The following is a 129633-nucleotide window of genomic DNA, read 5'->3' as shown; positions in this document are numbered from 1 at the left end:
AAACCGGTTTGCCACAGGCCGCCTCTTGCTCACTAACTGTATCCACAGTGTGCAGAGTAACACACCTAATCTGATCAATTTTATCTGCAAAGTGCCTTGCCAAAGCCTCACAGGAGGCCTAAGAATGCTCCAGTGGTTCCGGAGCCACAGGACCGACCAGGCTCCGGACCACTTGGAACAGCCTCCTGGGGCAGCACTCTGCAGACGCGATGGAGGCAGCATAATATTCCTTTTTTGCTGCCTTCACCGCCACGTGATAGGCTGAAGATATAGCTCTAGCCCGTGTCTGATCGTCTTTGGAGCGAGACTTCCGCCACCGGCGCTCTAGCCGTCTCACCTCCTGTTTCAGAGCTCGTAACCGCGGATTGAACCATGGTGCAGTCCGAGCCCTGTTCAGGGGGAGAGGGCGTTTCGGAGCCACCCGATCTAATGCCCCAGTGATTGCGGCATTCCAGCCACCCACCAGGGTCTCGACCGAGTGGCCGTTGGCATGCCCCAGAGAATCCCCAAGCGCGTTCAGGAATCCATTTGGATCCATAAGACGCCTGGGGCGGACCATTTTAATGGGTCCTCCACCCCTGCGGAGGGGTTGTGGAACCGAGAAGTCCAACATCACCAGATAGTGATCTGACCATGACAAGGGGGTGGTGGATATACCCCCGACTTCCAGATCACTCCCCGCTTCTCCAGAAACAAACACAAGGTCTAGTGCATGACCGGCTACATGGGTGGGCCCAGTTAGAATATGGTGCAGCTCCCAGGAGGCCATGGTCTCCATGAAGTCCCGAGGTGCTCCTGTGAGGATGGCCTCCGAATGTACGTTGAAGTCCCCCAACACCAGTAAGTTAGGGGACTGTACACGCACATCAGAGACCACCTCAAGCACCTCGGCCAGGGAGTCAGTCGTGCAGCGGGGTGGACGGTACATGAGCAGAATCCCCAGACTGCCCTTTGGGCCCAACCTCCAGTACATGCACTCAACAACCTTGGTCTCCCGGAGAGGGAGTCTGGTGAAGACCAAGGACTCTCGGTAGATAACAGCCACTCCCCCTCCCCGATCCCCAGCCCTCGGCTGCTGTGCATACGAAAATCCAGCTGGACACATGGCTGCAAGGGTTGGAGCAGCAGCCTCGGCCAGCCAGGTCTCCGTAATACATGCGAGGTCTGCACCCTCATCCAGGATCATGTCATGGATGAGGGAGGTTTTCTGGGTAACAGACCTGGCATTGCAGAGCAGCAAACGAAGGCCAGAAGATGGGGTCACGCCTCCCCCAGCCATCCTTTGGCTCTGGACAGGCCCGGAGCAGGGGACAGATACTACACATCTCTCCCTTGTTCCCCTTAGCTGGCATGGCCTGCCCCTAGCGCTCCGCCAGCGCCTGCCGCCCAGCCTCGGTATGTTCTGGCCCCCAACACTCCCCCCACTGCCTCCATCAGGTGGACACATGCCCCCTCGCTCCCGCCTATCAGGCAGGCTACCCACCCCTAAAAACACAACAAAATCCCCCCCAACAAAATAAAACAAACAAACAAAACAATTAAAATCCCCTTAAAAATGCCAGGCAGGAGTCCACAGGGAAGGCCTGGTGGCGGTGGTAGCGGCGACGGCGGCAGCAGGCCCAGCGGCTGCAAGCACGCCTCTTCCCTGGTGGTGGTGGTGGTGGTGGTGGCTTCTCCTGCAGGCCCTGGCTCTCCCAGGCCACCTCAGCCAGCCAGCTTATGTAGCCCCTCCAGGGAGGGGCAGGTGGAGCAGCACAGCTGGCTCGGTACCTGGGGGCCTGGTCCTGCAGGGACTGGCGGTCTGCCAGGCAGAAGTCCACAAGGAAGGCCTGGTGGTGTTATAGAAATTTCAGTTGTAGTATGTCTGTTATCCCATGATTTTATAAGCTAGGCTATGTCTGTTTTACCTCAGTGTGAGACTGCCATGCTAAACAAAGACACAGCGCCTTATCAGAGACTCAGGAATGCCAAGAATGTGTTTACTAGAGTACAAGGCTACCTCTCTGCGCATGCCTAGATATGTCAAAGGTGCTGCCTGTCTTCTGTTTCCCTCTCAGCTAGACAAAGAGATTAGTACAGCGCAAGCGTAAGACAGCCCCAAAGGTCTTGCCTATATAAACTTTTGAATCACATCACTTGATTGTAACCTTTGATGGAGCGTTAGCCCCAAGGGTTGCCTTATTCTGCAGAATAAAATCGTGTTGGACCAGATCTCTGCCTCCTCTCATTCTTGGTAAACTAATTGGAAGGTCTACCAGGGAAAAGAACACAATTTTTGTAACAAATTTGGCGACCGCGAAGGACAGCCCTGTGTGACCTGGGAGCTAGGCAAACGCTGGATCAACCCAAGCGGAGGGCGCCCTGGACCTTGTTTGGTTCACCGTGAGGTTTGAGGCAGCTGTTGCCTGGCAACCCAGCTAGCAAAGGACTCCTGAAGAGACGAGGCGAGTGGAGGTCTTTGGAGGACAGGACGAAACGCTGTCCGACTCTGGGGTCGTTTGGAGGCTGAGCTACGAGGTAAGTTGGATCGCACTGTCTGGGCCGTCTGGGGAGTGCAAATCTCCCATTCTTGTCTAACTGAGCCTTGCTTAAGCAGCAGTTGGGAAAGAAAAAATAAAAAAAATTGGCCAACAGGATAGGATCAAAACTTTCGTAGGAGAAAATAGCCAAGACCCACTGGGATGCATGCTTAAGAATTTTAAGTTGTTTAATGACAAAAGATGAGCTCATAAAGTTTTGTAATGGGGAATGGGTGACATTTAGTGTTGGCTGGCCAACTGGGGGAAGCTGAAAAAAAAAAAGTTGGGTCCAAGGTATATAATAAAGTGATTGTTGATAACCATGGGGATCAGCTGCCTTATATTGATGCTTGGCAAATGTGGATATTGAAAAATCCTGACTGAATAAGAAAACATAAAGGTCAATATTGTAAAGTCATGATGGTATGCTCCGAGATGAAGCCCAAAGCCCCTGTTCTCCCTGACTCAAGCCCCACGGAAAGAGCTTGGAGATTAAGAAATCCTGCCCAAGGCTCCCTGGGTTTCCCCTGCCCTAATCGGCCTGTTAGGTTGGGAGGAGAGGTTGCTGGGGGGAGGAGGGAGAGAAGCCCCCCCCCATGGAGAACCCATCTGTTACATCCCCACGTCTCGCTCGGTCTAGCTCCTTCTAAGTTGAAACATCTTCCAGTGTATTCAAGTTTGTTAGAGGAAGCAAGAACAGCTACAACAACAACAACAAAGTTGTAAACTCTGAAGAAAGAGATTTGTTCGAAGTCTGAAAGACTGTGGCAAAATTAAAGGAACAAAGACAGAGCAATGTCTGGGTCTGTGTAAGCTTATCTCTGCCAGTCTATTGAGAGCAGAGCTAAGGGGGGGTTGCCCGGCCCCACCAGAAGATGTCTGTGAGGACCTAATAGAAACAGTAAGATTTGCAAAAGAATTGCCCAAGTTGAAGCATCACAGCTGGAAAGCTGAGCAGACCTTGCTCTTATCTGTCGAAGAATCTAAAAGAGGTGTAAGGTTACACCTTCCACTCTTAAATTAAAGAAAAGACAGACAGCCTTTGCTAACATCCCATTTTTATTGCCCAAAGCTTTTTGTTTGGATCCATTATTGTTTGGATTTTTGAGAGGCACTCTGCACATGGATTAGAACTTTAGACTGTTAGAGATTTGCCATGAACAGTACTGTGAGGCTTGTCATAGCCATAAACTCCGGTTGTTGTAAATTGTGTGTTTGTTTGTGATCAGCTCAGTGCACAGTTTGATTTGTAACTTCAACACTCAGATAAAAAGCTGTATTTCCAAGGCTTTGAGAGATTCACAGACTACAAAGGAAGCAGCCTTCAAAACGTTCAAAGAGAAACTACGAAAGTTAGTTTCCGTTTAGAAAAAAGGGGGCCAATAAATTGTATTAAAAAGTGAGAGAGGAAAATTCCCCCTCCCCTTCTCCTGTGGCATCTCTAAGCCCAGCTATGCTTCTAAAGCCTGAGAAAGTTCCTGCCCCACGTGTTCCAGCTCTTTCTCAAAATCTGAACTGTCTGGACACTCTAAATGCTCAGAGGCAAGCTTGTCACTCTGTCAAAATTCATAAAGTGTGGAGTTGCCGATGCAAAAATGGTGGCTTAAAACTTTTTGCATATATAAAAATGCCCTTCCCTTGATCTTAATGGGCCCTGGCTGTGTAGCCAGAATAACAGTATGATTGCCAGATCTGCTCCACCATGCCCTGCAATGAAAAAAAAATGTTTTTCAGTCACGCTGTTAGATTTCAATGGTGTAAAGCAGAAAAGGCAAGGAAAAAAAAAGAGAAAGTTGCAGAAGACTGATGGGGCAGTAGCAATGTCTCTGCCCCAGTTGATGGAGATTGCTTATAAGGTGTTTGTGAATCGTGAGAAAGTAGAGAAGAAGGAAGCAGATAAGAAGGGCAGACAGAACGCAGCTTTGATTGCAATGGCAATCACAGGGCAAGTCCCTGATTGGGCAGATAAAGTTTTAAAGAAAGATTTTGGGAATCAGAGAAAGCTGCATTTGGGAAGAGATGAATGCGCTTACTATAAAGAGAAGGGACATTGGCGAAAAGACTGCCCAAAGCGTAAGGGGAAGAAGAGGGGGGCGATGGTGGCCATAAAAGGGAAAGAGGACCAGCTGTGGGTGTCCTTGCTTCAATATTCAAATGACCTTCTTCTGGCCATCAAGACAGAGGACTCATGTGCTAAAGCTACTATCTCCCTCTTGCAAGAATTAAACTTGAAAGGCTATAAAGTGTCAAGAGAAAAGGCTCAGATTTGCCAGACCCATGTCACCTTCTTGGGCTACCTGATTCGAAAGGGAACCAGAGACCTGAGCACTGGTTGTTTGGACGTCATACAGAAGACACAGAGGCCTACAGACCCTCGAGAGTTGCGAGCCTTCCTTGGGCTCACCGGGTTTGTTGTTTTTTTACAATGTGGATACCTGATTATGGAGGGAAAGCGAAACCCCTGTATGAAGCTTTGACAAAAAAAAAATATCATCCACTGAAAACGGACAAATAAAATGGAAAAGGCTTTTCTTAAGCTGAAGCAAGCCTTGGTGTCGCCACCTGCTCTGGCCTTACCAGATCCCGACAAACCGTACCGGCTCTATGTACATGAAAATAAAGGAGTGGCATCAGGGGTTTTGACCCAAAGGACAGGTCCTTCCTGGAGACCTGTAGGATACTACTCGAAGACTCTGGATCCAACCGCAAAGAGATGGCCTGCTTGCTTAAGGGCTGTGGCAGCAACTGTGCTTTTATCGGTCACGCCAGTCACGCTATGAGATCTCCCTGCTTTCAAGCCCAGGCCTCATCCTGCCACCTTGCTCCCTAAGCCAGATCTAAATTGTCATGACTGTTTAAAAATTTTAAGTCAGGTGACTCTGATCAGGCCTGACCTCACTGATTCCTTGTTACCAAAGCCAAACCTTAAGGTGTTTGTAGATACACAAGATGTGCAGTAGTTACTCTAGAAAAAGCGCATGGAAAGAGTGCCAATCCCGAAAAAAATAAGAGGCAATGCTTTGGCAGATAAGGCTGCAAAAGAAGCCGCACAAATGAGAAGTGAGGAGGTGCATTATGAAAGAGACCTAATCCCATATTTGAGTACAGATTTGGTTCCAATCTACTCTCCAGCTGAGCATGAGAGAGCTCTTGAATACAAGGCAAAGCAAACTAAAGATGGATGGTAGATAGTCCCAAGAGGCAAAGTGTTCATATCCAGGCCTCTTCTGAGCTTTATAGTGAGAGACTTGCACCAGGCTACACATCTAAGAAAAATTGCAATAGAAGATCTACTCGTGAGATGGCCACAGGCCTTGCCAATCGCCTTAACTCGAATACAGTGCACCCCCAGGGGAAGTATTAAATTGACACCGTTTAAAATGTTATATGGGCGCCCACCTCAGATGTTACCTATGGCTGATAGCTTAAATATAAACTTAAAAGTAAGGGCTTTAAAGATCCATGAATATGTTACTGCCTTGCAGTCTGTTTTGTCTTGTCTTCACAGGTTCCTAGCACCATACGAATCCTTGCCTTTAGATGCTCCAGTGCATAATTTCAGTCCTGGTAATTAGGTGCTGATCCAGTCCTGGAAAGATGAACCACTTACTGAAAAATGAAAGGGTCCATTCCAGGTTCTACTCACCACTCACACGGCTATAAAAGTCGCTAGAAGAAAGAAGTGGATCCATCACACCCACATAAAAGCATCACCTGCACCAGAGGGGGTCACACCGGAAGCTGACCCACCTGAAGGCCACCGTTAAAGTAGCAAACCACTAGAAAAATAGGGCAACTTATAAAACAAATGAATAAAAACTGTGATGACACTGTAATAACAACTGTCAGATTCAGAACCAAACAAGGTAGGGGGTGAACTAGTTACAGGATTGCTTACCCTGGGTTTATACCCAGAAATTATTGCAGAAAAAGTATCCTAGGCCTCACTTGCCATTTAGAAGAGACCATCAGTGCCACAGCCATAATGGTAAGGGCCATGCAATTTGAAATTGAAGATCTCAGCCAGCTAGTGGCCCAGTATCAGTTTGTTTTAGATTATCTCTTAGCACGCCAAGGTGGCGTCTGCACCCTAGCGAAGCAAGGGTGTAGAGTAAAGTTCCATGATTTAAACAAAACCATAGAAGATGAAATTGCCAAACTACAAGATATGATTGGACAGAATTATTCAGGAGCAAGTGATCCTTGGTTATAGTTGACTTCCTGGCTCCCTGATTTTGCATGGTTAAAACAACTTGTAATCAATGCAGTCTTGTTTGTTATGATACTATTGATGCTGGTTTGTGCCTTTAAGTGTGTAGTCCACTGCTGGACCAAAGAGAGGTATGAGATTTAAGAAAAGCCTTTTGAGGGGGGACTGTTATAGAAATTTCAGTTGTAGTATGTCTGTTATCCCATGATTTTATAAGCTAGGCTATGTCTGTTTTACCTCAGTGTGAGACTGCCATGCTAAACAAAGACACAGCGTCTTATCAGAGACTCAGGAATGCCAAGAATGTGTTTACTAGAGTACAAGGCTACCTCTCTGCGCATGCCTAGATATGTCAAAGGTGCTGCCTGTCTTCTGTTTCCCTCTCAGCTAGACAAAGAGATTAGTACAGCGCAAGCGTAAGACAGCCCCAAAGGTCTTGCCTATATAAACTTTTGAATCACATCACTTGATTGTAACCTTTGATGGAGCGTTAGCCCCAAGGGTTGCCTTATTCTGCAGAAGAAAATCGTGTTGGACCAGATCTCTGCCTCCTCTCATTCTTGGTAAACTAATTGGAAGGTCTACCAGGGAAAAGAACACAATTTTTGTAAGTGGTGGTGGCAGCGGCGGCAGCAGCAGGCCCAGCGGCGGCAAGCACGCCTCTTCCCCGGTGGTGGTGGCTTCTCCTGCAGGCCCTGGCTCTCCCAGGCCACCTCAGCCAGCCAGCTTATGTAGCCCCTCCAGGGAGGGGCAGGTGGAGCAGCACAGCTGGCTCGGTACCTGGGGGCCTGGTCCTGCAGGGACTGGCGGTCTGCCAGGCAGAAGTCCACAAGGAAGGCCTGGTGGTGGTGGCAGCGGCGGCAGCAGCAGGCCCAGCGGCGGCAGCAGCAGGCCCAGCGGCGGCAAGCACACCTCTTCCCCGGTGGTGGTGGTGGTGGTGGCTTCTCCTGCAGGCCCTGGCTCTTATCTGGACAGAGATAGCCTAGCTACAGTTATCCATGCTCTGTTAACTTCTCGTCTGGATTACTGCAATGTGTTATACATGGGGCTGCCTTTGAAAATGGTCCAGAAACTTCAGCTAGTCCAAAACAGGGCAGCAAGATTGTTAACAGGGACTGGCCAATGAGCTCATATTACTCCAGTACCTTTTCAGCTGCACTGGCTGCCAGTCCATTTCCAGGCCTGATTTAAAGTGCTGGTATTAACATTCAAAGCCCTAAATGGGTTGGGGTCAGGTTATCTGAAGGATTGGCTCCACCAATATGTGCCTGCCTGGACCTTAAGATCACCCTCAGTGGCCCTCCTCCATGAGACCCTGCCAAAGGAAGTGAGGTGGGTGGCTATTAGGAGGAGGGCCTTTTCTGCAGTGGGAGCCTGGCTGTGGAATGCGCTCCCTAGTGAGGTTCACCTGGCACCTACATTGTATTCCTTCCAGCGCCAGGTGAAGACCTTTTTGTTTTCCCAGGCATTTTAGCATTTTTAGCATTTTAGCTTACTAGACGTTTAGCTTTGCTGTTTTAAATCTGTATTTTAAATCTTTGCATTGCTGCTAGGCTTTACACTAGTTTTATTCTGGTTGCATTGTTATATTGTGGTTTTAATGTTTTTATATTTTATATTGTTTTACTGTGTGCTTGCTGGTTTTAATTTTTGTGAACTGCCCAGAGAGCTTCGGCTATTGGGTGGTATAGAAATGAAATGAAATGAAATGAATACATACATACATAAATTGTCTGGATCTCTGTATAATTCCCTGAATGAGGCAGAGCAATGGTGCAATAAAAGCCTTGTCTGGAAGGGACTTCCATAACCTAGGCCAGCAGCTTTCTCCAGCTGGGTGCTCTGTTGGACAACAACTCCCATAATCCCCATGGAGCATGCCCAATCACTGGGGGTGATGAGAGTTAAAGTCTGGCACATCTGGAGGCCTCCAGATTTGGGAAGGCTGATCGAGGCTCAGCCACAGCAAGTTCCAAAATCTACAAGTGGCAACAGAGGAGGTCCCCAGCCACTGTCAGGGTGGCCCCAGAGTAAAGAAAAAGGGCCTCCCCAGCAGACCTAAAGTAGCGGGAAGGCTGGTCTGGGAGGATGCCATGGCTGATGGAGTCCCTGCCATTTAAATAAAGGAGATAAATTCAACCCAGTAATGCCAGGTTTAATTCGCTGGAACTAAAGGCCGCAGTCCTACATACACTTTCCTAGAAGTAAGCCCCACTGAGTACAATGGGACTTACTTCTAGGTAGACATGCACTAGAAATCATCTTCCTCCTTACTAATTTGGCTCGACTGTATTGCTGATCTGGTTGAGATTAACTTCATCAGATTCTCAATGTAAGCGATCTGACACTACTTGCAAAACAGGTAATACAGCATAGCTGCTGTGAGGCCATTTGTTCTCAAGCTGTCATGGCTTCCTTGTGACAAAGCTCTGAAGTCAAAATGAATAAGTAAATAAATGAAAGGCAGCCTTGTGTACTCTGTGCAATTACAAAATGTGGTACATTTCCAAGCACTGTACTTGAGTGCCAGTTCTCAGATGAGTGGCTGCCCTTACTGGCAAACATTCCAGTGCTATAAATAATATTTAAAGGTGGCATCAGTTTACTAGTCTGTCATGGTGACTTCATAATTCTTTCGTTTCCTAACCTTCGATATTTGTGCATGGAGGGTATACAGCAAACTCTTGAATTCAAGGAGCAAAGCAGGGTTGGGTAACCTGTGACCCACCAAAATTCCAACTTCCATCAGCTCCAGCCCCCATGGCCAGTAGCGAGGAATGATGGGAGTTGTAGTCCAACATCTGAAGGGCCCCCATCCCTGGAGCAAAGTTTCCCTTGCAGTATTTCTTAGTACCCTTCATTATTTCTTTCTGATTCTGTTATGAATTCATTTAATCTGCCACCTTCCTTGGAACCTGCACTGTTTGCTGTCTCCCCTTTGCTTTTTGTGGATGAGCAGGGCAGTAATGAGTGAAAAAAATGAGAAAGGGCTAGCAAGGTAATGGGAGTAATCTGACCTTACAGTAGCCTTCCCCAACCGGGTACCCTCCAGATGTGTTGGCTGGGAGTATGGGAGTTGCAGTCCAACAGTTCTGGTGAGCATTGAGTTGAGGAAGGCTGCACTAGAGCTTTGGACTAGTAAGACCATAATAACCATAGAAACATCTAGAATGCCTCTTCATATTTACTGTTTGCAATATGCATCTTTTTGGATGAAAATCCTACTGCAGGCCTGACTAAACTACTCCCTAGGTCCATTTGCTCCCTCTGACCAAAGCTCTCCTGCTTCAGACCAAAAGTTCTACTATCCAAGCAGCCTGCTTCCCACATGAGCCAACTAGAAACCTTCAAGACTCACATGATCAGGGCTTGAATGCATATTTAGTGGCATTTTGGCCACGTTATTCTGAGAATTAGGAATCCAGGCCAATGGTTTCATCCAATCTACATGGCTATGGGTTATAAACTCAGTCCTCAAGATGGTTCAGGCTAGAGCAGAGGTGAGCGTCTGGCCCTCCAGATGTATTGGCCTACAGTTCCCATCAATCTTCACCAGAATAGACACTGAGGGATGATGGCAGTTGTAAGCTGAAGCATCCGGTCTAGAGGGTTGTTCTGGAATTCTCAGAAACAGCAAACACCAGCATCCCTGTTTTCAATCCAGATATCTGGCAGCAACAGCAAAGCTGAAAATGTCAACAAGCAATGAGGCATTCCCAAATGTTGCCTCTGCAGAAGGAGAGACCATTTCTGCAAGGAAATGAGAAGCTTTGGGAGAAACCTTTTGTGGAGAAATGCTAGGTATATAAATGTCTGTTGATGTTCTGCAATGTTTAAATACTTCATGTGACCGCTGTGAGACTGTCATGTATTTAAGTAGACATGAGGCCTTGCTTTGTTACTGTGCTGAAGGCCTGTTTAAGAGTAGTGCTTAGTGACAGAGGCTCTTTTCACACCTGGCATTTTATCCCACTACATACTGGTCCTTTTTACTCCAGATCCTTTCTGGGATTTACACTGGCCCTGTATCCAGGCATCTCTCATAGCACGGCCCTCCATTCTATACCGTTCCATGGCTGGGCAGAGCTGCACAGAACAATCAGGACAGAAGGGGGCTGCTGGCTCCATACCCCCTTCCTTCCCCTGATCATTGGTTCCTGTAACATGATTGATGGCTCCGCCCCATCCCTCCACTCCTCCACAGCAGGAGGGAAGTTGGAAGCCCTTCTAGTGAACTGGATAGCAGGCTATGGGAGCCGGTCCCCTCCTGCCTCCGAGGGCAGTGAGAGGGTCTTCTCGGTGGCTTTCCCCAAAGTTCTGGCACTGCTACATATGTCAGTGTGTGATGGAATTAAATGCAGTATTGCTTGTGCTACTGAGTTTGAAGGGTATACCAATTTCCAGGTTCCCAACTACAGAAGAAAGAAATCCACAAACGGAGTTGTATACAGTCAATGCACCAAGCCGCCCCTAGCAGCCCCCGCCCCCAGGCAACTGCTTCACAGGGGACATCTTCTTCATTAGACCTGGCTTGGTTCACTCCCCCCCCATGCTGTTGTTGCTTTCCCCCCTTATTCTGGCTTCCCAACCACCCTGCAAGGTGGGCTAGGAGAAGACATAGTGGCTGGCTAGGTGGGAAGGAGTACTGTGGAAAACAACCTCAGCATTACTCCCTTATCTAAAACAACTCCACACTCAAAAACGAAACTATGAAAAATGACAATTCCAAGCTCTGCATGATGAATTATTTATTTATTTATTTATTTAATTTATTAATCGCCCATCTGGCTGGTCACCCAGGCACTCTGGGCGATGTACAGCATATAATAAAACAGTTTAAAACAATAAAATTCTACAATAAAAACATTTTCTAAAATACCCTAACCCACCCCAAATGCCTGCCTGAACAACCACGTTTTTACTGCACGGCGGAAACTCATTAAAGAGGGGGCATGACGAAGTTCCCTAGGGAGGGAGTTCCACAGAGTGGGGGCCACCACAGAAAAGGCCCTCTCCCTCGTCCCTACCAGTCTAGCTGTCCTGGCTGATGGGACAGAGAGAAGGCCATCTGAGGCTGATCTTGTTAAGCGGCCTGTCTGGTGTTGCTGGAGGCACTCCTTAAGATAGGCTGGGCCGGAACCATATAGGGTTTTAAAGGTCAAAACCAACACCTTGAATTTGGCCCGGAAAACAACTGGTAACCAGTGCAACTCCTTCAGCACTGGAGTGATGTGATCTTGCTGGCAGCTGCCTTTAATCAGGCGAGTCGCTGCTTTCTGTACCAGCTGCAGCTTCCGAACCGTCTTCAAGGGTAACCCCACGTAGAGCACATTACAGTAGTCTAAACGAGAGGAGACCGGGGCATGTACTACCGATGGGAGCAGATGATCAGGAAGGAAGGGGCGCAGCCGCCGTATCAGATGGAGTTGATACAGCGCTGTCCAGCTCACAGCTGACACCTGAGCTTCCATGGACAGCTGGGAGTCCAAAATGACCCCCAGGCTGCAGACCTGGTCTTTCAAGAGTAGACGTACCCCATTGAACACCAGGTCAACATCCCCCAGCCTCCTCTTATCTCCCACCAAAAGTACCTTGGTCTTGTCAGGGTTCAGCTTCAGCTTATTCCTCCCCATCCAGCAACTCACTGTCTCCAGACATTTGGACAGGGATTCTATGGCCAACCCTGGTGAAGATTTGAACGAGAGGTAGAGCTGCGTGTCATCCGCATATTGATGACACCGCACCTCAAACCTCCTGATGATAGCCCCCAGCGGCTTCACATAGATGTTAAATAGCACTGGGGAGAGGATGGAACCCTGTGGCACCCCACAAATGAGTGGCCACGGGTCCGAAACCTCCTCTCCCAGTGCTACCCTCTGGTACCTGCCGGAGAGGAAGGACCGGAACCACCGCAATACGGTGCCTCCAATGCCCAACCCCATTGAGGAGGAGAAAAGGCACTTTTAATATCCACTGAAATCATGTCAAGCCTTTCTCCTGCGTGGCTGAGGAGGGTGACTCTCCCATCTATCCTGGGAGGAAAAAAGCCCATCAATCTGGTGAGGAAAAGAAAAAAGAAGCAGTCAGTGAAGTCAATGGGAGTGGGAGGTTCAAAGTAAATGCATTGAAGGGAATGGGAGACCTTAAGACTGCTACTCTAAGTAGACTTACAATGCACTCCTATGCATGCCTACTCAGAAGCAAACCACACAGATTTCAATGGCACTCACTCCCAGGGAAGGGAAGCCTTACAGCCAATTAGTTTACTGAGAAGTAAGCATTGCTGTGTTCAAGGGGATCTTGGAGCCCGTAGTGGAATGGGAGAGAGGCAGAAATGGTCACTGGAAGCAGTCAGTGACCTGCCTCCCGCTTCCCACCAATTTGTTGTTTTGACAATGTTATTCATCACCTTGGAGCAATACGCCCTAGCACATGCCCACACAAAGTGGGACAAAGTGCTAAAGGGGAAATACACGGGGGAGGGGATGTGACTATTTCGATTGGAAGCACAGAAAATGCCGGGTTTTCCCCGTTCTTAGATAAGACGGGAAGAAGGAAGGAAAGTTGTGAGATAGCAGCAGGAGAGCAGCGGTGTCATCTAAAGCTCCCATGAAAACCAGTGATTAAAGAAGAACGATCCTGCTAAAAAAACCTCAGGTGTGAAGAGAGCCAGATTTTGAAAGGGAGACAGCGAGAATCAGGTAAAGTTATTTTTTACTGGTCTGGCAAACATCAGACTCTAGCTAGGCAGAAAAAGGGCAGTTGGAGCTGACAGCTGGAGACAGAGCTGAGAGTTGACAAGGGGATGAGAGGGAGTTGGAGTTACTGGTGGTTAGCTGAAGGGAGCAGAGCTAGGAAAAGAGAAAACCAGTCTGAGAGACTTCTGGAGGGAGACCAGGGCCTAATCTACATGGCCGATTTAGTGCAGAGCGACAGCACATCAGACTTGTTTGTGACAGACGACGCTGTGGCCAATCAGCAGCAACCCCACAACTTCCCTCTGGAAAAGGTGCATTTTCAGAAAGTCCTTTTAGTGTGTCTTTTCCCCTTAAATGCGACTCCTGTGTGGTTCCACTGCAGTGTGCCCTGTCCACCTCATTAAATCCTAGGCATGCCTCTGTGACCTGGTCAAGGGCTGGGGCCACCCCTTCTGCTGCCCCATTCCTCTTTTTCCCCATTCGAAGTAGGGCTGCGTTCCCATTCACAGTATGGCAGTTGTGCTGTTTCAGTCATTTACAATAACAGAGTAGCTGCTTTATCCATTCACAGCTTGTAGCCTGTATTTCGCATTCAGAATAGCGCAGTAGCACTGTTTCAATCATTCACAATAGTGGAGTAGCTGCTTTACGCATTCAGATTATGTAGCCTGTTTCTCCCATTGACTATAGTGCAGTATCTTTTAAACTTTCACAATATCCCAATGGTGGATGAGCAGGGAGAGGTGTAGGGTAAACTACACGGACCTAATTCAGAGCTTCCAGTAAACTTCCCTGAGCAGGGGAGTATGGACAGGGATGGGGAACACGCCCCTCTCATTCACTGAGCAGCACCGACGTGGTTCAGTTCTACTCCACCCACCCAACCCACCCTGAAGTATGGGGGTTTCAAGTGCTGTGTGACCCATGAAAGCAGGCTTTTAGGTGGTGTATACTCCGCTTTGCTTCGTGTGCCCCTGATGGACCGAAGTGATTTCAAGAAAATCCAGATAAAACCAGAAAGCACTTCTCATTCCATTTCCATGTAGATGGAGCCCTGGAATCTATAGCTGGTGGCTGTGAAGAACAGGAGGCCAGGCTGTGAGGCTGTGGTGATAATTCAGGCAGGCAGCAGTGCTCAGCACCAGGGAGATTCAATCAGAGGTCTGACCAGAAGGAGCTTCAGCAAGTGATCCCTGATACAGTGTCATCATCCCAAAAGGAAGCATGCATCCCAGAGGCAACAGGAGGGGATGAAGGCAGAGGAGGACTGTTCCTGGTTGTGGGAGATTGGCTAGGGTGGAGTTTAGGGGAATTGGATTGCGGCGGGGGGAAGCTGTTGAGAGCTTATAAGCAGGGAAGATTCTCTAATTGGGTACAGTAACCAAGGATATTTAAAAGCATTCCCATCCTATCATTTGAACAACACTCTATCCCCTTGTGTACATAACCCCCCTTAACAAACCTCTTAGTTTTGTTCATCTTGTCTCTAGCAGTGGTGTCAGTCCCATGCCTATGCCTATGCCTTAGATACCAGGCTACTGAGATATTTAAGATACAAATTGTTTATTTTGGTGGTAGCACTTTTATGATTAAGGGTTTTATGCTTGAGATGGTTTTGTGGCAAGGAGTTCCATAGATCCAAGTCTCAAAAGCGTTAAGAAAAAGGAATAGCAACAGAAAACCTGCATGGTCCCACCGCATTTTGCGGATGTCAGCGGTGGGTACCCTAGTGAAGGGAAGGTTCACTATACCTTTCTTTTCTGGTCTAGGATGTTAGGGATGCCAGTGTCTTCTGTTTTGCAGAGTACAGTGTCCATAAATTGGAACGTCAAGCAGTTTGGCTGTGGTACTACACAAGGAGCATTGAACTTTGCCCAATGTTACCAAATAGAATGATGGCTTGCAGCACTGTAACAAGCATCCTCTTGCCTACAGCAGAGCAGGTGTGCAAGAAATCTCCATAATTGGAAAATGACACTTCATGGGATCTCCTGACTGTTCTTCAATGAGTTAGCAGTGTCAGAACCACCTGTCTTTTACTCCGCCATTGCCAAAGGATTAATCTCCGAACTTGAGGGTGACATGTGTTAAATAGCTACTAATTAAAAACAGTATTAAAATAAGGAAAAATGCTGACATAATACGTATATTTCTGGTAGTGCATTGCATAATTTGTACATTTCTTGTCAATGTTGAATAAAATAGAGGGACCACGTGTATTTAGGGGTGTCATGACCTCTGGTTTTGTAAGTGCTATTTTGGGATGTTATTTTGTACTGGTATGGGGGGCGTGTAATTGTGTATGGCCAGATCAAATGGATTTACTTACTAGTGAAGTCACAATGATATATAAATGCCAGTCAAAAAAGATGACAGCTTTTGGTTCTGATTCAGTATCCATCATCAACACATATGAATAACCTCCTATTATTGGGGTCTGATAATGGAGAGAGCGGAGGACAAGAAGGCCTAGCGTGCTATGGTCCATGGGGTCACAAAGAGTCAGACACGACTTAATGACTGAACAACAACAATGGATATCACTTCGGATGGGGCTTCATAACAAAGGAGTCATCGCTGAAAAAGCTCTATTGTTAACAGAATACAGCCTCACATGGTTGGTAGTGATTGCAGTGCTGAAGCATTTCTCGAAATATATTTATTTTGCTTCCCAACAAAATGATCAAAGCAGTGAACATAATAATGACATCAACACTCAAGTATAACAATAAAATGAGAATAAAATTATCATTCTACTGATCAACAATAAAATGATAACTGTACAGTAACTGGGTAGGTCACACATTAGGAAGAGCTTACATAAAGAGATAGGTCTTAAGGATATTGTCAGGAGGCTCCCTAGCGGCTTCTTTCAGTAGACTCCAATAGCCAACTCAAGACACAGATGAAAGGATTCTTTTCAAGGCTTTAATCCTTTTACAACTTAATGACTCTTTCAGGTGCTAAACACAAACGACTAAGCAAGGAACAGCAGAGTGGCCTATGTGCCGAGTAGGCAGTTGATCCCCGTTTGAAGGAGAGTCACTTGAAGACCCTGAACTTATGGGCTAGGGAGAGATCCTCCCTCTTTCCCCTGGGTTCAGGGGAGGCGGCCGTTGCTTGCGCGCCAAACGGGCGCTACGCCTCCTTTCTGTGCCCTCCATCGCTTGTCGCTTTTTGCGTCTGCATCAAGCGTCTAGCAAGCCCCGTTCCCACACTTTCTCACTGCTAGGATCACTATCTATCTCAGGAATGCCAGCAGGAGGAATCTCTGCCAGCTGCTGTGCCTGTGAGGGATGAGCTGGCTCCTCTCCCACGGATTGCTGATCCTCCTCAGAATCAGAACTGCTCTGGGGTTCTATCGGCTCAGTTTCCACCCTGACAGATATGTCTAAAAGCCAGAACTGTAGACACCAGTCCGATGTCAGTTGGGAGCATGTTCCAGAGGGCGGGTGCTGCAACACCATTACTGGTACTCCTAAGGTGAATGTCAGGACCATGCAGTATCATCAAAAACGCTCCTTCTAAGGATCGCAAAGGTCAGGCAGGGACATATGGTACGGGGTGAGGCAATCCCTAAAGCAATATGGTCTAAAGTCATATAGGACTTTATATGTTAACGACACCTTAAACATGGCCTGTTACCTTTTGGCAGCCACTGCAGTTTGTTTTTAGCAAAGGTGTACAGGCCTGCAAAAGGAGGCCCTTGTAAGCAGCCTCAAACCGCCTGCAGCTTCCAGACCAAACTGAAGGGTAGCCCCAGTAAGCGCATTGCAGGAATCCAGTCTCGAGGTTACCAATGCCTGAACTACCGAGGCCACTCTAATTAATGGAAGAAAACATATATGGAAAGGTGCAATTCATTTTCTCTTTAAGGACTTCATCCCTGTCCTTCTGGAGGATGGACTCTGAGGCCAACTCCTTCACTGTCACCTACTCTGTGTGTGTGTTGGGGGGCTGGTGGTTGTAGGATCCCCATGGCTTCTCCGAAAAGGGCAACCAAACTGACCAGGGCCTCAACTATTAGCCATGCTGGCTGGGGTTGATGGGAGTTGTAGTTCAAAATATCTGGAGGGTACCACATTGGGAGAAGCTGATCTATGAGAGTTCCTCTTTAAAATAGGGTAGCATACATCAATACTAGAGAATAAAAGATGACAACAGTGAGCTAATAAATTAATGCTTTATGTTGACTATAGAATGACATAAAGAAGAGATGTCTCAAGACTCTTAACACTTCCATGATTTAGTATAAGCCAGATAACTATTTGTCAAATTTAGCCATTATAAGTGGGACCTGCAACAAACTGTTGTAGTGTAGAGTGCTCCTGTTGAGGATTCCAGCCACTCCATTCCATGCCTCCCTCCTGGTTTTCTGGGCCTTTGCCCAACAGCCTGCCAGGATTCCATGGGCCCTGAACATTTTCAGTCCTCACTGGGCTGTTTTTTGGGTTCCCCTGCTTTATGGGTGTTTTTCCCCTAAATATTTTTTGTACTTCTGCAAACCTTGTGCTTATGTAGCCAAGAGTGGACACCTCGCTCTTGGCTACATAAGCAACAGCACTCACACCCTAAACGTTGAAAAAATAGAATGATTAAAAAATAACATGGTGTGATAGATTTACAGGTTCACAACTTTGAAAGTTCCCACATATCATATGTAATTTTTCCTACTACAATAAAATTAATCACCTGAGAAAATAAATATTTCTCCAGTTAACTATGTGTCTTGGCTTTGAATTGTTCTTGGTGACAATAATGTTTGAATCTATTTTTCCCCCTTTCTAAAATATAGTTATGATAACTTTTTAGCATTTATTTATCATGTGCTCTTTCTCTCAGCATGAGATAAAATAACAACTTCTCATTCACTGAGAATTAATAAGATTAGTTGTTCCAGGAAGTACTGGTGACTACAGTTGCACAGGAAAAAAAATAAGAAAAGAGATCTGTATCTTTTAGCTTTTGTTTTACAGGTTTAGAAACTAAATGTCTATCTATCTTATCTTAGAAAATATATTTATGTAGAAAATATATGTATTACCTTTTGCAAAAAGGATTGTACACTATTTAAGAGTTGAAGTGAGTGAAATGGTCCGTTATACTTTCTAAAGGGGTATGCCTAATGTCTACCATACACTCTTTTTGGCACCAGGTTATGGTGTCTTTATTTACCCAAGCATTTTAATCTGTTTAATGATTATACAATACTGTATACTGATTATTATTCTTTCTCCATGCACAAAGAGACCCGGAGGTGAACACTCTGTGCATGGAGAAAGGGAATGTCTTTCTCACATCAGCCCTAGGGAAAGGCAGCCTTTCTCTAGTCCTGGCCATTGGGTGGGATCAAGGGGAGTGGGGGAAGGGAACTGTTGTGCCAGATGTGGAACCCCCAGAGGCTAGATCTGACCCTGAGCAGATCAGAGCTGGGCCAGAGGATTCCCATCCCAGCGTCTTCCTCAATATATTGTGCAATCTTTTTATGGCTGTTTGATGTTAGTGTTTTATTATATATGGTTTTAAAAAACTGTATTAGCTCTAATGCTGTATACCACCCTAATCTGATTTGATGAAGGGCAATTTTCCTTCTCCCTCTTTCTCCCACCCTCCATTTAATTCCCTGTTGGTGTTAACTGCTTATTATCTCATCTCTTCCCATACCCAAATTACCAGAGCTCATTCTCCTTCATCATTTCTGCAATCCTCTCACACTTTCATATTTCATCTATTTTTTACATTTAATTCAATTAATATTTCTTATGTAAAGCTTTTTGTTGTTGTTCAGTCGTTCAGTCGTGTCCGACTCTTCGTGACCCCATGGACCATAGCACGCCAGGCCTTCCTGTCCTGCGCTCTCTCCCGGAGTGTGCTCAGGTTCATATTCATTGCATCGGTGATGCTATCTAGCCATCTCATCCTCTGCCGTCCCCTTCTCCTTTTGCCTTCAGTCTTTCCCAGCATCAGGGTCTTTTCCAGAGAGTTTTCTCTTCGCATTAGGTGGCCAAAATATTTGAGCTTCAGCTTCAGTATCTGTCCTTCCAATGAGCACTCAGGGTTGATTTCCTTTAGGATGGACTGATTTGACCTCCTTGCAGTCCAGGGGACTCGTAAGAGTCTTCTCCAGCACCACAGTTCGAAAGCATCAATTCTTCGGCGCTCAGCCTTCCTTATAGTCCAGCTCTCACAGCCATACATTACTACTGGGAAAACCATAGCTTTGATTAGACGGACCTTTGTCGGCAAGGTGATGTCTCTGCTTCTTACTATGCTGTCTAGGTTTGCCATAGCTTTCCTCCCAAGGAGCAAGCGTCTTTTAATTTCATGGCTACAGTCACCGTCTGCGGTGATCTTGGAGCCCAAGAAAGTAAAATCTGTCACTGCTTCCATTTCTTCCCCTTCTATATGCCAGGAAGTGATAGGGCCAGATGCCATGATCTTCGTTTTTTTAATGTTGAGTTTCAAACCAGCTTTTGCACTCTCCTCTTTCACCCTCAACAAGAGGCTCTTGAGATCCTCTTCGCTTTCTGCCATTAGGGTGATATCGTCTGCATATCGGAGGTTGTTGATAATTCTCCCAGCAATCTTAATTCCGACCTCTGATTCATCCAACCTGGCATTTCTCATGATGTACTCTGCATATAAGTTAAATAAGCAGGGTGACAATATGCAGCCTTGTCGTACTCCTTTCCCAATTTTGAACCACTCGGTTGTTCCATGTCCAGTTCTTACTGTTGCTTCTTGACCCTCGTACAGGTTTCTCAGGAGACAGGTAAGGTGTTCTGGTACTCCCATCACTTTAAGAATTTGCCACAGTTTGTTGTGATCCACACAATCAAAGGCTTTAGTGTAGTCAATGAAGCAGAAATAGACATTTTTCTGGAATTCTCTTGCTTTCTCCATGATGCAGCGAATGTTGGCGATTTGATCTCTAGTTCCCCTGCCTCTTCGAAACCCAGCTTGTACTTCCGGTAGTTCTCGGTTCGCATACTGCTGAAGCCTAGCTTGTAGGATTTTGAGCATCACCTTGCTGGCATGTGAAATGAGCGCAATTGTGCGGTAGTTTGAACACTCTTTGGCGTTGCCCTTCTTTGGAATTGGAATGTAAACTGACCTTTTCCAGTCTTGCGGCCATTGCTGAGTGTTCCAAATTTGTTGGCATGTTGAATGCAGCACTTTAACAGCATCATCTTTTAGGATTTTAAATAGCTCAGCTGGAATACTGTCATCTCCGCTAGCTTTGTTGTTACTAAGCTTCCTAAGGCCCACTTGACTTCACTCTCGAGGATGTCCGGCTCAAGTTCAGTGACCGCACTATCATGGCTATCAAGGACATTACTATCATGGCTATCAAGGACATTAAGATCTTTCCTGTATAGTTCTTCTGTGTATTCTTTCCACCTCTTCTTAATCTCATCTGCTTCTTTGAGGTCCCTGCCTTCTTTGTCCTTTATCATGCCCGTCTTTGCACAAAACGTTCCCTTGAGATCTCCAATTTTCTTGAAGAGATCTCTAGTCTTTCCCATTCTGTTGTTTTCCTCGATTTCCTTGCATTGTTCATTTAAGAAGGCCTTCTTGTCTCTCCTTGCTATTCTCTGGAACTCTGCATTCAGTTGGAGATATCTTCCCCTTTCTCCCTTGCTTTTTGCTTCCCTTATTTCCTCAGCTACTTGTAAAGCCTCATCAGACAGCCACTTGGCTTTCTTGCATTTCTTTTTCTTTGGGATGGATTTCGTTGCTGCCTCCTGAACAATGTTACGGACCTCCGTCCATAGTTCCTCAGGCACTCTGTCTATCAGGTCTAATCCCTGAAATCTATTCCTCACCTCCACTGTATATTCATAAGGGATATGATTTAGGTCATACCTGAATGGTTTAGTGGTTTTCCCTACCTTCTTCAATTTCAGCCGAAATTTTGCAAGAAGCAGCTCATGATCTGAATCACAGTCAGCTCCAGGTCTTGTTTTTACTGACTGTATGGAGCTTCTCCATCTTTGGCTGCAAAGGACATAATCAATCTGATTTCGATATTGACCATCTGGTGATGTCCATGTGTAGAGTCGTCTCTTGTGCTGTTGGAAAAGAGTGTTTGCTATGATCAGCGTGTTCTCTTGGCAAAACTCTATTAGCTTTTGTCCTGCTTCATTCTGTACACCAAGGCCATGCCTGCCTGTTATCCCGGTGATTTCATGACTTCCTACTTTAGCATTCCAGTCCCCTATGATGAAGAGGACATCTTTTTTTGGTGTTAGTTCTAGAAGGTGTTGGAGGTCTTCATAGAACCGATCAACCTCAGCTTCTTTGGCCTCAGTGGATGGGGCATAGACTTGAATTACTGTGATGTTGAATGGTTTGCCTTCGATTCGTACTGAGATCATTCTATCATTTTTAAGATTGTACCCCAGTACTGCTTTTCCCACCCTTTTGTTGACTATGAGTGCTACTCCATTTCTTCTAAGGGATTCTTGGCCACAATAGTAGATATGATGGTCACCTGAATTAAATTCGCCCATTCCTGTCCATTTTAGTTCGCTGATTCCCAAGATGTCGATGTTCAATCTTGCCATCTCATGTTTGACCACCTCCAGCTTACCTTGATTCATTGATCTAACATTCCAGGTTCCTAAACAGTATTGTTCTTTACAGCATCGGATTTTCTTTTCACCACCAGACACATCCACAGCTGAGTGTCCTTTCGGCTTTGGCCCAGCCGCTTCACTCTTTCTGGTGCTACTTGGAAATACCCTCTGCTCTTCCCCAGTAGTATATTGGACACCTTCCGACCTGAGGGGCTCATCTTCCGGCGTCATCTCTTTTAGCCTTGTGATACATTCCATGGGGTTTTCTTGGCAAGAATCCTGGAGTGGGTTGCCATTTCCTTCTCCAGTGGACCACATTTTGTCAGAACTCTCTGCCATGACCTGTCCATCTTGGGTGGCCCTGCACGGCATATCTTATGGCTTCACTGAGTTACGCAAGCCCCTTCGCCACAACAAGGCAGTGATCTATGAAGGGGATGTTAAGCTTTAGTCTTAACCTAAGTCTTAGTCATGTGATACTTAGTCAGTAGATAGTATATGACTCCACATCAAAATTATTCTTCAGCATGTGCACATACACACACAGGATTACTGTCACTTCAGGGGAAGAGTGAGGATGAGCCCCTTCCTTTCCTGTGTATCCCCATTGCCAGCCTCACAGCTCTCCAGACGTTGGGGACTGAACATCTGCAGGAGATATCATTCTCTACTCGTGTCAGCTCCTGCATACCAGAGGGGTAGGCAATCTGGTGCCCCCCCCCTGGATGTTTCAGACTGCACCTTCCATCAACCCCAGCCAGAAAATGGTCAGGGACAATGGGAGTTGTAGTCCAAAACATTTGGAAGGCACCTGGTTACTTACCCCTGAAAGTATTATATCTCTTTAATTTCTATTCAAGGAACTCATTCCATGACAATATGTACAGCCCCATGCAGCTGCCTTCTCTTATCTCCCCTCCCCCCCCCCATGTCCTTTAAGTATAAGCTGTACTGAAACTCTGGATGGTTCCAGCCAGAGGGCTCTTAGCGGTAGCAATGAGAAAGGATTGTGCATCTATTCCATCTTTTTCTCCTTAACAGATTTTCCACAGCAAGAAAAAAAAAAAGACAAAAGAAGCTGTGGAAAAACACAGGAGGGTCACAAGTGGAAGTGGACACTGTCTGGACCATTGTAAAATTCTGTGAATCAGACAGGCATTGGTACAATAAAAGCCTCATCTGGAAATATCCTGTATGATACATATAACAGATTTAATTCAATCTATTACTGTTTATTTTAGTACTCTGGAAAAATGGGGAAGAGAACTGGCAGACTGAAGCAAAAATTAGGCCTATTGCCTTGGGTAATAAGACTTGCATCATAGGAGTCTCCTAAGTATTTGAGCAATTCAGTCTAAAGAGAGGGTGAGGGTGAGTTGGTTGCCTGGCAGCGAGTTCAATTAGGTCAGTAGCCATGTGTTGATCAGTGATGTGGTTTGCAAATGTGTGCAAGAGGAAGTCTACTGGATGCAGATGTTATAAAAGCATTTCCCCTTTGCAGTTCTCAGAGGAAGGGGAATGACCTGCTACGGGGAAGCCGCTTCCCAGATGAGAAGTCATGGGTTCTCCAAACACACTGCTCTCTTAATTTTCCAACTATATGCTAGCAGAGCAGTTCTAGCAAGGAAGGCAGAAGCAGAACCAGGCCTGTGAAAGTGGAACATGCTGTAGATCTATCCCAACAAACCAGGGTCTCCAGTGTGCCCATTTGCCTCCTTTGGTGCCCACCAATATCCCCTCCCTTCCCATTTTTCATTTGTTTATTTTAAAAGTTGGGTGTTTGGCAGTTGCAAAGTGAAGCACCTGGCTGGCTTGCAGCCAGCCACCATCTTCATTTCCTTTTCCCAGAATGCCTCTGGGCCCCACATGGGCCCAGAGGCTGCAAAATAGTTTTTGTGAATGACTGCACCCAACATGGCAGCTGATCTGTGAATGGATCCCCCCCAGTGGCACAGCTGTTTATGCTTTTTCAAATTACTAAATGTATTTTGAATACATTTCAAATACATCCCAGAAAAGGTTTGGGACTCCTGAGCTATAGGTTAGTGTCACTTGTAATCCTCAGTTGGTATATAAAGAGGTTGCTTCTTGAAAGAGGACACCTAATGAACACTTAACAAGTGTTTTATGTAGTCTAAGATTCAAGAAATGTAAGCAGGCTTCCTGGTTTTCACAGTTATGTGTAAGGGGTGATGTGTGACATAAGCTATTCCTGTTCGACTGCAAATTCCCCCAAAGATAAAAATAAAGCAGAATTGATGCTTTATCAAAGGTCTCAAAGATATAGAATTATCTACTATGTTATAAAAAACCCCCAAACATAAACAAGGAGCAGAAAAAATAATCTTGAGAACATTTTGGATGCAGGAAGCTATTATAATAAGATGAAGGGTAGTCTGATGCAGGGGGGGGGGGCGCTCAAGGACCTCTCCCCCAATCCCGTGAGTCTGTGGTTTGGCCAGATCTTGCTCTGGCATGTCCTGCATTAACTGATGGTTATCACCCTGCCAGCTACCTTTGTGAATTAGAAAAAAAGGCAGGAAGATGACACAGCTAGATTCCCTCTTGCCCCTCCCTTAAGAAAAGTGCTAATTTATCTGTGTAAGGAAGAGACAGAAAGTCAAGCCTACAGGTTTTGGGAAGAGGCACAGGGGGAGGCAGAGCTGAGATTTTTCTGGGGAGCTCTGGGAGTGTCAGGGACCCTGGGGAGAATCAAAATCTGAGGTAAAATATTCTTAAATATATGTATAAAAAAAAGAATGTGCTTTGAAAGGACAAACCAGTTGTAAACAACACTAACAGTGAGAGGTTAAAATGTCAGCTCTATCTGAAGCCTGACTGCTGTTTTCTTCAAAGTTTACTGTGGGCAGCCTGTATCTGTCAGTCACTACAAAGAAGCTCTTATGTCTTTAGTCATTCATAGTTAGACCTGTCAGCTTATATATTAGACAGGAGGATTCAAAAATTTTGACAGGTCATTTATGAACATTCTCATAGTTATAGGCCAGAGAGCAAGCACATATTGAGATGAATGTAGGTCATTGGTCAGAGGGCCCCAACAAACAGTTTAGAAAGGGTCAGAGCAGTCTATAATAAGTGAAAACAGTGTGGACTAGTGGGCAGGGGGCACAACAGCTGAACAAGAACCTAGGAAGAGGCAGAAGACATGCTGTGATCACTGAAGGCAGAAGCTGTGATAGCTAGCCAGGACAGGACGACCCTGGAGGTAGTTCTCCAGAATACCTTCTGACCAGAGTGACAGCAGAAGGCAGTTGGCTGCAGGAAGACTTCAGTGGAGGCAACTGTGACGCCTTCTTGACTGTGGCCTGGTGCCCAAGTCCTGACCAGAAGGAAGACTTCGGGGGAAGCTGAAGTAAACCTACCAGAGAAAGAGCATTAGTCTTAAGAATCCATAATGGGTGAAAGTTGAAAGACTCTGCTTATGCCTATAGTCCCTGTCCAGAGGGAGAACATCAAGTCTTGTCCTCTGTGTCGTTCTAGGAGAACTACCAGGGATAGAGTTACGGAAAGGGTAACTGGCACATGTTGTATTTACTGTACAGTTTCTATTCAGCAAACACTGCCATATCTATCTGTCCATCCCAAACTCACTCAACTGGAAATAGGTCCCACGGATTCTGGTGAACTTACTTCGAGGAATATTTTTGCAGCCCAGTACTATGCATGATTACCCAGACGTGAACACCACTTTGCTCAATGAGACTTACTCTTTAGTAAGTGTGCATAGGACAAACTTAGTATTCTGAGTGCAACTGTATACATGAGTCTTCAGAAGAAAGCCCCACTGAGTTCAGTGGGATTTACTCCCAGGTAAGTGTGTATAGGATTGTAACCTACAAGTGAGTGAAAGCAAGCATGACATTCCTTTATTATAGATGCTCTAGTGTGAAACATGTTGGCGTGTGAAACTGGGTTCACATTCCGTAGAAATAACAAGAGAACTTGTAGTCCAACACATCTGGAGGGCACCAGGTTGGGGAAGGCTGGTCTATCTAAACCAGTACTGTGTAAACTGACTGTGAGTGGCTCTCTCAGGTTCTCTGGTAGAGGTTTTTCCAGGCCTGAGGAGATCTTTCCAACTAGAGATGCCAAGAATGGACTGAACGTAGGACTGAGCTATTGCCCCTCTTGTGCCTCAACCCTAGCATGTTAGCAATCTGGATTCCAGTGGGGTGCTATTCTACCATAGAATCATAGATTTGAAAGAGATCTTGGAGGTAATCTAGTCGTACCCCTGCTCAATGCAGGATGCAACTGCAGCATCCCTGACATATGGCCATTCAGCCTCTGCTTAAATACCTCCAGCAAAGGAGCCAACTCCCTCCCCAATCTCAGCAGTCTGTTACTGTTATGTTAGAAACGCTTGTTAGTTAATTGTTTGGGCCAGTGGGAGGTAACAGTTGTGATAATCTTTCTGTCCTTGCTGACTAATTCTCTCTCTGGTAAATAAGGGGCTAACTTGCTTAACCTGCATTTAGTTGCCCTTTTTCTGCCCCTATATCTTGGCCACTTCCCTTCTTCTGTCGCTTCCTCCCCTTTTTCTCCTCCATCTGCAATGAGGTGCTGTTTTTTTCCCAGCAGCTGAGATTATTACATATGTTCCTTTTTTACTTTGAATAAAGTTTTTTTTAATCCTTTTTCACCTTGACTATAAGTCTTAACAGACTGTTTATTGCAACTGCTATCTGCAAATTTATCAGACTACTTCCCAATATTCCCACAGTTACACAGCTCTTACTGTTGGGATGTTTCTTCTAATGTTTACCAGTAATCTGGTTCCCTACTATTTCCACCCATTTGTTCTTAGTCCTGCCCTGTGAAGAAACAGAGAACAAGCCTGTTCCATCTTCTGCATGACAACCCTTCATGTAGTTGAAGACTTCTATTTATAACAACAATACCAAGACAGGTCTATTATAAACAAACAAAAGAGTATGATCAGCTGTAGTTGCAAAACTAGTTGACAGCATGCTACTTCCTGAAGGAGGTCCTACAGTCAATATAGAGTGTCTCACAGTGTGGGTTGGCACTGTGTAACCCTTTACTAGGCAACCCCTCACTAGGCAACCCTAGCAACTCTGCTAGTAAACAGTTAATAATTAAACATGCATTATGCAGTTAATAATTACAAAATGTATGAGTGATATACTGACTAGGGTTAAATAAAGAAACCCAGCAATGGATCTTTTGAACAGGGGCTTTATTAATCCACAGAAACCCAAAAGAGCTTATTCAGTATATCGACAGTGCTATCCTATACATATACAATCATAGGGCTGGAAGGGGCCTCAAAAGTCATCTTGTCCTACTGCCTGCTGTTGCAGAAAATCTGCTACTACTATTGCAACCCTGATAGATGGCCATCCAGTTTCTGCTTGAAAACTTCTAATGAAGCAGTGTCAACCACCTTCTGAGGCAGTCTGTTCTAATGTCAAACATACTGAATTGTCAGGTTGTTCTTCCTAAAATTTAATCGCAAACCCCTTTCTTGTCATTTGAGGCCCAATGGTTCAGGTTCTACCCTCTGGAACAACAGAGAACAAATTTGCGCCATCATCTATGTGACAACCCTTCAAATATTCGAAAATGGCTATCATATCGCCTCATTGTTTCTCCAGGTTAAACATGGAGAACTTTCCTCCTAGGACTTGGTCTGTAGGCCCATCACCATCTTTGTTGCCCTCCTCTGGACAGCCCCTTCCATTCCTTGATGTTTCAGTTACTTGTAAGGAGTGGCCTTATATGGAACCAGGTCATTGGTCATGTAATCCAGTACTGTACGATTAACAATCTCAGGCAGAAGTGTATGGCAGCATGGCTACTTGTGGCTATGAATATGCTGCACTTCCATGATTCTGCAGGAAATTTGCAGAATGTAGTATAATAGGAACAGAATTCAGCTCGAGAATCTCAAATCTTTCTGTCTTTCAAAAAGGCAAGATTCTAGTTCCTAGAGATGCAAAGTTATATTTGAAAGTATGTGGGCAGTGCCTAGTGAAAGAATCTCAGAAGACAGAAAAGTGGCTGAGTAAGATTTTCAGTAGTCAGGCAGTAGGGCTTTGGTGCCCTGTACAGCATCTTGCCTCATCACATGACGAGCAAAATCAGAATGACACAAATTGGTAACCACTGCAGTATTATGGAGAGTGCTCCATTTATGAGCATTCTTTGGGTATGGGCTATCAACTAGCTACAAATCCACCTGTCTTTTCAGAAGTAAGCCCTGTTGAACTCAGTGAGACTTACTCCCAGATGAATGTGGGATTGCAGCCAATCTACCAAGCTCACAGTATTCTACTACTCCTGAAACCTGTATGTGGTTGTGTTGGTGAATGCTGTTGCAAACCCATCAACCATAAATTGCTAGTAATCCACCCAAACTGTAATGCAAAAGAAACACTTCTGAAACTTCCTCATCTTAGCATATTTTCTCATGGCTGTTTCTGTCATCACTCGTCACACAGGCCTCTTGCACATAGTTCCTGTGACAAAAAGGTGTAATGCATTATTGTGTAATAATGCACAAAAATGTGTAATACCCCATGCCTACTCAGGAATTCAATGTAGATAAGCCAAACTTCTTCTGGGACAGCTGTGAGGTCTGCTGAAGCTATGCAGGTGTGTTTCCCACATTAGGAATTCTGCTATGAGAGGGAAAACACTCCTTTGAGTAAATACTGCTAATCTCTAATTTGGCCCATGATCATATGATCCAAAACAGAAATGCATGCAAAATACTTTCAGCAGTATTTCTTACTTTAAGGCAGGGGCGGGGAACTTGCGGCCCTCCAGATGTTGTTGAATCATCACTTCCATAGGTCCCAAACAGCACAGTAATAGTGAAGTATGATGGGAACTGCAGTCCCACAACCTCTGTATCTCAGCCCTGCTTTAGAGCATCCACAGAGCATCCTCTGGCTCAAATTCTATGCCAAAAGAGTACATTTTGTGGAATTGCAAGCTGTTATTGGTATAATCTATTTCAGTCGCAATATTCGCAGAAATGTGGGACATTTTGGCAAGGGCTAGAATAGTAAAAGGCAAAGCAGAAAGGGAGACAGTGGCAAAGGGGCCCTGTGGAAGCAGGATAGTGTGCAGGAATGTACACCAGATGCTCAAGCCCAGTCCTGACATTTTGCTGTTTGAAAAGTGCAGCTGGGCCCCCACCCGCTAGAGCTATCACTTTAAAGAGTCTTGCTGTACCATTCAGGCACCAGTTCTCTCCCTTTCATAGCACCACCTGAAGTGGGTTGCTTTACTCTGCTGCATGACAGGGCCAGCCCTGCTGAAGCCCTCTTTTGGCTTCTGACTACCAAGTACTGAACATATTATCAGAAACAAGCAACGAGACTTATTTTAGCAAGTGTGTTTACGACTGCAGCCTCTGTACCAAATATTCCTTTACACATTTCACCATTTTTCTGCAGCTGTCAAGGTTTCGAAATTGTTCTGAAAAGATTTCCAGATCTCTTCTGCAGGTCTGAATAGACTTAATGGGCAGAATTCTGTTTCAAACTGCATCAAAATGTAGTGGCTGATTCATAAATTATCCGGAGTTAGGGACAAATTGCAAAGATAGTTAAGTTTGCAAGTGACATCAAATTGTCTGGAGTAGTCAAAACCAACAGACTGTGAAGAGCTCTGAAAAGATCTCACAAAATTGGTGACTAGGTAACAACTAGCAGACAAAGACTGAATTTAAATAATCTCAAAGTAATGCACATTAGTGCACAAAAAATTCCTGACTTCACAACCTCACAGGGTCATAGAATTGGAGGGGTATTGTAGGCTAAGTCGTTGATAAAAATGTACAAGAGCATTGCGCTCATCTTGCGGCATCCCACTTGAAACCTCCCTGCAGTCTGATCAGCCCTGGTGCAAGCTCTCTCACCGCCTGAGGCAGGAAAGGCCACACACCACTGCCACACTGCACCCCCCCACATCCCTTGCTGCCATTACATCACACTTCCCTTTTCCCTGTCACACACCCTTCCCTTTACCTTTGCTGCTGCCACATCAGCTCTGTGGAGAGCTGTGTGGCTGGAAGAAGCGGCCACATGGCTCTCATGAGACCTGGGCAAGCTTTCCCGAGAGCCCTGCAACCACTTTTTCTGGCCACACAGCTCTCCATATAGCTGACACAGCAGCAGCAAAAGTAAGGGGAGTGCGCAACAAGAGGTGCCTGCTCCAGGCAGCCTCTCTTGCTGCAGCAAATGCCACAGCAGGAGAGCAGCTTGCGGAGTACTCCAGAGCACCCGCTGGAGGTGGTGAGGCAGCTGCAGTGGGCCCCCTCCACGGCGGGAGCAGGGCACAATTTGCTGCTCTTCCCACTCCACCGCCTGATGCAGTCACCTCACCCTGCTTCATGGGAGGGCCAGCCCTGAGTCTGATGAGGAAACATTGCTAAACATTTTTGAGTACATTTTTTCAACTAGTTCTGAATCCACCTTGATGTTATTAATCATTTAGCCTGATGGGCTCTATTTTAACTGTGACTACCCACAAAACAGTTATTGGGCTATAGAGGAAAGCTTACCCCAAAAATGTGTTAGCTCAACATCCTCTGGCAGCATGTGTGTATACATATACATACATACATATATATATATATACACACACACACACACACACACACACACCCCAATGTGTGCACACAGTGCTAGGAAAGGAACTGAAAGTAAAACAAGTTTCATAATGCCATTACAGAAATCTGTGGTATAGCCATATTTAAAAGATTCCATCCAGATCCTGATTGCCCCATCTCAAAAACAGTATCATAAAACCAAAAAAGGTACAAAAAGTGTGCATGGGGGGTGGGCAGGCTGCAATATTATGATCCCTGGAAAGCCATTCCAGGAGCCATAATATAGACCGGTTGTCCCTCTCTGTTGGCAGTCTGCAGGTAGAGGAGGAGGCCCACCCTCACAAACCTCTCCATTGTGGGTGTGGTAACCTATCACCTTTGCTTTTCTGGAGGTGGTAACAACAAAAAGGGGGTGTTCTGGGGATGGAGCAGGGGAACAAGAGGGAGGCAGGTGCACTAATTTGCCCTCTCATTTTGACTAATGGGAGAACAGCTACAAAAAGAAAAAACTAGACCCCCTCTTTTGCCCTGCTGGCATGAGTCCAGCAGGCTTTGGATTTGGCAGTTCCTCTACCTCAGATTCTCCCTCTCCCACCCCCCACAGGAATGCTCTGTAATACGATCAAGGGTTTGGAGCATTCCTTATGTAGAACAGCTAAAAGGAGACTGAGTTTTTAATTTATAAAATACCACTAAGAGGATGACATGATAGTGGTTTACAAAATTATGAATCATATTGTTCCCCTCTTATAATACTAGAACTCAGGTTTTATCCAATGAAATTAATTGCCAAGACTGACAAAAGCAGCCACTTCTTTACACAATCATGGTCACAAAACTGGTGATGGTCATTAGCTTAAAAGGCATTGGAAAGGATTAGAGAAAACCACAGAGCAGCCTTTCCCAATCTAGTTCCCTCCAGGTGTTTTGGCCTATAGCTCCCATCAGTCCCATCCAGTATGGCCCATGATAAGGCACAATGGGAGTTCTCAGTGAAAATGTTTGGCAGGACCTGAGTTGGAGAAGGCTGCCATGGAGGTTAGGTAGGGCTATTAATGTTATATAGTCGTGACAGCTAAATAGCTAACTTGCATGTTCTACTTTTGACTGCCAGAAATAGAATAACAGGAAGAAATGGCCCTTGCCACCATGTTCTGCTTGTGTGCTTCCACTTGTCTGGTCACTACTAGAAACAGAATGCCGGATTAGATAGAACTGGGTTTGATTCAGCAAGCAAATTCTTATCCTTTTAATAAACTCATAAAGATGCTTACACAGGTCTCCTTATGCAGCATCCCTATGGGTGATTTATCAAGTGATCAGAGAGAGAGAGAGGGAGGGAGGGAGGGAGGGAGGGAGGGAGGGAGGGAGGTTGGTTGGTTGTTTCAGGCCATCTATTTTGAAGCTCCCTTTTAGTCACTAGATTTCTATTGCATTGTTTTATTTGATAAATCATTTTAATGTATGTCCTGCTTCTGGGTGTTTTAAGGAGAATGTTCTATCTGGTTTTTATATTTGTTTTTTTATTTATTGTTTTTAGATTTTATTACTGTAGCTTCCTTGAAGGAAAGGCAGAATATGCATTTGCTAAATAAAAATAAATACCAGCAAATGCTTTCTCTGGAAACTGGGGAGACAGAGCTTAGTAGTATTTTCTTCCTTGCCAAGTACAGGGCATGGAGGTGGCTGCAGTGTCAACAATTACTGTTGTGTTACCACAGATACTGGCTGCTGTATTGTTGTTTTAAACCTTAACTTTGGTTATTATTAAAGAGTCTCCATTTTTAGAAAGCAGGAAATCCAGATACATCAGTAAAAAAAAAGTTTATTTTCCATACAAAAGTGCCAAAATATCCACCAACATTGAATTCTAGTTCAACAACCAGCTTATTCTAATAACCAAAACTGAAAGCATCTTTATTTCACATTTTAAAAACCAAATTCCTTTTCACACGTTTCCACAATAACCCGAGTCCCTAGAAAGAGGGAAATTTGCATTCCGGTTGGCTGCTGAAGTCCATATGTCTAAGTTCATATAGGCACGGAATGGGTTGAATCTCGGGTAGTATTCCTGCTTACATATAACGGCCTGGTTTTCCACCTGAGCTGAATGCTGAGTGGTGGCACTGACTGGGCAGCAGCTTTCATAGACATCATTCTGAGGGGCCCAGATGGAACCAAAGAGTCCAGACATGGGTGACAGACTCCTGGTGCTTGAGAGGTAGGACTGAAAGACACAAGAAAACGTAATAGAGAGTGTGATATAAATGTATACATCTAGAAACAAAGGGTACTATCCATCCACTAGGGGTAATCACACTATGCTAGTAGAAACCAACTCTTGCACAAGCATTGGTTTCCGCTAGTGTAATATTGTTAGTACTTGTGGATGGACATCACTGGATACTATCCAAAGGACTCAAATACTGTGTGGAAAAGAAGGTCAGAAAACCCAGGGGCTGAAATGGAAAGCAAATTAGATAGGAATCTGGTTGAAGTGCTAACACTAACCATGTGGACATGGAGTTTTAATAAACGGAGAGAGCAATCCTATGGGGATCGACGGTCGCCTCCGAATCAAGGGGTGACCGCCTATCCACTGCAGGGCTGGAGGAGTGGTAAGGAGCACATCTCCTTTACGCTCCAGCCACCCTGCTTTTGTGGCTAGACAGCCACAAAACCTTGAGCCCCCCCAGCTTTGACAGCAGAAGGATTAGCTTCCTACAAAACTTTGACGTTCCTGCTCCTCTCACACTACGTATGGTGTAGCATAAGAGTTTGAATAGTGCTAAGGACAAGATTTCTTACTCTTCAAAGAAGTGAAGGGGAGAGGAGAGGGCATGCCATCATGTTTGCTTCCTAAGGCCCACAGGTCCCATCAGGGCCAGCCCTACCACTAGACAGAGTAAGGCAGTTGCTTCAGGCAGCAGATGCTGGAAGCTGGCAGGAAAGTGTCACAGGAGAGAGCTGTGGGCCATATGGCTTGCCCTGGGCCCTAGGCTAGCCAGCTGCCTTCAGATCCAGTGGAGGAAGATGTTACTTATTGAAGTAAGTTTCACCTGCTTGTCAAGTTGACTTCTGTACATGCAATGGGACTAGGTGCCATCTTGTTCTTCGCCTCAGGCAGCAAAATGTCTTGGGCCAGCCCTGGGTCCCATTGTTGGTCCCTAGTGTTATTTTTCTTTTTTTACACACAGTGCAATTTTCCAAAACAAAAGGATTTCAATCTGGAGACTGAATCAACAACAAAATGAATGCTCTGTGCATGCCACAGTGGCCATGAAGACCAGTGTGGTTGCAGCTGAGCAGCTGACAGACAAGTTCCTGACTACACTTCTGTTTCCTATGCTCTTTGACCCAGTTCCCCCTTTTAAAAAGCCTACGTTGCATGATTAACAAGCTGTATGTTGCTTGTATTTCAGTTCCCAACAGACATAACTGAAATCCAACTAAAATTTCCACTTTTCTGCCCAAGAAACAATGAAGTAAATTTTCATGTACTGTTTTTCTACCACTTCTTCACAGACAAGTCCTGTAGAAAATGCATTTAAATATGAACTGAATTATATAACTGGCTCTCAGAATATATATATCAAAAGTACCAAACTTAGAATAAAAGCTGGAGTGGAATTTTTTTTTAAAGCCTGAAGCAGCCTGGGTTGACTCTTGAAATGCATCTACTTTGAAGCACCCACTAAAAAGAAATGAACAGCGAGTGTATGCAAAGGACAGTCAGAAATTACTAGATGTTTGCTATATTACTAGATCATATGGAGGTAACACTTGTGATACTCACTGTTGGGTTGACGTAACCGGTGGGTTCCCAAGTCGGAGGAAGATTAGGTGGGGTGCTCCAAGTAGACTGACAGTTGTGATCAATGAAGGCTGTATTCTGAACCTCTGAAGTGCATGGGAAGCCATTATGGTAGTTCATGTTTTCTATAATTTAGGAGACAGGACAGTTTCTGATATCTGCCAACCAAGTGTGCATTTCAAATTGTAGCATGGCTCCACACTTCAAAACAAAAGATACTGCAATAGTCTTTACTTGGATCCTATATCCTGCATTTTTTGTTTCTGTAGTTCACTTGGAAAGGGGAAGGGGAGAGACAGACTGCGTTGAGCAAAAGTATAGGTGGGTAGGCCTACTGGGGTGTAACATCATCTGCCTGACAGCTGTCCAAGATGGACTTGAGCACTATGGTTTCACAATTCAGTGCAATCAGCTGGGCAGGAAAGAGGAGGCTCCAAGGCATACAGAGAAGCTGTGGATACTGATGTCCTTTGATGTCTGAAGCTGTTCACCACCACACTGAACATCTGATGGGAAATGACAAGCCCTAGTCCAAGTTGTACCTGTTTCCATATAGAACTGCTCAGAGTTTGTTAGGAGACTTACCTTCTGTAAAAGCATTGTACTCGTTCATTTCTACTGGACAGTACATGTCGGTAAACTGACCATCGCAAGATGCATTCCAACCAATGAAGCTGTTACAAGTAAAGCAAAACTTCGTTTCAGAAACATTTTAACAAAACAAAACACCCTCTCCCCATCTTGGCAATGCAAAATTATTTTCAAAGTTACAGCATTGCATTATTGTTCGAATAACATCTGTAAAAGAGAAAAAGAAAACACTTACCCATTTTGTAATGAAGGGTTTTCCTGGATCATGCATGATATGTTGTTCTCAAGGCTGTAGTTTACACCACAGATGGGTTGAGGTGGCCACAGATCTCCTGCTGGATAGAGGCCTAGAAAGGCAAGAAAAATTGAGAATGGCACTATTTATAAATGAAGGTGCTGTAAAGCATTACCATTACAATGCACTTCTGTTCTAGTTCCTACAACATATATGTAGGACTAAATGATGCATTCAAACAACAAATTCAAATTTGTGCTTTACAGTATGCCATATTATGCCTTAATTTGTTATAAAAAGTACTTCCAATGAAAAGATCTTGCCATTTTGATATAAAACATCAGGGCAATACTCCAAAATGTATACTGGCTTCTCACAGTGTCAGAGGAAAAATTAAAAAAATGATAATGTTTTTAAAAAGTGAGAGGTAATTTCCTTTCAGAAAGGAGTATATGGGTCACCCCTCCACACATGCTTCTATGAAATTAGTCTAAGTAGTACAAAACATTATCTAAGTAGGCCTACACATTATGTTAGAAATGGGCAACAACGCTTGTTAGTTAATTGTTTGGTGATAGTTGTAATCATCTTTCTGTCCCTGCTGACTAATCCTCTCTCTGGTAAATAAGGGGTTAGCTTGCTTAACCTGTCTTTAGCTGCCCCTTGTCCGCTCCTATATCTCGACCACTTCCCTTCTTATCTTGCCTCTTCCCTTTTTCTCCTCCGTCTACAATGAGGTGCTGTCTACAATAAGGTGCTGTTTTATTTTCCAGCAGCTGAGATAACTTTGTATGTTCCCTTCATACCTTGAATAAAGTTTTTTTTGCTTTTGTTTTTCTTCTTTTTCACCTTGACTATAAGTCTTAACAGACTGTTTATTGCAACTGCTATGTGCAAACTTATGAAACTGCTTCCCAATATTCCCACACATTCACTAGATAATTGACTCCATCTGGGTAACATAAAATTCACTGAAACATATTAAAGGTAGACTTGATAATGGTTACATAACACTGGATACATTGGGAAGAAAACTGACAATGTAAACTTCAGTCACATCTCTGTGTAATCTCAGAACTCAGATGATCTGTACATTTTTATAAGTCAAACTTCCCCAACCTGGTGCCCTCCAGACATCAGTTCCCATCGGCCCGAGCCAGCATGGCCAATGGTTAGGCAGGCTGGAAATTGTAATCCAAAACCACTGGAGAGCACCAAGTTGGGAATGGCTCTTATAAAGTTGGTTGGAATATACATAAAATAAACATAATGCTTATTTATAACATTCAAGAGCAATATCAGAGGTTATTATTTTGATTAACTGACCTTTATTTTTCTCTGGATCGACAGTTATGTCAGTGAAGTTGGGGCATATATTCTCTGGATACTGGGTGACACTATTTACATCTCTGCTAAAGAAAAATTAAAGAGGAAGTATTTTATATTTTGAACGATCAACTATGGTTGCCCCAATACAAATGGTATGTATGTCATCAAATGGTTTTATACTTCATATATGAGTGGTAGTGGGACATCCACATTCATTTCAATGGAGGAGCCCAATCTACACACACACACACACACACGCACGCACGCACAGGGCTGGGGGGGGGGAGTGCACAGGCAGGCAGGTTTGATCAAGCTATTCCTATTGTTAGAAGAAAACACTGCATTAAGGATAATTAATAACATAAAAGACACAGTTTTATCTTTAAAAGTAACCACTTACTAGAAACAGAAGATATTAGAACACAATAGGAAGCTCTCAGGAAAAACTAAAACAAACAAGACACTACTGATCACCACAAATTTAATTATAATGTTTTTCTTTCAGTTCACTTCCTGGTTAGGTTTGAAGCTGTTGGAGCTGAACTGATTTACCAGAAAAAATTATTAAAAGCCTTTACCTGGTGTTGCAGATGTTGTGAGAGAGGTTTAAAGCGATGGGTGTTTCAGATGAAAAATCACTGCATGAAATATTTTCCCCTATACAAAGCAATGACTATGAATCAGACATTTTAATAATATAATGTGAGACAGTTCACTAATTGCTAGGACTATATGAATTTACCAAGTATAGACTAAAACAGGAGTTATGAATAAAATATTTCTTACTTCTTTTTTCTAGAGATTATAGGAGTTGAGAAGAGATAGAGAAATAGCTGTGGCACACCCAAAACCAGCATCCTGCAATCACAGGCCCCCAAAGCCAGCACCAGCTATATAATACTGTGCACCCTCTTCCCTAGTAATAAGGTGTTTTACGGAAAATAAAGCACAAAAAGATAGATTTGCCCTAATGGCCAAGGTTAGATGGCATTTCTTTAAAGTTTTCACAACATAAAACTATGCTACAAAAAATTTGTAAGATAAGAAAATGCATTTAAGACAACAACCCCTATAATTCTGAAGGTACAGCAAATAAAACATTTGTGTAATATTCTTAAGGAAAAGCCAAACTCTTACTCCTAATTGCCCATTGTGGGAGTAACCTAAACTTAAACATGCAATTACATTCCTTTTTAAAACACGTGCTATGTGGCCTTAACAGTTGTTACAGCTGTTTCTGTATTTGGTTAATAAAACTATATAGATGTATGACTAAGAATCTGTTATTAGCCAATTCAGAATTTAGTTCAGCTAAAGGCTTTTTCCCTTTTGGGGTGTATGTATCTTTTTCATATATAATATTCAGGTAATCTCAAATACAGTAATACTACAAGTGACTTTAACAGAGATAGCTGGCCCCTGGAGAGCATTTGTTACCTGGTGATAATAAGCAGTTATTGTGCAATGTTTCTAGAATTCTCACCTTTAAAACACCCTCAAGAAATTTACTTGTGCTGGGAATACAATGTTGCTTTCCAAAACCAGATAGCGGAAATGCAGGACACACACACTCCACCACCACCACTTACTGGAAGGAAGGAAGTGTCTGCTGGGAATCATTGGCTTCTTATCTCCATCAGAACTACTGGTGCTGCTCCAACTGCCCCAGCTGCCCCGACTGGCGCGTACACTCCCTGAAGAACTTCCACAGTCCGAGCTTGAATCTGAGCAAAACCTTTCCAGGCACTTCTTGGGCCACTGACAAGGACCTTCTAGTAGATTGGGGAAATTGTTAAGAGTCATAAGGTTTTGTTTTCTTGTCATGTACTAACACTGCATGATGTCAAGATTAACTGAGTATATTTATTACTAGTTTGCACTTCTCTGTTCTTACTCAGCAGGCAAGAACATTCCTATACAGAAAGAGGGCAAAGAACTAGTAGGTCCACCACGTTGTAGCACACGGGGCAGTATCTACTGCTGTCACAGTGCCAGCACTAATGACGTTATGCTAACATAAGCTAACATGACATCATTAATGCTTGCAAGGCAAAGGGAAAAGCAGTGATTTGCCACTGAAATTTGGCAGCGTGGTTTGCCACTGAAACTTGGTGGCAAATCACCACATTTTCCCTTTGCCTAGCAAGCGCTAATAATGTTGCACTAGTGTTGGTTTGCACGAGTGCTGTGACAGCACTGGATACTTACTACATGATCTGTAGTAAGTAGACTTATTAGGTGCTTTGAGGACAATTATGAAGGGGAGGATTCAAAATAAAGAACTGAAACTGTTACATATTACTTGCTTTTGGTTCACTTGAATGCGTACCTGCTTCTCTTTGTGTAGACAAGCCAGCTTTTTCATCTCCTTTACAAGTTTCCCCATTGCTCTGAGCATACCAGTTCCTTATATTAATGTTAGTTCGAAGTTCAGGTCTTTCAAATTCATTGCAAACATGTTTCAACTCAGTCTGTTCAGGAACCCTACAACAGTCCCCAAACAAAACAAAAGTCTTTATTTTCTCTTCCAACCCTTATGTTTATTAATTAGCAACTATGTAAACATTCTCTATGTACACTATTAGAAGACAAAAGGCCCTGATGCAGAGATTCTCACATACAGCTCAGCCTGCCTCAGAGGGTTGTTGAGAGGCTCAAATACTATTTTAAACGCCTTGGAGAAACCAAGAAACAAATTAACAAGAGCGACCTTCCCCAACCTGGCACTTTCCAGATGTGTTGGATGTGACTACCACTAAGGACCATGCTGGCCATCACTGGGGATGATGGAAGCTGTAGTCCAACACAACTAGAGGAATCCAGCAGAGGAATCCTGCTGGTGGAATGGTGGAAAAAGCTATTTTTGTCATTTCACCCCTCCTTCTGCTGCGTCCTAAGTCACTACAAAAGTTGCTCCAAAGGACTGGGGGACAGTCTGGAACAGTGAGGGAGATGGTGCTGGTGACTGCAGGGGGAGGGTTGGCAAAAGTTGCCTCTGCTCCTCCTTTCCGCCAGCAGGAGCTTTCTGATCAGAACTCTGTTCAGGGGACGCGCACATTAGATCCAACCCAGTTTAAGTGGTTGAAATACTGCAGCTTTAATTAAAGAACTTGCACATATAAAAGGCAGCAATGCATACCGTGCAGATATATTAACATGCTTCTTCTTATTTTTTCTGTTTGTCCTATGTCGATTCCAACTTGTATTTGGTAAATGTCCTTCTCTTTTCTCCTGAGACTCACTTTTTCGGTGAGCATCTTCCTGCTGAAAGGCAAAAACAGTAATACAAATACATGTACTCCAGATGACAAGGCTGTATCAACAGCTATATTCTGGTAGAGCATGTCACAGCATCTTAATTAATAAATAATAATCGTGCAAAAAAAGTCACTGAGGCCACTGTTAAAAGCTGATAGTTTTCTGATACTGAAATACAGTCAGGGCCAGAAATATTGGAACAAGGATAACTGTTTTGGCAGTTGGCCTCTGTACACCACCACACTGAAGTTGAAAGGAAACACACCCAGATGGGAGCGAACTCAGGGCTTTCAGCTGTAATTCAAGGGGTTTGACAAAAGTGGGGCACTAACCATTCAGGAAGTACAGCCAGTGGCATACACACACACCCATCGTTGGTGGCTCATAAGTAATGGAACAAACCAACATCATTTCAAACTTAAGGATCACCTTTAATACCTGGATTAAAATCCTTTGCAGTTAATGACTGCCTGAAGTCTGGAACCCATGAACATGACCAAATGCTGAGTTTCCTCCCTCGAGATGGTTTGCCAGACCTTTACTGAAGCTGCCTTCAGCTGCTGCTTGTTTGTGGGTCTTTCTGCCTTCAGTCTTGTCTTCAGTAAGTGGAAAGCATGCTTTATTGGGTTGAGATCAGGTGACTGACTTGGCCCTTGAAGAACATCCCACTTCTTTGCCTGGAGAAACTCTGGGGTAGTTTTTGCTGTATGTTTTGGGTCATGATCCATCTGCAATATGAAGCGGCGTCCTATCAGTGTGGTAGCATTTGGCTGAATCTGAGCAGAAAGTGTAGCCCTATACATTTCAGAATTCATCCTGCTGCTTTTATCAGCAGTCAGGTCGTCAATAAACACCAGTGACCCAGTTCCATTGGCAGCCATACATGCTCATGCCATAACACTGCCTCCACCATGTTTGACAGATGATGTGGTATGCTTTGGATCATGAGCTATTCCTTTCCTTCTCCATACTTTTCTCTTCCCATCATTCTGGTACAAGTTAATCTTGGTTTCATCACTCCAAAGAATCTTATTCCTAAACTGAGCAGGCTTTTTTAGGTGTTTGCTGGCGAAGGCTAATCTGGCCTTTCTGTTCTTGAGCATTACCAGTGGTTTGCACCTTGTTGGGAAGCCTCTATATTTACATTCATTATGCTGTCTCTTGACTGTAGATGTTGACAATGACATGCCTACCTCCGCAAGAGCGTTCTTGACCTGGCTAAATGTTGTGAAAGGGTTCCTCTTCAGCATGAGCAGAATTCTGTGGTCATCCACTTTAGTTCTCTTCTGTGGTCTTCCAGGCCTTTTGCTGTTGCTGAGCTTGCCAGTTAATTCCTTCTTTTTCAGGATGTTCCGCACTGTTGTACTGGCCACTCCCACTGTTTTTGCTATCACTCTGATGGGTTTATGTTGTTTCCTCAGCCTAATGATGGCCTCCTTCACTTGCATCGACACCTCTTTGGACCTCATGTTGGGAGTTCCAGTGAACAGCTACCAAATGCAAATGTAACACTCAGAACCACCTCCAGGCCTTTTATCTGCTGGATTGGTCATGGGGTACCCAGGAAACAGGTCACACCTGGCCATGCAGCTGCTTGTCAGCTATTCGTTCCATTACTTATGAGCCACCAATGATGGGGGGGCGGGCTGTACTGGCTGTACTTCCCAAATGGTTAGTGCCCCACTTTTGTCAAACCCCTTGAATTACAGCTGAAAGTCCTGATTTCACTCCCATCTGGGTGTGTTTCCTTTCAACTTCAACGTGGTGGTGTACAGAGGCCAACTGCCAAAACAGTTATCCTTGTTCCAATATTTCTGGGCCCGACCATAGCTTAGCATGCACCTTTGTCATCACTCTCCATGTTCCTTGATTCTCTTGCCAGCTAATGCCATCAAGGCATAAAGGGCTGAAATCTGAGGAACAATGGTCGATGCAATTTTGGCTGGATTAAACAGAAAATCATCTGTCAGGTTTATGACCAGCTTGGTTATATGTTCACCCAACACAAGTCTTGCATTTCTTCACTTTTTTTTAGAACCTGAATTTCTATTCCAGTAAGAGACAAAGGTGCCTGAAAAGTTATCTCAGCTTTAGATTACACAGTTACAGAAAAGCCCAACTATTCCTAAGCAATGGAAATACAAGAATCAACTTTCAATCCTATACATGTCTACTCAGAAGTAAGACCCACTGAGTTCAATGGGATGTACTTTAGGCAAGTGTGTATAGGATTGCAGACTAAGAACATTTTTGTTTTGCCCTTCAGAACTCACCTGAGGTGCAAATCTATACAGTTAAAATGAAATTATATAAGCATCCTCACACTGGATAGCAATGCAGAAAATGTTAGGATGTACTCAGATTCTAGATATCTAATGCCAAATGTAGGAAAGCCAAATTCACATTGTCATTTTTGAGGCTGAAAAAACACATTGTAACCTTTTCCACGTAAAAATAGAGCAGATTCGTTTTTTTAATGTCCCACATTGGCAGGTGGTGGGATGTTTTACAATACCAGCACCTCCTGAAAATTCTTGGGTTTTAGTGATAGTAAAGTCACCAGAGTCTGAGATATATGACCAATATTGACCAAGTCACATTGTTAAAATGGTGGGCAGGAAAAAAGAAATCTTGTGGCTATGTTTTCATCTCAAAGATCACTGCATTAACCAGACACCCACAAGTCAATAGAAACTCTCTCAAATTGCTCTTACTGAAATACCCAACTATACTTCCCTACTATTATGTTATTCATATTTTTAAAGTGTCTTTCTGTAACTACGTTTAAAAATGCTGTTTAAAGGTTCTTTTTAAGTATTAAAAGACAAAGCATGTAACAATTCAAACCTCAGCCGAAGAAAGTTCCTGTTTTCCACCACACAGTGATTCATCTTTAGGACCTTTATTTATCATCTTCTCTGTAGAAGGCTTTGTATTTACTTGTTTTTTCAAACTCTCACAGTTTTCTGTTTCATTCCCGAGAGGCACTTGCTGGCTATTCCCTTAAAAAAAGAAAAAGAAAAAAAGACAACATCACATTTATCTCACCCTGGAAAAGTAAGATGTACCATGTGCTTTTCCACAGTTCATATTAATTTTAGATACAGCTTTCAAAGATATGGGGTTGGATTCGGGCTTAGTCATGCTTCAAATATACTTTAATCACCATTATTAAATATTTAGTAATATCCATAATATATAATTTAAAGAACAGCAATACATGCTTCACGTATATCCATAAAAATAAATGGGAATTCAGTAATGACTAAATTAAGTCTCACTGATTTCAATAAGCCTACTCTAAGCATGGCTAACCCTGAATCCAACCCATGGCCACTTTTCACTATGGCAGTAATGTTTTTCTTTCCTTGACTATACAAAATTAAGATATCAAATCCACAACGTGACATGATGTTTATGTTACCATTTGTTAACAACCCTAATGTCACTCCCACTCCTTAGGCCTGGTTAAAACCATCTGTTTTTCAAACAGAAGGTCCACACAATCATTCAATACTATTCTTTAGTAGCTGATTCCTAAAAAATAAAGAATGACCTTGAGAAATTGCAACTCAGTATACAAACAAACCTTCAAAATCAAAAGTTTAGAATCAGAAGCTAGAGATCTTTTAGACACTGGGTTGGATGCAAAAAGTCTCCTTTCTGCAGCAGAAGTGTTCCTTTTTCCAAAAGAAGGAATCCTTCCATTCAGGAAAATATGCAAAACAGAACCTTTCATTTCCTTTTTATTACATTTCTGTACCTCCCAATAGCCAACACTCTCTGGGCGGTTTACAAATATTAAAAACCTTAAAAATACAATACTGTACATAATATAAATACCATTTACATAGAAACATATAAACAGACAACATGCACACACTGACATGCACTAGCCCTGATGGCTATATGCTACTTCCAGTATCAGAAGCAGTATGCCTATGTACACCCATTGCTGGGGAACATGGGCAGAAGGGTGCTGTTGCACTCATGTCCTGCTTGTGGGTTCCCTGTTGACAGGTGGTCAGCCACTGGGTGAACAGAATGCTGGACTAGATGGACACTTGGCCTGATCCAGCATGGCTCTTCTTATGTTCTCTCTCTCTCTCTCTCTCTCTCTCTCCCTCTCTCTCTCTCACACACACACACACACACACACACACAATTTTAACAATCAGTGATAAGAAATCCCAGTAATTCTTTTGGATCCAATCTACAGATTGTGACTAGAGAAATAAACTTGAGTTACTCTAGCATTTTCAATAATATTTTACTTTGGGATATAATAAAGCATGGGTTGAAGATAATAACTAGACACAAAATTATCTACACTTGCATCCTGGTCCTATGAAAGCTTACTGAGTTCCATGGGTCTTAATTCTAGCACTAGGTGTTCTACTCAAAAACTTGCCGGTGTTCTAATTGTTCTAATCCAGCAGAAGCTAGATTCTGTGAGTCCACAGAGTCTAGCTTCTGCTGACTCCTATTCTACAAATCAGCACACACATCTTTCAACTGAAATTACAGAAGATTATCTCATTCTCTATTTAAAAATATTACCATTATTCTTCCTGCAAACTTCTTGAAATTCTGATTGTTGTTGAGGTGAATGTCTTGGGAAGCGACTTTCAGACTGCTTCTTTGATGACTTCAAAGGACACAGCTCAGGTTCTTTGAGCTCAACTACATTTTCTGAAGTCTTAAGGTTCGTTTCCTTAGGAAACATATTTGTTCGAAGACCCTCCTTCAAATTGCACTCTGAAGAAGTATTTTTTATAAGTGTCGCATTTTTCAATGCACTTTCTTCTTTATCTATAAAGTTTCCCGGGTGCGTTAAGTTCTTTTGCATGTTTACATTTATGCTGTTTGCATATTTCAGGCTCAGCCAGCTTTCACTAGCAGTGCAAATGTCCTCCTTTGGTGCTGAAGTTTGGTTTTCAATCATCTGGTTCTGTTTGTCCTCAGTTGTAAGAACGGTACCACCACTTGTTGTGTTTGATTTGTGTTTACCATAGTATACAGAGCACTTATGTTTCTTCTGTGAATGACTATATGTTGCTGGACTCCTTTTGGCAGCGTTCTGGCTACGACTAGTTGCTGTGCCCACAGAAAGGGAGCCTTTTCCTTTTCCTTTATCAGAAGAACTGTAAGTATCTATAAAGGTTTTGCAGCTGCTCCTGGATTTGAAATAAAGTTATGATATTTATTGTACAGAGGTTACAGTGTCCATAAATAATGTTTAAAACATGAAAATAAAGACACTGGAAAAGAGTCATGATATTGAACACTGTATTTTTTTCCGGAAACCACCTTGATACTGTTTTGGCCGTGTTCTGCAAAAAAAGTCTTTTATTGTATGCCTTTTTTATTTTAGCCATTACATGTAAACTGGCTACAGATAGGAAGGGTGCTGGCCTTGCTGGCCCTCTGAATCTATGTCACACATGGAATTGCTCCCCCACCAAGAAGAGATTCAAGCTCCTGATGTGGATATACCTTGCATATCTCCATGATGTACAATGAGCTGGTTTTTATCATCATCTGAATAGAGACAACAACTAGTCATCTAAATATTAAGAGTAGCCATCCTTCCTGAGACAGTAGAATTAGCAACCACCATGTATCTATTTTCAAAATCAAACTGCAGCACCAACATCAACTCAACCCTTTAAAAAATCCCCTCAAGAGTCTTATATAGAAATAGAAGATTTATTACTTGTAAGAATCAGAGCTGATGATATCCACAGAACTGTTGTTTTGCAATGGAGAAGAACTGGGATTTGGCCTCTGTCTTGACTTCATGAATTCTGTTAGAATGTACTGGGCTTGTTGGAAAGCTATCAGAATTACACCAAGTAGAGACAAGCTGCAAGAGAGAGGAATGCTTGTATAAGATGAAATATGCCAAAAATAAAGCAAGAACCATGCTTAAGATGTTGGAATAATAAAGAACACCCAGTCAAATGTGTGATTGTGACCACTGTTAAAGTTGTTATAGTCAATATCTGCATGGGAGGGGCTCCATATGCATCAATAAAACTACTTGAGAAGTCTCCCTCAATACCCCTTTAAAGCCATCTGTGGAGACTGGAAAACTTCAGATAGTTTATCCCCACCACGGCCCCCAGTAGCTCCTTACTGGCCTATCCTTTCTATGTCCTCATTTCCTGCTGTTTATATCATCTGTAAACAAGGTGCCTAGTAAATTATTGTTCTGAGAGCTTCTGTCTCTGACAGTCACTTTCAGGGCAGCTATTTTGTACATAAGTATGCAAACTGTGAAAATTCTTGCCACAACTTCAAAAAAGTAAATGGATGCAATTTCTCCATTCATGGGTGCTCACTGCCTGTCTACAACAATGTAATCGATACTGTCTGCACCAATGTTTATAAGCACACAAAGTCCTTTTGAAAAAGAAGGCGAAGGGCTGCAACAAGAAAAGCTACAATGGCATTTCACAAAAAGCAGCTGTTAAAATTTGTTTGAAAAGTTATTCTAGTTGGCTAAGGAATTGGTTTGATAAGTTTTTAATTTGTAAAGAATTGAAAAGGTCTTGAGAATTAATTGCTTTACCTGACAAAGAGCACCGTAAGCCTCCAGAAAGACTCTTCCCAGCTGGGTCCTGGCACAACATCTGCACACAGGGGTAAAAGATGATGAGGAAGGGTGACATTGAGGGTGAAGTGGAACTCAACACCAGCAGCAGTCACCAGAGTCAGCTCTCGAATGACCCAAGAAGAAGTAAAATCTGGAGTAAACCTGCATTGGGAGAAAATAAAAAAACAATGAAGCTGTTAACATTTTTAATGGGTTCTATAGCTTTCAAGGTTGTTGTTTAGACCTCTACTTGGCAGTTCAGGCTCCAATTAATCCGTTTTTTTCTTTAGAGATCAAGACACCTTCTCCTTGGTACCACCCTCCTCTGATTCACACATAGCCCTTCGAACACATAGGAACATCCATTCATTGAGCAGACATTACCCATAGTCATAGCTATCCAACTGTACACATACCCATTACACAAAGAATATCCTGTGCTCTCTTCTGTTGTGAAAAGATTCAAGTAGAAGCCCTAAAGTAACCTAGAAGTTATTGAAACACCTATATCAAGGGGATCAACTGGCTACTGCATTTTTCTATGCGGTTTCTGGCAGCCTCTGTGGTTAGCACTAACTGCACCATCACCATCTCTCCATCTGTGCCACTTTCTTGTCACACAAATAGCTCCAATTTTCTTCCTTTAAACTCCTTCCCCACCTACTGTTTATTGTAGGCTCCCTGTGATTCATATCACAAACATCCCAGGGAAATGCAGCTCTCCTCCTGAGAAATCCTTTTTCTGGAGCCTAATAAAGCATCCTGCCTTGAAGACAGTGCTGGGAGCAGTGTTTGATGGAGACACACTGAATAATATCAAAATTATTACAGTGTATGTGGAGCTTGAAGGAGGAGTGGCAATCTTTACCTCCCTGGGAGAGAGATGTTTGTATTATATTTCTATTTCTGTGTTTAGGCTTTATTCTCTCCCATGTTTAGTTTCAGGCTGTTGTATTAGGTCAGTTAATTTGTACTGTTTTATAGAAAGTTGTATGGATTGAGTTTTTTATTATGTATTTGCTCAATTATACTGTGGTTATTTGTATGTATTCCAACTGTGCTTCTTAAATTGGTTTAAACCACTCTGGGCATACAAATAAATAGATGTTGATGATATAACTCAGGATTTAATCTGGAGTAAGAAATGCTATTGAAATCAAATGCTTCCAATGCGTAAGTGCTTATATTCACAGGCTACTGCACGGAAAACAATTTAGAAATTCTGAATAATGCCAGTACCTAGCTTCTAATTAAGTAGGGTGAAAAACAGAGAGCTATCTGGCATAGGATCACCGTAGTCATCTGAAACAAGCCAGTTATATAACTCTGCTAAACAAAAAAATTGCACTCCCTATATAAATACACTTTAAGGTGCAAATAGATTTTCTATGCTTTGGAGAAAATAACCGATTTTGATTTATGTAGAAGAGAGGTGGGGAATCTCCAGCCCAAGGGCTGGATTCCCATCTAGGCCACCAGCTTCATTCCAAGGCTCTGCCCCCTCTCCCTGGTCCCATCCAATGGTCAGCACTAGAGAAACAATTCAAGGGAAACCTGCTCTTATCTCTGATCAGTAATTGGAGGGAAGAATGGTGTTTCACTTGTCAGTAGAAAAAGATAACCTCTCTTCAGTGCTGTCAAGGGAAACCCCTACTCTTAGCTGATCAGTGATTGGAGAAAAGAGTGGGGTTTCAACCCTTTTCAACTCTAAAGGCTGCCTTCAGCGCTGACAAGGGGAAGGCATTCATTTTCTTTGTGCAGAGAGGCATGGAGCAATTGCCTCCATGCCTCTCTCTGCACAGAGAAAGGTGGCCCTTTCTCTATGCACAGAAAGGTACAGAGTGATCATCATCTCCATGCCTCTGATGATGTCAGGCAGTGGGACCCTCCCCTAATGCTATCTGCCCCCTGGGGCTTGTCCCAGGAGGAAATCCAGCCCCTGAGGCAGGAACGTTTCCCCACCCCTTATGTAGAAGGATGTTCACTGCAATGCATCTCCAGTTCTTGGTTTGAAATCTAGTGCTTATAATAAAGTTATTGGTTAATTTTTCCTACTGCTGAAAGGTCTTCCCAGCAAAGTTAGTAGCCAGAGCTGACAACTTTTAGTTGAGCAACTCTTACCCATCCACAGAACATGTTACAGAATAAGAAAACTTAATTTTTCTTCAGTTTTGTAACTGCCCTCGCAGAATTACTCTTGGAGAGCATTCTCTTGACTAGAAAACACATTCCCTCAAACACCATAAATTACAAGCTCTGCAGCCAACAAGGCACATAACCTTGCTAGTAGCTAATTTCGAAATTAGCACTTTAAAGATTAATACTATATATTATAGAAATCTTTAAAGCAGTTATAGAAATGAGATCTTAAGTCTGTAAAGAATGTTTACTAGAAAAAAGGGCATTTGTAGTATTTTTTAAATGAGAACGGAACATTTCAAGAAAGTACTTGTCCTGCCTTTAATAAGAATCAAACACAATTCTAAAATACATTTGTTTGTCAATTAAGAAAAGAGGCAAATGCTTACACAATGCTAATCTCCCGTGAAGAGTTCTGTGCCAGAAAAAAGTCCTGGCAATCGAGTACTTCAAACCCATATCCTTGGCAACTGTATCCATTAATCTTCATAGAGGTTATAGTGATAGGAAGATGACCGATATTTTCAACCTTAAAATTCTTTGTGATAGATAATATTTGCCTGCCATCTTTCAGTTCTGAAGAAAACAAAATCAACATTTAATTGTTTTCACAGTAGCCATTAAGAGCCATCTTGAGGTACTACTGTACTAATGAACAAAAACAATATTTTCTCACAACTGTGCTGCAATACATTCATTGATATCATGGAAGGGAGAGGGGAGCAAGAAAGTGACATGTAATGTCACTTCACATGCAACATCTTCCTCGCATAAAATGTAGGAAATATGTGCACCAGGGTATACCATCAGTGTGGTGATAGCACATGTATATTACCTCGAGTATTCACAGCAGAAATGATGACGACGTGTGAGAAAATAGACATGCATGTGATATTCACACATGGCTGTACCCATGAGTGTGCACATCCCACTTCGTCCCTTCCTGCCAAACAGGTTGTCACTCACGTCGCCTGCAGTCCATGAGAGTCGACTCTGGCACTTTAAATCGAAGGGATCCTCCTGTCCCTGGCAACCGTCCCCCTACTTTCAATAGTTCCCTGGCTCCGATGCCTTCAACATAAACCACATCCAGAACAGTCAAGTTATTCCTGCAAAAAAGCAAGGAAGACTTAACAACTGGATTTAAGGAAAGGAAAGGCAGCTTCCAACCATTTCACTCAACAGCACAAAACTTGGGCATCCACTGGAAAAATGATCAATTTTTATCCATTGCTGAGACCAAACAAAATTACTGTGGATGTAGGTTATTTCAGTCTTTTGTATACAGCAAATCTAAGCTTTTTGGAAGCCCAGAAGACCAGCTGTTGGACGAATTGTGGCAACTAGTTTTATGAGAGGCCACCATGATGAGGAAATGGAAGGGGGAGGACCTTCATCACTACCGAATGGACTGTCAGAAAGTCTCATCACCCCCTCTACAAAGACCTCCTTAGGAGATTGGATTTAGCCCAAGGGCCTCCAGTTGCTAATACCTAAACTAAGACAATCACAGCCAGAGACAGATAGTGAAATTAATCTTTCCCTGGTTATTCTCTGTATAACCTGACACCTAGCCTTGGCACTGTCTGCTCTGATTCTGAGAACTGCACTTCCATGATGTATAAATTATATTACACATTACCTTTTCTGCTTACTTCTGACCTTAAGTGCAGGTTGGTTGGTTTGTTTACAAAGCACCAGTGTACTCAATCGGAATTGGGTCCCTAGTGTAGGGATATTTATTTATTTAAGTTCCTTCTATACCACTTGATATCTCAGGATTTCCAAGCAGTATACACAAAAGCACATACACTACAATATAAAAACCAATATAAAAACAGCATAAAACAATAAATCCCTTAAAAACATTACAACAAAGCAGTAAAAGAGAGCAGTGTCATCGATTACAAGTCAAGGAAAGCCTGAGTGAACAAATGCATGTTCAAGAGCTGTTTGAAGCTCACCAGTTTCCACCATTCATATATTGGGGTTTTAACCCTCTGCCCTCTGCTGTGGTTCCAAGCTAGATCGGGGGCCCATGCGTCTGCAATTGGCATTGCCAAAAAGGATCAATTCATTTCAGTGGGGGTGCATTTTTAAAAAGTGCGCACTGAAATGTGTACTTTTTTTGACAATGCAAATTGCAGGCCCAGGAGCCCCAATCCAGATCAGGACTACAGTATGGGATTAAAGATTAAAGTCCCACTACCCCCAACACTACAGTCCCAAACTGTTTTGGCAGCCCCACATTGGAAATTTGTTAAAACACAACACAACAAAACACTGCACTGAAGGATAGAATTGCATAGGAAAGGTAAGGTGTAGTTTGGCCCTTAGAATCCTGATATATGATCTAAACAGGGTCCCTTTTACCAGATCCATGGTTATAAGGAGGACAGGAGGGAAAGCCAATAGAGAAACCTTATAGTAGCAATTAGGATGCACAAAAATGAGTAACAGTAATTAAGCTGAAATTAAACCCCAAAGCCTAATCTTTTAGTATACCAAAACATATAAGTGATGAGGAACGTATCTGGGCGTTTAAGTAATACTATGAACTCCTGCTGGCCAATGTAAATACATGAAGTACTAAATGTTTTGTGAGTTGAAATATAACCTGCTGTATTTTGTAGGCCCAGAGATGAATATTCATAAGTACAGAATATTAAGAGCAGACTACAACTGAGCTGAAGGGACTACAATATGCATTTTAGTGCTTCTTGCTTTCAATATGTTTAGAAAGAGCTACCTCCTCATTTTCCCCTCATGAAGTGTTTTCCATAACTCCAAAAACGTCTACACCCATATATTTGCACATATGTAGGAATGAGAGGAACAGCAAGGCGAGGTTCTCCAAGTTCCTCTTCATTTTTTATTCTAATTGCAACCTTCCCACTCCCGTTCGAATGGGAAAAGTATGTATGTGGGGTGCATTTTTTAAAAGTGCACATTAAAATGTATACTTTCCCCCCCTCTGGCTAAAGTGCAAAAGGGTGAATTTGGAAAAATTAAATTAAGGCATGCATTTTTCCAAAATAGGCATTTTATGAACAAGCATTACAAGACCAGGAATGTGTGAGCTCTGCCTGCAAAATGTGCTCATGTTCGGGGATATGAACAGGCAAATTCTGGTCTTATAGATTCTATAAAATTCTCATGCAACCTTGCGTGTGTGTGTGCGCGCGCGTGCGTGCATGCTTAAAGCACATATCATATTCAATATTATTTGTTCTCAGTGATATATATGACAAAATGTTTTTATAACAACTTCCTTTTAAATATAAGGTATAATTCACATTTTAGAAGACGTTTCAGGTGGACCTGATGTATTTGAATGGAAATCTGAAATAAACTTTTCCAAGATTATGTCCGATTCTCTCTACAGAAGGTCAAGGATACACCTACCTTACCAATATAAGGGAAGTTACCCTTTTGTAATCAAGAGGTGTAAAGACAACACCAACTCTCTTAGCTTCTAAAGGTTGCAATTTTAAATGAAGCACCTCAGAACTAGATCCAACGTAACCATGGTCCTCTTGTAGTTCATCCTACAAAAGAACCAAAAAGAAACAAGGAAACAAAAACATTAGTACGATATCCATCTCTGGGTGTCATGACATCACTTAATAATGCCAGTACATTGCTTGTTAAGGAGCATTTGTTCCAATTTTTAGGGCTCAAACCTATGGGGATAGGCAGCCACCTCTGAACTCGGAGGCCACCGCCTATCCAATGGAGGGCAGGAAAAGAATGGAGAGGATCGTTCCCTCCGCGCTTCTTCTGCCCTGCATTTGTGGCTAGACAGTCGATTTTGGCTATTTAGCTGCTGGAAGGCGCAGCAGGGGAAGAGGCTGCCGGATGACACATAGGATGTGTCGTACCGGCATTTCCACCTTCCCCACCCTGGAACACCCCATTTTGGCCACTCCATGCTCCTCTTCCGAGTGCGGAGCACAAGGCCATTCCACACTGCCTGCAAGGCAGAATGGAAGGGGGGGAAGGTCGGTTCCCGGAAACCCACATATCCTATGGCCATCTAGCTGCTCCCTCCATGTAATAAAAAAACCCCTCAAACTTTTCAGTGTAGCAACACACCTAATTGCTTACTTCGCCAACAAATTTCATTTTATTATGGGGTAGAGGGATTGTCCTTTTCTCACACTCTTTAGTTAGAAAAACCTGTTTTAATCTTTTCAATAGATTGTATTAAGGTGGGGACTTCTGGCCACTACATTTATCAACTGAGACAACCATCCTATGGTCCCTAGACAGTGTCCCAGGGGCCATAGAGAAAACCCCTCTGAGGCTGTAGACAGAGCTCAGACTTTGGAAGTGTTTTCCTGACGTTGGAGCCCGCATTCTGGCTCCAGCCAGCCACCACAGAAGTTTCCATGGTGGCTCCCTCTACGAGGTCAGAACTCTGACCTCGTAGAGTAGGGGTGAAATGAGCATTTGGGAAGCATGCCGGAGGGTGAGGAGGGAGTGACTAAGGATGCAAGGAATCCCACCCAGCTTCCAATCATGCCTCTGTTTTCTAAATGTTTCCCTCCCATTGCCGGCAATGGGAGAGAATTATTTTTCTTCTGTCTGTGGACAGAAGAAAAATACTGTAAGCCCTGTCTTACTTTTTACTTCCACCCTGTTAGCAAGAGCCAGAAGGGCATAGGAAGGAATGGAGTGCACCAGTATCAGATCACTCTGTTGAGAGCACAGGATTACTCTCAGAAGTTACTTTCTTAACCTGTTACTTTAGCACAGCACAATACTAAATGTTATGAATATAACAGTGTTATCAGTATTTCCTTCTTAATTATCAGGCACCAATGTTATACCTATACAAACAGAGGTTTAGGTAGTGCTGTCCATCTGCAGCCATCTTAGTTCCCATTCAGAATCAATGGGACTTAACTCATGATTATCGTATCCCATGGATTTCAACTACATAAATCCCTGTGTTCTGGGCTATTTTTCTGCAGTGACTAGCACCATCTGCTTCTGACTACACTCTTTGGCACAGCCCATGTATAGGAGGACAGATTTTTCTGTAACCTAAACAACATTATTTCATCTTTCCATTGTAATGAAGGACATACAACTGTAGTAATAAGTGTCTTTTTGTTTTTAAACTGAAAAAAAAATATTTTTATATTATTTTCATAGTCAACACCAGCTTTGGATAGTTGGATGCCTTTCCTCTAGGTAAAGAAAACTGATTCTCATCTTAGCACAAAGCTCCATCCCCAAAGACTTACTAAAAAATACATTTGGAATAGAAGATGCTCAACTCAGGGTGTGGGGCGCCGGGAGGCTAAAAACTTGGATTGAAAACAAGATCATCATATCACCATTTGGCTTCAGACACTAATCTTGAGCGTGCCCAGAGCAATGCACTCTAGTAAAGTTTATAGCAACCATGGGAACCAGAGAACACTGGCAGTAGATGATGTAAATTGCTACAGATCTTAGGCTAAACCTGCATAATGTAAGAAAAGATATTCTGCTGGAAATAAAAACAGAGCAGTTTGGAGCAGATATCAAATGGATATTTAAATCCAGTTTATGTGAAAGTACGACAGCACATCTGAAGGGCTGAGTGAGATGAACCAAATAAGAAATTATTATTATAATATTTATTTATACCCCGCCTTTTTCCCAGTACTGGGACACAAGGCAGCTTACAAAAATTAAAACATATACAATTAAAACATATGAAAATATACCAAAGTGAAAATATAATTAAACAACAGTGCAATTAAAATTATATTAAAACATTAAAACAGCATTTTAAAACAGCATTTTAGCAGCTTACCCCCAGGTCCCAAACGCCTGCTGGAACAAGAATGTTTTAGCCTGCCTCTGGAAACACATCAAGGAGGGAGCCATCCTAGCCTCCCTGGGAAGGTGTTCCACAGCCATGGGGCAGCCACTGAGAAGGCCCTCTCCCGGGTTCCCACCAAATGTGCCAGTGACAGTGGTGGGACTGAGAGAAGGGCCTCCCCAGAAGATCTCAGAACACAGGCAAGTTCATAAGGGAGGATACAGTTTCTCACATAACCTGGATCGGAGCTGTATAGCACTTTATAGGTCAAAGCCAGCACTTTGAATTGTGCCCGGAAACAGACTGGAAGCCAGTGAAGCTGTTTTAACAAGGGAATTGTATGTTCCCTGTAACCAGCCCCAGTCAACAGTCTGGCAGCAGCTCTTTGAACCAACTGCAGTTTCCAAACACGCTACATAGGCAGCCCCACGTAGAGCGCACTGCAGTAATCCAAACGGGATGTAACTAAGGCATGTGTCACCGTGGCCGTGGCCATCTCCAGGAATGGGTGCAGTTGGCGCACTAGTTTTAACTGTGCAAAGGCACTCCTGGCCACCACTGAAACCTGAGCATCCAGGAGCACCCCCAAACTGAATCCAGGAGCACCCCCAAACTGCGAACCTGAGTCTTCGGGGGGAGTGGTAACCCCATCCAACACAGGCTGAATCCCTATTCCCTGATCTGCCTTTTGACTGACGGGGAGCACCTCTGTCTTGTCTGGATTAAGTTTCAATTCGTTCTCCCTCATCCAGTCCATTACTGATGCCAAACACTGGTTAAGGACAGAAACAGCTTCCTCGGAATCTGGTGGAAAGGAGCAGTAGAGCTGGGCATCATCAGCATACTGGTGGCACCGAACTCCAAAACTCCGGACAACCTCGCCCAGCAGTTTCATGTAGATACTATATAGCATGAAGGACAGAACAGAACCCTGAGGGGCCCCACAAGCCAGCAGCCATGGAGTCAAACAGGCATCCCCCAACACTACCTTCTGAGTTCACCCCGCTAGGAAGGAATAGAGCCACTGTAAAACATATCTCCAAGACCCATCCCAGTGAGGTGTCCCAGAAGAATACCATGGTCGATGGTATCGAACACCGCTGAGAGGTCTGGCAGAACTAACAGGGACACACTCCCACTGTCCAGTTCCCGGTGTAGGTCATCCACCAAGGCGACCAAAGCTGTCTCAATCCCATACCCAGGCCTGAAACCAGATTGAAATGGACCAAGATAATCTGCTTCATCCAGGAACCCCTGGAGCTGGGAGGCCACCACACGCTCTAATACCTTGCCCCAAAATGGTACGTTAAGAGACTGGACGATAGTTATCTAGTATGGTGGGATTCAGGGAAGGCTTCTTCAAAAGATGTCTCACAACTGCCTCTTTTAAACATAATGGAACAACGCCTTGTTCCAGAGAGGCATTAACCACTCCCATTGTCCACTCAGCCAGTCCTCCTCTGGCCTCTTTTAATAAGCCAGGAGGGGCAAGGATCCAGCATACATGCTGTGGCTCTCACCGCTCCAAGGATCCTGTCCACATCCTCGGGCTGCACAAATTGAAAAGAATGCATCAACACTGAACAAGCAGGAGCCAAAGTGACATCCACAGGATCTGCATCAACTACAGCAAGTGAGTCAGAACGGGTCCGAGCGATTTTATCAGCACAGTGCTGGGCAGATTGTTCACAGTGGGCTGTCGAGCGGTCAGAATTTTCATCACATGGGCCAGGATGTAGAAGACCCCTGGCCACTCAACACAGCTCCGCTGGCCTGCTCCCTGCAGATGCAGTGGTGGCAGAAACGAAAGACTTCTTTGCTGCCCTTCCTGCCATGGAGTAGGCTTTCAGATAAGCTCTAGCCCGTGTTCGATCAGACTCGTTCTGAGTTTTCCGCCAACGTCGCTCTAGTCTCCGTCTCATTCATCGCCGCCAGTTCCCTAGAGAACCAGGGTGCTGGTCTGGATCCACTCGGTGAGAGGGGGCGCTCAGGAGCGAGTGTGTCCACCGCCCTGGCCATTTCCCTATTCCAGATATCAGCCAGGGCTTCGGCAGAATCGCCTGCCGAGGCAGCAGGAAAACCCTCAAGAGCCATCAGGAAACCAAAAAGGAAAGGGGTAAGGAAGGGGTAAGGAAGGGGCTGCAGTTCTACATGCCCACAGCACACTCTCTCCCCACTGCTCTGCCTGTCCCATTCCTCTTATGAGGTAATGGCCCCAGGCACACATCATCCTACCACAGGGAGAAGAAAAAGATGTGTATTGTCAGGGCACTGCAGCTATTGGAGAGGGCCAAAGGAGAGAAGATCCAGGGTGTTTATAGCAATATGAAGCATACAGGAACACTGAAAATGGAACTCCATGGCTCACCCCTGTGTGCTGAAGTTTCAAGGAATGCAGATGGGGGAGCAAAAAGCCCCGTTCAACCTAATTCCTACACCCTTTGTTGGAATTTCCAGGACTCAAGTCTTCTAGTGTTTCCACTGAGGTTGGGGCTGGAGTGCAAAACATAAAACTTTTAAGTGTTGGATGAGTGTGAATTTTTTTTTAATCCTTTCAGAAAATGTCAATATTTTTATCATTCCAAATGGCTTGAAGTTGCTTTCCATTTAATAACTATGCAATTCAAAAGCTAAATACAAATTATATGTTCCACAAAATTACTAAATCCTTTCATTCTCAGACATGTTTGTATATAAATATGCTCTAGAAAACATAAGTTGCCAGAGAGTCTGATTAATACAGGTATAAGAAGTTATATTTCTCAGAGAGGAAAACATAGCTTACCCTATGAGCATATTCTTCTGTCAATCTGAATTCAGTGGTTGTAAAATTAATAGACTGTACATTCGTACCAAACCTATATGAACCAAGATAAAAATATACACATTTAAGTCTCTCTCTGTGTGTGTATATATATATCAGAGCTTTCCAAACTTTTCATGTTGGTGACACACTTTTTAGACATGCATCATTTCGTGACATGGTAATTCAGTTTTACTAGCAAACCGGAGGTTAAACTAACCCGTTATAAGAGATACGGGCACATACATAAATTGTAATAACAAAATGTATGGGGATAGAACATATCTCATGAAAACCTTTCATTTACATTTTTTAAAATATATGATTTGTAAGATAACATACACTGTTGTCATTTATGAGTAACAGTATGTAAATATGTGCAAGAAAATGTGAAAAATAAACAAAATTAACTAAAGTATTTACAATACATATTAGGACACATTGGCCCATGTAGGAGCTCAGCTGCAAAAACACAAGAAGTAGAGAAGCAAAAGTCCAACAAAAATGGTGTAAACATATATGTCTCACTACAAGGCTATGTTGCTGTAAATATTTGCAATGCCTATGTCCAGAGTCCAGTTCCAGCACTCTCCAGTGGTACACTGCCGGTGGGTGGTTAATCCACAATTACAGCAGAGTAAAAATAAAAATAAATGGCAGAAATCAAATTATAAGTGCCATGTGGTGGGTGGCTTGCTGTTTGCCACATTGGGTTTGAGAGGGTGGCGTCCCTTCAGCCAGCAGCAAGTGGGTTGACTGGGTGACAGCCTGCAGCTGTGCTCACCCGGGTGATTGGGAGCATGATGATTCTGAGGCTTCTGGCCTCCACTGAGGTCTGTTCCGACTGGCCAAGATGGCGGACAGCCCGCTTGGTGCAGTCCCAGTCCCAGGCAGTGTTTCCTGGCCACGCAGGCCTGGCCACGCAGGAGCGCGGTGCAGAAGTCCGCGAAGGGCGCGCTCAAAATCTCGCAGGGCTGGTGGCTGCTGCCACTTCTCCGCGCTGGCCAAGCTCTGCTCCCAGGGCGGCGCCTCCCCTCCCCTCTCTTCACCCCGCGCCTCTACCTCGTTGTACTGCTCCAACACCACCAATCACATGCGCCCTATGTCAAGACGCCACATGATCCTAAAGCAGCTAATGTTAAAGCAGCTAAGCCTTAGCCGCTTTAACATTAGCTGCTTTAGGAAGTTCCAGGGGAGGGGCCAAGGGAAGCAAACGGAAGTATTTATTTATTTATTTCATTTCTAAACCGCGCAATAGCCGAAGTAAGGGAGCTCCGCAGTGCCCTTCCGCACAATTTTCTGCATTTCGCGTGACACACCTACACACTGCCGCCAACACACTAATGTGTCAAGGCACACAGTTTGGAAAGCTCTGGTGTATATATTAGAGTATGTATGCATTAGAGGAAGAGCCAAGTTTGTGAACAAATGTATTTTATGGTTCTAGCTAATTTGAATGATTCATTGTAGAAGAAAAATTATGTGTGTGTCATATATGTCCCACACATACATTTTGCATACACTCTAGTAATTCCCATGCACTCTAGTAATTCAGCAAGAAGTCATACGTTCTTAAAAATGGAGATGCTGGGAGTCAAATAGCTTAGATGTTTCTTTACATTTAAAGAAAATTTTGGAGAGAAATAAGGAAAGTCCTTTTCTGATGTTCCCTCCACATGTTGACTGAATACGGAGGAAGGAGCAGGATAACACCTGCCGGCCCTAAACTCACCATTAATCTCTGTATGTTCAGTGGAAAGTATTGCACGTGGGGTCTCCCATGGAATCGGGAACTCTATGCAATCAGGATTCCTAATAGCATGGAAAACCATACGTATACACAGCTACATACACACACACACACACACACTCCTCCATGCATTCAGTGAATATGTGTAAAGGGGCTAACTACATATTATAAAGGGAAAGTGGCATTCTTAAATAGTTATATTCATTACCATTTGCTGAGTAGACTCAGTGGAGCTCGAGGATCAGGATAGAAAGACAGAGGCAGAAGTTGCAACATAACTGGGAAGGATGAAGGGTTTCTTAACGTAAAATATTTTACCTAAATAGTTAAAAAAAACAACTTTAATACTTCATGTTTAATACTTCATTCACGCCTCTGCCTACAATATCCAAGTTTTGGTACAAGACATTAAAAAAAAGTTTTACAAACCCTGAATGGTTTTCTGGAATGTTTACAAATGTACAAAAATATTGCCAAATTATACAGGGTGGCCCAAAAGTAGGTATACAGTTGTTTAGAATGTTGATGGGAGGGAGAGAGAATTTTCAGTCTTCCACTCTGCTTTAGAATCCACTTTCTTTGTTCTTGACTCAAGGTCGCTGCCATCATTCACAATATCAGTAAAAAAAATAACTAAAAAATTCAACAACCGTATACCTACTCAAGGGCCTCACTCCCCTCACTCTCTACACTTAACTGATTTAACTGTCACTCCCTGTCACTCCCCCTTCCCAACTGTCATTCTGACTCCACCCACACATCTTCTACTCACACATTCTCTCCCCCTCCCATCAACATTCTTAAACAACTTTATACCTACTTTTGGGCCACTCTGTATACATGATAAAATTGGTGAATCAACTACACGTATGTCTTTATTTTGTATTCAAAACAAAAGAAATTCTTGTAACATGAAGTAGATATAGATAAATATCATTCTCTCAACAATTCTCAGCAATTCTCAGCTGAATGTATTAAATGATATTAAAAATTAAATGGCATGTATCATATTATATGAAGTTTCACATATCTATGCCTATTAGACTTAAAATCCATCAAGTTTAAAAGATCCCAGTGATTACTGATTTCAGTCTTGTTCAGTCATTTTGACAGATGCAACCACAATAAGGGAGCAATCTGATGCATGTTTAGACAGAAAAACATCCTATAACTCCCAGTGTGCGCCAGCCAGCCATGCTAGGTGAAGGGTGCTGGGAGATGTAGGATTGCTTTCTGTCTAAACATGCATAGGATCACACCCTAAGGGCGCAGTCCTAACTAGATAGGCAGCCGCCTCCAACCTCGGAGACGACTACCTATCCACAGCAAGGAAGGAGAGGCACAGGGGGATTGTTCCCTCCACGCCTCTCCTGCCTTGCTCTTTTTTCGCTAGACAGCTGTTTTCGGCTGTCTAGCAGCAGGGACGCCAACCGGGAGAGGAAGTTGCCATATGACACATAGGATGTGTCATATGCACAGCTCTGCCCTCCCCACCCTGGAACACCCCCCAGCCCCACCCCTTTTCAGTCACTCCACGCTCATCTTCCGAGCGCAGAGGATGGGGCTTCTCTGCGCTGCCTCCAAGGCAGCACAGACGATGGGGGAGGTCGGATTTCCGGGAAAGAGCATATCCTATCGCCCTCTAGACAGTGTCTAACGGGTGATAGGATTGCTCCCTTAATCTAATAAATTCATTTCTCTTTTAAATTCATGTGAAATATAAACATAAATAATTTCCCTTTTCAAAGCCAGTATGAAAATGTAAGAGCCCTCAGTAATATATCCAATCTAACTATGGCCTTACCATGCTATTTGCTGGTGCAGCTGCACTGAAATTCAATGTAAGACCAAGCTCCGTAACCAAGTGGGGAAAAGATAATGTAAAGGACTTGTCTTCAGGCTTCTTTTGATTAGCAGCTTGAATAATTTCCCCAAGATTTCTCCTGTTGAGTTAATGACAACAGAAACCATTTTAAAATAAAGACTTGCACATTTTAATGTTTTGATAACAATCTCCTAGGAAAATACTGAAATACTGCAGGAGCCTTATAATTATATCCTTGTGTTTAGAATAAATTTTTAACATTTTGAGTTTGATTCTAGTATTTCTTGAATCTCATGGACAATCCCTTACTAAACTTTAAAAAGTGATTCATTAAAATGTTTTACTGCTACTTAACACTGCTGAAAATTGGCACTGAATTGTCAATGCTTTTAAAGGCTGCTGCAAATGTAATGCTTCAGTTCCCTTTACTGTAGTTAAACCATTTCTTCCCATTTCTAGTGCAAATCCCGCAGCTTACTTTAACCACTGCTTATGTTGTCACCGGCTTTAAACATGGCAAATGCTAACCAGGGTTCACTATTACCCAGGAACGGCTGGTTAATAACAACCATGAGTCCTAATCAGTGTCAACATCAGAGCCAGTGGCAAATCCTGGAGCCCCGGCACTCAAGCCGGGCCCACCACCAACACCTGCCCTGGAGCCCCCTTTTAGAAAATGTTGCTACCACCACAGACAACAGCACAGGCACAGCTCTTGTTCTTGTAGTTTCCTCCAGCATCCACGTTGATTTCCACACCCAGGTTATTGTGGGAAAAACAACATTGTGGCTGGAAGCCACTCTGGTCTTCTTCTGCTTCTGGCTGCTGTCTGTACCAGCAGAGGTGTTGAACATTTATAGAGAAGGAAAAATCATGAAAGCAAGCTGCCCAGAGCTTGACAGGAGTTCTGTCACCACTGTCAGCAGTGGCAGAATCAAAATGTTGTTTTAAAAGGAGTGTAAGGGGAGGTGGGGCAAACAGGGAAGAAGTGGGAAAGACCTATGTACAAAGAGACCCACTGCCAGGAACTCTGCCAAGCCCCTCCCCCACAACCTAGAGACAGTCTTAGTCAATATAAGCCTGAACCATGGTTAAAGGGAAGCAGCAGAAAGTGAGGCAATTTGCAGAAACTAGAGTCACTGGAAGGACGAAATATGCAATACCATGGGCCGCACCTCTTCCTTCAACCATAGTTAAGGTATCAGAAGAGTTTATGCCTTCATCTTGTCTAATTCAGGACATGACTAATTAGTTTTAGTTACCTATTGAATATCAAATCACCTAATACATGCAACAACTGATCTCTATTGCTGAAAATTATTTATACACACCTGCAAATTTCACTGTGCTTAATTTTTTGCCATTTTTCATGGAGTTCATATGCAAGATCAGAATCCACAGTCCATGTAGAGCTGTCCAGAGAAAGGCTCTTTTCCCAAAGAAGGTTTGCTAAAGTTATAAATAATATTCAATTTTATTGATACACAATTTTTGTTTCCTTCTGTGAACTCTACTCTAGTGCCATTACTATCACTTCAGATATCAGAGTCCAAGAAGGCACCATGAGAACACACTTAAAAACATAAGATCAGCTGTTTGTACAATAAGATCTTATTCATGCATACAACCCACATTCTTCTAAGCCTGTTAAAATATGCCCCTGCCGCTCTCTCTTCTAATAGCAACACCATCTTCTTGCTCACTTTCCCTTTTATGCTCTTGTAAACCTAGCAAGCTTGCCATACTACCAAACCTGCATCACCTTATTTTCCTCTGAAAAAAGCAAATTATCTAAATCAGATAGTCTGAGTTATAAAATGTTCAACATGGCATGCATAAAAGGATGATAAAATCTATAACGAATAAGCAAAGTGTTTAGATAAATTAATGTTTACTCAAACTAATATTCCCCTAATTACTATATTTTATCCTATGCTATAATTACTATCCTATACTGTAATTATAGCATAGTAATAGTACAGCATTATAGCAAATATAATGGATATATTTTATCCATTAGGATCATAGATGGAAACACTTATGTTTTCCTACATTTACCTGTGTCCGACATTCTCAAGGAACAGTATACATCATCATGTGCTATGGCTTCAAAATGTACATCTCCCTGCTGAAAAACATTAATTGAAAAATTGTTAAGCCAGCACCATATGTCAGTTTTTATTTTTAAGATCTAAACATAGACCAGCATGTCTGTCTCACTGTAATTCCCCCCACTCATAACTGTATTTTTTACATAAGTGAGAGAAAAATTAAAAATTTCAAGTGACTTCATATATCACATGAAGTGATGAAAGAAGTGCTTGTATGTTTGGCTGTTTTTGTAACTTGCACTATTTCCACTACAGAAAGATGCATAAGGATTGCAGATTATTGAGAGCTGATGTTTTCACTTGCCACCACTTACAGTAATATGCACAGTGGTCCAGAGCATCCTAGGTTCAATCTATTCAGATTGAAGAATACAAAATAAATCTGGAAGGAAGATTCATTGCTTCAGTGAGTCTGAATAAATTAACTTGGTTAGATAAGAAACAATTTCCCTACCTTTAAATTTTATGGATAAACCTTCCAAAAATCTAACACCTAGTGTAAGAGAAAGTATCATTCCAGAAATATTCCTCCTCCTCAACAAATCATACATATGTGCAGTTCAGATCAATATAGTACCTGGGACAAAGCAGAATAAATCTGCAGCGGTATCTCAAATATCACTCCAACATTTGTAGTCACAAAAACATTGGAAAATAAACTTGTTACAGATTCTTGCATATGGAGTTTCAAGGAAAATACATTCCAACAGCCTGGAGATAGAGTCAAAGAATCCGTGAAGTTCAGAACCTAAAGGCAAAAATATCAGATCAAAATGACTGCACATAAAGTTCACATATGTGTAAATACTATATTTATAAATATGTGTTTTACATCTCTTGCTTCTAATGCTACAAAAAATGGGGAGAGCAATCCTATGGCTCCTAGACAGCATCTGGATCTGAGGTCGGAGTCAGTGCTCCGACTTCAGACACAGGAGTCCAAGTTCCCCGCCTCCTCCCCCTTCCCCTCGCAGCTAGCATGAAGAGAACAACGGCAGCTGCCTCTCTGAGGTTGCAAAAGCAACCTTGTAGGGACAGTAAAGGGGGCGTTCCAGTGGGCGAGAAGGGGACTGGGAAGGGTGGCTTACACGGAATCCTCCAGCCTCCCCAGCCTCTTTCCTTTAGCAGCCTCAGCACCTCAGCTGGACAGATGAAAAAACCCGTCTAGCTGAAATTCAGAGTGGGAGGAGTGCGGAGGGGAAAACTGCCTCCACAGTTCCTCCCACTCTGCATTGGATGGCTGTAAGCCTCCGAGTTCAGAGGCTTACAGCCATCCCCATGGGCTAAAACATAGCTCTAAACTGGTTTATAAAGTGAGAGGTCCAGTTCCCATTACATCATCCCCACCCCTTTCCTGTTGCCCTGTACCTAGGAGTACGCTGCACTGCAGACCTCCCCACTCCCATTGGCAGCCCCTCCCACATACAGAGAACAGTTCTCAAAGAGTGCTGCACTCATCCAATGGCAGATACTGGAAAGGGACTGGATCAGGTCCATAAATGCATCTTTGTATTCAAGTATAAGAAAGGCTGCATACACTTCTGTTATGCTGTACATGTGTGGAATTTGGTAAGGAGTGCAAAAGTCAGCATCCTGACACTCTCAGATGCCCATGAGGAAAAATCTGAAAATCTGTAGGCAATGTCAAGCAATGTTTCAGAAACTACAATACGAAGGGGAAGCTAAGCAGTCTTTCACTGGTCAGTGTTGGGCTTCTGTGCCCTAAGTAAGTCTCCTCATCTGCTATAGCTAGCACAATCTAGAATAAATTATGCAGAATAAGCAGATGAATACCATGTTTGCAGAATTTAACATTTCTTGGTACAACCTTGATTTTATTTCTTTTTTGCAGAGTATATGACTCAAGTTTTTTTAAGGAGATTTTGTGTGCGTGGTATTCTAGGATATATTTACATACAAAAAAGAGAGAGAGGAGGGTTGTATTACTTTACTGTCATTCCCTTAAGGAAAAGAGATTAGTGAGGCCTAAAATTAAAACTCACCTTTAGAATGTCCGTAGTTTCTCTTGAAACGTAGACATCATTTAGCACAACGCTAAAATCAAAATTGTTTGTAAACCATATAGACCAAGATGCTGAAACACCACGATGTGGTTCTATGTGGAATACTGTCGCGAATGGATCAATGCCAAGGTACCTACAGGGAGAAAACAGAACATTGGACACCATGAAGGTTTTTTCTACTTTGGTGTGGCAAAGGCTTCCAACAATGGGTTAATTCTCTTACCACCCAGGTAAGAGAAAGCAAGTATCATGTGATCTAGATTTCTTCACTTGGACCTGCAAAACTCTTCACCAGTTACTTTCAGTAGCCAAGTGTGATACAAAGAATAACCTGAACGAGTCTATTAGGTAGATTAATGGCAGATACTTTAGATTCAGGGAGCACAGATGCATCTCTGGATGTTGTTTGAGTAGGTTCCTTTAGGCTGAAGATGTAAAGATGACATGGCTTCAGAAAGTAAAGGCAAGAAATCCTCTCTATCTAAACAGTCTGGAGGATTAACACGTTGGGATCCACACATTCCCCTTCCTCCTTGTCCAAAGGATGGGAGTGGCAGGTGTCCATGGCTAGGGGTTCAGGTTGATTCATTATCCTCTTTGTGCAGACTAGGAGGAAAAGTTCTGTGACAAGTTGGCAACCGACCTGATGGAAGTTGGTTAGGATAAAGTGATTCTTGATCAGACTCCTGAGGACTGAGGAGTGACCTCCTCTTAACCTGCTTAGTTTCCTTGCAGATAATCCTTTTGCCTCTAGGAGGGAGGGACAGAAGAGTCTGAGAAGCTTCCTCTTGCCTGCTCCACTTATGAGAGCACCTATGTACATTTACTTGAAATAACTGGTAAGTCAGATCACCAGTTACAGCATGTTTAAGCTTTTGCAGAAATGGGTAGAAATCCAAGGTGTCAGCCTCATGGGAGGAAGGTAGGCTGGAGGGGTCAGAATTCTGATTTCCAGAGAGCTGAGGAGAACTGCCGGACTGAACAGAGGGATCTCTGCCCGTTTCTGCAAGTTTCTGCAATTTCCTGAGAGCTGGAACCACTTGCTTTGGCCTGCACTGCCATCTGGTGGCCAGGGGTAGACAGTCACCAAATTTCATTCTCTCCAGATGGCATCCTGTTTTGCTGAAAAACTAAGGCTATCAAGTTAGAAATGCTCAACAGAGACTCTTCCTATCCTGCATATCTATTCTGTTTCAGCTATGTTAGAAGTACTCCCTCTACCCCCTTATGTGTCCGTTTTTGCTGTTTTGCTGCTGGATCGATCACCCTGATGGGAGCACTGACTGACATCTGCGAGCTCCAAGCTGCTTGGATGGGAGGTCTCCACCTGATTGCCGTATGCATTCGCACAACTTGGGTACTCACAACAAGAGTCCTGTAGCAGCTGCAGCAAGTTGTTTTGTGCCTCTCAGCACTCAAACATGCTACAGCTTTTTTTTCTTTGTTGCAGGGTTTGAGGCAACATATTTTCCCATGGGACCCATGGCTTGGAGAAAAAGAGGGAGAGGCAAGGCAGAAAAAAGGAAAAGGATTTTTAAAAGAAACTTAGGATAATGGAAGACAAAAACAAGGAGTCACACAAGGAAAGGTAGGTAAGATGAAACTGGAAGAAAAAACTCAAGGAAGGACTTGGAGAGAGGATAATAAAGGCCTGGCACTAGAAGAGATAGCTGGAAGGAGCAAGCTCTGTCCAGGGCAAAGGCTGGGAAAGAACTGGAGAATCACAGAATCAGAATCATAGAATAGTGGGGTTGGAAAGGGCCTATAAGACCATCAAGTCCAACCCCCTGCTCAATACAGGAATCCAAGTCAGAGCATCCCTGACAGATGGCTGGCCAGCCTCGTCTTGAATGCCTCCAGTGTGGGAGAGCCCACCACCTCCCTAGGGAATTGGTTCCATTGTCATATTGCTCTGACAGTCAGGAAGTTTTTCCTGATGTTCAACCGGAATCTGGCTTCCTGTAACTTTAGCCCATTATTCCGCGTCCTGCAATCTTGCAGCACCAAGCCTAGTAAATAAATCAGAAATGCAAAAATTGGAAGTTTTAGAAAAACAATTGGGGGAAAAGCTGTTCTGGGAAACAGTTTAGAAAAACCACTTGGGGAAAAAGGCCTTTACAGGATGATAGGAGGAGCTATTGTCGGTTGCCTATGCACACCAAAATGAGAAAGGTTATAAATATGCTGCTAACATTTATTTTACTTTTCAAAATGATACCGTTTTATAGTCCCAAAAAGATCTTCAAGGTATTGCTGTTTGATTTTTTTAATGATTTGATATTACTGAAAGTAACATCACACCACAGCATGTGCATTGAGAATGCTAAGGGACAGATCACACAGGGCCACTTCACATCTACATACATAATTTGATGACTTGCTGATGAATTTGTTATTTATTTATTTATTTATTTATTTAAATTTATTAATTGCCCATCTGGCTGGTCACCCACCCAGCGATGTACAGCATATAATAAAACAGTTTAAAACAATAAAATTCTACAATAAAAACATTTTCTAAAATACCCTAATCCACCCCAAATGCCTGCCTGAACAACCATATTTTTAATGCACAGCAGAAGCTCATTAAAGAGCTGTTTCCACTGAAAAGTATCCTGTTGTAATTGATATAAAACTTCTACGGGTGGTATTGACTTGAAATGGCAAATAGCCAAGCCATCATATGATGTTGCCCTCATGAAGTAATGAACATGCAACCACAAACAGGAATCTAGAACCTAATTGTACTTACTTATTATATTTCTAATCTACCTAATGTTCTCTTGGCAGATTACAAACCATTAAAAAACTAAAATACTATATAGACCAGTTAAAAATACAAAATACAATAAAATATTTAAAAGAATAAAATGCAGTGTAATGCAAAACAATAAATAGCACAGGAACAGATAAAAGAGCCATAAAAATCTAGAGGTTTCTTCTCTCCCTCCGTCTCGCTATTTCTTCTCTCCTTCCTTCTGATATAATGTTGGAAGTTAACCTCATACATGCTGGATCCCATCTATCCCTAATGACTCACAGGTGGTCTGCAAATCCCACATGTAAAGAACCTCTGCAAGTCATTTGTGTTGCACAATTGTGCCACATGAAATAGTCCCGATTTCGAACACCTATCTGTTTTTGCTCTGAACAGTGAAACAGCCCCAACAAGGAGTGCTGGGACTGCAACTCTCATCATTCCCACAGACCAGACCATGACCAATGGCCATGCTGGCTTGGGAATTATGGGAGTTGTAGTCCAACATATCTGGAAGGCCCCAGGTTGGGGAAGGCTGTTACAGAATATGCATCTTGACATTTTAATGATATTTTATTGTAAATATTAGCATTAGAACTTACCCTTCCATCACTGGATGGGAAAGACATGCCCTTGGCAAGGTTGTACTGTCCAAGAGGTTCATCCTCTCATTAACAGCTTGGTTGCTTCCATGGCCACACGATGTACCTGGGTTAAGAAAGAGAGCACCTTATTTCAGCATATAAAGGTCTGAGGATTCTAACAGTTTCTGAAGAGAATAAATACTGTAGCCTCAACTCAACTTAAATTCCTTAAAATACTGATCACGAAGGACTTTAAATTGGAGACATGAGGGCACAGAAATAAAAAGGATGGGGAAAAACCCTGAAAAATCAGGGAAAACAGTTCGGTTTTCCATGTCTTTTCCCAAGAGGCCAGGAATGGAAAAATTGGAAGTTTTCAAAAAACTACTGGGGAAAAGGTCTTCTGAACTATTTCTCTTTCAGGACAGTTTTAGGATCTATTCAGAGCTTCACTGTGAATGTAGCAAGGTCTATGATATAGCTGGGGGTACAGGGAAGTTTGGGGCCCACACTCCCTACATAGTTTAGTCCTACTTGTGTGGCAAGCAGATGCCCACTTAGGGCAAGTGTTTCAGCCAATTCATGCTACCACAAAACCCATCTGATAAAACAGGCCCTATTCCACAAACACATATGGCATACTATGCACTGTATTCATGGTTGCCCTTGAAGAAGATTTGGAAACTTCAACTGGTACAGAACATGGCTGCTCAGCAGTCAGAACATGATAAGCCAATTCTGTACCAGTTGCACTGGTTACCAGTATGTTTCTGGGCCCAATTCAAAGTGTTGGTTATGGACTATAAAGAGATGGGGAACTTGTAGTCCTCCAGATACTGTTGAACTGCAACTCCAATCATCCCTCAACATTGACTATGCTGGTTAGAGCTGATGAAAGTTGCAGTCCAGCAACATCTGGAGGGTCACACTTTCCCCACCCTGCCCTAAACAGTTTGAGACCACATTATTTGAAGGTGTGCCTGTGCCTGTATGAACCTGCCCATGCCTTGACATTGGCATTAGAGGCTCTGCTTGTTGGACCTCCTTTAAGATCGGTTCAATTGATAGCCACAAGATACAGGATCTTCTCAGCAGTGGCCCCTACTGTTGCATGCTGCCTTGAGGGGACTCTGTCCAGAAAGGCAGCCTAAAATTACTTAAAATAAGTAAGACAGCACTCCTGTGGTCCTGGGAGAGCGTCCCAGGGACCACAGGATTCTTCAGAGTACTCCCTCCAAAGCCGCAGATACTGCTGCAACCTCAGAAGGGGGACTCCAGTATCCGATCCCTCCCCTTGCCCCCTCTGCATCACAGCTGCTCTGGAAAGAACTACACTGACTGCTTTCTGATTGCTCAGGGAGGGGAGAGCTCAAGATACAAGGAATCCTATGGCCTCTCCAGCCCAAGTCCCACCACCACCAGCACGCCCTCTCTATACAGGCTCAGATGCCTAGCTAGAGAAAAAAGCAAAACACAGAGGACAGAGGGGTGAAAATTACTTCCATCACCCCTCCCATCCTGCCGGCAGCAGCTCAGCAGGGCATTGGATACATGGAAGTATCTGAGTTCGGAGGCTTCCATCTCATGGGGGTGCAACCATTAAGACTTGTGCCACAGAGCTTCCCTTTATCTTTTTTTGCAGATGCCCAAAGTAATGAAAATGGACGGTTAATTTATATGTTACAGGTAATATCCACTTTAGTGCAGCTTGTCATATGGTTAGGGTTGTACTGTAAGTAGACATATGCAAATACCGTACCTTTACAAACAATAGAAGCAACTTCAGTGAAATTCGTGGCTGACAATGGTAGCAATATTGGCTCAAACAGCACAGAAAATGTTCTTTCCTGTGACAAGTGTTTTACATCCTACAAAGAAAGCACATCATATTTCTATGATAGCATTACTGTTTTAGTTGCTGTAAAGTTCATCTTCATGAAAAAATTTAAGTTGCAAGACCCTGCAGTTTGTCACATCAAGCCATCAAGTTATTCAGAGTAATAATAAATATGGTATATTAAATATCATTCATAGATAAATAATTATGATCCAAGATCAGCGCAATTAATATCATTATTTACAGGCTACCTTTATACGTACATGTACTACTGAACAGAAACACTAGTCTGTGTTTCAGAGTTCCATGCACACTTTTAAAATTAAGTAGAACAAGGAGAGACTCATGAAAATTCTGCTGGTTTTTTTTAATTGCCACCATATAACCTATTTATTCACTCACAGTACTCTAGAGTATATTCTGCTCTACCCAGGAAATGCTGGGAATGCTCTCTTTTGCTCTCTCTGAAGATAAGATTGCTGGAATATCTAATGAGGCATATAGCCACAGTGAAAAGAAGAGTATTTCCACCCTGCCCACAGAGCATTGAAAGCTTTAGCACAAAGACAGAGTGCAAATGAAGCCCCTTATTCATTCCCCCCTCCTTAACTTATTGGAAACCTCCAGGGATCTTCTCTGTCCCCACTTCAATGGCAACATACCTCCTGCCACACACACCTTTCCCACAGGGGTATAGGAGTGCACAGAAGAAAGGATAGGCAGTCAAAGGAAGATGCTTTACTATTTTATTAATTATTTCTATACTGTCCTTCAATTCAGTAATTCCCAGAGATAACAATAAAAACACTAGGAAATCATATAAATATAATAAAACACCAAGAAGTTGAATAAGCAGAATAAAAACAGCAATAAAATCAGATGGTAAAACACCTCAAGTAGTGGAAGTCTGAGACCCAAAGGCAAGTGTGACGATGCCAGCTAAGCTTCCCTGGGGAGAGAATCCAAGGAAGGAGGACACCACAACAGAAAGGCTCCTCCCCTTGTTCCACCCACCACAGATTTTAATGGTCTGAGAATGAACATTGGCTTCCATGCTGACTCCTCCATCACTTGTACAACTGGCTTCAAGTGCTTCTATCCTGTTTTCTTTAACCTAGTTTCCTATTAAATTAGAATTGAAAAATTATGGCTTAATCTCAGCTTACAAACAAGGATTTGAAACCATGGTTTGTGAGTAAAACACTGTTATCATCTGAACTGCGGTTCATGGCTGGCAAGTATGACATTTCAGATTGTTCTCCTTGAACTGGGCATTTACCACCCCAGACTTATTTTCAGTAATCCTCTGGGCTTGGAAAATAATAGCAAGCTCCATTCACCCAGCAGAAATACTTTATACAATTATAATATAGTTTTAGATCAAGTTGCAAGTAGTTAGTGGATATTCTAATTAAAAAACACAGACACACCTCAGAAGTATAACATAGAAAATAATTACCTGCACATACAGAATATTGTTCCCTGAATGCAACACATACAAGATTACAGGGGAATCATCTGTCCAAACAAAAACAAAATAAAAGGTCAAAGCCCCCATTACATTTATGTGTATTAATTTTAAAAAGCCATAAAACTAAGAAGTACACGCAGACTCATCTTTGACCTACCCGAGGTGTGTGTTTTGTCCATTGCTACATAAACTACAAAAAGGTTTTCCAGTAAATATTGTCTAAGGTCCACAAATTCATGCTGCTTACTTTCCATTCTGACCATTAAACTGATTTCTAGCAGCAGCTGACCGTCAGATGCGAAGCAGCAATTCTAATGTAAAATAAAAGGAAACCCAAAAATATTAATCACAGGAGAATATTGAAATTCAGAGCTGCAAGTCTTAACTATCTGCTACTAATGGCAATTATTCATACTAAGAAGTTCCTTGCACAAAATTGCTTTGTTTGATACTACAAGGGGGGGGGGGGGCTCTGCTGAGATTCTGACCTGGGTTTTACAACTAGGCCAAGAAATATTTTTCTGGCAAGAGATGCAAAGTGGAGGGATAGAATAATAAATATTTTCTCTTTATGATAAGTAGCTCTGAAGTACTGTCCCTCAGCACTTTCTGTACTGGAAGTACTCAATCTACACACAGTTAAGCAAACAAAAAGTATCAGTGTGTGAATGCGTGAGAGACAGAAACAGAGAGACAGAAAGTGGGTCTGCAATCTAACATGACCACTAGATCTTTCTTCTAAAAGTTAGCTTAGATAGCACCTTCAAAGGGAATTAAAATCTATTCTCATATCTGAACAAAGGACTGAAGAAAAAACTTTGGGTGACATCCAACGTTGTGCTAGCACAAGGGAATTCCTGGAAGTTAGCCTCTCTGTCCCCTGGCAGCCCTAAAAGCCCCCAAAAATGCAACACAGAAGGCTGGGAGAGCCTCCTGAATGGGGTTGTCTGTGGTGCAGGGAACTGAGGAGGACAGGGGGATCCCAGAAAAGCATGTGGAGACACCTTCCACAACCATAGGCCAATGCAAGAGTATGCAATTTCTTGTGAGTCAATCAATGCATTATATATGTTTGAAGCAAAAAGACTTTGGGAACAAGCCGTTATTTATTCAAATCAGACAACAATCTCTAGGTGGAAAACACCAAGATCCAATAAGACATTCTCCATCTAGAACAGAGGTACACATGCATTTTGGCCCCGAGGGCTGCATCAGATGCCAGCTGGGGTGGCAGGGGTCATACATGTATACACACAGTCACACATTCAGACACACACATACATTCACACTCAGGAGAGATTGGAAATAAAGGAATGGTTTCCCTTGCTAGTGCTAGCAAGCATAAAGCCAGACTAGCAGCAAAGCGCCATCAGTGCTAAGTCCTAGCCCTCAAAATGATAAATCCCACAACTGGCTAGCCTGTGTTGAGTGCCACCAGCAGTATAGCCTTCTGCATTTCGGCACTATCAGCATCATATTCTGCATAAACTAAAGGGAGTGGGGTGAGTTAATGGCCAAGGCCATCAAAAGGTCAACGAGGACAGCCAGATCACAGCTGTCAAGATTAATGGGGAACCCCTCACAGAGAATCCAATATAGAGGGTACGAACTGAATTTGTTCATCACCCCAGGAAGAAAGAGATCAATGCTTTAAGGGAGTAATGATCCAACAGTAACAAAGTTATCTCAATATACCATATTGCTGGAACACCAATTAAAACTGTGTTCTGTCACAAACATTGCGTTAGCTGTTATTTGGGATTGCCCTGAAGTTGTTATCAGAAGTGAAGATATCCTGAACTAGCCCTGAAAACACTGTCTTGGTGTATATGTTGAAGCCTACCAGAACAAGTCAGGGCTACCTCAAGCCCACAGTTGAGACCAGGTCAACTTAGCTCAGCTAGGAAGTGTGTGCAGTTGGTACATAAAATGTTGGTGAATAGTCTTTCAATGTAGATTTAAGAACAAATGTATACAGCATACCTTAAAATGTTGATATAATTTGTTATGTAAACTGCATTCCAGACGAACCTTTAAGTGACTGACATTCCTAGCTTCTGCCTGAAAAACAACAACGAGAAAGTAGTTGAAAAAATGGAAATGGAAACTGAAAATGGGGGGGAGGGGACTAATATTTTATTTTGTTCAATGGGATATGCCAGGGAACACTGGGTCAATGAAGAACACCCCTTTCCTTGGCTAGAATCACAAGCTTCCCTATGCACACAGAAGTAAGGACTCCATGTCTCTAATTGACAGATCCTAGAGCTGCTGCTGCGCAAAGAAGTCATCCCAGAAATACTGCAATATAAGTGTATACATTCACCTTGGAAATATTTCTATACCACAAACTGCCAGCTTAGCATTAAACCACCCCAACGTTTACTTAATTTTCAGAACATTTCAAACAAGTTTTCTTTGTTTTAGGGGGTTGATTGCATTTGATAATAATGTTTATACTATTTTATTTTTAAATGTGTATGACACCTTGTGCCCCCAAATTAGGCTTTCAAGGATACTTGCAAAAGACTGCATATACACAATAAAAAATAAGTATAAAATATACAATTAAAACCAGTTATTAACAGTTGCAGTGTCAAAAGTTGGCCTACCTTTATTCCATTTCATTTTCTTGTTAAAGAAAATTTTCAAATACCCACGAGGGACACCTGTAGCACATCTAAACCTATCACTGAATTGTATCGGGCTCATTTTTTTAAGAATGGATCTCTATTTTTTCTATCACACCACATGTTGCAGGTACAAGTTATACCAAGGGTCAAAAGATATGACCATAATTGGTTTTCTTACAATTATAATACAGGAGAAGCACCAGGACAGTCACGTAAACACTCACAATGAAAGGTCACTTAACAAATCAACACAGAGTGAACCACATCAATAACTCAAATTCACACCTACAGTGCAAATGCTAAAGAACTGAGCACCTTCTATGTTGTCATGGTACAGAACAAACAGCCTTAGCAATCTGTCTAAAGCCAGTTACTTCTGCTACCACATTTAATTTAGCAAACCTGTTCCCCTTGCTTCTGCCACATCATGCAGAGCCAGTGATCAGGGTTTGCAATATTTAAAGCATTTTTAAAAACCAATAACTAACAACTAATAATAACTAGACAGCTAAATAAATAGGAAACCATCCTTTTTTCTGTTTATAAAAGTATCTGTTCTATGTAACTTTGTTCTATGTTCTTTGTAACTTTGTTCTATGCTGCAAAGCAGATTCAACAAAAAAAAAGTGGCTTAAAAGTGGCTTGTTGCTTTTGCCTGCAGCATTGTTTCAAAAGGTTTCTCCATTGTTCCAAAACATTTCTCTGCTGTTTTTAAAGGGTTTCTCTGATTGCTTTGGGTTTTCCCTGATTTCCTCTGATCATAGAATCATAGGGTTGGAAGGGGCCTACCCAACCATTGAGTCCAACCCCCTGCTCAAAGCAGGAAGCCTGATTCCCAGGCAGTCTCCCATCCAAGTACTAACCAGGGCTGACCCTGCTTAGTTTCCAAGATCAGGAGCATCCAGCCCTTAATGATGTATGTGCACATTGTTGACCCCTTCCCCTTTCCTTATTGTTAATAAACTTCACATCTGTTTCAGAGTTTGTGTGAGCTTTATTCCACTTAAGCCTCAGGACTGAATTCTGAGCCTTCTGCTTTGGTCTTGCTACCGTTTAGCATTTTAGGGTTGGGGTTTGAAATACAGGGTGTCAGATTGAACCCTGATTTCTGTGCCCCAAGAGAGACCTGGGTGGTCTAAGTATCCCTTGGCTCAGGCTGAATTTGGATGTTAAGGGGTGGTGAAAGCCTATTAATTTGCTGCCCCTGCTTAACTTGCAGAGAGTTTGGGCAACCACCTTCCTTCCTTCCATACATACTTATTTGGATATTTGGTCTGCTTTTGCTGAAGTTTATTTATAATTCTTAGAAAGCTGTATTTTCATTCATATACTCTCTCTCTCTTTCTCACACACACACACACACACACACGCATTTCACAGGTATATGAAATTTATATACTGAGATTTATGTAGCTACGTTTCCCCCTTTGTTTTGTTTTAATTCTTCCAATAAAAAATTAAAAATGTAAACTGCTTAGAGATTTTATTATTTCAAATGATATATAAGTAGTTTAAATAAAATAATCTGAAAAGTGTATTGATTCATTCACAGTTACCTACACCCCTAGTTTCTCTTCTCTCAATACCATTTTTTCACATGAGGACAATGAAGCATATATTCCTTCATTAGCTACTGTAGATATTACAGCACTTCAACACACAACTACTTCCCAGTAGTGACAACTCAAGTCATTACTGGATTCCCAAATACCAACCCAAAGGTTACAGTGCTCATTTTCACTCAACAGCTTGCCTCAAAATATCTTCAAGATGGCCTACTATTTCAGGGCCATACTAGGTGCAGCAGATCTGTGTGCTGAAATTTGTATTTGCTCCAATTGTATAGAAAGTGGAGACTTTTCAGGACAAACTCATGTCTTGATATAGATTGGGGGAGTAGGACAGAGAGTGACAGGTTAACTGGAAATCTGGGTCACAACCAGAAAGTGACTTGCTGTAGCAGTCAGGAAACATACAGCTAGAGTGATTGAGTAAGGAAACTAATTTTGAATACAAGCATATTCCCAGTAATGCTGGAAGTTTTACTGAAATTATGTAGACCATGTAGAGCAAACTGTGTAGATCAGCAAATCAGAAACATCTAGCACTAAATGACCTACCTGAGTTCAGATACTCCAAATCTAAAGCCTGCACACACAGACTATCTCCTTGGGACTAGGGGAGAATGGTTCAATCCAAAAATAACTACACCGCTACAGGACACATTAATTTGGACAATTTGTGAAAAATGACTAAGAGTAACTCAGGGTAAGTGCAACAACAACCATGTGCACACCACACCTGAGGTTCTAGTGGTAAGTTCTTAATATTTTGCTTAATATAATACAGAAAGCTGAGGCACAGGAGCTGGGGGGTGGGCTTAAACAAACAAACAAAAAATATATAGTCCCTAAATATAACTTATTATTTACTTTAGAAGTATACTATACCAGTGCTTGTGAGATCTGGATACTGTTGATATGTGGAAGCAGTAAATAAGTATTTGCTAACTGTTTTCTAGACTCTTCTGAAATGGTCCTTGAAGTTCCCGTTCCAAAGACCTGGTTCAAAACAGCACATGATATTGACTATTTCTAAACAATTCCAACAAAAATTGAATGCGAAGTTACAGCACTAAATAGCTAGTATGTATCAACAGAAGCAGAACGTTAAAAAAAAATCAGTACTGAGGCTGCGCCAGATGTTCGTACAGAAACATTTTCAGTGTGCCAGGGAACCCAAAAATGTTTACAGCCTTTTATGGCTGTTCACTGCTGCTTCAGCAACTTTTTTAAAAAATGGCAATACTTTTTGACCAGGTGATCCCAGCCCAATTGGGGATGACAGTCAGTGTGCAGATGTTAAAATGTCCTGCAGTCAATCATATTTGGCTATGTGGTGACATCACAAAGCTGATTCAGAGCAAGGAAAATACTTCTGCCCCATTTGTAGACCCTATGAAAAATGCTGAAGGGGGGCAGGTTGCAGGGGGGCTGAGCTTATTCAAAGCATGCATTATGAACAGCATGCTCAGAGCACAACTGGATTATCACCAATGTATCACTCTGTCAGACAGTTTTATACAAACACTGTTCCCCTGAAGGAGGGGAAATCATTTAACTACCCCATCTCATCCATATCTACCTAGCCCACGTCTTAGAAAAATAAATGTGAAAATAAATATACATTAGGTCTTTTATGCATCAAATAGAAAACAAGAAACTTATTAAAATGTGCAGAGGTCTTTCAAAATGACATCTGGTTTTGAAGTCTCAAGATAGATTGCTGAGAAAAGTGGTTTGAAAGGCAAGTATATTTGCATTTATTTCTGCTATTTGGATAGTTATACATTATCCTGGGACAGTAGCTTTCTAGATGAGATCCCTGAAACAGAAAAGAGATTCTATCTGCAGTTCCTCAGGACTACTTAGAAATCAGTTTACTCAGAAGGGAAGATAACAGAACAAAATGATCAAGGTTCCAGAAATCCACTTGCCTGCTCACCACTGGTAATAGCTCCTTCCCTTTCCAGCAAATGCTACCGCCCCATATGACCATCACAAAAATCTCCTCCACTGAGCTCTTATGAACTGCAGAGGACTTGAGAGGAAAGCAACATAAAGGAAGATAAAGTATCAGTCCTGCCTGCTTTTCTGTGAGTTTTTAAAAGAAGCCAAGCTGAGATCGTTTCTTTCCCTCACAGAAGCTATACTACAAACTGTTTGGTTCCTAAAACATTTGAAAAGAAATGAAGGACAGAAGGTACCAATAATGTTTTCATATGATGCATATAGGGCTTTCACATAATGTATATGGGGTGATTGTGCAACTTATCCACTGACTTCTTTGGCTTGTTTTAGATGCCTGAGTAGATGATATTTTAAAATTTTCATTTACAAATTTTGCAATGTTTAAAACACTCCTTATAGGTCTCTTTAGTTTTAAATATAGATATATAGATAGGACAAAATCCAGCCCAATAAGAAATTCTCTACTGCAAACCCCTTCTTCAAACTGCCTCTAAATCCGAATGTGGTACACACAGCACCAACATTTGCAAGCATTTCCACACCAATAGGAAAACAAAAGATACAATAAAGTGAAACAGTGGTGTGGTTCGCATGTAACACTAACACATGGTTTATTTACGCCATGGTTTGTTGCCATACCCAGGGTTTGCCTGGCAGACAATCAAACAAACCATATTTGTTTTCTCAGTCACTGGGTTGTTTTCCTCCTCCATTGCCCACTACCTCGCTGTATCCCAAATGCCTTTGTGGCACAGCAGGATTGGCATATAAACGCTCTTGCCCACTGCCTCTATAGCCTGGTGAAACAACTCATGAACAACCCACAATCTGGGTTCACATACAATGATAACCCAGGGTTTAAACAAACCAGAGTTTTCAAACCAACAACAAATCATGGTTTCTTCATGGTTAACAATCTATGGTTAACCCATAGTTTTGGGTTCATCCATAAGGACAACCCTGGGTTCATACATAAGGACAACAAACCATTTGTTGTTACATGTGAACCAGGTCTATGTAACTCCCACCCGAGAGGTATACGGCCAGCTCCATCTGTTGTTGTTTTGCAGAGGGTTTTAAAAACTTATTTGTTTTCTTTGAGTTTTAATTGAAAGGTTATTATATACGCTGCTTTTGTTAGGGAGCAATCCTATTGGGATAGGCAACTGCCTCCAAACTCTGAGGCAACCACCTATCCAATGCAGGGCAGGTGGAGTGCAGTGGAGATGTTCTCCTTGATGCTGCAGCCACCCTGCATTCACAGCTAAACAGCCGATTTTGGCTGTCTAGCTGCAAGACTTCGGAGCAGGGGTGGGGGGAGGCCGGACAACACATAGGAAGTTCCTGCCCTCAGGAATGCCTTTTGCCCTGCTCCATGCTGCTCATCCAAGCATGGAGCCTGGGAACGATCCACGCCGCCTACAAGGTGACAGGGAAAGGGGTGGGGAGGCAGTTATCCAGGAACTGACCTCGGAGCATGGGCTCCAAGGTTGGTTCCCGGAAACCAAACAATCCTATGGCCATCTAGCCGCTAGTTATTTTTAAAACAGGTTTTTAAATTAATGATGTTATTAACTCGTTATACTGATATCGAATTGTATGTCTTATACTGTAAGCTGACTTTGGAGAGACTGTAGTCTTCAGGGATTGCTAAGAAATGCACTAACTAAATAAAAGTAAAATACAATTAAATAAAACTATGCCCTGCCCCCTACACTGGTGGGAAGGGAGTCTTTGCCTTTGCAGTGGAGTATTGGACTCATCATACCATGCTCCAGGGCTGGAAGGAAGAGAAGGAGTTTGCGTAGCATACTGCAGCCACCCTGGCTCCAGCAAACACAGGATACAAGACCCATGTGTTATTTGCTGGAGCCAGGGTGGTTGAATAGGCAGTGGCCTAGTTCCCTTACTTCTCCCATCCCAACCTCTGGAGACACCACAGTAAGTTTAAGACCCTCAGTTATAAAACTGAACTGAGGCACCTTTCCCCATACCTTTGCACCTGTCCAACAAGGACTAGGTTGTCTCCAAACTGTGCCTGGCAGGAGGAAGTTGTGGCAAAGCAGTACACTGCCTCCTTTGAAAAACTATTTAAGTTTTTCAAACATCACCACAATCCAATGCAGATCTACTTGGAAGTAAGCCCCACTGAGTTCAGTGGGACTGACTCCCAGGTAAGTATGTATAAGACTGCAGTCTAAACAATTAAAGTTAAGTACAAATGTAACTCCCACCCACCCACGCACCCACCCACCGCTACAGTCTTAGTTTACAAGTGCCTCTTTGGAAAGCATGTGCAGGCACCTGTCCTCAACTACCGGAGGGGGGAGTCACTCACTTGTCCCTTCTCCAGCATAAATGTAAAAAATCCCTAAAGGCGGTAGAGACCAGAAGGACAGACATCTTTACACTTCAGTCCCCTGTACATCATAATGCAGTCTGCAAGTCTTATTTACTCATTACTGAGAACCACTGGCAGAGTTTCCTATTTTTGCCCACTATGACATCATTTGAAAAGAAATATCTTCTAAATCTCAAGCTGGTGAATAATTAGATTACCTGATATGAAAATACTCCATGAGATGAGGTATTTATAAATAATGAACTTTCAAAACTGCCTTCTTCTATTGGAAGAAACAGTACTCTGAAATAAATTTTCCCCATTGCTGGAATCACCTACAGATAAAATAAAAGTGTCTGATGTTCAATAAACTTAAATTGCAATAATTGTATTACAGACTTATAAATTAAAAGGGGGGGTCACCACCCTCTCCTTGCCCCACTACCCTAAACCTAGTCCCCATGAACTCCCTTGCACCTCCTTCCATGCAGTCTGGAGACCAATATGGAGCAGCTATCTGCAGCACTGTGCTGGGTTTCAATGGCACAGAGCTAAACATGCTTGTTCGTTCTTCCTCAAACAATCATAGCAGAGACAGCGGTTGGGTTCAGATGCAATACTAAACTATGCATTAGCACTGGGTGCAGTAGCAGCCATTAGCCTCACATATGCTCCCTCCCATTCTAAGCTACAATTAGAAGCTTCCCATCATGGTTAGCAGCAAACCATGGTCCAAAAAGATAAAGCAACAGTCATCGTTACAAGAGATCTATTGTAGTTCAGATTTACAAGAAATATGCAAGACAGTAATTCCAGATTACACTTGATCTTCGCAGTTCTACAATATGTGCTATACCGTAATTTTGAATTTGTCTTTATTTCAGAGTGGAAGGAAATATAACTTTGATAAAAGACACTCTTCCTTTCAGAGCTGCAGACTAGCTGTGTATTCTCTCTTCACAGGCAATGTTTTGTACTCTTCTTACATGCCTATTTAAAGATGAACTAATAGTAATGGTAGAAATTAAGGCTGAGCCAAAATGCAGAATGCAAAATGTCATCCCCCCAATACTTTCCAATGATGTTTTTAGGCCTCTTTTCTAGATATTTTTTCTAAAATATCTCTGCAAATGCTCTGCAGACAGAAAGCCTACCCCCTAACACAACCCCCATACCAGATACTCAGTTGATGGCAATACTTCAATGTGACTCTTTTTGCAGACCTGATTGGATGCAACTTCAGTGCCACTGCTTTGTTTGCAAAATGTTTATATCCACAGGTCAGTGGCAAAGCATCTGCTTTGCATGCAGAAGGTCCCAGATTCAATCCCGGGCATCTCCAGGTAAAGCCAGAAAAATTCCTGCCCGAAACTCTTGGGGGTTAAGATGGACCCATGGTCTGACTCAGTATAAGGCAATTTCCTATGTTCAAAACTGGTCTTCTTTCTAGAAAAGTGGCACTGTCACGTAGATAAATCTGGTGAAATCCATGATAGTACAGAGGAACAAACAAGGCTAATTTTCAAACAACATAAGAAGAGCCATGCTGGATCAGACCAAGAGTCCATCTAGTCCAGCATTCTGTTCACACAGACACAGACAGGCTGTCAACAAGAAACCCACAAGCAGGAGATGAATGCAACAGCACCCTCCCGCCCATGTTCTCCAGCAACTGGTGTACATAGGTTTACTGCCTCTGAAACTGGAGGGAGCATATAGCAATCAGCACTAGCAGCCACTGATAGACAAATTCCTGGAGAAGGCTAACCTTTTGGAGCCATCCAAATTGGTGGCCATCACTAGGTGTTGTGGTAGCGAATCCCATAGCTGGACTATGCACTGTTTAAAAACAAGACAAATGGAACTGAAGCTGCAGCCAACTGGGTGGTAAAAGGCGCAAACTGGTGTGAGACCAGGAAGTTTTTGTATGTCTTTTGGGGGGGGTTCGAAGCTATTTGTTGCACTGAAAATATACATGGGAGAACATTCAGCTCAGACCTAATAGAAATATGCTGGAAGATCAAGAACAAACTAATGGCTGGGAAAGTAAGGAAGAGGGACCAGTTAACTAAAGATTCAGGCCAACAAAAGCATGAAACTCTGGCACTCTGCCACAGCATAGTTTCCAAAAGTACATCAGCACTCACCCTGCTATGAACAGGAGACACATGAAAATGTCTAGTAGCTGTAAACACTGAATTCACTATAATGTCTCTATCCCTACTAGGATTGTATGCATATAGCATTTTAGCTTTAGGCAGTCCCAGTAACCTAGGGGAAACAAGAGAGGAGGGAAGTATCACAACAATGAAGAAACTGCAGATCTTAATTTCCGCTCAATATGCAAACAAACAGTGCTCAAAACACCGCAACTTTATATTATCCAACGGATGTTTTAACTCCAACAGAATTGAAATACAAGATAACTTTGGTATAGTTCAGACACAGAATCAAACCATGGTTTGGCATGACATGAGCAAGCCTCAGGCAACCTTACTGGTTACACCAATTCATCTGTAGAGCTTGAATAAACAGTGGCCTGATTCAGACATAACTCTACACCAAGGATGGGAAAACTCAGGCCGGTGGGCTGAATTCAGCCTGCTAGGCCACTCCATCCAGCTTGGGGAAGCTTCAGGCAAGGCCCCACATCCTTCCTGAAGCCTAACCTCTTCTGAGAAGGGAGAGGGAGCAGGAGAAGGACTGTGCTGTGGCTTCAAGGAACGCTCCCTGAACTTGTGGCTCAGTTTGCTTGGTTCCTCCCTTGCCTTCCCTGACTGGGAACCGGGGCGGGGGGGGGGGCAAAGCTAGCTCAGGACTCAGCCACCACCTCAAGGAGCCAGTTGAAGTCCATTTTGCTCCTCCCTCGCCTTCCCCAATTGGGGAAGGCGAGGGAGGAGGAAAGCTGTCCACACACTTAGACAGCACCTGGAGGATCAATTTCTCCAGGTGCCGGCTGTATCCCCTCCTCTGTGCAGAAAGGGGCATGGAGTGATCACTCTGTGCATGGAGAAAGGGGAAGGGGCCCACTCCCTGATGTCATCTGGCCCCCAGGAGGCAATCCAGTTCCCCACCCGTGAACTACACCATAGGTTTAGCACTACATCAAGAAGACTGGGTAAGCCTCAGGCTCACACACTCCCCCACTTCTCTCTCCTTCTCCAGCGCAGCCGCAAGGAGGAGCTAGAAACACCAGCTTCCTAATTTAAATCAACCGGAGTCTGTAACATCACATCTAAACCAGGCCCAACTGTAGTTTGTTAAAATGATTTACTGAAACAAGCCAAGATCTTGTTTCTGATCTGATCTTGGCTTGCTTCAGTAAACCATAGTTTAAAATATCCAGAGTTGGGCCAGGTTCAGACACAATGTAACAAAATGGTTGGTTTAAACCAGAAAGCAGATACTGTACCAGGGAATGTAAAGGGAAGCACATGAGTCTGAGGCTTGACAAGGCTTATTCCCACAATGCAAAATAATGGTTTAGTGTTATTGGGCCAGTAAATAGTGTGAGTACTCAAGGAACAAAGCAGGGAGAACGTGGGGTGGGGGGATATAATGCAGTGACTACAGTGAAAAGACTGCAGGAAATAATGGCTTAAAAAAAATAACTTGTCATGATAATTTTTCCTTTATTCTGGAAGTATACAACATACTCACTGCATTCCAAAATGGAGAATTGAAGGGTGAAAATGGAGGAGCCTCCCATTAGGCATTTTTGCAGAGAAGCTGAAAAAGAACAGAACAGTGATTTTTTTGGTATCCATATTGTATTCCAACTGCTAGCTTATACAAATTCTTCAAGCCAAGAATATTTCACCATATTCTATCCAAATATCATAGTCCTACTATGCCTATTTTCACAAGAGCTCAGTTTATGTGTAGATTTCTGCCGAAATGTCTAATACAAAATTTATTAAAATATTATTGTGCTGAGAATGTGACTGAAGCACTGCCACACCAGAATTCAAAAGTAACTGCCAAAAACTATTATTGATTCTAGAAGCTTCAAAAATTATGAACACACACATATAGGAACACCAAGGTACAAATGTCTGAAGAAGGCCTATATGTCTATACACAATTGACCTCCATGTGATCCAGAACCGTGAAGTTGGGGAAGGCAGAATTTAGACTAGGGAAAAAGGCATGGCCATGCTCTGAATCACACACACTCATGACTGTTGGCCAGTAAAAAAAAGTTTGAGAGTTCTGATCAAGGATCTCCTGCCATTTCATCTAGTCTGGCCCTTAGCATCTATAACTTGGATTCTATACACTTCTTGTTTACTTCCAAAAGTAAGACAGTCATTGGCTAATTTTGCTCTCACAGCCCAATCGCATAGAGCTAATTTTATGGCCTCGCAGGAAATTAAAAATTAATATGATTTGTTTGATTTCTTTTATGTATGTTTTATCTTTGCTATTATTTTGCTTGTTGTAACCTCTGATTGAAACAATAAAAGCTTTGATTGATTGAACCTGGATTCTAAAATTTAATAAGGCTTTGGCAGAAAAGAGGACCTCAAAAAATCTGAAGACTCACAATGCTGAATAAACTCAAAATGGTATAGCCAGGAATTTAAGAGACTGGCAAAGCAAGGATCTCAAGAATTTGCTCTGAACAATTTTGAAACTTGGAAGTTTTAAACTTTACAGCACCTCCCATGTACAACACTAAAAAGCTTCTAAGCATAGATCATGGCTTTGTATACTTTTAAAGTAGGAACAGCCAGTTTATCACCGTTTTTGTCTCAAGGAACAGAGTTGTACTCTGGAAGCGAAAGATGTAAGTATAGTAAGATAGATGGATGTCCAACATTTTGCCTGTGAAAAAATAGTTAAAGAATATCACCTGGTCTACTAACTGGTTATGCAATAGGTGACTTGTGCTTTGGGAACTTATGAACAATAAAAAACATAATTTATAAAGCAACTCAAAGAGTTGTTGCATGAGCTGTGCTCTTAAATGAGGATTATTCTGTTTTGATTACAGTTGTTTTATACTGGAATAAGGAAAGGTTCCTCCTGTGCAAGCACTGGGTCATTACCGACCCCTAGAGGGACGCTGCTTGCGCTGGCATTTTCATGGCAGACTGTCGTGGGGTGGTTTGCCATTGCCTTCCCCAGTCGTGACCTTTCCCCCAGCAAGCTGGGTCTTCATTTTACCGACCTCGGAAGGATGGAAGGCTGAGTCGACCTGAGCCGGCTACCCGAGACTCAGTTTCCGCTGGGATTGAATTTAGGTCGTGGGGAGAGCTTCGGCTGCTATACAGCCACCTACCACTCTGTGCCACGAGGCTCCATTATACTGGAATACTTGAGGGGAAAACTGAAGTTGTGGGGACAAAACGGGAGTGAGAGCACATCAGTTACATGCATATGTATCAAAATGCTTTATTAAAATATCTGTCAGTTCTATCTACTTACCCAGTACCCATACAAATGCTGGTAGAAGTGCACTTGTGAGGCTTCACATAACTAATATTCTCTCAACATTCTACTCTATTACACTTTTTCATTTGTGTTTAAGTCTGTCATTGTTATACTTCCATGCATTCTACTATTCAAAGCTATTTTCTTAATCAGAATGATGGCAAAAGAGACTAAACTTGCAATCCTATATGCACAGATCTGGGAGCAAGCCCCACTGAACTCAATGGAACTTACTTCTGAGCAGACATGTGTAGGCTTGTGATGCAAGTCTTTCCTAACAGTTAAGCTCCACTGAATATTGTGGGGCTTGCTTCTGAGTAAACATGCACAGAACTCTGCATCTTTGAAACAATTTTTCAACTACACACTTGCTGTACTAAGCATGCCCCCTTAAAAAAAAAAAAAAAGTTCCAAGTGTTAACAGGTTCTTTGCTTTCCAAAATGTCAATAAATAAAGTCCCTTTAAAAAAAAAAAAAAGGATCAGCAGCAGCAGCAAATTTGTCAGCTTATTTTTATCTTCACTGGATAAATCTTTCTTGCCAAGTTCTCAGAGGTTTTAGATTTCAGGTAAAGAAATCAAACTTTTTTTTTTCTTTTTTACTAATAACACAAGGCCTTTACTCCAAAACTTTATACAGGAACCTGGACCTAGTCTGAATTGCAACAGGCACGCTGCCAAAGTCAGTACATGTTATGAGTACCCGAGTTTGCAGTTTTCCCAGTTCCCTGCCATGTCTCTTTACATCAGGTCTGTTCCACACACATTCTCAAGAATATTTCTGCAGTTGGAGTAGCTTCTCAGGACAGCAGCCTACATCTGCGCTGATTTCAATGGATGCAAAGTGCAACACTGCACTGCAACATAATGCTGCTATTGTTGCTGTTAATTTACTGCTACTACTCCAGTAGAGCTGTCAATTTTGGACTCCACTGTCAGAAAGGAAGAATTCTGCATGATGCAACTTCTCTCATCTTAGTAAAATCTCCATAATTAACCTTGCAAGGTTAAAAAAAAAACCCAACAACTGTAAAAGATGGTTTAGCAGTCACTTGTCCAATTAAGAGAAATAGACCAGAGAATTCTATCTTTCTTCCCTTACATTTCATGACATTTAAAGTAGACCTGTGCACAAATGGCCTCTTGATATTCTCTACCTTACTTGTGGGCAGACAAATTTGGGAGATAATTTTACCGAATTTCTCCAGGGGGAGGAGAAATTCTCCAACTAATTCTCCCAGATAGGGCTCCCCATTGGCAGGGCTCGTAGCACAGCTTCCTTCATTTTTCCTAAGGGTTTGGGGGGTTTTCATACTGCAACAGCATCAACTGTCTTGGCAGGCTGGCCCCCAGTTTGCACCCACCGCAATGCAGGTGGGGGCAGTGTTGTGTCCGGCTCCAAGGATGAGGAGGAGTTAGTGCTCTGCCAAAATCTATCCTCCAATGTCCTGAAAGTTGTAGTCCTCTCTCCCCCCACCATGAGAGAGGCTTCCATTGTTCTGCCTCATTCAAGTTGTTCTATAATTTATTTTTGTGGTGTTTTTGAGCTTCCCTAATCACAGCTAGCCTCCCAGTCTGCCTGCACGTCCTGATCTGAAAAAGCCGTATGGGGGGAATTACCTCATGGTGCCTTAAACTGGGCTTTAACTGAAGTGTAGGAAGCTGAGGAGGCTACAGACTGCCAGAGAGATGATTGTATAATGAAAAACAGGACACCTGTGCTCACTCCTAGGCCACCTCCTAATTAAGGTAAGCCCAAGAAACGCAAACCCAACCCATGAGAAGTTCTCTGAAATTTCTTCACCATTGGGTTTCTTTTCCAAAGCAATTCCTCTCCTATCAAGTTGAACGAGAATGGTTGAAAAAAATATGGGAGAAATTTTCAGCACAGCACTAATTTAAAGTGACAGAGCCATCTCTTTCACATCTACCTGCTCTGGTAATGGACCACTGCAGCCAGACAAGCAATGAACATGCACCATTTAATTTATGGTACTGGCAGACCTGAAACAGAGTTATTTTGCCTGTGTAAAATAGGCTGTACAGGTAAGCAGGCAAAGAGACACACCAGAAGGATTTCAGCGACCAGCTGAGGGACACCAGAAGTATATTCTGAAATGTGGAGGGAGGGAAAGAGCCCATTTTCCCTGGAATGAAAGCAATACATTCAGAGTATCTGGTAATAGCAACTGAGTTGCTTTTCTGGACACAGATGACCGCTGAGTTTCCACCCACACTATGGAGCAGTAGCTGCCTAACCTTCTTCTACCTTCCTGGCTCCAAGCATGCTTTACTGCTGTGTCCCAGGCTTCCTTCCGAGCCCTGCCTGCCTCTCTCCTTTCCAAGTCTGATCCAGAGGTGCCAGTACAGGTACCTCTGCCTGCCCAATAATGAGGCTGGAAGTGAGAGAGCGAGGGAGGAAGACAGGGAAAAGCAACCTCCACCAGCACAGCCCACAGGTGGGCAGCTGAGACTGCAGCTACCAATCTGGCAGTGTCCTGTTGCTGTGTGGGGAGAGGGGGTTGGAAACAAGCAACCCTCTTTCTTCTTCTCAGAAGACCTGTCCGCCCCTTTCCCACTGCTGACACCATTGTTGCTGCTCTGAGGAGGGCAGATTTTAAAAAAACCCAACACAGACCTATATGCACATCTGCATTGGTGCATACAGAAATATGTTTAATTTAAAAACCTGAACAGGCTAGACAAGGCAGGAAGGGTGACACTAGCAAGGTTTCGCCCACACAGATAGCTTGTCCCTTTCCTTCATGGGAGAGTACAAAGACAGCGGTGAAGCCAATGTCAAGGAACTGTGTACAGAATTTTTTTAGCCTTTAACAAGCAAGTACTTTTTTTGAGGGGGGACCCCAGACAACAGGGCAATACAGGAATGCAATGCTTTGGAAGAATGTTGCCTAGATTCTCCATTAAAAAATAAGGGAACTACTAACCCTTCCATTCACAGACAGGACCAAGACCCAGTAGGTCATCTCACTGGCAGAAGGGCGGAAGGAAATTTCTGTGCATTCTCCCCTCCCCTCCCCTGTAGCCCACCCCCTCCTGTTCCACAGCCATCTAGAGGAAATTTTGGGGACCATAAGAGCTGCAGGAGAAAGAGGGAATGAAAGTTATCTCTCCTTACCCACTCTTCCACTGTCAGCAGGAGCAAACTCAGGATCCTATTAACATGGTATGTTATTGGATTTATATTAAGGTTGATAATATGATTGGCCTTAAAGCTCATTTTGTTCAGATTCAATATTTACAGTAGTCTGAAATTAGGTAGCCCTTTCTACAAATTCAAAAACAGTACTTTGATATTTCACTTTCATGTACATGTGTTTTGTGGAGTAATCTATGTCCACAAAGAAGTTAGCTCATCTCTTGACAGAAATTGAAAGACTGAAAGGAACTACAATGTAGTTGCGAAAATGCGAAGTAATAGGAAGTTTAAAAAAACCTCTTGTTAAACATCATTATGACCAACCACACATTCCTTGTTTATCTACTAATGCATATAATGCAGAAGTAATTTAAACTATGACATTTATAATACATAGTTTTAAAGGTTCTGGTACTGCTGTCAGTTTAAAGAGTTATTCTGTATCCTTCAGTTTCTTCTTAAATGAATTAATTCAGACTTGGGAAATGCCAAAATACAGCTTTGAACTGACAGACCATAATGGCTCGTGTGAAGCTTTCCAATATACCAGGTATATGCTATCATGAAGAAGCGAATTCTTTCCCTTTCCCTGAAACTATTCTAAAAAGGAACAGCAACCAAACGTAGAAGTAAACTAAGGCTGAAAAATGTACAGCCAAGGCTTACAAACCTGAACTCTTACCTTAGCTCTTTGTCAAATAGCCTAGACATTTTGATCCGGTTCACACATAATGCATAATCCATGTTTTTTTTAAACCCATTGTTTGTTTGTTTCCCTACCCAGGGATGGTCCTGCAGTCAATCAAACAAACTGTGGTTTGTTTTCTAAATCCCTGGGTTGTTTGTTTCCCTCCTCCTTTTCCCACTCCCTCCCTGTATCCCTAATGCCTTTGGGGAACTGTAGTACAGGAAAGCGGAGCAGGTGGGGGGGTGTTACTGCTCTTATTTAACCCATGACGAGCTGTAGTACCCATGGGCACAAGTTGCATATGCAACTCCCACGCAGGGGTTGCTGTGTTATGCAAACCCAGTGAGTGTGGATTATGCAAGGGTTAAACAACCCTCACATAACTCTAAAATAGACCATGGGTTAGGCAAAGGTAGTTAAACCCTTGCATAACCCATGCTCACCAGGTTCACATGACATGACAACCCCCAAGGTGGGGGTTGCATATTCAAAATGCTGGCTGAACACATCTTGCAAGCACCACAGCCTCACCATGGGTTAAATAGTCAACAGTTGACTGTCATGTGTTACAAACAGACCCTTTGGGCTGTTCATGGTTAACAAACCATTGTTTGTTAGCTTGGTTACATTCACACATCACAACAACCCAGAATTCAACAACTCTACTGTGCAGGTGAGGGAAGCAAAGGCCTACTTTGCTGCCTTCATTGCATCCTCCAGTAGCTGTCCAGCAGTGTTTTTCCAGGTGGTTCAGGGTTTGTTGTCAACTTCTCCAGTAAATCCAGTTGGAGCCCTCAAAGCCTACTGTGATAATTTTGTGAGGCACTTTGAGGATAATAGCACTGTGGGCAGTCATTAGGAGTTTTGGAAGAAGGTGATGACACCCTGCTTTGTTTCTCTGTCACATCTGAATCGGGAGAGGCCATGCATGTTCTGAACTGGAGCCTAGACGCAGTGATGGGTTGGATGAGGACCAGCAAACTGAGACTTGAATCCTGACAAAATGGAGACTCTATGGGTGGGTGGTTCCCACTTTGCCTGTTCTAGATGGGGTTGCACTCCCTCAGAAAGAACAGGTATGTAGTTTGCGGGTGCTCCTGGACTCATCTTTGTCATTAGAGGCCCAAGTGGCTTCTGTGGTGAGGAGTGCCTATTACCAACTCAGGTTGGTATGTCAGCTATGCCCTTTCCTCGATAGGGATAGCCTGGCTACTGTAGCCCATGCACTGGCAACCTCACGTTTAGATTACTGTAATGATCTTTATGTGGGGCTACCCTTGTACTTGGTCCAGAAACTGCAGCTGGAGCAGAATTCAGCAGCCAATTTCCTGAGTGGAGCACCTGACCATGCACATATTACACCGGTGCTGAAGCAACTGCCCTGGCTACCTATTAGCTACCAAGCCAAGTACAAGTTCTTGCTACTGGGATAAAAAGCCACGAACAGCTTGGGGCCAGATTGCCTTCCCCAATACAGACCTGTGAGATCGTTACGATCCCTGGAGCAGGTCTTGCTCACTGCAACATGGTCTGCAGATTGCCATCATGCAGCAGTACAGAAGCGGGTCTTCTCCATGGTGGTGCCGGTCTTATGCAATGACCTCCCCGCTGGTGCTTGGGAGGGGCCAACCGCAGCCTGCTTTAAGTGTCCATTGAGAAAAGCCCTCTCTTCACCCAGGCCTTCCCTGAGTGAGTGTGCTGCCCAGTTTGTTACGTATGGTGCTGTACTGGTTTTAATGTTTTTACCAATGTTCAAGTTAAACGTCTTAGCACTTATATATTTTAACTGTATTTTAACGTATATCATAATGTGTTTTATATCATACTGTAGTGTATTTAATTTTCTTGTGAAGCGCTTACAGATAGTTTCAGATATTGTCAGTTGTATATATATCTAAGAAAGAAAGAAAGAAAGAAAGAAAGAAAGAAAGAAAGAAAGAAAGAAATTCAACAACCCATATCATGAATTAGCGTTACGTGGGAACTAGGCCTTTGATGTAACTCAGCTACATCACAAAGTGAAATGCAAAATTTAGCCACACTTGCTCTGTGTGCAGAATTTTTTTAAAATGCGTAACAGCAAATGTTATGTTCAAGATCAGTGTGCTCAAGATCCTGTACTGTAGTACAGGAAAGCGGAGCAGCTGGGGGGGGGGGGTGTTACTGCTCTTATTTGTGTGGTGCTCTCTCAAGAGGGTTCAGTATGAATTGTAAATAGGGAACAGGAGTTACACACAGAGAAAGTGTGCTAGTGGAACACAGTGGTTGAGCACATGATCTCTGTTCTGTCTCAAATCAGCCATGAACATACTGGGTAGCCTTGGTGGCCTTGGCCTCAGCCTCTGGGGTCTATCTAATATATGGGTACAATTCCAAACTGTCTTTACAAGATTGTTGTAAGGACTATTGAGATGATGTGTGTGAAGAGCCAAAAGTTTTTTTTTAAGTATCCATTTTTAATAGTGTATTTAAATGATTTTTAATATTTATATGTAACCTGCTTGGAGATATTATATTAAGCAATATATATAGGTATTATCTGCTATTATTATTATTGGTAGAAAACCTGAAATGCTCCAAAATAGATTTTTACCCGATTTTGTATATCTTAGCTATTAATTAGGTGATTTTTGTTAATTTGTTTCTAAAGTTGGCAGTCTATGGAACAGATGAGTATTTATAAAGTGATGTTATCAGAACAAATCACATGCAGTAACTTCCAAAACAGTGGTTTGTCAAATCATTGTTCACCCCAATCAGTGAGAGAGACTGAGTGTGTGCATCACACCTGTCTGTCAGGAAGCGTCAGAGTGCACACAAGACATTCACAATTAAATTTAATGGAGAGACAGTTCTAGGCATATATATTCTGCGCGTGTGTGCAGAGCTGTCGTCTCTCCTATAGTGAAGCAAGTGGGGGAAGAACTCACGCCTGCAGGCGCAGCCATAACAAATATCCTAACACCATTACAGGTTCCAAATAACTAATGTTATTTACTGTTGTGAGTGGTCACTATGCTTATTTTGCATATCTTTCAGTTTTAGCATAATTATCAGGAAATTTATTATTTATTTCATTATTTTACATGTACCCTGCCTTTCCACCAAACAATGACACCGAAGATGGCTTACAGAACCAATTAAAATTGATTAAAATAATACATTTGCAATAAAACCATAACAATTACAGAAAAAAATATTATTAAAAATAGCATCCAACCCACCAGAACTACTCATAGGTTAAAGGTCTTCTTAAATAAAGCAGTCTTTGCCTGCTCGTGGAAGGACATGAAAGAGGGAGCAAACCTAGCCTTCCTTGGGACACATTTCCATAGCCTGGGAGCAGCCACCAAAAGGTCCTCTCTTGAGTCGCCTTCAAATGCACCTCTGAAGGTGGCAATCTCAAAAGAAAGGCCTCTCCAGAAGATCTTAAGAACTTTTTTGCTTTTCACTTCCATGTGACCTCACAGTTTAACTTCCTTTTTCTTTTCTTTTTTGCTCTATACCCATATATATATATATATATATATATATATATACACACACACACACACACACACACACATATATATACACACACATACACACACATATATATATACACACATACACACACCTGCCAGCTGAGAACAATACTTCACTCACATGATCAAATAGACTCGAAGCCACTTACACAGTAACAAATTTGGTAGTCTTTAAGGTGCCACAACTCTGTTTTTAGAACACTGAATTGCAGCTTTTGTTCTTATGAATAAAGTCATATCTTAACTACTGTCTCATGAATATATATTGCCAATTTGCAATGAATAAAGCGTAATTATCCCCATGATGCAATAATATTTGTTTTAGCATAAAATAAAAACAGTCAACCAATTTTATGTCAAGTAGTGGAGTTGAAAGATATAATTGTATAGCGCCTCCTACCGCAATAGTTTGCAAAGCATATTTCATATCATTTAGCACTCACTTTCACAGTATGCTAAAGAGAGAGAAAAAATCATAATATGTAACTGCTAATAAAAGAAACCAAAACATTTATTAAGCATTCTTACAATCGACTTGGGGCACAGCTGAACTTGCTTATGCTTACCAAAACTTCCTGCTAAAATTATAAAGATGCACTTAAATAATAAAGATATTAACTGAGCTAGTATGTAGTATTTCAGAAACCAAATTGCATTATTGTTAGCACAGCAGCCATAGTTAGTGTAGCAATCAGAACATTCTTACTCAACCTCTGAGATATGAACTGTGTTCCTAGATTTCAACATAGGTAATCAACTTCAGAACAAATTCATCCAAGACAATGTTTCTACTACTAAATGAAACTGACACCTGAAACAATCATGCGAATCCTTATATTAAATAAGAAAATATCTTTAATCTTCTCACCTGAAATATACATATTGTTACTGGCAGGTCACACAAACACAGACACATAGCAGTTAAACTTTAACTGATAAAGAAAATTATAGGCCAGTGGCCAACATCCCCTTCCTGAACAAGGTGCTTGAGCGGGTGGTTGTAGGACAGCTCCAGGCACTCTTGAATGAAACGGATTATCTAGATCCATTTCAATCGGGCTTCAGGCCTGGTTTTGGAACGGAAACTGCCTTGGTTGCCCTGTGGGATGACCTCTGCCGGGAGAGCGACAGGGGGAGTGTGACCCTGTTGATTCTCCTGGACCTCTCAGCGGCTTTCGATACCATCGACCATGGTATCCTTCTGGATAGGTTGTCTGGGTTAGGAGCTGGAGGCACTGCACTACAGTGGTTCCGCTCCTACTTGGATGGCCGATTCCAGAAGGTGGTGCTGGGGGATTATTGCTCTGTGACAGGGATCTATTTTATCCCCCATGCTGTTTAACATCTACATGAAACCGCTGGGGGAGGTTATCTGGAGGTGTGGGCTGAGAGGGTGTCATCAATATTATGGATGACACCCAGCTCTACCTCTCTCTCTCATCAAAACCAGGTGAGGCAGTGGCTGTTCTGAATCAGTGCCTGGGCACGGTAATGGACTGGATGAGGGCCAATAAACTGAAACTCAATCCAGACAAGACGGAAGTACTGTTAGTGGGTGGTTTGTCTGCCCGGCTAGGTGATATTCAACCTGTTCTGGAGGGGGTTGCACTCCCCCTAAAGGATCAGGTTCGTAGTTTGGGGGTGCTCTTGGATCCAGAACTGTCACTTGAGGCACAGGTGAACTCAGTGGCACGGAGCACTTTTTATCAGCTTAGGCTGGTATACCAACTACGCCCTTATCTGGACAGAGATAGCCTAGCTACAGTTATCCATGCTCTGATAACTTCTCGTCTGGATTACTGCAATGCGTTATACGTGGGGCTGCCTTTGAAAACGGTCCGGAAACTTCAGCTGGTCCAAAATAGGGCAGCAAGATTGTTAACAGGGACTGGCTTGCGAGCTCATATTACGCCAGTACTTTTCCAGCTGCACTGGCTGCCAGTCCATTTCCGGGCCCGATTCAAAGTGCTGGTGTTAACATTCAAAGCCCTTAACGGCTTGGGGCCAGGTTACCTGAAGGATCGCCTCTTCCCATATGTGCCTGCCTGGACCTTAAGATCATCATCAGCGGCCCTTCTCCGTGAGCCCCTGCCAAAGGAAGTGAGGCGGGTGGCTACTAGGAGGAGGGCTTTTTCTGTTGTGGCACCCCGGCTCTGGAATGAGCTCCCTAGTGAGATTCGCCTGGCGCCTACATTGTATTCCTTTCGGCGCCAGGTGAAGACCTTTTTATTTTCCCAGGCATTTTAGCATTTTAGCTTTCTAAATTTTTATCTTTGCTGTTTTAAATCTGTATTTTAAACTCCTGCACTGCTGCTAGGTTTTATTGTGGTTGTATTGTTATATTGTGGTTTTAATGTTCTGTATATTTTAAATTGTTTTATTGTGTGTTGTTTGGTTTTAATTTTTGTGAACCGCCCAGAGAGCTTCGGCTATTGGGCAATATAGAAATGAAATAAATAAATAAATAAATAAATAAATAAATAATTCCTTCCCCTTATTGTTCCTAAGCCTGATAGAGTAGTTTGATTATCAAAGTGATATGACATGACCCAGCATCTTTTGTCACTGCTGGCCCTGATCTTCAATTTCTGATAGTTGTGATGGCCCAGTTTGGACAATCAAATCTCAGCTTAATAAACCAAGATCTGCACACACAGCCATTTTGCTCCTAGTTCACTCCTCCCTTCGTCTGAGCTGCAAAACAAGTCAGGAAGCCACAGTTAGCCATAGCTTCCCATTAGATCCAAACTAGAATATCATGACTGAATGATTTTCAAAATAAACCAGAATATGAGCCATGGTTTTAGTTGGCTTCCATATTCTGGCTTGTTTGGAAAGCATCGATCACAGTTCCTGGTTCAGATGTAATGGAAAGCTATAGTTAACTGCAGCTTCCTGGCTTGTTCACTCACTCATGCAAAGGAAAGAGGAAAATGGCTGTGCACAGGTGCATGAAACTCAAGCATTCCTTGGCTTATTGAGCTGTGATTTGATAATCCAAATGTAGCCGGTGACACGCAACATTCTGCAGACAGACATAGGGTCAGCCCTGGTTAGTACTTGGATGGGAGATTGCCTGGGGATCAGGCTTCCTGCATTGAGCAGGGGGTTGGACTCGATGGTCTTGTAGGCCCTTTCCAACCCTATGATTCTATGACCAGGAACCAGTCCTACTGGATGCTATGTTTAGATCCAAGGATCTACGCTACAGTCCAGGTTGAATGATGTGCAGTGGAGTCTGGTGAAAATCTATAAAAACTATGCAAGAGCGGCACAAGAGAGACCTCCAGTTATCTGCCTACCCAAGCACAGTGCTGGCAGAAAACATTTTTGTGCCCAATGTGGTAAATCCAAATGGCACTCTTCAACCATGGTGTCCACCTGCTTCCCTACCAAACTAGAGATGTGTCCAAATATGCAAGTGATCAATTGACCAAAATCAATTATGCAAGCTCAAAGCAGAGTAGATACACAAGGCCATTAAAAAAAATTAATGGCAATACAACAAAAAACTAAAATAATTCACTCTGGCTCTTAGTAGGGCCAACACTATCTGGGCTACTAATTGCCATCTGACACACATTTATGTACTTTGAACTTTGTAAAAACATGCAGTGTTGGTAAGCTCTCAAAAGCTAATTTCAAAATTTACTAATGTTTGCAAGGATGAATTAAACAAGGCATGGAAGGTTCAAACTATACCAGCAAACTCAGAACGGTTGCAGAAACTGTAGGAGTTAATACGTCTTACAACTGTAACGTCTTATCAAATATAAGTAGTTCCTTTTTGTTCACTGACAACTGCAGAATTCTGTTGTACTATATAAATATCATTGAATTTGATTTAATCTAATTACTGTGCAAATAAGAAAACATTAAGGCAAGTGTGTCATAGATGTGATTGCCTTGCAAACGGAGAATAGTTTTCCATGTCATGTGTGTTTTCCCCTTCCATGTAACTGCAGTGTTACATTTTAAATCAACTTAAACAAAGGAAGAACTATAGAGGAGAAAAACAAACAACATGCAAATAGGAAATTTCATCTTATTTCACCTACAAAACTGATCAGATGGTCTGCCAGTTTCTCAACTACCTCTCAGAGGCCAATTTATCAACCTAATTACAGCCTCATCTACAAATAAAGTAACAGTTGAGGTGATAAAACTGTTTCTAAGCTATGCAGTCTCACATGCCTTTGGTAGCGGTGGCACATTGAACTCCCAGCCATGAAAAAAAGATCAGTACACACACAGAATACTATTAAGTTTGAGAAAACGCTAGGCTAGAGCCCTGAACCCTTGCTTCTAATAGTCTATGTTCTGCAAGGTTGTTGACAGCAGCATATCTGGCTCCCCATCTTCAAACATCACAATAACTTTGTGAGGTAGGTTAAGCTGAGATGTGTGACTGGCCCAATCACCAAGGTTAGCGTCATGTGTCAGTGGGGATTTTGACATAGCTGTCCCTGGTTACAGTTCAACACATTGTCTGAGCCATTGATTTTTATTGGCAAGTTTTGTTATGAATTTTAATTGGCAATCTGTTTTATGAATTTTATTTAATATATTTTTTATAGATTTTTCATTGTATCCACTTCGTGTACACCTTATTATTGTATCCTGTTCACCACCCTGATAGGGTTCCACCCATAAAGGCAGACTAGAAATATTTTTTAAATTAGATTATAACAAGACACCAAACTAATCATGTGATTTTTCTGGCTGTAGTATGAAGTGGTACAGCCCCAGGAACAGTTTTACCACTTCACCTGTTCATGGTACAAGATCTTATTCATGTTCATATCCATGTACTTCAGAGTTTAAGGCAGCTTCCCCAACCTGGAGCCCTCCAGATGTTTTGGACGGCAATTCCCATAATCCCCAACCAGTAACCATGCTGGCTGAGGCTAATGGGAGTTCTAGTCCAAAACAAATGGAGGGCACTGGATTAAGGAAGACTAGTTTAAGGCATGGATCTGCTCCCAAGTGAGGTCTATTAGTGTACTAGTATGCTTTGGAGATTATGTTTTTGTGGGGGCGGGGGGTTACAGTTTGAGCAAACTCAGAACTTTTAAGTGACTCTTTTATTTGTTATCACAGCCACCTCTTCCAGATGGCAGTGGCTTATTAGGAGTATATTATGTCAGTACTCTTAACTTCTCTGCTGAGTCCTATAGCATTCTGGGCACATTTTAAGTTACCAGTTTTAAATCACAGAGCCCTAAAAAGAAAAAAAAACCCAGACATTTTTAAAGAATTGACCATGAAGGATTAGGAGTACTGAAATACATTTTCCTGTCAAGAAGGCGCTTCTACAGCTTTCCCCAACCTGGTGTCCACAATATGTTGGCCATAGCAGCTGGGGATGATGGCAGTTGCAGTCCAACACATCTGGAGGGCACCAGGTTTGGGAAGGCTACCCAAAGCAAAATCACAAGCATGAATGCTAGATACTTTCAAGAAGTAACTGTAATAAAGAGTAGAGCATATTAGTATCTTTAACATTTATATTTGTTTCTCAAGCTTTTTCCCCCTATGTTGTGCCCCCTTCTAAACCTATTTTTATCACATTTGAATTCCATCCTTCCTCAAAGTAGCTCAGGGTGGCAAATGTGGGGTTCTTATTCCGTTTTATCACCTCAACCATGTTATGGCCTAGGTAAGGTTGAGAGATAGTAATTTGTTTAGTGTTATTCAGCGGGCCTTGTATCTGAGCTGGAACTTGAACGCGGATCTCCCCATTCAAAGATATTATTTGTTACACTAGATTTCTCACACTCACACAAGCCTCATTAGGTATATCCTCATACCTCCAGTACTTCTGAGCTACTTCTTCACACTATGGGCCAAAGCACACAAGTAAAAAAGAAAGGAAGTCCAGCAGATCCAATCTTGATCAGGACACTATTCTGCAAATAGGGAAGCTTTAATACTTTGCCCCCAATTCCTCCCACCCCTGATGTGGATCTCCCCCCCCCACTCCACCTGCAGTTTATATTGCCAAACAGTGATCAATTAAAGCAAATGAATCACTATTTGGCAATATAAATTGCAGGTTGGGACTGCAGCAGAGGAGAAGGATTAAAGCAACCAGCCCATGCTAGCGTTCCGATCCAGATCAGCCTCCTAGCACTTATTCTACAGTAAAAAAGAAAGAAAGGTATAGCCACTACGTCTTTAATGTACCATGTGCTTTAGGTCTATGTCTCTCCTTGAATTCAATGTGGTTTGAGAATTCCTGTGTTAAGAAATCCCATGATATCCTTAGAATTTGTTGTACTTTTTCCTGTAGCATGACAACAAACGTAGCAGTAATCCCCATCCTCTTTGCCAGACTCCTACTGGTTGATGGTGCTGAAGTTTATTATATATTAACATATTTATTGAAAATAAATGTACTGAAAATAAATATAAGCTGTAAGGAAGGACAGAATAATCAGCTATACAAGAATATACTTTTTAAAAAAACAGCATACTTCACATACATTTTTTCCAACACTACTAAACATTAATACTGAACATTCATACTGAACATACTGAACTAATACTGTAAAAAGTAAGAGGATACTAGCAGTAATCTTACTGGCCAGCAAGCCCTACCCAACAAGAGAAAAGCAAGAGACTCAATGTGCAACAGAAATCAAACTGGCACAGAAGAAAAGCAGTTAACAGCAACAAAGATTGTAAGCCACAGGTCAAGGAGCTGGTCAAGTAGAGGCCCTTCAACTCCATTCTGTCAATACTTGCCAGGAACAAAGCTTTGAAAGTGACAAACAGCACCTATTGTGGAAAAGCCTTTCAACACACAACTAGCCCCTCTCACGGTGGCACATTTTATGCAAAAACATTTTTTTCAAATGTTACACCATGATTAGATAACCTTTTACCACTAAATTTTAGACTAGACTAAATCTACTGCCAAAATGAGAAACCAGAAGGAAGTAGAAGCCTCACTTTTGCAGTTTCCTCAAAAATAACAGATGGCTTAGAACAAGTGAAGATGTAACCTTATTTATCTGAATTGTTCTTCTCATTAATTTCAGTTTAGCTATTTCATCCCTGCAATACCATTTTTCTTTAGTTCTATTACAGTCAGCATGTTCATCATGGATTATTGCTACAGCCTTTTTATCTTCATCTTCCCAAAATGGAGTGCTTGTCAATTACAATGACTGGGTTCAGATGTAATGCTACACTATGGTTTACATCATGAGCACAAGCTTCAAGGTTCTTCCTACCCTCTCAAGGATAAGATATAATCAGGGTTTGTCATTACATCTGGAACCAGGAAAGTAAGTCGACTCCAACCATGGTTTCCGTTTCTGGCTTGTTTTCCTTAAATCATAGTAAGACTAGGCACAGTTTGTCTGAGTTCAGATATAGTGACAAATGGTGCTAAGACTAACCACAGTTAAGTCTAAGCACAGTTTGTCCAGGTTTGGACATATTGATAAACCATAGTTCGTTGAAAACAGAAGCAAAAGCTTCCAATTTCCTCTTCACAGCAACACTGAAGAAACAGAGGGTAGGAGGAGCTCACATGCCTAAGGTTTGTTCATACAATGCTAAACCACAGTTTAGCATTGGGTTTGAATGCTTCCAGTGAGACCTTATCTTAAACAGCTTGGGGTGTCACAATCATTCTGCCCCACTTTCTTGCTCCATCCTACTCCAGTAAAAGTGCCAGACTTGGCTGCTTGCATTTATTTCATAAAGCATTCACAAGACATTTCTCTTAAACATTATTTTGAAGATAAAGCTCTATTAAATAAACACAAAAAATAACAACAGTCAGGAAAATTACTGAGAGAAGAATTAGCAATAAGAATGTAGCATTCCTGAAATGAAAACAGTTCAGGATAGGGCTGGGGAATTATTCTGACACTTGGCTACCCTTCCATGAATATTCAGACAAAGCAACTGTCACTATCTATAAACTTAAAAGACCATGTTCTTTCTTTTGTCCAGGAATGCTATTTCCCTCCTCTTCCATTAGGATAACCTTTAAAAATAACCCAGATAATTATGTGAAGCAATTTAATCTTCCTACTACGTTTGATGAAATGTTAATGCCACCAACAAAATTGATGCTTACTATTAATTGCCTGCTGCACTATTTCAATGATTAAAATGCAACAGTAATGGAATCACCATATCTATTTTACCAAAAGAAGGAGAGATTACAGAAGCATGGAGTATAGTTCCATAAATATATCAAGAAGAGGTAAAGTAGCATAGGTTAAATCCTATCAGCCCATTTAGCTTGAACAATGGTCAGCAATGCTGAGAGTCCCAAACATCTGGAAGACAACAGGTTGGGCAAGGCTGCCATACATTGTCAGGGGGTAAGTTTAACCAATTTTCCCTAACTCTATGTTCTTCCCCCTACCCTGACACTCTCAGTATTTTGTACCTCCTGGAGAACAATGAAAATGCTCATTCCTCATCAGCCTCCCCCCATCTTTTTAAAACACTGCAAGCAAATATATTTCTACATAGTCAGGCACTCCCCTGAGGATTCAGAATCCACTACCTTGTCTGTGGGTAGCCCATTTTGCTGCAAAAATGATAGGCACAGGGCTACCAAGGGGGAGCATGAGAGAGAAGCAAATCGCAAGTAAGGCTAGGGAATGGAGAAAGGCAGCAGAGGGAAGGCAGTGGCCACTGAACTGAGAAAAGTAAAAGGGAGATCTGAAATGGTCCTCTGTCTTCTCCCATCCAGTCAGTCAATTTATAAACCAAGCCTTCCTGTTGTTGTTTACAAAAATCTATGTACAACTGGAATGAAGGGACAGAAACTTGTTAGCTGGGGGGTAATTGGACGGAATATATTTTAGGGTGAGAGGTGGAGGCTTAGGATGCAAAGGTTCTTTACCAACTGCTGCTGAATTCCAGGAGGGCACAGTGCTGGGGGAGGGAAGTGAAGGAAACTGCATGGGGGAAGAGCTTTGCAGATGGGAATGGGGGGGGCAACAACACAATACTGAACGGCACCAGAGGGAGATTGAAAATGATGCAGTCAGCCTCCCCAAGCCCACCAATCAGATCTACAATATTCCCATAAAGGGGAGAAGAAGGAAGAACCCCTTGCAGAAAAACCCAGACTGATGTGCTCACCTCCCCCATCCAGAATTCAGGGAACAGAAATAGCATAATAGAATAGTGAGCCATGTTCAGTAAGCAACCATCTTATGGGGCAATAATCCCTTTGCACCCATTTTGGGAGGTAATTTTTTTTTTTGGGGGGGGGGAATAATTTTTTTTGGAAGAAATGGATTTCTATATACCTCAGGATTTTCTTCAGTATGCCGCAATCTCCCCATGTTTGTGGGTGGCCCGGCCCCATTTTGCTTCCAACCAATTGACCCCAGACCACTGACTTTGCTACTATTTTAACATCAGCTGATGGATTTCTGCGCCATGGGCATCCTAACACTAGATTTGAACAATTTTCATTGTGAAACTATATCACTTAAAATAGTATAGCATTTTGGGAGGTGAGGTCTCTGAGCACTAGCAGGAGAAATTCTGAATTCCAAGCGATTCTACTCGCTCCTGGCATGTCAAAAGAGCACATTTAAACAGCAGTTCTAAAAATGCTGCACTACGAAATATTGACGACCATCAAAGTATAACTGCATACTTTATACAGGTATTTTGGGACTATTCAGTGGTGATCATACTGAAGTTTACTTTCTGATAAAGTCCACTCATACAGTATTAAGGCCACCACTGTAAATGTATTTATAGGATGGTGTACAAATCAACAATTAGCACAATCGTGTTATTCTCAAGACAGAGACACTGACTGGGTTCAGACAACGCCATAACTCACACTCAAGGGTTGACTATGAGTTAAATGTGGGTTATCGTTGAACTGTGGGTTGCTGCTGAGATGTGGGTTATTGTGTTATCTGAACCCAGCCGCACTAACAAACCATGGTTTGTTACCCACAAACAACCTATAAAGAGAACCCATGTTTGTTGTTGAGTTGTGAACTGTGGGTTGTTCATGGTTAACAAACAATGAGTTGTTAGCGTTGTGAGTGGGTTATCATGTTGTCCGACAACCCATACTCAGCTCAAGAGCTCATACTCAGGGTTGAGTATCAGTTGAATGTAGGTTGTCATTGAACTTTGGTTGTCGTTGAGCCATGGGTTGTTGTGTTGTATGAACCCAGCCATGCTAACAAACCAGGGTTTGCTAACCATGAAAAACCCACAATTCACAATCCAAAAACAAATCATAAGTTCTTTTTCTAGGTTGTTCATGCTTAACACACCATGTTTTGTTAGCACGGCTGGGTTCATACAACACAACAACCCATGGTTCAATGACAATGCACACTTAACCCATACTCAACCTTGAGTATGGGTTGCCGTTCTGTGAACCCAGTCAGTGTTACGTCTAGGAATCCAACAAGCTAACAGCTACTGAGGTGCTCCTGAGCAGCCCTGTTTCCAAAATAGCCAGATTTCTATCTCTACATGCCCTGGTCTACCTACACATGTATGCGCACACACCTCAAAGCTTTCCTTTTCCCACTTCACAACTAGTCAGTCAAGCTTAATGGGTCCTTAAACGTGGTAAAATATCCTAAACTTGAATGTTTTACATCAATCAGCAAAACCGCCTCCCCAAAAGCAGAAAGTTCAAAAAAGTATAACTGGAAAGCAGTTACTTCAGAAGCCAGGAGCTTGGAGCTCTTCATCTATTCCCTCAGTACCAAGGAACCACTACAGATGAGCATCAGCTTCAGACAAAGCCTGAATCCAGGAATGAAACAGCCCACTTCAGAGCAATTCAGCCTTCGTCTGAAGTGAAGCAGCAATTCTACAAAGTGGCCCAAAGGGAACCAGGCTGCTCCTAAAGCCTTACAGCTGTCTCAGACACAGTCAAAATTTATTCATTTTTTCACCCAACCTCTCCAGAAAAGGAAAATGCTGGACAGGAGCAGGAGAAGGTGTAGTTCTGTGAGGGACAGCTCTAGCTTCCAGCCAGGCAATAACTTTATCAGGGATCTCCTTTTTTTTATCTAGTCACAGTGCTTTTGGAAGAGATGCAGAAGGAACTTACTATTTGGCATCAATTGAACAGGGGAAAAACGCCTCAAACTGTTTTTCATTCATCATAACTCCTTAACCTCTGCACCTATCCTTCTGAAATTTAGCAGGTTACGTAGATAGGGTTATCTCTACAATGTATACTATTTTCATTACAATTGCCCCCCAAAACAGGGAAGCAAATCCCTTCCCCAACAAACTTGCATGGACGTCTCCTTGCACAAAACCACCTGCACCCATCTGTCTGATATTCATCCACTCAGAAGCCTTGGATTTCTGAAGGCTCCATTTTGGACAAACGGTAAAGCAAGTCATGACCAAGGTGAAGCAACCTGCTTTCCAAACTGAATCTTGTCATCAATGCACCTTCCTAGAAACTACCACTTTTATCCATCTGAGTTTCACAGGAGTCAATGAGTGAGCGGAGCCATTATTTGCTTGGTTCTTCAGCCTTCAGTCAAGAATTGGCTCTGCTTTAAATTAGTTATTGATCAGGGCAATTGGAAACACTGTTTTTGTGAATAACACAAGACAAATAATCTCTGAAAAATATTGTTGACCATCAGGAAAGAGCACAACTAACTGAATTTTAAATATATTGTGTACATATGATATCTTATGATTGGAATGTTGCTCTATGTTTATTTTTACCCTTTTTTGGTCCAGCTGTTGAGCAGTCTTAATTGAAAGGAGAAATATTAACAGCACAATCCAGTACATCTTTACTCAGTAGTGAATCCCACTGTGTACAATGGGGCCTACTCCCTAGTAGCTTTAATACAAGGACTGCAGCCTTAATATGCATGAAGATCTAGAACTAGATATATGCACACACTACTACCATATTAACTTTCATTTGCATTACCAAATATAAACATGAAAGCATATGACCATGATATTTCCATAATATATTTTCATAATAAAGTCAAGACCCATAACTTTAAATATCTCAGGCTTTATTAAAGGAAATATTCTCAGATAGTAAAATTAAGAATGATAATGTGTTGGTCTAAGACCTTTGGTAAAACCCTCTTAAAACATTAGGACTGCACGTGTACTGAAGGCATTTATATGAGGTTTCACTAGAATGTTTCAAATGTCACAGCTCTAGCATCGAAGAAAGCTGTTTCCAATCAATGTAGGCATAAAGAATGCCAGACTATTTTCTGAATTCATTTTCTTCTCAGCAAAGTTTTAGTTTTCTTTTTACTAAAATATCTTGTGACTTCCTTCCAATACAGAATGCTGGTAACTATGCAAATGCTGTGCAAAATACTACAAAATCTGACAGCTGTACAAACACTGCCGCAATTCTGGTTCTCTTATTGTGGATTTCATGTAATTGGAGCTTCTTAATATACCATATTATATCTGTGGTTCAAAATGTACAAAGAGCATATGCTGCATAAGGACCATTCAAAAGAATAGCATCTTATCTAGAGCTATATGTGCTCACCAGTACTTGGGCTGTCTCTGCATGTCCCAAAATCTGCAATATTACTGAGCCAGTATTACCAAGAACTCCAAAGCTTCCGTACTGTAGTGCCCAAACAGCTCAAAGGAACCCAAAACTGTCAGGGAAAAACAACAGGCACTATCCCTAAAAGTTACAACTCCAGCTTTCTATATTTAAGTTTGCATACAACACCACCCCGCCCCCAATAAAAAGACTTTATATTGGACTTTAGTGAAAATTGGTCAGGTACAAGAGACAATCCATTCCAAACCCTCCTGGCAATGCCAGACACAGTGCAAAGTTGCCAGACACAGACCACAACATCTGTGGGGCACCAAGTTGGAGAAAGGTGATATAGTGATGTGACTGACAAGGGGGGAAAGGCTATTTCTTAGAATTTAAGTTGATTTGTTGCTATTGCCAATTTACATATAAAGTTTTATATAAAGTTTTAATAAAGTTCATATAAAGTTTTAATTCTACACCTGAACACACATGTACAGTACAGCTGACCAAGATCAGTTTCAGCGTTTTGTTTAAAAGCTACTGGAGGAGATAACAGAAGAGCTGACTTGACACTGGCATCTACTACACTTTTTTTCTCCCAAGCATTCTCATCTCTTCTAAGCAAAAAGATCCATGTTGTTTTTGGAGAAAGAAGGAAACAATACAAGTTAAACTTGCCAGCAGATTTTGTACCATCCTTGGGAGGAAAGAAAACAGCAATGCTCTGTAGACCTACTAGTTTCAACTTGTTAAAAGCAGTTTCCAAGCTTCCCGCCCTCTGGGAACATATCAGTTTGTATGTGGAGGGTTCCCTGCTTGTCTGACACAAACCCACAGTTGTTGAGTGGAATTCTGGAGTATGTTCCAAGACTTGGTCTCCATTCACATGGATCACCACCCACCACCCTGATGAGCCGTACCATTGCCCAGGCAAACTGAGAGAATATCCTACCAGAACAAAGTCACCATCACCCATGATGCACAGTCAGAGGGAAAACCTGTGATATGGATAACCTGGCCAGCACTACTGATCTTATTAAGGAAACTCTGATAAGCTAGCAGCAGTCTGGAAAACCATTTCTCATTACATTTTTATCCCAGCCTTTTTCACAGGACCATAGGGAAGTGTACATGTTTCTCTCCCTTTGCACCCCCACCCCCAACCACCACCCTTTGAGCTCCACAACAACCCTGAGAGGCAGATTAGATTGAGGAGATTAGATTCTAGAGGGCTCTGAGTTCAGAGACCTCTGTCTAGCCTATGCCCTGTCATCAAGAGCCAGGCAGGACGAGAGGAGGACAGTGACAATTTCACCCCCATTCCTCCATTTAAAATGCAAAAAGCAGCTGGATGTGCCTCTGAGCCCATCTAGCTGACTTACCTTTTGAAGGGTGGGTAGGGGACTGGAAAGCCCACTGGATATTGCATATCACAGCCTCTTCTCTACCCTCCCACCAGCACACCCCCTTTTCTCCATCTCTGACTTCTCTTATGAGGTTGCAATTCCAACCTTGTAAGAGAAGCTTTCCATGGCGATTGGGAGGGAAGGAGGGGGTGTGGATGGACGTTCCACAATTCCTTCCTCCTTGCTTGTAGCTCTATAAACAGGCAGGGTGGAGGAGATCCACAGCATCATATGGCGCCCCAGACACTGTCTATAGAGGCCGCAGGATTGCTCTCTAAGCTTCATTATTGAGCAAGGAGAAACATGGTTCCTTTAAAGCATTTTACCGCACACTGAAATACTCTTCTTAAAGAGCTTTTCAAAAGTGGCAAAAACCATTGTTTTAACCAACAGAACTATTAACTAACAGCCTTTGGTTAGCCAATGACGGAACTTAACCAGCAGCTCAATTGCTCAAATCTATAACTTTCCACAACACAGAAAATCTATAACTTTCCACAACACAGAGAAAGTACAAGGCTGTGATTCACAGATTATTTCATGTGCACCATGGTTATTTGGTTATTTTCTTCACGTTTTCTTTCATGTTGTGTAGAAGGAAAGCTGAGCTACACCCACAGTAATATGTTTTGCATACAGAGCCGATTTCACACAGCCACCTGCATATACACCTCGTGCTGGGACTTCTGCATGTGTGTGTTGTTGTTCAGTCGTTCAGTCATGTCCGACTCTTCGTGACCCCATGGACCATAGCACGCCAGGCCTTCCTGTCCTGCGCTCTCTCCCGGAGTGTGCTCAAGTTCATATTCATTGCATCGGTGATGCTTTCTAGCCATCTCATCCTCTGCCGGCCCTTTCTCCTTTTGCCTTCAATCTTTCCCAGCATCAGGGTCTTTTCCAGAGAGTTTTCTCTTCGCATTAGGTGTCCAAAATATTTCAGCTTCAGTTTCAGTATCTGTCCTTCCAATGAGCACTCAGGGTTGATTTCCTTTAGGATGGACTGATATGACCTCCTTGCAGTCCAGGGGACTCGTAAGAGTCTTCTCCAGCACCACAGTTCGAAAGCATCAATTCTTCGGCGCTCAGCCTTCCTTATAGTCTAGCTCTCACAGCCATACATTACTACTGGGAAAACCATAGCTTTGATTAGACAGACTTTTGTCGGCAAGGTGATGTGTCTGCTTCTTACTATGCTGTCTAGGTTGGCCATAGCTTTCCTCCCAAGGAGCAAGCGTCTTTTAATTTCATGGCTACAGTCACCGTCTGCGGTGATCTTGGAGCCCAAGAAAGTAAAATCTGTCACTGCTTCCATTTCTTCCCCTTCTATATGCCAGGAAGTGATGGGGCCAGATGCCATGATCTTCGTTTTGTTAATGTTGAGTTTCAAACCAGCTTTTGCACTCTCCTCTTTCACCCTCAACAAGAGGCTCTTGAGATCCTCTTCGTTTTCTGCCATTAGGGTGGTATCGTCTGCATATCAGAGGTTGTTGATAATTCTCCCAGCAATCTTAATTCCGACCTCTGATTCATCCAACCCGGCATTTCTCATGAGGTACTCTGCATATAAGTTAAATAAGCAGGCTGACAATATGCAGCCTTGTCGTACTCCTTTCCCAATTTTGAACCAAGGAAATGGCAACCCACTCCAGTATTCTTGCAAGAAAACCCCATGGAACGTATCACAAGGCTAAAAGAGATGACGCCGGAAGATGAGCCCCTCAGGTCGGAAGGTGTCCAAAATACTACTGGGGAAGAGCAGAGGGTATTTCCAAGTAGCGCCAGAAAGAGTGAAGCGGCTGGGCCAAAGCTGAAAGGACACTCAGCTGTGGATGTGTCTGGTGGTGAAAAGAAAATCTGATGCTGTAAAGAACAATATTGTTTAGGAACCTGGAATGTCAGATCAATGAATCAAGGTAAGCTGGAGGTGGTCAAACATGAGATGGCAAGATTGAACATCGACATCTTGGGAATCAGAGAACTCAAATGGACAGGAATGGGCGAATTTAATTCAGGTGACCATCTTATCTACTACTGTGGGCAAGAATCCCTTAGAAGAAATGGAGTAGCACTCATAGTCAACAAAAGGGTGGGAAAAGCAGTACTGGGGTACAATCTCAAAAATGACAGAATGATCTCAGTACGAATCCAAAGCAAACCATTCAACATCACAGTAATTCACGTCTATGCCCCAACCACTGATGCCGAAGAAGCTGAGGTTGATCGGTTCTATGAAGACCTACAACACCTTCTAGAACTAACACCAAAAAAATATGTCCTCTTCATCATAGGGGATTGGAATGCTAAAGTAGGAAGTCAAGAAATCACCGGGATAACAGGCAGGCATGGCCTTGGTGTACAAAATGTAAAATGAAGCAGGACAAAAGCTAATAGAGTTTTGCCAAGAGAACATGCTGATCATAGCAAACACTCTTTTCCAACAGCACAAGAGATGACTCTACACATGGACATCACCAGATGGTCAATATCGAAATCAGATTGATTATGTCCTTTGCAGCCAAAGATGGAGAAGCTCTATACAGTCAGTAAAAACAAGACCTGGAGCTGACTGTGGCTCAGATCATGAGCTTCTTATTGCAAAATTTCAGCTTAAATTGAAGAACGTAGGGAAAACCACTAAACCATTCAGGTATGACTTAAATCATATCCCTTATGAATATACAGTGGAGGTGAGGAATAGATTTCAGGGATTAGATCTGATAGACAGAGTGCCTGAGGAACTATGGACGGAGGTCTGTAACATTGTTCAGGAGGCAGCAACTCAATCCATCCCAAAGAAAAAGAAAAGCAAGAAAGCCAAGTGGCTGTCTGATGAGGCTTTACAAGTAGCTGAGGAAAGAAGGGAAGCAAAAAGCAAGGGAGAAAGGGGAAGATATCTCCAACTGAATGCAGAGTTCCAGAGAATAGCAAGGAGAGACAAGAAGACCTTCTTAAATGAACAATGCAAAGAAATTAAGGAAAACAACAGAATGGGAAAGACTAGAGATCTCCTCAAGAAAATCGGAGATCTCAAGGGAACATTTTGTGCAAAGATGGGCATGATCAAGGACAATGAAGGCAGAGACCTAACAGAAGCAGATGAGATTAGGAAGAGGTGGAAAGAATACACAGAAGAACTACCCAGGAAAGATCTGAATGTCCCTGATATCCATGAGAGTGCGGTCACTGAACTGGAGCCGGACATCCTCGAGAGTGAAGTCAAGTGGGCCTTAGGAAGCATTAGTAACAACAAAGCTAGCGGAGATGACAGTCTTCCAGCTGAGCTATTTAAAATCCTAAAAGATGATGCTGTTAAAGTGCTGCATTCAATATGCCAACACATTTGGAACAATCAACAATGGCCGCAAGACTGGAAAAGGTCAGTTTACATTCCAATTCCAAAGAAGGGCAACGCCAAGGAGTGTTCAAATTACCGCACAATTGTGCTCATTTCACATGCCAGCAAGGTGATGCTCAAAATCCTACAAGCTAGGCTTCAGCAGTATGCGAACCGAGAACTACTGGAAGTACAAGCTGGGTTTCGAAGAGGCAGAGGAACTAGAGATCAAATCGCCGACATTCGCTGCATCATGGAGAAAGCAAGAGAAATCCAGAAAAACATCTATTTCTGCTTCATTGACTACGCGAAAGTCTTTGATTGTGTGGATCACAACAAACTGTGGCAAATTCTTAAAGGGATGGGAGTACCAGAACACCTTACCTGTCTCCTGAGAAACCTGCACGAGGGTCAAGAAGCAACAGTAAGAACCAGACATGGAACAACTGAGTGGTTCAAAATTGGGAAAGGAGTACGACAAGGCTGCATATTGTCACCCTGCTTATTTAACTTATATGCAGAGTACATCATGAGAAACGCCGGGTTGGATGAATCAGAGGTCGGAATTAAGATTGCTGGGAGAATTATCAACAACCTCTGATATGCAGACGATACCACCCTAATGGCAGAAAGCAAAGAGGATCTCAAGAGCCTCTTGTTGAGGGTGAAAGAGGAGAGTGCAAAAGCTGGTTTGAAACTCAACATTAACAAAACGAAGATCATGGCATCTGGCCCCATCACTTCCTGGCATATAGAAGGGGAAGAAATGGAAGTAGTGACAGATTTTACTTTCTTGGGCTCCAAGATCACCGCAGACGGTGACTGTAGCCAAGAAATTAAAAGACGCTTGCTCCTTGGGAGGAAAGCTATGGCAAACCTAGCCAGCATAGTAAGAAGCAGAGGCATCACCTTGCCAACAAAGGTCCGTCTAATCAAAGCTATGGTTTTCCCAGTAGTAATGTATGGCTGTGAGAGCTGGACTATAAGGAAGGCTGAGCACCGAAGAATTGATGCTTTCGAACTGTGGTGCTAGAGAAGACTCTTATGAGTCCCCTGGACTGCAAGGAGGTCAAATCAGTCCATCCTAAAGGAAATCAACTCTTGAGTGCTCATTGGAAGGAGAGATATTGAAGCTGAAATATTTTGGCCACCTAATGCGAAGAGAAAACTCTCTGGAAAAGACCCTGATGCTGGGAAAGACTGAAGGCAAAAGGAGAAGGGGACGGCAGAGGATGAGATGGCTAGATAGCATCACCGATGCAATGAATATGAACTTGAGCACGCTCCGGGAGAGAGCGCAGGACAGGAAGGCCTGGCGTGCTATGGTCCATGGGGTCACGAAGAGTCAGACACGACTGAATGACTAAACAACAACAACAAAGTTCTAACTGGTTAGATTTCCTATCCTAACCTAAATAAAGTGCCAAATACCCCAAAAAGATTAAGCACAGTTAGAGAGACACAAGCTAAATCTTCCTTTTGACTCTCACAATTTATATTTTTGACCAGCCTACAATGCTACAAAGATTTCTGAGAAAGACTTATTCCAAAAGTTCTAGAAAGTTGGACAACACATGGGTAGCTACGTCTACATATTCAGTTGTAACCTAAGAGTCACAACTGACTGGGAGGAAACAGATTTATCACCATCTTATCCACAGATCATTTTAAATGACCTTAAATAGATATTCTGAGGTACGTACATGCACGCACAGGAAATCAGTTCTATGTGCATCATCAGTTATTTCTAAAATTAGCTTAGGCTTCTAAAAGAACAGAGCATTAGATATTGTTAACTCATGTGTTGACAATGGACTATATCTATGTTTGTTAATCATGGGATATTTTATCAACATTTTAGAAATTGCTGTGCATTCAACTTTTGCTATTAGACTGCACCTGCTTTGCATTTGTTGAGGCAACAACAACAACACTGATAGCTAACATCACCAGTAAAAACTACTCAGCAACGCAGGTGGCATTCACTAAGTTGGCTTGCATGCAGAGGTAGGCCAACCAAAATTGAAATAACACCTAGGTGAATAAAAATGTCTTTCCATGGAATTTTATTTTGAAATAAAATTAAAAATAGAGGCAACAAAAAACAAGAACACTAGACAAATAAAGACCACTAAAGAAATAAACTCAGTGATTATAATCCTTAGTACATCATGGATATACTTGTGGGATGGTTAGAGTAAAACAGGCTAAGGAGAAGCTCGCAATTTCAAGGGCTTCCACACAACAAATAAATGGAAACTATGGTGGCATAAAATCTTGTTTTTAAATTAGGATTTCTTGCTTGTTGCACTTGCTGAGTAACTTTGTAAAGAATCATGGTCTGCCAAATTTTATCAATCCACAGCTATTTAGCTGATTGCTTTGGAGACTTCAAGTTACATGCCATACACGGCCCTGTTACTATATACAATTTCTTAAAGAGCATCTTTATGCAGGAATCCCAGATCACAAGTCTAAAACGATAAAGAACCATAACTATAGAAGTTACCAGTGGTCTAATGTGAAGATATTTCTGGCAGTAATCAGCAACCATGGTCCAAAAATACCACACTGTTGAACATTCCGAAAGATGAAGAATGAACCAGTCTGACCACACTCCTTCCAACAATCTTGACTATAATAGCCTTCCCCAACCTGGTGCCCTCCAGATGTGCTGGCTGGGGATGATGGGAACTACACTCTCAATGCTTCTGGATGGCACCAAGTTGAGGAAGGCTGGACTACAGTTTGGATGTATTCGGTGAGCCTTTGGGGGCAATGTACTACTTACTGAGAACTTTGTATTGTGCTTCCTTTTTATTAAGGTTGATTGATAAATATGCAGAAGAGGTCTAGATATACCACAAGTAACCTTCTTCCATGCCTATACATAGGATGGTTGTCCTTCTGGCACAAAATAGACACGCCAGCACTACCTGGCGTAAAGCATTCCAGAGTTGGGGATGCCACAACTGAAGAGGGCCTATTCCTGCTTACTAAAGGCCACAAAGTAAGATCTTAATACTTCGGAAAGTTCAGATGTGTAAAGGCAGTCCATAAGTTAACTTTTAAAGCCCTAAGTGACTTGGGACCAGGGTAAAACCCACACCTTTAATTGAACCCAGAAATGGACCAGCAGCCAGTGTGGCTTTTTAACTGACAAGTTCAATATGTCTAGCCCCAGTTAATAATGTAGATGCTAACTTTTTTTACTAGTCATCTTCCGAACCATCTTCAAGGGTGGCACTACTTACACTGCATTGTAGCAATCCATGGGTTGCTGCTTTTGTACTCTGCTGTTAGCTTACAGAGATAAATTATTAGAAACGTAAGTACTAGCTTATGCCAAGAGCTATTCATAGACTGGCATACATGTTCTTGAACAAACAAGTTGTTGGGAGAGCATGCAACCACAACAAGGGACACTTAGAGGCCTGAAAATGGCCAGTGCAACATCGAGTGGATTCCACTTTGGGAAGGTAACATTCAGAAAAGTTAATGAATCAACACACATGTCAAAAACAGCCTCCACTGACAAAATCCTCCCTCTCCCTGACAGAATTACAAGAAGCAGTACAGTTACCATCTTCTCTGGGCATTAATCGCCTGCTGGCAAGGTAGAAGTAATTTGCTCCCACTTTAGATAATAAGAATGAAGTAAGGAGAAATAATGAATACCAAATTCAGTTTTAAATGTAAAAAAAACCCCAACAAGACCCTTTTCACTTCTGCATGTTAAGCATTTACTTTCACTTTATTTTAATTTCTGTCTGTATCGATATGCTGAAAAGGAAAAGTATTTTATTCATACTGCCTTAGGTAGTTCAACATTTTCAAGAATTAAACTTGTAAAACAATGCAAGAGAAATTAACACTGCCCAAGAAGCCTGTTTTATTTATTATTTATCTAGTGCCATCAGTGTGCATGATGCTTTACAAAAAATAAGAGGATATATCTCTGCCCCAAGCAGCTGAACAACAGAAGAGGAAGCCATGGTAAACAGGGTTCCCTCCTTAAAACAATTAAGCAATTATTTCAGTTTCATGAGCTTAGGCTTAGTTACTGGGTGAGTTACAGAAGAACACTGCAGCTAGGGAGTTGTCCCAAAGGCTTTATGGAAAGGTGCGTTTTGAAGGAAGAGTGGTGGCATCAAACAGATGTTCTGGGAGGCAGCTCCGAGCATATGGGGCAGCAAACAAGAAAGTATGGAGTCTTTACTAGAAATGGTAACTAACAGCAAGGCGACAAGTCAGTTTTATTATTTATTTTATCACAATAAGAAAGGTTCTGTTTATACTAGTTTTATGCCACTCTAGCACAGCATCTAAGGCTGTAATCCTATGTGTACCTATTTAAGATTAAGTTGCATGTTCTCTAACACTCAAAATGACAGCAACAGAAGGCAAATATCTATACTCAGTTTGACATCTATAAAAATCATTTCCTATACAAGAAGTGTCCCATAAAATGATCAAAGGAAGAAGATGAGGCCAAAGAAAATAATGGGTGCAACAATGATAAGCAAAATATGTTAACTGCTAATCTTACATTTCTCTGGTAAAAATGCAATATAAATGAAATTATTCAAAGTAATGGACTCCACTGTTACCACATGGAATCATGCAAATGTGGCTTACCGTTTCATGATATAATTTTGCTTACCTTTGCTCTTGTGGATGTTCCTCCACATCCTCCTCTGTTTCAGCCTAGTGAACAGAGAAAATACTATAAAAGGTTTTCAGCAAAAAAAAATATACGTTTCCAGTGTACATTTGTATGTCAGCAATCCCGCAGCTAGAGCTAATCAATAACACTTTGAGCAATGGGGCTCCTATATTGTAATATTTTTTAATCTGCCCCCTGAATTTTGCAAACCAGTGCGTATCAGCAAAACACTACAAATAAAATCTAAGGATTTGTTCTAATGAGTACAATAGTTGAGGAAATTGCACTATCTAGTAGTTGATCAGGTTTAATGGCTTAACAAAAGCTATCTAATTTAATCTAAATTATATAAATATATCTATCCAGAGTACAAGTAGCAACACCTTTTTTAAAAGCCAAGATGTCAAAGCGGACATACATCACTGAGGAGTAAAACCACTCATGACATTTTCAAAAGGCAGCATGGGTAACAATGCCTTATTACTTCCATATGTAGCTCCAAATACAGTCTTCAGAGAATCCCACAAGCTGGTTGCCACATAGATATGCATTAAAGGAACAGGAATCCTCTTTTGGGGGTGGGGAGGGGATTCAGTACAACCTTCTCTCAGATATGTCCAGCGGAGCTTTTCCGAGTGGTTCGTGGCCTGTTACATTCTGGGCCAGGGAGAGAGACGGTGGAACCCTCGGTAGCACGCTGTGACAAGTTTGCATGGCACTTTGAGGATACAGTCGCTCAGATTCGTCATGAATTGGACACCACCATTAATGCAGTTCCATTGGTAGAGGCGTTCAGAGCACCATCTGGTCCAGTTTTATTGGATGAGTTTCAGTTACTGAGGCCTGAGGATGTGGACAAGGTGCTTGGCCAAGTCCGATCGACCACTTGTGTGCTTGACCCTTGCCCTTCATGGCTTATTAAATCAAACAAGAAGGGGTTGTCCGGCTGGGTCCATGAGGTTGTAAATTCCTCCTTGAGAGAGGGAGTGATGCCTGCCGCTTTAAAAGAGGCAGTAATTAGACCACTCCTGAAAAAGCCTAACCTGGACCCAGAGGATGTTAACAATTATAGGCCAGTGGCCAACATCCCCTTCCTGGGCAAGGTGCTTGAGCGGGTGGTTGTAGGACAGCTCCAGGCACTCTTGAATGAAACGGATTATCTAGATCCATTTCAATCGGGCTTCAGGCCTGGTTTTGGAACGGAAACTGCCTTGGTCGCCCTGTGGGATGACCTCTGCCGGGAGAGGGACAGGGGGAGTGCGACCCTGTTGATTCTCCTGGACCTCTCAGCGGCTTTCGATACCATCGACCATGGTATCCTTCTGGATAGGTTGTCTGGGTTAGGAGCTGGAGGCACTGCACTACAGTGGTTCCGCTCCTACTTGGATGGCCGATTCCAGAAGGTGGTGCTGGGGGATTATTGCTCTGTGCCATGGCAATTATGCCATGGGGTTCCACAGGGATCTATTTTATCCCCCATGCTGTTTAACATCTACATGAAACCGCTGGGGGAGGTTATCCGGAGGTGTGGGCTGAGGTGCCATCAATATGCAGATGACACCCAGCTCTACCTCTCTTTCTCATCAAAACCAGGTGAGGCAGTGGCTGTTCTGAATCAGTGCCTGGGCACGGTAATGGACTGGATGAGGGCTAATAAACTGAAACTTAATCCAGACAAGACGGAGGTACTGTTAGTGGGTGGTTCGTCTGCCCGGCTAGGTGATATTCAACCTGTTCTGGAGGGGGTTGCACTCCCCCTAAAGGATCAGGTTCGTAGTTTGGGGGTGCTCTTGGATCCAGAACTGTCACTTGAGGCACAGGTGAACTCAGTGGCACGGAGCACTTTTTATCAGCTTAGGCTGGTATACCAACTACGCCCTTATCTGGACAGAGATAGCCTAGCTACAGTTATCCATGCTCTGATAACTTCTCGTCTGGATTACTGCAATACGTTATACGTGGGGCTGCCTTTGAAAACGGTCCGGAAACTTCAGCTGGTCTAAAATAGGGCAGCAAGATTGTTAACAGGGACTGGCTTGCAAGCTGATATTACGCCAGTACTTTTCCAGCTGCACTGGCTGCCAGTCCATTTCTGGGCCCGATTCAAAGTGCTGGTGTTAACATTCAAAGCCCTTAACGGCTTGGGGCCAGGTTACCTGAAGGATTGCCTCCTCCCATATGTGCCTGCCTGGACCTTAAGATCATCCTCAGCGGCCCTTCTCCGTGAGCCCCCGCCAAAGGAAGTGAGGCAGGTGGCTACTAGGAGGAGGGCTTTTTCTGCTGTGGCACCCCGGCTCTGGAATGAGCTCCCTAGTGAGGTTCGCCTGGCACCTACATTGTATTCCTTTCGGCGTCAGGTGAAGACCTTTTTATTTTCCCAGGCATTTTAGCATTTTAGCTTTCTAAATTTTTATCTTTGCTGTTTTAAATCTGTATTTTAAACTCTTGCACTGCTGCTAGGTTTTATTGTGGTTGTATTGTTATATTGTGGTTTTAATGTTCTATATATTTTAAATGGTTTTATTGTGTGTTGTTTGGTTTTAATTTTTGTGAACCGCCCAGAGAGCTTCGGCTATTGGGCGGTATAGAAATGAAATAAATAAATAAATAAAATAAATATGGCCCTCTGAAATACAGCCCCATTCATCCTTTCATATGCCTCAGGTAATTCCACATAGCAGGCCAAGATGTGAGCACCTAGGTTTTTAAGGTTTATCTTCTGTGAAACTAGCAAACACTGAGCTACCTTAAGAGACAGGATGGCATACGTTTAGTTAAGTGTTTCCCACTGTTAACTAAGAGCTTTAAATGTATGCTCTTGTCCAAAAGTGAACCCCTATTTGGCATCAAAACATAACAGATGTATGAGTTCAGGTTGACTTCCCACTGTAATGACATAAATGCACTCAAATCAGTTTTATTCCATATGAGTCTACACACAAAAGAATCACCGTAGAGCTCCAGAATACAAGCCTAACTCAGAGAAAAGGCCCATCAGTTCATGAGTCAAGCACATGTATCATAATTCTTCCATTTGCATCCCCCCACCCATGTCTGTTCAGATGCAGGAGTGAGCTGCAAGACCACACCTATGTTTTAAAAAGTTGTGAGAAAAGGACAAAGGATCACACAGAAGCAGATCCATTTGTAGCATCCACTGTACTCTCATCACAACCAACACCAGTTCCTTTGCAAGTGAACCTATATAAATACATGTGTTTGCAAGTGTAGGTTTCTTGAGAATTTTTAAAAAATCATTTAGGCCTTTCTAACTTGCTGCAAGCACAAGCTGACATCCTTTGACATACAACATCGTTTCAGACTTCAAGTATGCCTGGAGGTATCTGATTTCCCCATCTGCAATTCGTCAGCTCCCATCAGCTGATCAAAAGTAGGGAGATCATAACATTATATGTGGAAAGGGTATCACTGAAAAGCCAAGATAAGATTAGGAGAATCACTTAAAGATTGTAAACACAGAGAAAAACAACAGGAATAAAGGAATTAGGAACACACACACACACACTAGCGGACAACGGCCAATGTATCAGCAACATTTCTGTATCAGCAACAATGTATCAGCAGCTGCTTGGAGACTCCTGGGAGACTCCAGGAAATCATAGCTTCATAAAAGAGTTGAAGAGTGGCATTCCATTCATAATCTTAGGCCCTGGGAAAGCAAGGTCCCCAAAGCCTATTACTGGCAGCCCTGTAATTTAATGCAAATGATTCTGGTGAATCCCATTCACAATTTTTGAACTCAGGTCAATATCTCAAACCATACTTGGGCTTCCCAATTTCCTCTTGGAGAGTCTCTACAGACAGGCTTTGCTTCAGTACCAGGATTCTAAATTATTGTCCCATTTGAGTCTGTGATGGCTTTTCCTGTCATCCTTGGCAGGGAAGTAGCAAGAAATTTAATTTTATATACTTTAAAAAGGGATGGGGAGAAATTTATTGGGTTCTCATTTTAATGCAAGAATACTCAGTTCACACCTCCTCCTGAGACTAAACACTTCACTCATGACATCCATACATTTCCAAGACTTCTGAAGAGTTCTGAGGGGCAGTGGGAATGTCTAACAAAAAAATAGTGTAAATTTGAGATGTGCGCACAAAGAATGCGTACATTTGAAAACGCCCACAAAGCTGCTTTTCTCAACGGTAAATACGCTTATTAAAGCATACAAATAATGTGTTCATTTTGAAAAATGCCCATGGATATACATGGAATATATTATAATATTACATTCCTGCACGGAACATAAATTTCCATGCAGGGTGAAAAAGGGCTCACAATCCGAAGAGGGACATTGTCCAAATGTGCTTGACAGCAGGAAAATGAAAACCTTAATGAGACCGAACTTGACAGTTTCACCAGTCATTACTTCAGACTATCAGAATGTAACAGACACACACCGCTTCCACTCACATTCATATACGATACAAGAAAATTCAGTGTGCAGTCCCTAGAGGCTGTAATAGCTGCAGCTTCATAACACAGATTGTGTATGAGGGCATGCATGCACACGAATGACAGAATATACCTAGAACAACAAGATAAGCTGTATTCTTGTTCCCAGGTCTGGTGAGCAATATCTCTAATGTTTTTGACTTCCCTAGAGAATATGCTAGGCTTCCTCATTTGAATCATTTGGCAATGGGTAAATATAGAACTTTCTAAGTTCCTGGTCTTCAAGTTCCTGCCATAGTATCAGAATTAATTAATGGATTGCAGTTCATCATACACTACTCCATCTTACTGCTCTGTGTATTCCTTTGTATTGTTATTGTAGCAGAAATTGTTTTAAATAGTGTATTTTAAATGTGATTTTTAATATCACGAAGGGCACAATCCTATGGCCACTAGACAGTGGCTAGACAGCCATAGGATTGGTTGGTTTCTGGGAACCAACCTTGGAGCCCGCACTCCAAGACTGGTTCCTGGAGAACCATCTCCCCACCCCTCCCCTGCCACCTCATAGGCAGCACGGAACATCCCTGGGCTCCATGCTCGTAAGAGCAGCACAGAGCGGGACAAAAGGGGGCATTTCTGGAATCGGGGAGTGCTGGTACGACATTTCCTATGCATCATCTGGCCTCCCGCCCATTCTGAGGTCCCACTGCTAGACAGCCAAAACTGGCCATCTAGCCGCAGATGCGGGGTGGCCGGAGCTCGGAAGAGAAGATCCCCTCTGAGCTCCGCCCACCTTGCACTGGATAGGCAGTCGCCTCCAAGTTCAGTGATGGGTGCGTATCTCAATAGGATTGCATCCTCCAAGATTTTATTATATTAAGCAGTATATAATACATGAATAAATAAATAACTAACACAGGTTATCCTGTAATAGGGTTTAAATGTGATATACATGTATTTTAGCGCATGGAGATTAAAACCATCTCCAGACAACTTTTAGGCCTGTAATTCTATTACAGTGATCCAGATTCTGTCATGGATACGTCATATTTGGGGTTATTTTCAATCACTCAAATTGTCACCAATAGCAGTAGTTCTTCAATTATTTATTTAGTAATATATAATGCAACCCCTTAACATTGTTCAGGAGGCAGCAACAAAATCCATCCCAAAGAAAAAGAAATGCAAGAAAGCCAAGTGGCTGTCTGATGAGGCTTTACAAGTAGCTGAGGAAAGAAGGAAAGCGAAAAGCAAGGGAGAAAGGGGAAGATATACCCAACTGAAGGCAGATAGCAAGGAGAGACAAGAAGGCCTTCTTAAATGAACAATGCAAAGAAATTGAGGAAAACAATAGAATGGGAAAGACTAGAGATCTCTTCAAGAAAATCGGAGATCTCAAGGGAACGTTTTGTGCAAAGACGGGGCATGATAAAGGACAAAGAAGGCAGGGACCTAACAGAAGCAGATGAGATCAAGAAGAGGTGGAAAGAATACACAGAAGAACTATCCAGTAAAGATCTTAATGTCCCTGTTAGCCATGATAGTGCGGTCACTGAACTTGAGCCGGACATCCTAGAGAGTGAAGTCAAGTGGGCCTTAGGAAGCATTCCTAACAACAAAGCTAGCGGAGATGACAGTATTCCAGCTGAGCTATTTAAAATCCTAAAAGATGATGCTGTTAAAGTGCTGCATTCAATATGCCAACAAATTTGGAACACTCAACAGTGGCCACAAGACTGGAAAAGGTCAGTTTACATTCCAATTCCAAAGAAGGGCAACGCCAAAGAGTGTTCAAACTACCATACAATTGCACTCATTTCACATGCCAGCAAGGTGATGCTCAAAATCCTACAAGCTAGGCTTCAGCAGTATATGAACCGAGAACTACTGGAAGTACAAGCTGGGTTTCGAAGAGGCAGAGAAACTAGAGATCAAATCGCCAACATTCGCTGGATCATGGAGAAAGCAAGAGAAATCCAGAAAAATGTCTATTTCTGCTTCACTGACTGCGTTAAAGCCTTTGATTGAGTGGATCACAACAAACTCTGGCAAATTCTTAAAGAGATGGGAGTACCAGACCACCTTACCTGTCTCCTGAGAAACCCGCACGAGGGTCAAGAAGCAACAGTAAGAACTGGACATGGAACAACCGACTGGTTCAAAATTGGGAAAGGAGTACGACAAGGCTGCATTTTGTCACCTGGCTTATTTAACTTATATCCAGAGTACATCATGAGAAACGCCAGGTTGGATGAATCACAGGTTGGAATTAAGATTGCCAGGAGAATTATCAACAACCTCCGATATGCAGACGATACCACCCTAATGGCAGAAAGCAAAGAGGATCTCAAGAGCCTCTTGTTGAGGGTGAAAGAGGAGAGTGCAAAAGCTGGTTTGAAACTCAACATTAACAAAACTAAGACCATGGCATCTGGCCCCATCACTTCCTGGCATATAGAAGGGGAAGAAATGGAGGCAGTGACAGATTTTATTTTCTTGGGCTCCAAGATCACCGCAGATGGTGACTGTAGCCTTGAAATTAAAAGACATTTGCTCCTTGGGAGGAAAGCTATGGCAAACCTAGACAGCATAGTAAGAAGCAGACACATCACCTTGCCAACAAAGGTCCGCATAATCAAAACTATGGTTTTCCCAGTAGTAACGTATGGCTGTGAGAGCTGGACTATAAGGAAGGCTGAGCGCCGAAGAATTGATGCTTTCGAACTGTGGTGCTGGAGAAGACTCTTACAAGTCCCGCGGACTGCAAGGAGGTCAAATCAGTCAGTCCTAAAGGAAATCAACCCTGAGTGCTCCTTGGAAGGACAGATACTGAAGCTGAAGCTCAAATATTTTGGCCACTTAATGCGAAGAGAAAACTCTCTGGAAAAGACCCTGATGCTGTGAAAGATTGAAGGAAAAAGGAGATGGGGGCGGCAGAGGATGAGATGGCTAGATAGCATCACGGGTGCAATGAATATGAACTTGAGCCCACTCCGGGAGAGAGCAGAGGACAGGAAGGCCTGGCATGTTATGGTCCATGGGGTCACGAAGAGTTGGATACAACTTAACGACTGAACAACAACAACATATAACGCAACCTTTAAAGGTAAGATAGTACACATTTTCCTAACTAGACCTCAGTCATACTTGTAGTCTATGGTCAAAATACAAATAAACGAAGATTTCATCAGCAGTCCTATACAAGGTAGTGATTAACCTCATCAGGCTATACGTTTTCGTGAAACAAGCAGAAATAAAGATAAGGCTCTAATCAGCTGCTACCCTCTGCACCAATTCCTTTATGTATTTGGGGCAGCATTCATATTTGGACAGGGAGCAGGTGCTTCATATTTTCAAACTTGGCCTTACCAAACTTAATCTTCCTTGTTTTTTAGGTTTCATTTCTTTAGGGTTACCTTTTTAATTAGTATAAATTTTTATTATAGTTGTATAATCTATCTCATGTCAAGTCTTATTCCAAATTCTTTGGAAAATGCCCATGGTCATTTTAGTAATATATCTGTGAAACAGCTAACAATTGGGACAAGACTATCTTTTTAAACACCTTCACAGCTACTTCATTTGATTTAACATATGCCCACAAACACCACACAAGTAAAAGAGGAATTACTGCCCCTTTAAAGAGAGATTAGCCAATGATCCCACAAAAGAAAGTTCAAAACAAACCAGCTATTTGTGGTTGCTTTCATATACAGTTTGATGGTTTATATTCACACACAGCAATTATGGTTAAAATTGCATGTGCTTGTTTAAAGCACATGAAAACAACTCTAGTTTTACTAAACCAGGACCAACATGAAACAGTTGCTAGCTGGGGTAAGGGGCATCAAATACAGTGATTTCATTCTTATTCCCCTGAAAAGTTACCTGCAGCTCATTCAATGAATGGGCTAGGACCCACTACAACCCACTGAAGTATCCTCTTCATATAGGTGTACACACAGAAATTCAGATGAGCACAGGCACAAAATTTCTGAATTCGTAGTGAATATGAAGGTTTATTTTCACCACTGTTATAAGTACCCTAAATACAGGCTTGCAAACACAATTGCTTGTGGCAAACAAGAACCATCTCCAAGTGACCAGGTAAGCAAAGTTTAGTGAAGCCGGTTCTTTTCCTTTTAGGCTGCAAATGGCTAAAATAGGCATAATGTGGGCAAGCACAATAACAGCTTTTCAACTTCCTCACCCTCACTGTTTGCTTTATTCATACGCCTAAAAAATATGGAAAATGTCTCTTCTATCTTTTTATGGGCATTCCGAAGTCATCCAACAATCTTTGAAGTTCCATGAGTCCTTAAAATAAGAACTTTGGAGTCTGAGTACTTTACAAACAAAGAAAAGAGTAACTCTCAATTCACTTTTTAGCCAAACATTTTGTTAATATCTTGGCATCAGGATTACATACAAGCTGAACAACAAAAAATAGAAGCTACTGGGAAATATCAAACCTCCAAACAATTAGGGCCAGCTTTAGAACCTGAAACTGAATTCCCTCCTTAAAAGGCATGTTAAGAAGCAGCCATATATGGATGAACACCGCTCTTTTGTTTGGAATCCACTTATTTCTCTCTTATAGCAATTATGAAGATCTATCTTCAATTCACTGCTGCTTTTTAGAATGGTCAGCAATGGAGATGCCTAAACCAGACAGACTATTTTGATACTAGTATGTCTGAAAATATATACCAGTAGGAAGTCATGCTACTGACACTCTTCATAGTGAAGATACTGAGTGAAAGGGATTAGAAGAGGAACTTGCCCACTAGTTTGGAGAAGGCCCCACTGGGGAAAGAATATTTGATGATATGGGTAAATAAATATTTTTCCCATACTGGAAAAAAAATATTTCTGTTATCTTTCAGGTAAAGGCTCTTAAAGCTATTCTAGTTCCAAGGACATGATATTTGGCTTCTCATCAAAGTTAGCTAACTCCAACTGAAGACACTCAACACAGAACCTGCTTGAACATTTATATGTCTTTGCATGTGAAACTGGTGCGGTGGCTTGATCTGCTTTGCGATATTAGCAAGGGGTGAAACAAAAGCCAAATGTGGGCTGTTGCCCCTCAGACAGGAAGAAATGGAGGTTGGGGCAGCTGGGTGAAATAAAAGATCAGAACTGTGACAGTGATGTTCTGCCCTTTTTACGTGCTCCCATGGAATCTCAATGCACACAAGTCCAGTTCAGATACTAATCTAAACCATGGCTTAAAAAATATTGTGAATGACCTGCAGAGAGCCTCAAGTTTGCATGGACCCCTTCCCTCTTTCTCTGCATGACAGCTTTAGAACAAACAACAGTTTTGCATTACATACAACCTTGGGGAAACTGTGGTTTGCTCTAAACAAAGTTAGCTAACAAACCAGGAAATCAAACCATTTTAATTTTACTCATTTTACATACCCTGCTTTTCTTTTTCCAACTAAAACTCAAAGCAGCTAATGAGACACCATCAGTACAAGAATATCCAAACAATCAATACAAATAAAATATAGGAACATATAAACAAATATTAACATTTCATAAGAACTAAGAAGAGCCATGCTGTATCAGACCAACATCCATTTAGTCCAGCATTCTGTTCACACATTGGCCAACCAGTTGCCTAGAGGAAACCCTCAAGAAGGACATGAGTGCAATAGCACCCTCCTGGTTGCATTCCTCACCAACTGTTGCACATAGACATACTACACAGCTAACACTCTGCAGCAGTTTTTAGTCCAAAAGGAAGGACTTCTTCACCTGGGCAGATGGCAGAGGCAGCTCCAGGGTTGAGTATAGCGATGGGAGCAAAGAAAGCTGCTAGGGGAAACAGTGATGTTGAAATTTCTGCCCCAACCTTCTAGATGTTCCTATGCTACATGTTCTGCTCCTTATGATGGTAATTGTGACAGCCTTCAGATCTATACCCTTCTCTGGAACTCGCAAAAGCGCAGCACAATCCTATACATTTTCATTCAGAAGTCAGTCCCTTTGAGACCAATGGAACTAATTCCGAACAGCCAAAGTAAGCAGACGTAGGCTTTTCTAGACCAGTCACTACCTCTTACACTGTCAATTTACCAATGCTGAATCCACACTAACATTTGATGTATTAATAAAATAATTCACAATTATATTTTTATATTTCCTTTTATGAAAATGTTACTTGAGAGTGGTTTATTTTTGCACCTGTATACAAAACCCAGAAAATTCTGTTTTAAGTGGCTATATTCTATCACCTTACTAGAAACATTTAGGGGGAAATTCAGCATATTATACTGCAAAGGGAAAAAAAATAGCATGAGACATATAAGCTTATGCCCTGATACAGTGCCTCACAGTGCGTTTACAAACACAAAAGAAGTTACTAAAAACAGAACTAACAAACTTATCCTATCCATGTTTATGTCACTGAATTTAATGAGATTTGATCTCAAGTAAATATCCCCAGGAATTACAGTCACCCCTGTAGAAACAATGTTGCAGTACTATATCAGATGGGGATGTCTTACAAATATCAGGTACAACATCTTGCAGTAGAATCACATGTTACTTGATGTCTACATCATTTCCCTTTCAGACTCATAATGAAATAGGAATTGCTGCCAAAACCCTGGGGGAAGGTGATGCAGAAGTACTGCTTCCCCCACTGAACACTACTACTGCCATCTCTAAACCTGAAGCCACCATGACTTGCAAAATCATGCAGAGGACAAGGTTGCAAAGCGCAGAGGAGAAACAGTTTGTCAGGGCTGGCCTGAGATCGTTCGCTACCTGAGGCAAAGGACACAACAGCACCCTCTCCCATTCCATGTGCAATAGCTGACCAAACTGGCAATTAAATCTTCAACAATGGTGATGGAATAGCATCCTCTATCACACCTGAAGCTTGCTTAGGAGGTACAAAGCAGGTTGTAGCACACACAGCTCTGAACTCCCAACACCTTGCTACAGCGCCAAACATTTCCAACCTGTGGCAGCCACCTGACTCTGCCTAATGGTAGAGCCGGCCCTGCTGATTTGAGGATGAGGTTTTGTTTTTGTTGGGCAGGATGAGCTCTCCCTTTCCCTGCCTGCTTAGTGTCCTACATGTCACCACCATCCCCAAATGTCCTTACCTGAGCAGGCATCAAGAGCTCCCCTTCCTCAGCTTGCCACAACTCCACCACATTGGGGATAGGATCAATTGCTAGGTGAAAACAAACAAACAAAAGCCTCATTCAGTGCCAAATCGCAACTTCAATGGAGTGCAAGAAAGCTGCCTCGAGGCCTGGGTCTCGAGTAACACACGTTGCTGGTGTAAATCCTCCCCCTGAATGATTGGGCCTGGCGCAGTGGGCGCTGCATGCCTGAGGTCGGGCTTTGTTTTGCTTCGTGCCTAGGCTAAGAAGCGCTTCAATATTAAACGCTGCTGCTGATCACATGTGGAAGAACGGAGGACGGCAAACCTGGCGCACGAAAGGTGTGCTTGGAGCCAATTGTTTTATCTATTTTTTCACGGCAGAGAGTAAAGATCAGAACGGGGCCTCCTCCTCCCCCTCCAAGCGGCGGCTGGGGAAGGGGCTGCATGTCTTTCTCAGCAGCGCGAGCCCTTGCAGCATGTTGCCCCCGCCCACCCGGGGGAGAAGCAACAGCAGTCGCGCCAAGAGTGTGTGTGTGTGTGTGGGGGGGAGAGAAATGGAAGGAGCCACCATGCGGGGTGTGCGTGTGTGTGTCTGTAAACGCGTCGTCCGCTTTCCCGCCACCTCCCCGCTCCATTTACTGGTCCGGCCCGTCACAATGCGACGGGTCCGGCCCGCCGCACTTCATCGCCCCCCAAAAAACGGACGTTAAAAAGGGGGGTGGGGAGAAAGACGAAAGGCAAAGCCACGAAGCTCCCCCTCAACGAGGCTGGAGGGGGAACTCGTTCAAGTTTCTCCCTCTCGTCTTGGCAAGGCTGGGAACCATGAAGACAGAGGCGCAGAGCTGCCGCGGCACAAAGGGAGGCGAAGGAAGGAGGGGGGAGAGAGCAGAGCAGCGGCTTGCTGGCGCACACGGGGGCAGCGGCTCGCCTGCGGGGTTCAGCTCAGCTCTCCCCGTCGCAACCCGCCCTCCCAACCGCGCGCGCACATCACTGCGCCCCTTCCCTTTCTGCGCCAAGCCGTCCTTCTGCTTGGAAAGTCCCCGTTCCTCAAGCCCTTCGCTTTCCCTACCTTGGCCCTGCGCTTCTCCCGGGCGAAAGCAGGGCAAGAGGACCTGCAAGACGCCGAGCAGGAGGTTCATGGCCGTGGCGGTGCGGCAGTAGCTGCTGCTTTGCGACGGGTAGCGCAGCCCCGCCATGCTGCCGCTGCTGCTCCTCGCTGCTTCCCTGTCCTCGCTGCGCAGGCTGCAAGCTGGCTGGCGGACCTACAGCTGTTGCTGCTGCGGTGGCGGCGGCGGCCTCCTCCTCCCTGCGTTCTGCGCGTGTGTGCGACAGAGATAGGGAGGCAGGGAGCGCTGCACAGGGTGGGACATTGTCAATGAGAATGCAGCCTTCCCCCGCCGCGCTGGGATCCGCCCAGAGCACATAGAAGGCAGGCCCGAGCACACGCCGGGGAAAGGACGGGGCCGTAAAGGGGTAGGGGCGAGGCCCTGGGCGGACGGCTTGGACCACGCTCTGAAACCCGTTATTGAGGCCTTCTGCTCTGCACGAGAAGAATTGAGCCCACACAGCTACCCTGGGGGTGGGGAATTTCCTGCGGCCATTAGAGTCTGCAAAACAGACGCAGTTAGTTGACCTGTTTATCTCCTGATTATTTCCTTTTAAAACACCTGCTTTCTTCCAAGGAGCTCAGGGTGGCTTTCAAGATTCTCTGGCGACGACCCGTGCCCCCGCCCCCGGAAAGTTATCTTCGCTCCCTCCCTGTATGAGCAAGATTAGCCTGACCGGGGAAGGCGGGGGCGTCTCACATCCTCTCTATGTGAGGTCGGCCAGAAAGAGCGGGTGTGGCTGGCTGAAGTTCACCCACTCAGGTTTATGCCTGAGTGGCAATTTGAACCAGGCCTTTGTCCAGTACTCTAACCACTAGGCCACGCTGGCTTATCACCGGTGCAATGTATCTATGAAGACCTCTGGATGGGGACCATTGGAAGAAGGGTTATGGACTAGATGGGTTTGGGGTTTGATTTGGCAGTGCTCTTATTACATTGTTTAAGAACACAAAACAATAGGGGGCCTTGTGATACCTGAAAGACTACATGAACTTTCATGGACTATAGCAAGGATGGGCAACTTGTTTCCCTCCAGATGTTTTTGCCATACAACTCCCAGCATCCCTCACCATTGGCAATGGTGACTAGGGCTGGTGGGTTTCGTAGGCCAAAATATTTGGAGGGCCACAGTTTGCCCTTACCTGGACATATATCCAGTAAGGTGGGCACTAGTCCACAAAAGATTGTGCCTGTTAAGGCGCTATAAGGCTCTTCATTTGGTGTTAGTCTGTTGCAGCAAAACAACAATGTCTCCAGATTATAACCAGCTCTAGATAACATGTCATCTGTCTTATCCACAGACATGGGACATGTCAATGCACTAGCAGGGAGAGGGTTGGAAATTGTGTGCTGTGCACATAAAGAAACATCTTTGCTAGTTTGTAGATAATCTACCCATGTGCAAGCCAATACTATACATGTTTACAAGAAGTAAGTCCCACTGAATTCAAAGGGACTTATTGGTCCTTTAATGTTGTAGCCCTAGAATGCAAATACTATGTGCAAGCAACACTTTGGAGACAGGGCTCAGTGACAGCAGTTCTGTAGTGAAAACTTGCTTGGCAGTACAAAACCTGCCAGTTTCACATAAGACCAAAACTCATAAATAAAAGGACACTCTGGAGCATGTCTGGATTTCCATGTAATCGAGCTTCAGTGTTCTGAGGAGGCAAGAACAGAAGAGCCATGGTGGATCAAAACAAAAGTTTGATCCAGCATTCTGCTCACACCATATCCAACCAGATGTCTACAGGAAGCCCACAACAGGACATGAATGCAAGAGTACCCTACTACTTCCTTTCCCCAACCACTGGTATACAAAGACACACTGCCTCTGCTCCTGGAGGTAATAGATAGCTATCATGACTTATAGCTATTGGTAGTCTTATCCTCCATAAATTTACCTAATCCCTCTTTAAAGCCATCCAAGTTGGTGGTGGTCTATCAAGCTCTGTAATAACGGGAACCTTTAAAATAAGGTCCTGTAGGTACATTGAAGAGGTTAGTTAAATACTGCTATTGGACTCCCGTGCAATTTGCCTCTAAATAGGGCTACAAGCATTAACTGAATGAGTGGTGAACCTGTGTCTTAGGCACCACAACATGTGGCATAAGTGGGAGGAGTTTGTGACATGCCTGGGGATAAATTGGAAGGCCAGAGAGCCAGGTAATGCCATAGAGT

The 129633-nt window shown here is 42.8% G+C and overlaps 1 protein-coding gene and 1 non-coding gene across 7 annotated transcripts; both read right to left on the bottom strand.

The window, feature by feature from the left end:
• Positions 1 to 32420: 32420 nt before the first annotated feature.
• TMEM131L (transmembrane 131 like) lies at positions 32421 to 127730 on the bottom strand. Of its 6 annotated transcripts, none has more exons than XM_084856296.1 (35): positions 127415 to 127730; positions 126341 to 126411; positions 114797 to 114840; positions 83721 to 83789; positions 82208 to 82331; positions 80279 to 80395; positions 76640 to 76750; positions 73540 to 73617; positions 71714 to 71867; positions 71545 to 71603; positions 70008 to 70116; positions 68267 to 68372; positions 64886 to 65039; positions 63460 to 63630; positions 62830 to 62899; positions 62103 to 62220; positions 60751 to 60889; positions 59155 to 59264; positions 57179 to 57251; positions 51981 to 52123; positions 49542 to 49684; positions 48965 to 49151; positions 46413 to 46598; positions 45555 to 45704; positions 44399 to 45015; positions 42686 to 42840; positions 39720 to 39844; positions 38910 to 39064; positions 38170 to 38352; positions 37159 to 37237; positions 36578 to 36663; positions 35252 to 35363; positions 35011 to 35099; positions 34408 to 34550; positions 32421 to 32838 (listed from the first exon to the last, which is right to left on the bottom strand). In XM_084856296.1, the coding sequence occupies exons 1-35, from the start codon at positions 127539 to 127541 to the stop codon at positions 32560 to 32562; spliced, it is 4836 nt and encodes a 1611-aa protein (XP_084712422.1). In that variant the 5' UTR covers positions 127542 to 127730; the 3' UTR covers positions 32421 to 32559. The 6 variants fall into 6 exon arrangements, with proteins under 6 accessions (XP_084712422.1, XP_084712423.1, XP_084712424.1 ...); XM_084856297.1 differs by having other exon boundaries at positions 36578 to 36660; XM_084856298.1 differs by having other exon boundaries at positions 39720 to 39841.
• LOC146343969 (small nucleolar RNA SNORA66) lies at positions 74511 to 74644 on the bottom strand. The gene has a single exon (XR_014792810.1). It is a non-coding gene; the product is annotated as a small nucleolar RNA SNORA66 (small nucleolar RNA).
• Positions 127731 to 129633: the final 1903 nt, after the last annotated feature.

This window comes from Heloderma suspectum, chromosome 5 (genome assembly GCF_057233095.1).
Source record: "Heloderma suspectum isolate Gila_16-S chromosome 5, 16-S_ref, whole genome shotgun sequence".
Lineage (NCBI taxonomy): Eukaryota > Metazoa > Chordata > Lepidosauria > Squamata > Helodermatidae > Heloderma > Heloderma suspectum.
This window is presented reverse-complemented; position numbering and strand designations above follow the sequence as displayed.

What these genes read in the sequence shown, in the direction of transcription:
- TMEM131L (XM_084856296.1), bottom strand. Translation starts at nt 127,541, where the DNA reads ATGGCGGGGCTGCGCTACCCGTCGCAAAGCAGCAGCTACTGCCGCACC. An exon ending in TGTCTCCTGTTCATAGCAGG is followed by an intron (nt 80,396 to 82,207) that starts GTGAGTGCTGAT and finishes TTTTATCTGTAG; the next exon opens with GTGATTCCAGCAATGGGGAA. An exon ending in CACAACATCTGCAACACCAG is followed by an intron (nt 36,664 to 37,158) that starts GTAAAGGCTTTT and finishes ATTTTTCTTTAG; the next exon opens with CAGAGATGTAAATAGTGTCA.